We start from the raw sequence: 144,179 nt of genomic DNA on the forward strand, positions 1-144,179 counted from the left end.
CACACTTACCCTCACCAAGAGTGAGGCTCAGCCAAGAGTGGCACAAGGCTGAGTGGTGCATATTGAGTGTCACAGGCTGAATACAGTCATGCAGCTTAAGGGCTGGCACCAGAAGGGTGAAATCCATATTGTAGTTAGTCTCCTGAACATAGACATGAAGCGCACCTAAGTGTAGATTCATCATACCTTCCTGACTTCTCCAGAGAGCAACAAGTACTCATTGGCTACTGGAAGTTTTCGGTCCATATTTTGTACCATTCCTACCACTGAGTTTGTCAGCAGCAAACAAACAAACAAACAAACAAACAAAATGGAGCAATGAAGAAAGAGCTTATTCCTCTGAGTGGGTCTTTTCTTGGAAGCATTGGCATATATTTGCTTCAGCATGGAAAAGATGAAATCCTTGGCTGTGTGAAAGTCCAACACTGTCTGGTCATTGCATTCCCACTGGTCATGCCTTTGTGAATTCTTGGATGAGTTTGTCAATTCCTCCACCCGATCTCCAGACCTGAAATCTAGCTCTAGGAACACAGGCTTGTTGTTACAGCCCAGGGAGGCTACCTTGCTGGTGAAGAGAGCTGTCATCTTTATGTAAAAACCTATTGGGTGTCTTTTAAACAACAAAAATTTATTTCTCACAGTTATTGAGGCTGGGAACTCCAAGAGCAAGATATGAAAAGATTAGGTGACTGGTGAAGATCCACTTTCTGATTCACAGATAACCATCCTTTTGCTGTGTCCTCACATGGCAGAAGGGACAAGGGGCCTGCCTAGAGTTTATTTTATAAGGGTTCCATTATAATAACCCAATCACATCTCAAAGGTCCCATGTCAAAGTATCATTACACTGGGCCTTAAATTTAACACAAATATTCAGTCTATAGCAGTTTCTAAATACTGGTCTCTAATTGAAATCAAGGCTGTCTAGAGAAGTGACAGATTCTAAAACTGGGTAAGGAAAATACAAGATGAGCCTGAAGAGTGTCTCATGGTACCCAAAAGCAATGAAATGTTAAAAGGAAAAAAGGAGAAGGAGAAAGAAGAGCAAGAGGAAGAAGGGGAGGAGGAGGGGAGAGGTGGGGTAAGAGGAGAAGGAGAGGAAGGAAGAGGAAAGAGAGAGAGAGAGAGAGAGAGAGAGAGAGAGAGAGAGAGAGAGAGAGAGAGAAGAGAGAAAGAAAGAAAGAAAGAAAGAAAGAAAGAAAGAAAGAAAGAAAGAAAGAAAGAAAGAAAGAAAAATAAGGGCATGTCAAAAGGACACAGGAGTAACCCAAAAGAGATTTCAATGGCCAAGCTGAAACAAGCCAATCAACAAAATAAATAATAACATATAACATTGAATTATAACCCAAACAACAAAATAAATATCTACAAGTCCATATTGATATAAATAACAGATTGAATACATAAGTTATTAGTAGGGGTACTAAAAGGAAAAGAAAGAGAGCAAGGAATTGAAAATATTTTTTGAAGAAATAATGATGGGAAACATCCCTAACCTGGAGAAGGAAATAGACATATAAACCCAGGAAGTTTAGAGAGTTCCAAACAAGATGAACCCAAAGAGACACATCATAATTAAAATGCCAAAGGAGAAAAACAGAGAGAGCATCTTAAAAACAAGAAGAGATAAGCAGTTATCTACAAGGGAGCTCCAATAAGACTATCAGCTGATTTCTCAAAAGAAATTTTGCAGGCCAGAAAGGATTGGCACAAAATATTCAAAATGATAAAAACAATGACTTATAACCAAGGGTACTCTACCCAGTAAAGCTATCATTTAGAAACTAAAGACAGATAAAGAGTTCCCCAAACAAACAAACAAACAAAAAACCCTAAAGTAGTTAAACACCAAACCAGTAGTATAAGAAATGTTAAAGAGACTTCTTTAAGAAAAAGAAAAACAAATATGAATAATAGAATGGCAGAATGGCAATGACTACATATTTATCAACAATTATTTTAAATGTAATGGATTAAATGTTTCAATCAAAAGACATAGGGTGACTGAATGGATAAGAAAAAAGATCCTTACATATGCTGTTTATAAGAGACTTCAGATTAAAAGATACACGCAGACTGAAAGTAAAGGGATGGAAAAAGGTATTTCATGAAAATGAAAAAAAACAAAACCCTGGCATAGCAGTACCAGGTTGCTGTTTTGACAGTCAAAATAGACTATGACAAAAGACAAAGAAAGTTCCAGTAATCTCACTTCTTGGTATTTATTTGAAAAACCCAAAACATCATTTTGAAGGAACATGTGCACCCATATGTTCAATGCAGAATTATTTACAATAACCAAGATATAAAATCAACTCAGGTGTCCATCAATGTATGAATGGATAAAAAAAAAGATGGTACTTTAAATATGATGGAGTATTATTCAGTCATAAAAAATGAAATCTTGCCATCTGCAACAACACGGATGGACCTAGAGCGTATTGTGCTGAGTGGAGGAAGGCAGAGAAAGACAAATGCTATATGATTTCACTTACATATGGGATCTAAAGAACAAAATAAACAGACAAAACAGAAACAAACTCATAGATACAGAGAACACTCTGATGGTTGCCAGATGCTTCCTACTAGCAGGGATGGATGAAAAAGGGGGAGGGATTAAGAAGTACAAACTGGTAGTTACAAAGTAGTCATGGGGATGTAAAGTGTAGCATAAGGAATATAGTCAATAATATTGTAATAACTATGTATGGTATCAGATAGGTACTAGATTTATCTGGGTCATCACTTTGGATAAATTATATAAATGTCTAATCACTGTGTTGTATATCTGAAACTAATATAATATCGTATGTCAACTTTAATTGAAAACTAAAAAATTATTATAAAAATAAGTAATTGAAAGAGAGGGACAAATATTTCTTGCAGAAATTTTTAAATTAACAAATGTAGAAAGAAAGAGAAAATTAAAATATTACTATTAGAAAATGACTATAATAGTTGCTGCAGGTAAGATCCATTGACTTATGATAAATATAGTGGGTAAAACATCAAGGATATTTTAAACAGGATATTTACAGCCTCACAGTTCTTTCTACTGTACTTATTAATTACTATGATGGTTTCAACACATATCCACAAATTCTTTGGTATTTCTCCTTTTAGGAGGTGGTACCTCATTCCCCACCTCCATGAATTTGAGCTAGACTTAGTAATTTCTTCTAATGAACAGCATACAGAAAAAGAAAATAATGATTTTATAGTGAAGAAACCTGGCAGACATCATCTTAAGTGGGTGATCAAGGTTAACATCATGAATTGGTCATGTCCATATTATATGCTTCCTACTAGCAGGTGATAAGTTTCTTCCTCCATAACATTTATCCCTCAAAATCTATAACCCAAGTCTAATCATGAGAAAACATGAGACAAACCTAAATTGTGGGATATTCTACAAAATACCTGAGAAGTACCCTTCAAAAGTGTTGACATAAAAAACACGGAAGGATTAAGTAACTGTCACAAAGTGGAAGAGGCTAAGGAGACATGAGAACTAAATACAATGCAATATCCTGGACTGGATCCAGAAACAGAAAAAAAAAATAGCGAAAAAAAACTGATGAAGTCCCAACGAAGTGTTAATTAAGTTAATAGTACTGTGCCATGGTTATATAAGATGTCAGAAATAGGAGAAACTGGGTGAAGAATGTGTAGGAACTCTCTGTAACCTCTTTAAAACTTGTTAATCTAAAATTATTCCAGAATAATTTTTAATCATAAGCACACAAATTAATTTAAAGAATTTCAGCTATGTGATGAATGTAAAAGACACACCAAAAACAAAGTATTTCAGAATATATTCTGTATCTCCTCTCTCTCCCTCTCTCCCTCTCCTCTCTCTCTCTCTCTCTCTCTCTCTCTCTCTCTCTCATACCACATTAAGCAAGTTTGCGCAAAAAAGAAAAACAAACCAAACTGACAACTTTACCGTTAGACAAAATAAAATGCAGAACAAAATGCATTTAAGGGGAAATAATTTATTTCAATTTGATAATAATTATAAACCTCAAAAGGATATGACTATATGAATCTTTATCCATCAAATGAAATGTCTTCACAATACATAAAGTAAAGCTTCTTATAAGTGTAGACATTAACAGCAATATGAATGTTAATGATTTTAACATATCACACACACTTGATCAAGTAGACATAACATGCATAATTGGATAATAAAAGAAATAAGGTTGATTTTCTAGATATGTCAAACTTTTTAACCAATAGAGAATACATATTCTTTATGAAGCCCAAGGGAGGAATTGAAAATTGATCATGATCTACAATACAAAAAAAAAAAAACTTTCAATAATTTCTAAAAGAAAAAAATTGTGCAGGCTATTTACTGTGCTTACAATGCAAAAAGAAAAAAAAGAGAGAAGAAAAGAAAAAAGAAAAAAACTAGAAATTAACAAAATTTAAAATAATACACCACGCCAAAATTCTAAACACGTAAGAATGGAGAATGGAAATAAAATAACCTGATATCATATAAATATTGTGCAAAGAGGATAATAAAAATTTCAATTACAGAACATTTGAATGAAAACAAAACTAAGGACATTACACATAAAACCTCACGACACTTAAAAACTCAAAACAATATACAGAAATAATTAGAGGAACATTATAGGTTAAAAGCTTTTACTTCAAATAGGAAAAATGAAATTAAACAATGAATTCAACAAAATGGAAAATGGGCAATGAAATTAACTACAAATACAGGAGAAAGAAGCCAATAAATATAAAATCAGAAAAATAATTAGAAAAAAGGAAATTATAGGATCAATAATTTAATGGCTGGTTCTTTAATAAACAAAATATATAAACTTCTGCTTATTATAATTAAGGAAAGAAAAGAAAAAAATATGAACTAAAATTACTAGTAACAAAGGGAAGTAACCACAGGAAAAACATAGAGAAAATTTTAACTACTAAAATCTATTGGCATAAAAACAGACTCATAGGTGAATGGGACAGAACAGAGAGCCTAGAAAAAAACCCAAATGTGTATGGTCAGCTAACTTGTAACAAAGAAGCCAAGAATACATCCTGGAGAAAAGACAAGCTATTTAATAAATGATATTGAGAACCCTGGATAGTCACGTGCAAAAGAATGAAATATGACCACTATCTTACAACAACACAAAAATCAACCCAAAATAGATTACATACCTATACATAAAACCTGAAGCCATAAAACTCCTATAAAAAAAAGCATAGGAGGTAACATCCTTGACATTGATCTTAGTGATAAATTTTTAGATTTGACACCAAAAGCAAAGGCAACAAAAGCAAAAATAAACAAGTGGGAATAAATCAAACCAAAAAGCCTCTTCAAAGCCAAGAAAACTGTCAACAAAATGAAAATGCAACCCACAGAATAAGAGAAGATACCAGTATTTGCAGGGGTCGATATCTAAAATATATTTAAAACATCATACAACTAAATAGCAAAAAAAAAAAAAAAAACCTTATTAAAAATCATATATATATATGAATACACACACACACACACATTGAAATATTATTCAGACATAAAAAAGAAGTCCTGCCATTTGTGACAACATGAGTGGACCTTGATAGAATTATGCTAAGTGAAATAAATCATATAGGGAAAGACAAATATTTGTGTGATCTCACTTATATGTAGAATCTAAAACAAAACAAAACAAAAAACACAAATTCTTACATGCAGAGATTAATTAGATTGGTTGTTGCCAGAGGCAAGGGTGGAGGTGGAAGATGAGTGAAATGGGTAAAGGCGGTAAAAATTTTAAAAAGTCCTGGGGATGTAATGTACACCATAGTGACTGTAGTTAGTAATACTGAATTATATATTTGAAAGTTGCTAAGAAAGTAGATTTTAAAAGTTCTCAATGTGAAGGAAAAAATCTATGGCGATGAATGTTAACTAGACTTATTTTAGTGATCATTTTGCAATATATACATTCATGGAATCATTGTATTGTGCACCTGAAACTAATATAATGTTATATGGCAATTATATCCTAAGAAAAAAATCTAAATATGATTAAAAATATTCTTAAAAAAAACTGATTAAAATCATTGATTCAAAAAGTAGAACATCCATTAATTAAATCTCAATTAAATAAACTTGTGAAAAAAAAACCATTATGTAAATTGACTTAAAAAAATGTTGAAAATTTGGCCAGACCAGAAATAGAGATATAGACCATACATGTGTGTGCTATGTGCTATTGAGTCAGCTTCAACTTTTGGTAAGTCTGTGAGTGAGTGATGTCCATAATGTCCTGTCCTCAACAGCCTTACTCAACTCCTACAGACTCATGCCTAGGCCTTCTTTTATGGAGTCAATGCATATCGCGTTTGGTATTCCTCTTTTCCTGCTGCCTTCTGCTTTTCCCCAACATTATCGTCTTTTCCAAAGAACTCTGCTTTCTCATGATATGCCTGAAGTAAGATCGATTCAGTTTGGTCATTTTTGCCTCCAGCAATGCTTTGGGTTTAATTACTCTAGGGCCCACTTGTTGGTTTTACTAGCTATAGAGAACACGTACACTATACATAAACATACACATGTTCATTAGGAAAGAAAAAGAGAGAAGAATTTGTATCATTTCTTCTTTTTTTTTTACAAGTGCATTTCTAATCACTAATAGATGTAGAAACTATTGAGATGATCGCATAGCTTTTCTCTTCAGACATTGAATGAATTCATTTCCTAACTGTCAGTGTTTTTTATTTTGAGAATCATCTAAGTCATTCTTTGTATCAGTAGTTCGTTCATTTTGATGGCTGAGTGGTATTAAAATTCTTTAAATGAAATTCAATTCAATTGAAAATCAGTTGTAGAAAACTCAGTTTATTTTTTTTCAGTTCATATTGAAAGTATACCATAGTTTACCTATTTTACAGTAAATGGATATTTGTAGATCCCTCCTCCCAGTTTTTGGTTCATACAAATAAAGCTACTATAAATATTCTTATACGAAGAATTCTCAGATTTGTTGCCTCTTATCCCAGGTTAGGTCCCTAGAAGCTGAGACTGATACATGGATTTTGGGGGAGGTAATTATTTCAGGAGTGCTCTCAGGAGAAACCTATAATGAAGGGAGGAAGCAGAGTAACGGTGAGGTCTCAGGTCAAGTCTTAGATTACCACTGAGGCAAGGGGGCTGGCCTTCTGTACTTTGTATCAGTCATCAGGCATGCTGACCCCTTCTGAGGGTGGGTGTATAACTTATTGAATGAGGTGACACCTATAAGCTGAGGACAATTCTCATGAGTGGGAGCAGCTGTGAACCATCAGCCTCCAACAATAACAGCAGGTGGGGGAAGAATTCCTTGACCTGGTAAAGTCTTTGTGGACGTATGTTTTGACATCTCTTGGGTAAATATTTCGGAGTCAAATTGTTGGGTCACAGGGTAAATGTGTGATTAACTTTAAAAGAAACTTCAAACATATTTTATGAATTCATTTTATCAGTTTATACCCCCCACCAGTAGGTATGAGTTTCAGTTGCTTCACATCTTCACCAGTATCTGCATTATGCTGCACTCAGAATAAATTGGGAAGTGTTCCCTCCTTCTATACCTTTTAAAGAGTTCATGTAAGATTGGTAGCAATTTTTCCTTAAATGTCAGATACAATTCAAGTTTCATTTGGGGGAAGGTGCTTGATTACGAAGTAAATATTTTTGATAGAATTAAACTATTTAGATCCTGTTTGTTCCTGAGTTGGTTTTGGTGAATTGTATTTTTAAAAAACTGTCTATTTTATTTGTCATTATATTAATTGTCATTTAAGTTGTTCATAATTTCCTCACAATATTCTTTTTAATAACTATAGGATCTCTCTAATGACATCATCTCTGTCATTCCTGGTTATTCATATCATCTGTTCTTAATTAGTCTTCCGAGGGGCTGTATCAATTTTATCTAATCTTTTCCAAGAACTATATATTAACTCTGCTGATTTTCTCTATTATTTTCTTTTTATCTGTTTTTATCTTTATTATTTTATCCTTACTATTGATTTAGGGCATAATTTGTTCTCCCTTTCATAACTTCTTAAGATGGAACTAGATTTATGTTTTTAAACCTGACTTCTATTATAAGTACTTCGATCTATAAATTTTCCTTGAACACTGCTTTAGCTGCATCCCAGAAACTTTGATATGTCATATTAATAATGCAATTTTCTTTGAAATATTTTCTAATTTCCCGTGTTATTTCTTCTTTGATCAATGGATTACTTAAAAGTATGTATTTGATTTTAGAGATTTGAAAATTTTAATGGTACCTATTTACTGCTAATTCAATTTGATTCCATTTGGATCATAAAATGTTATTGGTAAGATTATAATCTTTTAAATTTTATTGAGATTTATTTCATGATTCAGAATGTGGCTTATCTTTATAATCACCTCATGTGCATTTGAAAAGAATGTATATTCAAGAGTTATTGCAGATAGTGCTTTTAAATTGTCAATTAGAACAAGTTGGTTAATAATACTGTTTCAATTTTCTTCGTCCTCGGTTATTTTTTGTCTAGTTATTCTATTCATTGCTGATGGAGGGGATATTAAAATTTCTAACTAACTGTATATTTTTCTATTTTTCTTTTAATTTTATTAGTTTTTTCTTCATGTATTTTTAACATCTTTATTGAGATATAATTCACACATTAAGACTCTTATTAGATTTATATGCATTTGGGATTAAAGAGTCAACCTTATGATTTATGTCTTTTATTTATTATAATAAAATGTCCCAATATATCTCTAGTAATTCTCCTTATCTGAAGTCCACTTCAATATTAATATGGCTACTCCAGCTCTCCTATGCTTAATATTTGCATGTTGCATATTTTTCTATCCTTTGATTTAACCTATCTATGCTTTAATACTTAAAATGCATCTCTTGTCAACAGAACTTAGTTGAGTCTTGCTTTTTATCTAGATTGATGATTTCTACCTATTGGACTACTTTGCCCATTTACATTTAATATATATATTGATATGATTGGGTTTAATCTGAATCTTATTAAATGTTGTTCTTTCTGCTATTCCATCTGGTTTGTTGTTTTTGTTTGTTTGCCTTTATATTCCTTTTCTCCTTTTTTATTTGGGGTCAAAGGAATATTTTAATATTTCATTTTATTTTTTAGTTATATTTCTGTATTGTTGATAGCATTATTTTGTAATTATTTTTAATTTATCATAAACTACTTAAAATTAATATATCACTTCACAAACTGTGTACAAACCTTAAAGCAGTGTAATTCTATTTTCTCTCATCTTCTTTGTGCTATTGACATGTATTTTACTTCAAAATAATTATAGTCAGTTGTCTTATTTTCCCACATACTTACTATTTTTGGTGCTCTTTTTACCATCCTGTAAATGCAATTTGGTACCAATTTCTTTCAGCAAAAAGAGTATAATTTAGTATATCTTGCAGTTTATGTAACAAATTCCCTTAGTTTTTATTTACCTCATGTTTGAGGATATTTCACCCTCATGTTTGAGGATATTTTTTGATACATATAGAACTCTGTGAAGATTTTTTTTTTTACCACTTTCAAATTTTCCATTACCTTGTGATCTTAATAAAATGTATAATATAAAATAATTCTTTTTGATGAGAAGTTACTTATCATTATTTCCACTTTTCCCTATGTATTATTTTTTATAGACAGCTTTAACAGGAAGTCATCATCTCTTTGTCTGTTCAGTCTCTCTCACTAAAAATTCTCCTCACTGCCCCTCTCCTTGCCTGCTTTTGCTTCTACCATGTATTGCCATACTTCTCTAAGTATTAGGTGTGTGACATCCTTCTGTAAGTTCTAGCCATGATATAAAATTTTCTCTAATACATTGATTTGGTCATTTTCATTGGGAACTGAGCCCAGTGGAAATTCACAAATGTAATATATACACACACACACACACATGCATATGTGTGTGTGTGTGTATATGTATATATGTATAGATGTATATATTTGGCCTGGAATTCTTTCTATATACTTTAACTATCAAAGTTGTTCTGAATTCTATGTTTTCTGATATTAATATTGTGATACCTGGTTTCTTTAATTCTGCATTTACATGTAAACTTTTCTAGTTTCCTTTGTTTTCAGTGTATTCTTGTACACAGAATACAGTTAACTTCTGTTTTATAATACAAACTCATGATCTTTGTCTTTTATGTTGAACAGTTTCCACTTTACATTTATTCTCCACATGTCATCTTGCTTTATTTTTTCTTTTATATGCTTGTACATTGATTTTCTTTTCCTACTTTTTATCATTATGAGCTATGTATATTTCCTTATTTTCTCTATGGAATTATAAGATATAAATTTGGTTTTCAATTCAATTACGGTTTAATTTTAATTCCTCAAAAAATGCACCCTTTAGCTCTTTAATTAGCAGCCACAAGTAGGAAATAATACCTACTGGTTTCCTTCGGTGAAAGAAGAAAATTCTCTTTTTCCATTTCCTATTTTATGTATAATATGAGATTTTAGAAGCTGTTTTTTTTTCTCTTTTTAAAGCTTTTTAATCTTTCAAAATTATTATGGTATTTTCATAATGCTTTGCAACTGAATTTTAAATTTATTGTCTTAATTATATTCTTAAAAAATGTCAAGTTTTATTTCTAGCCTTTTATTCTACTTCCTTATTTATGATTCTGATTTTTAAAAACTTGTTATCGCTTCTTATTACATTCGAGTTCAGCTTTGGGTAACATTTTTCTGGATAGGTATGCAGTGTGCATACTTTGAGTATTTGACTATCTGGAAACTCTTTCCATTATCTTCACACATGAATAACATTTTGTCCAGGAATTTTGAGGTCACTAAATTTTTCTCTCAAAACTCTTTAAGAATTTCTCTAATGTCTTCAAGCATTTAATGTTGTAGAACAGAGGTCTCAGCCATCCCTGGTCCTTGTTAGCTCTGCAAAAGAATTTTCTAGATAAGTCCCTTTATGTAATGAGACATCCCATCCTCCTTATGAACTTTATAATATAATTTTTAATTATAAAAATTTCATTTAGATATTAACTTGGTTCTGATAACATCATAAAAATCATGGCAAACCTGTATAGGGAATATTTTCTCAAAGCATAGAGTAGGATTGTGATGGAAATTGTAGTATAGTTTAGGTAAGCAAGTTTTCTGCCATATAGCTTGTAGAGAGAAAGGAAGAGAGTAGCTAGGAATAATGAATGAGTTAGTGTGGTGGATATGACTGGCTACAACTGGTTGACCCAAGTTTAATCAGTTTCATGGGTTCAGTTTCATTTAAAGGGCTAAAAATAAGATCACAATACCACTACATAGTATTTTTCCTATATAAACAGATCTTGAAATGTTTCTAAATATATAATATGTACTCTTCCATTTGGTGAAAGTTGCCCTTCACATTATAACATATCTATAGATCTCATATGTTTTAGAATAACAATTGTATGCTATTTAAACATATGTGTTTATTGGAGTAGTAATATTACATACCAGGTACGTTGTTATGCTAGTAAATATTATGTATGTATATGGTAAGAAAATTTTTATAATATAATCTACAGAACCAAAAACAGTACAATTATTATGGCCCAAAATATATTATACATTATAGAACTAAACCTTTTGAGATAAATATGTGATACTCTTCTATGAACTCAGCCACCTTCCTACTAAAAACAACAAAACACAGAGGAGAAGTAATCCTTCTACATGCTATAACTTCTTACAATTTTCTGAATTCCACTGAGTCAGTTTCTGCTGGGATATTTCCTCTGGGCTGACATTGATTTCAAAAAGACATATAGTAGAACCAGTCCTCGATAAGCCTGAATCTTTGTGTGCTGAATGTCTCCAAGCTGCCCTCTCAAAGACCTGCTCTCCCCACATTCTGCAGGAAGAAAATGACATGGAGAGGGAAAGAAGTGTCACAGTCTATGCCCAGCTGGTCTGGATTATCTAACCTCTGAGGTGTATCCACTGGCTGCCCCTATATCCCATTATAAATCATCTCCTTGTTGAACATCAGGCCAGACCGGGGTCTGATTCATTGGCTGAATGTTGCTACCTGGCTCCAGGAGAAGCCTGTGTCTCAGTCCTGTAATAGTAATCATGCTTTAAGAAACTTTCACATATTTGAACAGTTACATAGTGTCCTCAGCTAAAGAAAGAGGTAGTCTGGAGTCCATTTCCGGCAACTAGCAGGGAGCTGTTTTCTTCTCCTTGACATTAGCAAGGTTTGTCAGCTTGTTAATCTTTAAGGGGATTTGGGGTTGAAATTTTTTGGGGGTGGGGTTTGGGGTGGATAATATAGTCAAAGTTTTTCAAAATGGTTTGAAAGGATAAAATAGATGCCCTTTTTTTTTTTTTTTTTTTTTATGGCTGTGATTCCCACTTGGCCTTGGGTTTCAACTCCCAAGTTTATGTGAAGGAAAACCACAAACTATTGGATAGTATAAGCACTATAATAATAGTCTCTACCTTTTTTCTTGATCACTTCCAAGTCTGTTTCCATAATTCTGAAGTAGCAGAAGCAATCAATAATTGTAATTTAAATTACATGTGGACTGAGCATTCAAGCATTACAGAATCTGGGTCTCCAGAAGGCCAGTGTTAACTTGCAGGTTTGGCAGGGACACATTTTCCTCCTTTTTCATTAATTATCTGCCTAATGCCCAATAGCCAATTTAAAAGTTTTGGTGAGAAAAGCAGAATTAGGACATAACAAAATTAACCCCCTTTCATGAAACAGCTTTATTCTGATAAACTCCCTTAACTTGCAAATGCCACATTTGGGATGAGATAAAACAGAGGGGAGGGAAATTTTCTCCCACAGAGGCCTGACTCTAGCAGTCATACTTACTAATTATTCTCTGACAAATATATATTTGTCTCAGACAAAATCGTAGAGATGTGCTACATCTGGAAAACATCACCTTAGGCTTCTGTATAGCTAGAACAATAATGTCATTGTCTCTAACATTAGATGCAGGAGATAGAATCAGAATGATGTCTGCCTCGATAGATACTGTGTTCAAAATCCCTTCTCTTCAGGGCATAAGAGAGAAATCTAAGAAATGTCCTCCATAGATTTTTCTAGAGAAAATCTATGCTTAGAAAGTCATACCCTTTCTAATGAGAGTGGTATTTAGATTGTCCTCCATGAACCATTATGGGTGCTGAAAAAATTCAAATTTTTAACTTGCATTTAAACTACAGCCACCCTACATAAGATCTAGTGTGATGAAACAGCTCCACTCCTTTAAAATAAAAATAGTGAGAGTGCTTCAAAATCATATCTGTGATATGACACTTTGCTTTATAGGTTTTTGTTTCATCCCACTGCGGGCAGTGGCAGTCAACACTAATTTGTGGAATGGGAAGGATTTTTAGCAGAAGCCTCTTATGACTCTGCTTTAAAAGTTTCTACAGTGTTTGAAATATAGCAAAGAAAATTTCCAGTACTCCTGACCATAGAAATTACCAACTCTTAACAAGTCCACTTTAAGTAGATAATCAACAAGACTTGTAATAAAGCCATTTTTCTCCTCCAGAATTTAACATCATTGCATGATCTTGAAGAATCATTGAAGTTCGTCGGAAAGACTTAACAAGAATAACACACATCCTTATTTTTTAAAAAGCTGTTCTTCTATTTTTTTCATGAAGTTCAAAAATTCCTGGAAAACCTCTCTCAACATTTATTCTTTTAGTCTTCCTTTGCTGAGGTAGGGAGGTACAATAGAATGAATACATAATACAGTTATAATTAGAACTGGATTTGGGTCTTAATTCTGCTGATTATATTCATGTTATGGGATAAGTTGTCTAACCTCTTTACAATCAAATATATTCATCTAAAAAAATAGAAATATCTCTGCAGGCTACCTCTTATGTCTGTTAAATAGAAAAAAAAACGGCAATGGTTACAGCACAGTCTTTTTTTTCCTGAATTTATCAAAATATAATAGATAATTAGTTGCTTGTATTTACGATGTAGAATAGTCTTTCAAACTGAAGTCTATATTCGTGTCTTTTATTTTTTTAATTTGAGTTTTCATTGTACAAATGGTTAGTAGAATGGCCTTGCAGCTCTGTGAGCCATTTAACACATAGGTTATCATTTTAATAACTGTAAGAGTTGAGTGATATGGAATGATGAAAGAATGCAGGTGTTCAAAGATGTTTAGCAGTAGGCAGAAAATAAGCCTACATAACTTAAGATCTAAGGAAGCAGAAAATCTAATGAGTTAATCAACCTAGGTTCAAGCAACAGATGTCTATGAGCAGAAAAAAAAAATTAGGTAATGCATGAGACATAAATCTGGAGGACTGCACCATGTGAAATCTTCCTCTGAGTTACAGAGTCATTGATGTAACAATTATCAATATGATATAATGCATCACATCAAAATTGCTTACAAGAATGCAGTCAGCGTCCTGGCTGAAATTTTTGTTTTTCAACTCCAAACATGCTGAGAAAGCAAATTTACATCATATATGGGTTAATATAATAGTGTTTTTAACTGACAGAAAGAGCTGTCCTGGATACATTCAACTCTGTCTCACATCTATTAGAAATCTCTCGTCAAAATTTACATCAATTACCCGAAAGAATAAATACCTTGCTTATTAGTAAGAATCTCATAACTTTAGAAGAGTTAGAATTTAGCATTTAAATGTGAAAGAAAAAGAACACCAGGGCATTAATATTTGGTATTTAAGAACTTGTTATATTTACAAAAATTTGATGTATTAGAGTGGCAGCCCAATTACTATAAATTAAAATATTAATTAAATATTTATTTTGACTCATTAATTTTAAATCTTTCTAAATTTATGTATTGGAATATTTAAGAAAATTCAAAGGTCATTATATTTATGTTTATTTATTACATTTATAAGGAATGGCTTTTTAAGTTAGACAGTTAAAACACTTAAGGAGAAAATCAAATTTATCAATATACAATCTGATATAGTTGAAGAAATTAAATTATTTAAATTTATAATTGGGACCATGCCTTAATCAAAAAAATTTAAAAGTGAACATTAAAACTTACTAAGAGAAGAAATAGAATAATACAATTTATAAGCAGAATTTAAAAGCATGAGGAAGAACTAGGGTTTTAACTTTATAACTGTAATGTATCTAATGTTAATTTTAAAAACTAAACAAACTTCTGAATGGTCTCTTCTGCACACAATGGTCTCTTCTACACACTTAAATGAACAACAATAACTTAAGAAACTTATTTATCAATAGAATGAGCTGGAGTCAGAGTGTAGGCTATAATCAACCTTATTTTTTTTACCACTTCTTATTAAACTTACTCTGTCAAAAGATTCTTTATCTACTCCTAGCTCTCATCTCACATGGTTTTCTTAGCTTTTTGTCACTCTCAGAAAATAAAGAACCCAGTTCTGTCTTAATACATCCATAACTTTAATTCAGAGTTATTTTAAAATCCCAAATTCCATCCAAGTTTAAAACTTTTCTTTTCCCTCAACTTGGCCTCAGGTCTGAATGCCCAGAACAGAGGGCAGGCGACAGTCAGTTCTTTCAAGCTCCACGCCCCCTTCCATTCCTTAGCAGCAGTACTTGGCTTCTGTGGTATTAGACCTAGGAGGAGGTGAGGGGAGGGCAGAAAAGGACTTGGGTGGTACAATTATAATATACAATAGTACCCTCTGGCTGTGGTAGTTTCCATAGACTGATTATCCTGATGTGGCATTATTTGTGGGTCTTCCAAAGACTTTCTGGGGTCTTCCAGCTGTGGTTTTTATGACTCAAGCAGGGTTAGGCAGGCTGAGTTTCATATAGTCCAACTCTTTGTTGTTCTTTCTCCACTACAGACATCCTTTTGAATGGAACCCTTTGAAAGATGACACTAGGGTGGCTCCCTCCATTGCATCCAGACCTAATCCCAAGGAAAACTTATGCCCCCAGTGGAAATGCAACCCCCTCCCAATGCTTTCATCTCTCTACTTTTCTGTCAGCTCTGTTTTCTCAGGGCCGTGTCACACACTAGACTCTGTCTCCAATGTCAGAGAATGTATATCCAAGTTTTCAAGTGCTTTTACTCGCCTTAAGGGACAGTCGAGGCACCATCCTCTCCAACTTGGGAAAGGAGGAGAAGGAAGGAGGATAAATGCCACCATTCTTGCACAGTTCTTTCCAAGGCTATTTTCTCAACTTATTTTCTCCATGTCATCTCTTTTGTAACCGCGAGTTGGGTGATGACCTAATTCAGGCAGAACCAAATTTTCAGTCCTTTGGTGGTCCTTGCACTTTGATTTAAGAGTGAGGTACTTGGGATTTACTATATTTTTATTAGCTTTGGTGTCTAAAGTTAAAAGTCTTGTTTTAATATTCTACTATAAAATTACTATGAGTGAATGTTTTGCCCTGGTAATTCATAATTGGAAGATATTTTCATAGAGTAAGACTTTCAGCATAATTAAGCAATTATACCTCAAGCTGAGAAATGTGCACCCTTTCAGGTCCATTGGCATATTCTCTAATACATGTAAATGTTTTGTTTCTTCTACCATAAGCAGTGCACACTTTCATGAATTCAAAAAAGATAAACAAAAATATAAACCTGAATAGCACAACCCTAAAATAACCCTTGTTGACATTTTTTTATGTGTTTGTGAAAAATAACATATAATCTCGGAAGTGTGGAATGATCTTGTTGGTACTAGTTCTTTTGCAATCTGTTACCTAAATCTATTATTTTACAAAATTAATAGTATGTATTTCTTTGATATTTATAAAATTCATTTATACATATAATAAAAATCTAATTAAAAAAGCATAAAGTCTTCCACTCCAATCTTTCCCAACCCACATTTTATACATTTGAAAGTTTCTCTTTTACATATCTCTGGTGGATAATACAACCTTTAAATCAGAAATTTTCACTTCTGGCTTCACTTTAAAAATTGCCCAAGAGTTTTCTAAAGTTCTCAATATATTAGTAAATATTAACCCTCTCTAATATTAATTGATCTGGATCTCTGGAGGTGGGGCTCAGACAATGGCATTATTTTTAATGTCCAGTAGGGTAATTTTGATGCATCTTGAGAATTCAAAACCTCTGAGTTATATAATATACTCAAACAATAATCACTTGACTTATACATGTTAGCAACCATTAATTTTCTGTTATGAGAACTGAAGATTTATCTTATTTATACAACTCTCATCTTTCCTCTTCCCCCATGATTTATCTATCTTATTCATACAACTCTCATCTTTTCTTTTCCCTCATGGATAGTTATATAATTATTAATGGTTTTCCAATGGTAATATTATAATTTAAAATAAATTCTGATAATTCTATGTCTGGTTTATCACCTTTAGACATTATTTTCTTCTTACCCATGATGTAAGATGAGATATTATCTTTCTTATCGCCTTTTTCCAACATCCCACCTATCAACCTCCATTAACTATGTATGTATTTGCATACTGTGCGATTTTGTTCAGAAGGTTACTAATTATTTATCCATAAGTTGAATCTAAATATCATAAGCCAGAAATATTATATATGTATTCAAATATGTTTTTATACAGGCAGCATAAATAATATTTAAGAGTATTACTCCACCACACTTACTACCTCTGTGATCTTGTACAAGACTCTTAAATCCCTTTTGCCTTAGTTCTTTAGTTAAAAAAAAATCTATCTTTTAGAGTTGTTGCGGAGATTATGTAACACGGTAGAGACTCATATGTTAGCTATTCTTCACTGCTTAGTCCAGTCATGTGCGAGCATTACATTTCTTTCTTTACTATTTCAATATGATGATGTCTGGACCACATAAAGTAGAATACTTCTTGAATCATGTTTAAATAAATGTCTTACTCTTATGTTCTAACAATAGCTTTTTTAAACATCATTTTCAAATTGTTTCATATTCTGACCACTGATTTCCTGTATACTTTCCTTATCACCTTGTCAGAAGTCTCTAAATACTTTCTCTTTTTTTCTTGTTTTCAGAAATGTAATGTGCCCCCAATATATCTTCAAAATATTTCAGCCTTTCCATTATGTGGTCTACTACTGTATGGAATCCGCTTTCTTCCTGGGGACATTCATCTGCCCTCTGACCTCTTGCTGCAATCTAGACCAGATGCTTTCTAGGCTTTGTGGATACCACTGAGGTCTGTCAGCATTTCCTGCATTCCATGATTCCTCTCTTTGATCTCTCTGTTTTTGCTGGTGTAAGTCCTCAAATAATTTCCTCAGATTGGTACATGAAAGGTAAATTTTCTTAATTTTTGCATGCTCGTAAACTTTAATATTTGACATCATACAATCACTATCAAACCACTAGCAATATTTTTTAATTGACAAGCTCCTTCTAAAACTCATAGAAAACACAAAAGACCTCAAATAATCAGAACAATTTTGAAAAAGAAAATCAAATTTGTGGAGAGCTAATTCTACCCAACTTCCATACTTGTTTTAAAGGTATTCAAGAAAATAAAGATAAACAGTTAAATTCCTGTGGTATCTTCTAAATCTCAGCCACCCTAACTTATCATTTTTTTTTTCCATTCACAAGGCACATTAATAGACTGAGAACTGGGCATTACCATTCACATAAAGGAAATTCTAGTATATATGTGTTCTGGATCTCAGCAGCCTCACCAGTAGCAAGCACGCAGTCTCTGTAGAGGATTATCTTGCACTTAGAATGTTGTTAATATCTGGCAGTGTTAGTGGACACCTTGGACTCTATATCTATTCATCACCACTCTGCTACCTTAGTTCAGACAATCATCTTCCTATCTGGATTTGGATGCCAGCCTCAAGTTGACACTTCTGTGTGTGGTTCTATAATCTTCCATACATTCTGCATACTGCAACCACAGTTTCTGAAATACAAATTTAATAAATTCACTCCTCGACATACCCCTAGCCAACACACACACACACACACACACACACACACAGGCACTCCAGATTCTTTCCGTGCCTTAATATGATCTACATGAGACTACTTTTTTCTCTTTCTCTCTGCCATAATCCAGTTTTTCCAAAGTGCCATGCTCTCTCTCACATTCAGATTGATCCACAAGCTTTCTCTGTTTCTGGAATGTTCTTTATTTTCTGGTTCCCTCCTCTATATCTTTCAAATCTCCTTTTAGATCGTATTTACTCTAGCAAGCCATCCTTGACCCTTCACAGTTGGATTAACTGTTTCTACATGTGTTCCTACAGCCCCTACAGTTACTTTTCTTTTAGGAGCACTTTCCTTCTGTTTACCCCACCAGACTGTAAGGTCTTTGAGGGCAGGTATCATGGTCACGTTGCTCACTGGTCTCTGGTGCCTAGCAAACCATCACTAAATACTCATCGAAATAGTAAAAGAGAAAAGTGTAAAGGTGGGTAGTTGTCTTGAATCAACATTAAGCCTCTTTCGTTGGCCTTTGTTAGGGAGTATCTGGCATTATTTAAAGCAGTTTCAGTGCCATTGGCTAGTTTACATTATTCTTTCATGAGGGCTATAAAAGGAAACTAGGCTGTTGGCCGAATATTCTAGATACACTATTAGCAATGATCTCTTTTTAATGACTGCCACCCCCTTGCCATTTGGAATACAAAATGGCACAGTCTGATATCTACAGCCTCATGGTCTTAATAAGAGCTCTTTGCTGCCCAAACCTCTAGAAAGAGAATGCGCTGCTGCTTCAGGGGATAGCTCTTGGCTGCAGGAGAGCCAAAGACCTGCAGATTGCAATGTGCCTGTGTGAATCTCTGTGTGATTGTGTTGGCTGTCTGTTTGTATTAGGAAAAGATGGCAAACCCATGAAGCTTCTCAATGCATTTGTAACTGATATTCACAGTGGAGAAAGGATTTGAGAGTTCAACAGCAAATTGGCCCTTGTTGAGGAATTTTATAAGAACTCTCTCCTCAAGCCACATTTACATTCCTGCTGAATGGGTCTTTTTGATTTTCCTTGTGAACATGCATAAAATCAACAGCCAAAGAAAATGCATTTTAGAGATGGCTGTGTACCAGAATAAATACAGGTTTGTTTTATTCAAAGATAATGAGATTGGTTTTTTCCCCAAAATTTATGTAGGTAATGACTCTGATTTATTTTATCTAACATACCAGATGTTATGAGCGTGCATGAGTTCAGGAATCATGAACGTGGGTCTCTTGGGAATTCATGCACTTATAAAAACCATGCTTCTTCTGTTTATATCCTTTCTGGAGCCTTTTGTGGGCATGGCCCCTGAGCCTGTGACATATTCTTTTGGAAAGAGACAAAATCATTCTGAACTATAATGATGAACAGAGTGAGTAATTAAAAGGTATACTTCTCTTACAGACTAAAGAATGAAAAGAAATATGGAAAAAGAGAGTCAGTGTGAGACATAAATATAATGCCATGAGATGATTTTTGTGTGTATCTTAACTTTCCTGAGGAAATTTGAAGTTGGTTCTTAAGCTAGAAATTGGCTTAATGCAAAGTAGATGTGTTGGTTTAAAGTGGCCAGTTGAAAATCATTCATCTGTCAGGATTCACTAAGGAATAGCAAACTTCAAAAGTTACCTTTAAAAAAAAAATAGAGCAAGGAATAGTATTAAATCTTTATACTCATTTATTTTTTCATTAATGTACAGCTTCAGTAATCTCACAGAAGTTTATAGCCACCAAGCACCACTTCTCTCTTTCTGGCCAGAACAAAAGGAACCACAGGAACATATTTGGGTAAATTTATGATGATGTGAGTTCAGGCGAAGGCCATACACATGCCTACCCGTGCATATGACACCCCATTAGGGAAACCCTGGGCTCCTCACTCCTCTTCTTCTGACAAAGCAAAGCACACACAGTGTGTATGTCTATATAGAGGTTGTATTTTCTGAGTTCTTACTCTGCCCCTAGCATCCTTCCGAGCACTTTACATAGACCATCTTATTTAATCCTTATTACACCCCATGCTGTTACTAATATAAGAAATTCCTATTTTACAAGCAACACACAGAAAAGTTAATTTACTTCTCTCAGGCCACAGAGCCACACTCAGGAAGATTCCAGAGTTAGGAGTCTTGCTTAGGAATGTGTATTATTTACTTTAAAGAGAATAACAGAATGTCTATCCATTTTACTCTTTATAGTTTCCTTTGCAGGGTTGGGCATAGTTAACTGCATTTTGTAGCTAGAGTGCAAGCAAAGTAAATATCTAGTCAAATACAGATGATGACAGTAATTAATAGACTTTAACAGTTAAATGGACATAGAGTACAAAGAGCTGGGAAGAGTGAAATATGATTCTCATGTTTCAAGCCCTTGTAGTTTCATTGAAATAAAATGAAGAGGATGGTATGATAAAAAAAAAAAATCTGTTTTAAACATATGGAGTTTGAAGTAGGATGGAATATCCACTTGGGAAAGGCCTGTCAGAGAGTGAAACTCCTGCGTTAGAGAAAGTTATAGAGCCACGTTATTAATAAGCAAATTGAAGACTAGATCTGAGCAATGCCCGGTCAGGAAACAAGAGAAGGAAAGAGTAAGAGGGAGTTATTGAAGGGTTATTTCATTTGAGTTTTTCTAGTATTTATCAATTAAATTATACTTTTCCTTATTCATATTTTAGAAGAAACCATGACAATGACTGAAAGGTGTAAACTTTCTGATGCTTCTCCCAAAATGTGATAAATACTATCTTTATATAGAGACAATATGGAATGTATATATATATATAAAATACATATGACAAAGGAAGAAATGGAAATGTAGAGTAGAAACATAGTAGAAAGAGATGATATAGATATATAGATGTTTAGATATTGATATAAGTGGAGGGGCTGTGAAAAAGGTTTTGATGAAGGGTTAAGTTAGAATACAAAGGTATAACCCTTCTTTGTCAAGCCAATACTCCATTTGTATTGCTTAATAAATTTTGCCCTAAAATTTACACATTTATCATCTTATTATTATAGTTTTATACCACTTAATTGAGCATTTTAGGTCATACAATTAAGCTCATTTTAGTATTTTAGATCAATCCTCATCATCTGAATTGGAAATAACTGTGGTCAAGATTTATGTCTTATATTCCTTCCATACCATATTGGACAGTGACGAATTGATAGTAGAAGCATAATCATTCATTTAAATAAACTTTATTTACTGAGAATGTGTTTTGTGCTTAGGGCCAAGATAAATGTGATAAATAAAATGTTCTTACAACAAGTCACAAAAGACCACATGTTGTATAATTCTATTTACATAAAATGTCCAGGCTCGGCAACTCTATAGAGATAGAATGTAGGCCAGTGATTGCTGAGGGCTTGGGAAGGAATAATATGGAGTTTGATGAGATGACAGTTAAAGGATATTGGGGTTCCTTTTGGGGGAGATAAAAATGTTCTAAATTTGATTATGTTTATGGTTGCACAACTCTGTGGATGTAATAAAAACCAATGAATTATATGCTGTAATAGATGAATTATATGGTATTGCAATTATATCTCAATATAGCTATTACCAAAATTGCTGTTATGTAGTTTGTTCTCTCTCTAGGAAAACATTATATTCAAATGTAACAAAAGGTGGAAAATGCGATGTTAGAGGTATGTGTGAAGAACTTTTGATGCAAAGAGGAGGATAACATTATTTTGTTCAAGAGCATATCATGGATCCTGAATAACCATTTGTCAATTGATTAATGAATCAAGTGATGACTAGCTGTGCCTAGAGCACTTAACTCTCATACCAGTCTTGATAATCCTTGGCTTTCTCAGGGTTAGATATTATTTCATGAAATCAAGCCTGGTCACATAGGAGAGAAGCATACCCTCTAGCTGCCTGGAGCTTCCTGAAACATTTGCTTTACAATCAGACTGAAACCCAGAACAACAGGAAATCAAGCTCTGACATGTGGGCATTTGGTCCAGTGGCCAGAGCTTTCCTTCCTTCAAAGATTAATGAAGCACAGAAATGCCAGCTCTTTCAACTCCCCACAATAATCAGCTCTCAGCAGCCTGCCAGTTTAATATTGCTTCACTTCAATGCTCAGGAAGAGTCCCAGTTGGAAAAAGCCAGGAAAACTTGGTCCAAGCATTTTTATGAAGAACGGCTTAAAAATCCCTCTAGAACATTCCACAAGCAATATTACAAGATTTCCTTTCTTTTTATATCTAGGGTTGGGGAAAAGAGTAGGGGGAAGGGCAAGTAATCATGAGTCAAATTTCAAAGTTGAACCTCTGCAAGGCCCTGGATATTTTCTAAATTAATTGACCATCAAATTCTTACCCTCTACATCTGCATTACATTAGAGATCATAAAACTATTTGGGGTTTTTTGCTACTTAAAGGAAAGATTGTGTGGGCATAATGCTTTGAGAGAGCCTGTTCCTTTTCAAAAATTATTTTGAATTTATAAAAAGAAACAAGATTATCTTTTGTGTTTAAGCACTGCTATTTCTCTCTAAGAAGCTCAAAGGACTTTGCAGTCTTGTTGGTCTTGATAAGAGAAAATGGAGACAGATTTCCTTGTTAGCAGCTAACTCTAAAAAGGAACTTGGATATCCTGCTAAGCCTTTCGGTGTTCTCTGAGTGTTTTATTTGATAAATTTTGTAAAAGAAGTACATTTCTTTAGCCTATTTATTAATCTTTTCATTTATTCATTCAACAAATACTTAGTGAGGATATCGTGCCAGATACTATATAGATGCTGAGGATACAAAGAGAAGAAGATGAGCTTCTGTTCTCAGAGGGTTTACAGGCTGATGAAAGGAAGAAGCAATCTAGGAGGAAACAAAGTAACTGAAGGAGAAATAAACCTAACACTGTGATAGGAGATTAAGCAGAAGGTAAGGTTACCCACTTCACCTAGGATAAGCCCAAAACCCTACTGAAGGAGGTGGCAATTGAGCTGAAATGAAAGGGAAGAGCAGAGCCAAATGCATAGGGAAAAGTTTAGAGAAATATGCTCCAGGCATGGAGAACAGCTAGTGCAAAGGCCCTGAGGCAAGGAAGAATTTATCTGTTTTAGGAACATACATGCCAGTGTGGCCAGATAAAGCTAGTGAGAGGAAGAATGGCAAAACACAAATATGAATAGGTCCTTGTATGTGGTCGGCACATGTCTAATGACTTTAGCTAACTATATCAGCTAATTCTGATATTAAATCATTTACCGCATATTGAGCTAAAATATCCACATGCTTTACCTCACTCCAATCTTATAAGATATTATCATCTATATTTTACAAATGAAACAGGAGAGAGTAAAAAATTGATTCGACTGCCTAATAATAACATAGCTCATAACGTAGGCCAGGGAACAGCGATTTGAACCCAGGCATTTTGATGCCAGCATGCGTGTGCTTAGATTGTCTGCTGCACTGCCACCTGGTGGTTAAGCAGCACACGAAGTATAGGGAAGCCAGAGGAGTCAACGGGAAATAAGAAATAAGAATATATCATCTTGGCCCCATAAAATCAAGGGATGCTCACAGAACATCTAAACAAGGCTAAGAGGTCAGCCATGACTTGCTAGTAGAACTGTCCAGGTGGAGAGGGTAAGGTGTAGCCAGTGTTTCAAGATGGAGACTAGAGACTTTCAAAGCACATGAGTTGCTCAGAGGTCCCAACCAATTGTGCATGACTGAAACACTGGGACAGTGAGTATCTGGGGCTTGATTGTGGGCCAATAGGCAGGTTCAAAACCATGAAGATATAACCCTCCTTGTTGACTTCTATCACAACCCACATTACCCCAAATATCAAGATTGTCATCAGTGTTAAAGGCAAAAGTAACATATTTTTCTTTCTGTTTGGAGGCAGGTCAAGAGAAATCAATGAAGAGAAATTGCAGAATGATATAATTCTGAGGCTGCATTAATACCCCAGTATAATGTACTTTTCCACAGACAAAGACTATTGAATACCCAAGCCTTGCTCAAGTTTGGGAAGCCACCTCACTCTCCTGAATCAGGAAGGTTCTATTCTCAGGTTATGTAATCAGGTTAAATAAACCCCACGCGAGGCTATCTCTGACCCCATCTTCTTGAGTTTAGGGACCTGTAGTTTTAGTTCCTGGGGAAATTGCCTTTTTCTAAAAATAATGCTAAATCTATCTCTGGGACAGTGTTTGTGAAGGAAAGTGAGAAGCTTAAAGGTCAAGCAAGGAAATGTCAAGTAGGAAACGCCCTGGAAAGTCTTGGAGTCATCCTCTCTCTTTACTGGGATATAAGCCTATGGCTGTTTTCCTTTCTTTCTTCATTGTGCCGTCTGTCCCAGGAACACACCCTTGGAGGCAGGCTGGGCCAGCAAGTCAGTTCCTACAATGGCTCCCCCTGTGTAAGACATCTAAACTGAGCAGTTAACAAATGCCATACTGAGGGCCTTCAGTGATAGACCCAAAAGTTGTTTTCCCTCAAATTAAAGTATCTTGAAAAAAACAGAGCAAAATAAAATAAAATAAATAATAATAATAATAGGTAGCCATTTATCCCATTGTTCATATTTCTTCTAATTTTTATAACTTTTTCTCATCCTAGAAGTAAAAACTGTTTATTGCTAAAAGTTTGGAAAATGCAGAAAGATAAAAAAAAAAAATCAAATAAAAATCATCCATGGTCTATTACAGTTTTGGGTAAATATCTTCAGTTATTTTTATTTAACTATAAAATATATTAATTTTTACATGAATACACATTTTTATAAAAACTATATATAAGTACATATACATATACACATATACATATGTTATTACCCAAAAAAAAGTATATACCCTAAAGTGAACCACACTGCATATACAGTATCTATTTTTCCAATATACTTTTATTTATGAGTTTTTTATATATTAAGAAGCCTATTCTTTTGTTAGTTTCATATGTTACCATATTTCTCAATTTTTAAATAGCCTCTTATTGGTTAAACCTTTTTCTCATGCAAATGTTTATAATCTTTATGTAGTTAAATTCACTATATTTTTCTTTATGATTGATAGCATTGATATTGTCCTTAGACAACACTTCATCTACCCAAAGATTATGTTAGTCACTTGTCTTTTCATATTAAACTTGTATAGTTTTCTAAATCTAAATCATTAACCCCGTTGGGATTTAAGCTGGTAAAAGGTGTGAAGAAAAAATCTGGTTTCATATTTTTCAAACTGGTGAGCCAGTCACTTCAATATCATTTATTGGCAAACCTATCCCTTCCCCATTGAATGAAAATGCCATCTCTATTATATCATAATTTTTATATGCTCATAATCTGTTTCTGGACTTCATATGCTGCCCATCAATCAGTCTGTCTGCATGACCCTGTATCTCACTATTTTAATGTGTATCTTTTAATTGACAGGGAAAGTCCCCTCTTAATTACTCATTTTTTAGTTATTTCTGAGTGTTTATTGTTCCAACTTAACTTAAGGATTATGTTGGAAATTCCAAGTAAAATCCCCTTGAGAACTTTCTGGAAATGAATGAAATCAGAGCCGGAGACAGATACAGCTTTAGGACTCTGCTTTCTCTCTCCCCACTCACCCTTCCCCCCTCTCATTTCTTCCCTATCTGTAGGCTTCCCACTTCCCTTTTTGCTCTAGTAGAAACTCCCCGTAGCTATCCTGGTCTCATTACATGTTTATGCTCATTGCAGACCCTATTGTCAACTGGTTTAGTTTCTCACCATTTTTCAGTTGTCCTTTCTAAAATCTCAGCTTATGTATTAGTACTGGGCCACAAGTCACTGGTCAGCTGTGAGATTTTCTCTCTGTATCAGGTGACTTCTTAGTTTTAATCAGCAGTAGATGAGAAGTAAAAAAGTGGATAGTCAATGTGATAAAATAGGGCTATCTAAATATTGAGGGTATGGGTGGGATAGGTTTTCTTGGACAGGAGTATATGTAATGCAAACATTTGGACACTTATCTGGACTGGATTATAAATGTAAGCAGAATAAGTAGTATATAAAACTATTTTCAGTATAATTCCAAATTTAAAATATATCGAATTTAAATTATAAATATTTATAGCATTTATTGAGTCATTATAATTTGTTAGGCACAGTGCTAAGTGCTTCTCATCATTATCTTATTAAATTGTTCACATTCACAGGGTAAATATTATTTTCATCATTTTATAGCTGGGAGAACTGAGACTCAGAGAAATCTTAAAGAAAAATTTACTCAAACTCACAAGGTTAGTGTCAAAGCCAGAAATTTAACCCAGTTCATTTTATGTTCAAAGATCAGACTTTTCAATATTATACTTATATAACTTCTGAAGGACCATAAAAATGCACCAAATGCTAACAGGCTTTACCTGCGGTCAATACAATTAGGAATGATAGGATTTGCACTGGAAAGAGTCTAGTGTTTAATGGCATACATGGACTTCAGAATTTGACATGTGGTATTTAACTCACAAACTACTGTTTACTCGCTCTATGTCCTTGGGAATGTCACTTAACCTTTACAAGATTTACTTCTTCAGCTATAAAATAGAAATTTAAGCAATCTATCCCATAAAGTAGTTTTAAGAATTAAATAATCCAAATAGGAACCACAGTGAACTGTCACTGAGCAAGTTCAATAAAGAGTAGCCATTATTCTTATATATTTCAATATTTCCTAAATTTCCTCAATGAGCATATATTTAGCCTTTACCTAAGTGGAAAGTAAGTAAAGGAGTTAGTTCATTTATCTTTAATCGTGAATACATATATTTTCAGTGACAATATTAAATTATATTGAGCTATTTTTCAGTCTCCCTGATAACTAATGGTGTACATGTTTAAGAAAACTAAAAAGATTTTTGTTTGCAGTTGAAAGTCCAAAAGTTCAACAGCAAACTTTTTTATTTTCTGGGCAAACTTAACAGAGCTAGTTGGAAACTGCTTCCTTTAATACTATGTTTTTACTGTTTTAATTACCTAGGTATTCCATAAATGATGATCACCATTCTATGTTTTATAAATGCCATTTATGATAATATTTTTCATAGAGACTTATTAATCCATCAGTATTAGAGTCTTTTGCTCAAAACGAAGATACCTGAGCCCCAGCTATCACCTACTGAGTCAAAAATCTGAAGACATGTGTTCTAGAAATCTTTTTAAAAAATAATAACTAGTACCCTGGTAACTACGCTCACCGACATTTGAGGATCACAGCTATGAGACAGGATATAATTTAGAAAAGGATCAGTCGGTATGAAGATATGTCAATCAAAACATCCTAAACTGAAATGCAAAGGAAAAAATTTAAAAAGAAAAGAAAAGAATATCTAAAAACTTAAAACAGTGTAATCTATGTGTAATTAGAATAACAGAAAAAGAAAAAGAATGAAACAGAAAAATATTTGAAGTAGTAACAGTCAAAATTTTTTCCAAAAATATTGACAGACACCAAATCACAGATCTAGGAAATTCAGAGAATGCCAAGAAATATAAATACCAGAATACTGACACCTATACAAACTATATTCAAACCGCAGAAAACCAAAGACAAATTGAAAATCATGAAACAAGTTCGGGGAGCAGTGAAGCTCTTTTTATAAAGAGAAACAAAGATAAGAATTATAAGAAACCATGCCAGCAAGAAGATGATGGAGCGAAATATTTAAAGTTTTGAAAGAAAATATAAACAAAAACAACAGCCTAAAATTTCTAAATCCAGCAAAATTATTTTTAAAAATGAAGGGGAAATCCAGATCTTCTCTGACAAATAAAAACTGGAGAAATTCATCACCAGGAGATCAGTCCTGCAAGAAATATTAAAATAAGCACTGTAGGCAGAAGGAAAATGATATAGGTGAGAAACAAATCTACAGAAAGAAAGGAAGAGCATCAGAGAAAGACTCTATGAAGGAAAATAAAGTTATTTTATTTTTCTTATTGATCTAAAAGATAACTTTACAGTGATATATTAATAAAATAATGTATTTTGTTATTATGGCTGTGGATAAGTGAAAGGAATAATGATAAAATCTTAAAGAACAGAGGGAGGAATTGGGAATATTCTGTTACAAGTTACCTATAACACATGTGGAGTGGTATGGTGTTATTTAAAAGTGGGCTTTGATTAGTTTAAAGTATATATATTGTAAACTTTAAGGAAACCACTTAATTTTTTTTTAAAGAAGTCTGATTTATATGCCGAGAGGAAACAAAATAGTTATAATAAATGTTCAGTTACACGTAGAGAAAGCATAAAAAGGAACAAAATAGAACAATGAAGCAAATGCAATAAAGAGAAACATTTACAAACATGTTAGGTATTAATCCAATCTATCAATAGTCACCTTAAAGGTAAGTGATATAAATACACTATCGAAAAGACTATTGTGGATTAAAAAAAAAAAAGTGGATAAAAAACAAGACCCAATTATATGTTATTTATAAGTAACCCACTTTAAATTAAAGATACATATAGATTAACAACAAAAGAATGATATAGCTATACCATGATAACACTGATCAAAAGGAAGCTGGAGTAGCTATATTAATTTCAAACAAAACAGATTTTAGATTAAGGAGAATTATCTGGATAAAAACAGACATTATGTAGTGATGAATTACATTACAATTCTCCAAGAAGACGTATCAGTCAGAAACTTATATGTGCCTAACAACAAAGTATCAAAATATGTGAGGGAAAAACTGTAAGGAAAATGGATAATCAGTATTATAATTGGAGACATCAGTCATTATTGTAGTCAGAGACTTTAATCACTATTATAATTGATAGGTTAATCAGGCAGAAAATCAGTAAGGCTATAGCTGACATGAAAGCACTATCAATCATATTGTTGCAATTGACGCAGAAAGTGCCATCTAACAACAGCAGAAAGCACATGCTTCTCTAGTTTGTATAAAATATTTGCCAAAATAGACCAAATCTGGCATATTAAATTCACCTTAACAAGTTTAGAATAAAAATCATGCATGGTATGCTCTTAAATTATGATGAAATTAAGCAAGAAATCACCAACAGAAAGAAAGTGGAAAATTTCTCAAAGTTTTGGAGGTACACAACACACTTTTCAACAACACATGGATCAAAAATGTCTCAAAATAATTTTTAAAAAAATTCTTGAACCAAATGAAAATACAGCTTATCAACACTTAAGTAACACAGTAAAAAAGTGCTTAGAAATTTATAACATTAAATGTCAATATTGAGTGGTGGAGGGGAAGTTACAAAATCAATCATCTAAGCTTCTACCTCAGGAAACTAGAAAAAGAAAATTGATTTAGACCTAAAACAAAGCAGAAGAAAAAAAGACATTAAAAATGAGACCAATAATTAATAAAATTGAAAATAGGAAAAACAAAGAAAATCAATGAAACCAAAAACCAGTTCTTTGAAAAGATCCATCAAATGATAAACCTCTAGCCATGCTAACCAAGGATAAAAGAAAAAAGACACAAGTTATTAATATCAGAATGAAAGAGGTGTCATCATTACTGATGACAAAAAGAATTATAGGGGATTAATGGCTTGACCTATTAAGTGAAGGAAAAAAGAGCCTGTGCATCTGACTGGATGGACAGATGAATTACCTTGGATGAGGGGATGGGATAGTGTCTAGAATGGGTCACATCTCAATAGAGTAAGTACTGTGGAACTATAAGTTCTTCATGAGAAAGGAGGAAGGTGGACCAAACAGAATCAGGACTGAGGGAAACAATCTAACTGTAGGGCTATGCTACTCCCCGACAAAGAGGAAAGTGGCTGATGCTTCACAGTTGCTTGGGTGCAGGCCTTCTTCCAAATTAACTTTAACAAACATGCAATTAATGTAAAAACAATATCTTCCTATCCATGTGGAGTTTTGAGGAAAGGCTCCTAGACAAGCTCCCTCCAAACAAAAGGCTGACCTCAGGGCCCACCTGGAAATTCTGAAGTGACCACTGTAGCCAGTGAAATCAGTTGTAATAGGGAACTAATCTCAGTATCCAAGGGAGCTCTCTGTGAGGATGAGCTGTAGCTACAGGAGTGTGTCGAGAGTAATAGAGACTGATGTAGGCAGTTAATCGCATCATGGTTCCAGCTGAGCAGAGGACCAATCACCTATCCAGGGAGGAGAGAACAGTCTAGACACCCAGAAGAAGTTGTGTCAGGTAGTGTGCTAGCACTCTAAACAAGGCTGCATGGGAGATTGTAGGATACAAAAAGGAAGGCAGAAAATCCCAGTGTTGTGGACAGGACAAACAAGAGCACAGGTGGAGGAAGACTCTCATATACCTCTTCATGCCTAAAGTAAGAAATGCATAATTTAGTTTCAAGTAATTTAGCTTCAAGTAATTCACCTTCAAGTAATTTAGTTATTATTATATTGTTCATTGTGACAGGTCAGAGCAATTACTTAAAATAGCTAAAAAAGCCATTTAACTATTAATAGAGCTGGTACTTGGATTAAGATTCCATGTATCACCAATCTACTTCCTACTATTAATTCATTGTGCCTAGTCACTTTTGTCAGCAGCCATCTACCCCAGTACCAAAGTCCTTCAGCCAGTAAACTGGAACTTACACATATTCCTAATCATTCCTGAGCAGGTGCCTATTAATTTCTCTGGAGTTTATTCCTAAAGTATAAATAGTAATAATAATATCAATGTTAGCAGTTGTTGGGGAGATGATACAAGTCATCGGGCTAATTATAAGTGAAAAGTCATTTTCACAATCTAAACAGCTATACACATATTTGGATAAAAGTTTCTGTGAAGCTGTGTATCTTGGAGGCATAAGATATAAATATATAATGGAATATTATTTAGGCATAAAAAGAAGGAAATTCTGCCATTTGTGACAACAATGATGGCCTTGGGGGCATTATGCTAAGCCAAATAAATCAGGCAGAGAAAGATAAGTACTGTATGATCTCACTTAAAAAAAAAAAAAGCAAAAACAAACTCATAGATACAGAGGAATTGCTGGTTGCCAGAGGCAAGGTGGTGAAGGGTGAACAAAATGGGTAAAAGTGATCAAAAGGTACAAAATTCCAGTTATACAATAAGTAAATGAGAGAGAGAGAGAGAGCGAGAGAGAGAGAGATGGGGGGGAGACGTATATGAAATAATAAGCCATCATAAATATCTAAACTCTTCATACAATGTAATTTAGAGTATATAGAGAAAAAATGAAAAAGCAAAGAAGTCACTCACAGTTTGAAGGTGAGAAAATCTGCGATGTATTTTGTTGTAGAATCAAGGGCAGCAAAATCTCAAGAAAAAATGAGAAGTCAAAGTTGCTACAAAGACCCAGGAAGTTTAATGAAAATAAAGTGACTGAAAGTAGCTAGGCGACCACTGGTCATCTCTATGAAAGAATTATCAGGAAAACTGTTGGAAAGGATACCATGCTGCACGAGTCAAGGTTGGCTTGAGCAGGTAGCCTAAGTGAAACAAAGGTTAGGGTAGGGACCACACCATATTTGCTTTAGTATCTAGGCAATAAAAGAAAGAAATCACAGTAGCTAAGGAAGTAACAGTTTACTTGATAGCTGATGATATCAATGAAAAAAAAAAGTAGAAATGTGAAAAGCATTAGAAACAAAACTCTCAGGTGCTGAGAATGAGCTCAGATTCATATTTGAGACAGTCATGTAGACATAGAGCTACATTAAGATCAATAATGAGATGGATATAATTACAGAGATGAAACTTCAAGACAATGAGGTAAATACAGATTTTTAACGGGGTAAATATTTCAGAAATAAGCTGTATACTAGAGATCTCAAACTCAAATATCGACTGGGGCCAGAAAGGTAATAGCATGAGTGACCTGATGTGATATGCAGTTACTTAAGAACCTCGAATTTCTGAAAAATGATGTGCTCTCTCTCATTTTTCTTGAAGCATGGATCCCTCTTAGTTTATCTGTCACTCTCTCAATTTTGATAGAGACATGGTCAAAGAGAAAGATTTCCTTTTAGTGAAAAAACCAACACTCCATGTGTGCTTATAAAGCAAGTCATACTTAGTCTCTGGATGTAGGTGATAATATGGAGTGGTGAAGTCTAAGTGGAGTTGAAATGCATATGGTAAAGGGACTGGTCACTTCTCAGTTCGTTGTTGTCATGTGTGTGAGAGGGTCAGAAACTGTCACATCTCCTGATATTTTAAGAAAAGCCAGAACACTAGATGTTTATTTGAAATATCTCAATTGTTGTATGTTGGCTCAATTTAAAAACAAAACAAGACTGAGCAGGCCATCTGGACGCCAGACCTGCCCACGCATCAATCTGCATCCCCTGTTGTACACATTAAGTTCAACCTGTCAGAGACCTGGGAGACAGCTTTTGATACCTGAGAGTCAAAGTTACTTGTGGTTTCTCTTGGTTGCACTGATTAAAGAGAAAGAGGGGGAAAAAATCCTTCAAAGCCAAATAAGCAATTGGAATTAACTGTTTGTACCAGGACAATTGATAATGGAAAAACAGAGCAACAGGCTTAAGCTAGATTTATTCTGTAGCAGTTGAATTGTTTGTTTGTTTTTGATAGTAGGAGGTCTTTAAATTAGGTTGAGCTTAGGCTTTGCTTTGCCCACTATAACAAAACTATATGTATTGGTAATCTAAATCACAGTGAAATGTTATGCAGACATTAAAAACATAACAATTTTAAAAGTATTTATACATTTTGGGAATTTCTCACTTCATTTTGGTTATTCTTCCAAACAATACTATCAATACTATTATTTTTTAAGTTTTAAAGCAGATGAAAATATTATACATAGTAGGGTTCCATGGCTTCATAAATTATTTTATTAATTTCTAAAAGTTTTCAAAAACAAGAATCTTTTTCCAAAAGTTGTATCATTTAGGTTCTGGAATAACATGAATTATAACTACAGGAGGCTGTGACTCTAGTTGTCAGAATCTTAGACTTTGGGTTGTTTCATGATCATATTCACGATGAGGAAACCAAGAAATATTCCTATCCATGCTTATTTCAGAGATTTCACAAGGATGTCTTAAAATCCTAAATTATAATACCAGCTTTATCTCCTCCCTTCAATTTTATCTCCCTCTTTTTGTGGTGGAAACTGTTGTCTCCTAGTATCCATTTCTTCCATGATAGTAGAATTTTAGCTGGACACTGGGCTCCTCAGAATAAGGCAAAATTTCTGGTCTTCCTCGGCGGCTAGGTATAATGTGTAACTCAGTTTTGGCAAATGATAAAATAAGAAGGCCACTTTCAGGATCTTTTCTTTAGTTCTATTGGTCTATAGCTCTGTACTTTTCCCCTTTTTAGTCTCTTCCTAAGTCTTACTGCCTAGTATGTACATGACTTGAATCAAAAAGATGATGACTATACCCTAGGAATGACAAAATGTGACCTGAAATAAGAAATCTGAGGATATTTTATAGCAGAGCTTCCTTCCTTTCTAGGCTATATGCTCACAGTGTAATTCCATTCTAAGTAATACAGCTCCCTACCTAACATTATAATTGGTTACAACCACTATTTGTGTTGGAATGAGGCAATTAATAAATCACATCCCTGCCTTCACCCTTTGTCTGAAGAGGTCTAACCTCATTTTTTATTGTTCTAAACAATCCATGGCCAGACTCCTTGATAACCCATTTAAATTTCTAGAACTAAATTAATATACTTGACAAACTAGAACATCTGTTCTCTACCTTTTTTTTATCAAAACTCCGCTTACAGTTTTAAGAACTAAAATTAATAATGCAACTGGAAATGTGTCAATAATCCTTCCACAACCCCATTTACTTTCATTTTCCATTATGCCTTTCTTCTATCAAGTAAACATTAAAATCATTATATAAAATTTCAAAAAAAACATTTTGAATTTTTAAATATTTCATTAAGTTTATGCTAATTCAAAGAGAATTTATCACTTTTATTCAGTAAACAGTATGAAATTTTTTCTTCCAAGGAAATATTTTCATACATTTATTCAAGTTTTCCTCTCTGTTTGTAGTTAGAGAGCCCGCACATTTCTCATTAAGTTAATTTCTAGATATTTATATGTATTTTATTACTATTAAAATGCTAATTTATTTTTGGTATTTTGATCTTAATATATCATAAAACTAAACAAACATTTAAAGAAAAAAACGACTGGATTATAAACAGAAATTTCAAAAAATCATTACTAGAAGTGAAAATTGCACTGTAAATTTTTCAGTAATTTTGCGTATGACAAATTTTTAAAATAGTAAGTTTATCTGATATGTAATAAAATCATACCTATCTACATTTTTCTGGTCTTTATCTCGTTTTGATAGTAATTAACTTTTCTACATAAATCACTGACTTGAAAAACTGACATTTCATCTTTTATAAAATTGGAACACTCCTGGGATAAAAAGAATATTTATGATTATTTAGTTTGTCCCTCTCATTTTATGTACTATGAAGTAGACCAAGAAAGATAATACACCTTGTCCCAAATCACCCAGTTTTCCTTTTTTTTTTTTTTAAATGGGGAAATCAAACAGGTACAAGAGTATACAACAGACAAAAATCTAATAAACATAGGTTTGAATCTTGGGCTGCTCACATACAAACTGAATAACTGTGGCCTCTTTGCATTTCAGTAGACTAATCTGTCCTAGACCATAGCATCAAACTTGTAGGGCTGTCCTAAGGATTAAATAACAAATTGCATTAAAAACATTTAGCCCACTGCTAACCACACGACACTGTGCTTCAAAAGTGCTCTGTTTCATCTACTCCTGGGGATAGGAGGGTTTCTGCCAACAGTTATAAAAGGGAACTCTCCATGTAGCAAATGATTACATTATTCCAACAGCTACGGGGAAAATTGGGAGAATAATCTTCATTCCAAGAATCAGTGGAAATAAGATAATGAGGTTGCTTCAAATATAGCAGAAGATATTTGAACTTGAAGCCCTAAAGCTGATTAGTGACAGGTATTCTGGCATTTCTATAATCATTGCCATTGAGTTTGGAGATTGTTTTCAACTGAGGAATCACAGCGCTCCTCTAATGTGGGTAGCTTTAATGATTTGAGTTTGAAACCATTTTAATATTTAGTAACCATGGATCAGAATTTTTGCTTCTCTATTTTTTCAGGCCAATCACTGGAGAACATTTCATTTACTTCTAACTTTTATCGACAGGGGGCCCAGTAGCTGATCAGAGTTCTCTCCGACTCACATACCACCTTATGCAAATCTGCTCCATGAGTCTTAGGTTTCTTTCTGGGTGTCCAGGCCTGGAAGGACACAGAATATCAGCAAATGCTGCACGAAGGATCATGTCCTGGGAGGCAGTGACTCAGACACATGCCAGGTCCAGGAAAGCATAGCATCCGTTAGACTCTTAAATAATCAATTCCAACAATTACAGATGGAGCAGAATTTACACACAGGAAATGTCAGTCAGAGAAAGTCTCTGTGCAATATCAGGAAGGTCCACTATGCTAACCCAGGAACTTCAAGTGTGACTTGTTAGAAGTGGCTGATTATGTTTATATTTGTTGTTTGTCTAAATAATAATTTCACTGTTCTTTATGTTATGTTCAGTTCAGATTACTACCAGAGTAATCTTATTTTACTGGTGATCTATACACTAAAAGGAATATGCTACTCAACTACACAGTGTCACAAAAAAGTTCTCAGAAAATATTTCTTGTGTTTGACATGAAGTCCAAAAATAAATGATGATCATGGTAAACATGGTTTTGGAATTCATTCAACTGGGACTGTCCTGGTACCTAAAAAGTATGAACTAGGCAAATAATTATGTTCATGGAATGCTGCTTTATCAGAAAAAATTTACATATTTGTTAAAAATGCAGGTGATACTTTTACTTCTTCCCACATTATTACCTTTCTCATATAATTTTGCCTCCTATTTAAGAATATTAAAGCTATACAGTATGTGTTCTTTTATAAGATTCCTTCTTCATTTGAAAAAGCTTTGTAGCCATGTTAATCTTCATTTATGCATCTAAATATAGTTAGCATGAAATCACGGGGAAAGTCATCAAGAAAAAAACTGATATATAACTTCCCAAAAAGTTAATATTTCTGTGTCCAAAGCACTGTGAGAAAACTTAAATGTAAAACATAAGCTGGAACAAAATCAAGGTTATTATTCCTAGTAAATGTACATCTATTAAAACAGAAGCAAAAATTATTATTTCAAAAAAACTGGACAAAGAATAAGATGGGAAATTTAAAATAAAGAGAGGTGGCCATTAAGCATAACAAACACTGTTTACCTTCAATGTTAACGAAATAATGGACAGTAATGCAGAAATGAAATAAATTATAAATTAAAACACAATTTTATACCTCCTTCATAAGATTAATAAAAATATAAATGTTTAGCAATGTCACTTTTGAGTAAGAATGTGAAGAAATGGGTTGTGCTATACTTTATTGACAGAAGCATAAAGTATTATGTCTAATGTGGAGAGTGTTTTGTCAGTAGCTTATAAAATCAAAATACACGTATTTATCACTCAGGTATTTCACTCTTAGTAACTATTCTCGAGAAATATTGTACACAAACATGGGGAGACATGTACAGAATGTTTATAAGCATTGTTTGTAATAGTCAGACCTTAGAAACATGATAGAATAAATATGGCAGTTACACGTTTTCAATAATCATATGCACCTGTGAAATATTACATATCAATTTAAAGAAACTTTTAAAAATACACATATTTTTTCTTAACATATATAATGGAATGATCTAATATGCTTATATTGCCAAGTAAAAAAAGCAAATGACAGAATATGGGCACACTATTTTACAATTTATATAAATTTAAAACACACACACATGAATAAAATACTGCTTAGAGTTCATGGGTGCTATGGTTATAAAGCATACTTCCATTTTATCTATAAGTGTTTTATTAAAAACAGATAATGTTGTAAAATGTTAATTGTCATCTTTCCTAGGCATGGGAATGGTTTTTTTTTAGAAAACAAAAGAAAATATGACAAAAAGTCAAGAAAGATACGTTGACTAAAAATATTAATAGGTAATCTACAGAAGAGAAGGAAGTAAAAATATATTCAACATCATTGTTAGCCAATGTGTTGCAAGTTGAAGCCACAATTGGCACAGATTTTTGATAAAGTGTATAGTGCACAGTAGGTACACTGCTCACAAAGCCTGGGACAAGGCCCCTTTCCTGTTATCCCCCTTTCCCTTACCTTTACCCTGGGGAGACAAAAACAGTGAATTGAGGAGAAGAAGGAGGATTAAAAGGACAAAGAGAAATAAAAGAGAATACACCCTTTCCCCTAAATTGATCCTGAGGGCCATAGTCAGGCCTGATACTGGGGAGAGGAAGAGTTTTGAATTACATAGTAAGTTTTAAACTTGACTTTAGGACTTCTCTACACATGAACACATGACTTAACCTTAATAAGATATATTCTGACGTCATGGGACTTGTATAGAAGGTGTGATTCTTTATAATTGAAGGCAATGATAGAAAAATTGAAACAAAATACCATCCACCAACAACCTAGATAAGCCAAAGACCAGAAATATGAAAGATGAGTCACATTTTGATAGAGTAACCATCTGTCTGGCTTGCCCAGGTCAGTCCCTGATTATGTTTGTTTTTCCAGAATAATTATTAACACTTCCTTTTAATCTTAGAAGTGCCTCAGCTTGAATGATGATGAAATTCATGATGAGTAAGCCATTTGTTTAAGAACAATCAGTAAAAAGTGATTGGAATTCAAATCAGGTCTATCTAGCTCCAAATTCTGTGTTCTTTCCACTGCTGTTAAATATTACTGATCTGGACTAGTAGCTTGAATCAGTCAAGTTTCACAAATGAAGTGTAAGAAAAATAAATTATAACTATGACTTTCAAGGCTATATCATACTTCATTCTTAAGCCAATAATTGTTGATATGCAAAAACCCTTACGGATTTGTCTTAATGAATAAATAAGTAAGCATACAATGTAAGCATGTGTTTTTAAAGAGAATGAAATATGCATTTTTTTAAGTGTATCAAACACTTAGAGTTTACATTTTCCTACATGTTTTCCCCATTAGCCAAACAAAGGTAAAAGTTTACATTTGAATGGTCATGAATTTCAAGTTAGTAGAGTTCAGATTAAAATATCAAGCAGTAATTTTAATACCATGTAAAACAGTATAAACTGTAAAAATTCGATATCATTTCTTTTTAAATATCAAATTATAAAATTGTGGCCCTTTTTAAAGAGAGAAAAACTTGAGTGTGTATTTGGAAAGATTTCTTCTTTTGGGATATATTTTAAAATACTAAAAATGCTTCTGAAAACCACATACAACTCGTTGTGTAAGCTGCATTTATACACGCTTATGTTTGCTGATATATTTACTCTTACAATTTATCTGTAAATAAGCTATAATTTTCTTTTTGATTAAAAAGAAATATATCCCAAACTAGGAAGCAAATTTTAAATTTCTAGCTTTCTAAACTATGTCTTGGAGGAAAATTACCAAGAGATCTACACTGAGATGACACCGCCACACGACTGCAGAGACAACAGAAGTCTCATGTTTCCCCCTGTATCTCTCATCAGTTGTGTGGCCTTGTGCAAACTTTTTAACCTCTCTATGTCTCAATTTCTGTTTATGTGAAATTGGAATGCTGCTCTCTCAGAATTTTTAATTAGGCTGAAGACTTAAAGTGAGCTAATATTTGTGTAGCAGTGTCTTCCAAAGTACTTTCAGAATAGTAGTCTTTCTTTGTCAAAGGACTGTATAAATTCAGAGTATTATTATTATGGGAATCAACTTCTTCCAAAAAAACACTAACCTTGAGCAGCAAAGGATACTTTCTAACATGGGGCTCTCAGAATTCCAAAAAGGGAGCAAAGAAAGGGGGAGGATAGGCTAGTGGCGGTGGAAGATAGAATTAGAAGGCCTCATGGAGAAATGAATCAAATCTCAATAGATCCCTGCTTTTCAAAATGTGCACGTGTTGGGATGAATAAATCCTGTGGAAAGCTCACGGTCTGACAAGTTTAACCACAGTTGCCAATCTCTGCAGAACTGCTAACCAAGCCCTTTTGAGCCTTGGGAGGGAACTCCCACCTTGGCCCAGACTCACTGTGCTCTGCAACTGATCTTTTCTGAGCCCTGTAATGAAGGCTGACACTTGGCAGAAGCAGGGAGCAGAGGCACATGCTCTTAATGAGCTCTCATTCCTAAGAGGCTTTGGCATCGAAGGAGCATACCTCTTGCCACGTGCTTCCTCCAGTTATCTGCCTTGGCTCTCAGGGCACAGGAGGCTGCAGTTAGCAACAGGCAGAGATACCACATCAGGCCACATCTGGCTGGAGCCCCTGGGTATCATTACTCTTGGCCAGGGTTCAGTTGGATGGGAGAATAGGTGATGTCCTGCGCAAAGTATAGGGGTGCTTCCTATCTCAAACACTCTAATAAATGTTCTCTTGTAGAAGTTCTAGATGTGTGGCAACAAAGCAAACCTATGGTAATCACCAAGTCACACCTGACACCCAGCCTTTTGTATAATAACCTGAACATTATTGTCATTTGCTCAGGAAGGGAGCATTCCCTTGCCCAAAAAGTCTCAACCAATGGCTGCCTGGGTGGCTGTTACTCTGAAGCTTAAATGGGAATGATAGATTTGCAAATTCATCCATTCAACAAATGAGAATTAGTGGCTACAACTGTCAGATACTCTTCTACCTCTCTGTGAAAGCTGTAGCCATCATCAGGGTTGAAATCAGTTCCTGCTCTTGCAGAGCCTGCATTCTACTAGAAGACAGATAACAAAACATTACATCAACAAGAGTTTATAGAGCATGCTTAGTGTTTGAGGACAACGGGGGTCTAAAGGGTCCTGGGCATTGGGAAAACCACTTTTGAGAGGATGGTCAGGAATCTGACCCTTTTGAGGTAGCAACATCTGAGCTGAGATATGCTGGATGAGCAGGGTTCATGGTGAGAGCTAAGAAAGGCATTTAGGGGAGAGGGATGATGATGCAGAAAAAGGGAGAAGGCTCTGCAGGTGACGGATTGTGTAGGAAGGTGCTTGTAAACTACAAGGCATAGGATAGTTATGTTTTATCAGTACTATATTATCTTTATTCAAATGGTCCTTGCCCTACTCTCTTCTTATGGTGTTTTCTACAGAATAAAGCTGGTTGAGTAATCTTCCCCTCAGGTACTCTGCCTTTGATTTTGTGTCTCTAGTCCTGGTAGAAAAATTTTGCATAAGATAGGTATTCTATAAATATTTGTCAAATGTATGATTGAGATTAGCAAAGACAGTGTTACTGTGAGAGAATGAGCTGCTTTTAAGGTGGCCCAGAAATGAGAGTGGCTGAAATAATTTTCTTTTCTTAGTTTTACTGAGATATAATTGACATATAACACTGTATAAGTTTAAGGTATATAGCATGAGTTGTGAAATTCTTATTGCAAACTTCTGGGTAGGGGCAGTTAGTCCCAAGGGAATCTGTCACTAGATGTACACCACTGCGGCTCTCAGGTTTGTCCCTTCTATTTCTCCAGGAATGGATTAAATGAGCTAAAGTTACTTTTTTTGTTGTTGTTGTTGGGAGGAAGTATCTATTCTTTAATAGAATTCAATCTGTACTAGTTATAATATGAGCTGTAATGAAATACATGCTAAGTAAAAGGGAAAGTAAAATTAAAAAAAAAAAGAAAGAAAAGCTGAGAAGGTTTACGAGAATAAAATGTCTAGCCTTTTGATGATTCTATCCTTTCAACAATGGCCATTCACTGATATCTTGATTTCATGAATGAGACTCTCAAGAATAAGTCTAAAATGTAGGTTGTATCCCAGTTTGGATTTCATGTGGCAGTTATCTTATATTATTTGAAATGCCAATTGATTATTAAAAACACATTTCTTTAGCTTTGACTACCATGTAATAGACAGGTAACTATTATATCGTTGTTAAACCCCAGTAAATACTGCTTATTGGAAACACATTTCTTTCAACTGAACAATGATTGTGAATGTATCTATTACAGAAATCTTGAAACTCTATCAATTTGTGCCAAAAACACATCTTTTCTTTTGGATTCATAGGGCTGAAGATGTTGTCTCAAATGCAGTACTACTAAATCCCCAATAAGTATCTCAGTAATAAATTATGACTGCTGCAGCAAGAGTTTGGCAGTTTGTTTAATCACTCAGAATAATAACTGGAAACAAGAGCACTCTGCACATTAAAAGCAGATTTTTTCAAAGCATGTTGGCCACTTTGTGTCTAGACTGAACTACTGCTGGCTCAAATATTCTGGACAAAAATTTGTAGCAGCAAAACCCTTTCAGGGGCAAATGAATCACTCTGTGGGTTGGGTGCCTTTTTCTACCCAGTGGCTGTATCATAGCATTCCTACCTTTTTAGATTTGGGCTAAGCTCTGGAGCCCTGAGGTATAGCTTAGGCTAGAGCTGTATAATTAAAGAAAAAGAAATAGAGTTTAATGAGAGAAAAAGATCTAAACCATCACCTAGTCTAACATACTCATGTTATGCAGATGAGCAAACTGAGGTGACTGGTTAGTTCGGGGCCATTAACCCAGGCTGTGGTCCATTTACCCTCTTTGGGGAATGTAATAGATATACAAATCTAAACACAGTTCAGCATTACACTTTTTTCACTAAAGGGAAAGAGATTTTAATTTCTGGAACCAGGTAGAGTGTAAAAGACATTCCCTGTTTAATAATTATGTTTATTTCCTGCTTCATTTTGATTTAGAATAGTAAGAAAGAACATGATTCATATGGTAGTTATGAAGCCAGGCTGACATCCAGTTTGCCAGTGGGTGAAAACTGAAATACTTCCTTACAGATTGGTATGTAGGTGCTTCCCAGAGTGACCAGAAGTACCCCATCACCACCCACAGTCCAGCCCCACTCCTCAAACCTTCCCACAATCTGACATCTATAGGCTAACACTAGGATGCCCCTTTAGAGCAGTATCCGTCAGTTATGACTGGGCAGTGCCTATGCATTACGTGTTACTACATATTTTGAATCTCTATCCTGCATATAACAATAGACTTTGCTAAAGACTGATACAATCCTAAGAATTGTGAGAGGTATAAGCATAATTAATAGAGTAGACATAAATACTAAATATGACATTTCCACAGCAATTTATTTTTCTTAATATAATACTAGCTATTGAGTACTTGCTGTGTGACAAGCCCTCTTCAATGTTCCCAATGTTCTCTAACTTATTTAATCTTCACTACAGTCCTATACAGTTGGAGCTATTCTTTTGCAGATGGAAGAACAAAGGTGAATTAATTGAACCCAGATCAAACAGCTAGGAAGTGGTGGAGATTTGGTAAGATTTTAGCCAAAGCATTACGATTCTAGAACCTGAGTTCTATATCTTCAGAGTGAAACTCTCTTTGGAGTGGCATGTCAATTATGACTATAGATTTGTTGGTACATTCTAGGTAATAATAAATCAGAATAACTAAGACTGTAGTGTAGGGTTAGACCCAATTATTATTGTGACAGTTCTATATTTAAATGTTGGGGATATGTATTCTTGTTTATCTTGCTTGGACCTTTTTGAAATAAACTTTCAGTGAATTATTTAGATCAGTGATTAAATTATTGAATTGAAATTGGAAGTGAGATGAGGACAAAAGGCCACATATTGTATGGCCTCATTTATATAAAACATCCAGAACAGGCAAAATCTACAGAGATGGAAAGTATAATAGCAGTTGCCTGGAGTTGAGAAAGGGGGAAGTGAGGAGTGACTATTAAAGGGTAGAAAGTTTATTTTTGAAGTAGTGAAATGTTCTGGAATTAGCTAGTAGTGATAGTTATAACATATGGGTAAATTTCATAGTTTATGAATTATATCTTAACTTCAAAATAAAATTAAAAAAAAAAATGAGTCAAAGGTCTCTCTGTCAAAAGGCTGGCCCCTAAGTACTAAGTCTACTTTGGTCAGAGGAGTTATTTCAACCTTTAGCTATTCAAAGATAAACTAAATGGAGAAAGAAAAAGGGGACTCATACCACACTAAAGGTAGTGAATAATTTTTTTGATTGGGAGAAATGTCTAGAAAACATTTAATTCAATTAAATGTGATGGATAATTGCTGAGTAAACACCATGTACAAGGTGCAATGCTAGGCAGTGGTGACCATAAAACAATGATAGTTCTGAGGGAGAGACTGCTAAATTAGATAACAAGTTTGGAAAATTGTTGTCAAGATGTGCCCAGGGATCCACTGGTGCTGTAGTTTAGTAACTGAAGGCCTCTCAGGGTTATAACCACGTGCAAACTTCATTTCTTTAACGTAGTTTGTTTTTCTGATTCAAGCTAGTTTTGCCCAGATAATAGTATTGTGACTCACTTCATTTTTTCTGCCCTTATCCTTTCACCTTTGTATGTCTGCTCCTTTAATCTTTAAGCCTGAGGACATAAAATTAAGCAAGCCTCATGTCTATAATCATGAAGACAATAGGTTTCTGTTGGACTTTAAACTAAGGACAACATCTTGGCTTTAGATGTGTTTCAGCCACAGGCCCATTGAGGCAGAACAACCCCAATGACCATGGGACCAGACAGGATGGCACTGTGGCTCATTCCAGAACCAACATAATGATCAGTTATCTCATCCCCCTCCAATGGTTCAATCAGTAGCACCCATGACCCCAATTCCCTTAGTTTCCATGAAGACTGATTTTTCTCTATATAATCAGTACTGCCAAGACACCTGGGGAGCCAGGCCTTTGAGCAATAGCTTGCTTGTGTCTCTGGAACTTGCAACTCTCTAATACACCTATATTTGTTGCTGCAAAACTTGCATGTATCTCTTTTTTGGCTTAGACACACACAGGCAGAAAGACCCCTTTTTGTCCCAATAACAGAGTCACACCCTCCATTCACCAGATCTGGTTACTAGATTTTACTAGAATATCTAGAAAAGATCTTTCTCCCTTTGCTTAAATGATGCTCACTGAGATTACATGTCACTGATAAATCATTCAAAATGACACAAAAATAATGTAAACTAGTGACCCATGCTCAGGTTTCTCCTCAGGCCAGCCAGCCCACCTATGATTCTATGTACCCATCAAACACAACCAGTGATCAAAAAGGGCCTTGGTGACCAAAAAAATAGAATAAAATAATGTGAATAATCTGGAAAAGTAGATCATTTAGATCTAGGCTGTGGTGACTGCTGATAAAATATTCTCCACCTACACACACACGCACACACACGCGCACACACACACACACAAAATGCCTCCTTGGTAATGGAGATGCTCAAAATTGTCCCACCCACTCTTCCTTTCCCACCAGCAGTAAAACATTTCCAGTCACCTTTGGTCACAAGACATTTTCATGCCACTTAAGACAGATTCAAAAATAAAAAGTTTGTTCCATCTAGTCACAGTTAAAACTTCATCCTCATATTTAATGCCATTGAATTGTATGCTTATGAATAGTTAAAATTATAAATAGCATGTTATGTATCTTTTACAGCAATAAAATACATTTTTAAAAACTAATAGCAAAAACAAAAGAAAACAGTCCAGCAAACCAACTTCAATCTCACCTCCTGTGGTAGCGGAAGCCAAGCTAACCTTTTCCTATAATGGCTGAAGGTTGTTCACTTCTCTTCCCATAATAGATAAGGGACTTTTCAGTGTCACCACTGACTTGGCACAGACCACTGGTCCTGGTCAGTCACTCCCCTTAGGCTCATCAACCTATCAAAATACACTTTCCTTATATAGAAAGAACATGGGGAAGTATAAGGTGTGTATAAAAGAGAAAGCCCTGCTGCGATTGGAGCTCAGTCTTCAGATATGAATCTGCTAAGCCAGTGTGTGTCCGTCTCTCTGTCCAAGTATCTTGCAAGACTCCAATACAGTTTCTCCACTTTCTTCATGTGGCGCCTGACCTACACCCTAGGGAATGGCTCTGGGGAAAGGCTGAAATTCCCTATTTGGTTTTCCTTCCTCTCCTCCCTCTGCTGTTTCCTGGTTCTCTCGTTAAGGCATGGGGAAAGGACAAGAGTATTGTAACTTGATAAATGTTCTCTGCCTTTCTGCCTTCTGGCTTGACCTTGAGTGTCCTCTGAGTAGTATGTGAAGGCACTTTCTGGGGGGTATAGAAAGAGGCTCTCTTAAAGCCCATGCAGGAGTTCTCACCTCATTCTTTCCAGATAGTAGATCTGTTTCTGTGTAGTTGTTCCTGTAAGGTTCAGCAGCTCAACAGAGTCTGACTCATGATTAACAGGCGTCCTTTATTGAAAGGCAAGCTGTCCCAGGAAAGGTTCTCTGAACCCCAGGAAAGAGGCCAGAGAAGTCACACCTGGGCGGGGTCGGGGCAGGATTTAAAGGGTCGAGTCCAGGAAGGGGAAGATTCAAAAAAGACAAAAGCATAGCGTGGGGCTCTTTCATTGGTGCAGCGGTGTGGCTCCATAAAGTAGTCCTGGCACCCGCGGATTGGTCCATGGGCATCAGGTGGCTAACAGGCGGGAGCTAGGGGCGGGGGCCTGACTTCCTTGGGGCCTTTTCCAGGAGCGCTGGCCTTATAGTTCCCTCCATCCCCAAATGTTGTTTTATGCAAACATGCCTTTTTATTTTCTGTAGTTCTAATTCTTTGACACCTTGGGGCTTTACAGAGCCTGGAGAGACCCTCCCCAAGGTTAACCAGTTCCTAGAGATAGTAAATGACTCAGCTCAAGATTTATTTTTCATATGCAAACTAACCAATCTGAGTCCTCACGCCCTACCACTTCCTCCATTGGTTTGTCACACTGAGGGCAGTATTCCCCTGCTCTAATTACAAGGCCAGATACCAGACAACTAGGACAGTCTGCTCACCCCAGAACCCACTAAAAAAATTATTCGAATTAGCCAATCCTAAACCCACTTATCTTGCCCATAATTCCTGTCTCTCCCCCAACCCCAGCTGTGCTGGCTGGGAAAATTACTGTTTGACTATCGCCATGGAAACATCGGTTATTACCTATGAGAACATAATATTCTAACAATAAGCTTTCTGCTTCTGTACCCTTGCTTGCACACCCGACCTGTGGGTCGACAGGTAAATGAATAGAAGAAAAATAGACCTTTGTATTTAGACAGAATGAAGAATAGGATTTTGGGCTTAAAACCCTTATACCTCTATATTTTGGGATTGCTTAATTTGGGGTCTGCGTACTCCTGGCAGACCCAGCTGGCTGAATAAAGAATATATTCCCTAGAACTCACTGAGTTCTGGTGGTCTGTGTGTCTTTCAGGGGCTGGCAGCTACAACACAGCCTCCTGACCAAGATTTGTGCTGCCACTGCAGCCCCTGTAGCAGGGTATGCCCCCTCCTCTTGGGAACTGTGAATAACAAATTATTTTTTCAATGTCAGTCGTCTCCTGATCTACTGGCCTCCCTATACCTAAATAACTAAAACCCCTATGTTTTAAAACAAATGTGTCCTTACCTACCCCAGGAATGGGAAATTTAGACTACCCTTTTGTGCCTCTTCTTCTTACCCTGCTCATCATTAGTTGATCAAACAGAACTCCTACTGCATATTCCCTGGAATAAGAATACCTTCACCGATGTCCTCAAACTTCCTGCATCTTTTGTTAGACTCCCTGAAGAAACCGACTCACTGCACCCAGTTCTGGTGACAGCATGCTCACAAGCTCCTGGACTTTGGAGTTCTGTCAGCTGTCAGCCAAGGGGTACAGTGCCAGACTCCCCTTCTTTCAGACCCTCAGTCTTGATGAGTGATTGTCTTAGATCTTTCCTTATTATGATCTAAGTGGGAGTGCACTGGGATAAATACCACTGTCATCCATTGACAATGATTCCTTACTTTAATACATTCTCAAATTTCTAGTCTCCCTCATGGAGGCTGGTGGGGTTATGGCTGCAGGACAAATGTATTTACCTCTTGGTGAGTTTTGCAAGAATGGGCCTGGAAGCAAGCATAGACTTCCCTTCAGAATGTGAGGATTCTTGCTTCTAAATACCACCATAAGCACTGGGGCTCCAGACACGATTCTAGAAAATGGGGATTCCTCTTAAAGTTGTTGGAAAGGGGTAAGTCCATTTTCTGGTTAAACACACACATACGTACACACATACATATGTATGTAAAATACATTTACATTTATACATACATATATACATGGGTACACCTATATATAATTATATCTGAATTAACTGTGTGGTAACATTTAGCACATTACTGAACTTTCCATATCATTACACATCATTCCATAGCAGGATTTTGAATGGCAACACAGCATTCTATCATATTGTGTAATACTTGTTGTATATTCATTTTGTTTCTAATTTTAAACTATTTTGAATAATATCCCCCAAAATACTCTGTATATAAATCTTTTTTAATCATTTTACTTTTTTCTCTTTATGTTTTTAAAGGCTGATTCAAAGGATGTGAACTGTTCAGGTATTGAAACATATTAAAAACCAATCCTCTAAAGGTATTTTACCAACTTAAACTACCACAAGCAATATGGGAGAGTCATCAACAATAATAATATCATTTTTGTAAAAAAAAAAAAAAATGTAACTATAACAATTATTTTTATTATCTTTTCCCTTGACTATTAATGCATTTTCATTTACATATGTTATTTATACTTTTTCTCCTATGAATTAACTATTTTTTCCTTGTCAATTTGCCTATTTTATCTTATTTTGTCATAAATTTCACTCTGATAAAATTAAAAAGAAATATAATGCACATCTGTGTACAATTGACGATTATTTATAATTATGAATATTTCCTTTTCCTTTTTAAATATTAAAAAAAAACTACAGATAAAATTAAAGTCCCTCTCATTGCACCTCTCCTCTTTATGCCTCCTATTCTATCTCTTCGCCCCACAACAAAGATAACTCCTACCATTACTTTAGTGTGAATCCTTTGATCTGTTTCTTGTTTACTCTTATGTACTTACCTATTTGGAACAATGAAGTCTACGTAATATATTATTTTTGAGCATGTTTAAACATGTATAGAAATGTTAGAATTCTTGTCCATTATTCTGCAATTTGCTTTTTCAATGAAGTGTATGTTTTTAAATCTACCCATGTTGATATAAGTGTAGCTAGTTAATTTTGTTTAGCTACTACGTTAAAATCCATTATGCTTAAATATCAGTTTCTTTATACACTCATCAATTGGATCTTTGATGTATTTTCTTCCCAGCCCCTCTGATTCTGCACCCAATTCCAGTGTACAGGTTTTTTTCTCCATACCAACAAGCAATTCTCTGACTCCAGCTGTGTGTCCTACAATTCAACCTAATTCTGACACTACCTGGAGATAGCATCACATCCCACAGTTTTAGTCCTACAAGACTGACTCCCGCCTTATCCTACACACACAATTCAGATGCCAATTGTAAGTCCAGGTTGTCAGCTGTCCTTACTGACTGGCTATTGATCAGAGGTTTCAAGAACAGCTTCCTGGGGTTTGATTAATTTGCTAGAGTGTCTCAAAGAACTCATGGAAACATTTTACTTACTAGATTTTCAGTTTTCTATGAAAGAATATAACTTAAAATCAGCCATACGGAAGATATGCATAGGGAAAAGTATGGGGAAAGGGTGTGGAGCTTTTATGCTCTCTGGGCACACCATTTACCCTGAATCTCCATACATTCACAAACTCAGAAACTCCCAAACCCCTATCCATCCCTTCGAGGTTTTATGGAAGCTTCATTACATATTTGTGATGGATTAAATCATCGGCCATTGACGACTGAACTCAATCTCTAGACTTTCTCCCCTCTCCTGAGGTCAGAAGGTAGCACTGAAATTTCTAACCCTTTCATCACATGGTTGGTTCTCCTGGTTACCCGCATTGCCACATGTTCTGTGGCAATTTTTAGGGGATTTCCATAAGTCACATCACTAATATAAACTGAGTTGTGTTAAAAGGGGCTTATTATAAATAACAAGACACCCATTTCACCTTTATAGCTCTGAAGCAACTTTTGGAACTGATAACAAAAGATCAGATATTATAACTAAAGATGTGTTTATGAATTAGGACATTCCAAGGATTTTGGGAGCTCTGAGTCAGTAATCCACTTTTCTAGGTATCTCTCCTGTGTAAAAGAGAGACACACGTTATTAAACATCTGTTTGTTTTTCTCTTGTCTTTGATTTTATTTGTTCTTTATTACTTTTAATCTTTTATTATAGGTGGGGAGTGCTGTCAGCCAAGAACCTACAGGGTAAAAGAAAAATATTTTTTCCTCTCCTACATGGTAGATTAGAATCAGTGTAGTCTTCTCTCCCTGGTATCCTCATTTTAGTCACTTTTTTAATTCTGCCACTGGCACTCCCATTGTTAAATGACACTTTGTTAAACATCCTCTCAAAGAAAAAAAATCAAGGCTTCATTACTTAGCTTAAAATGTCATACCCAATAATCAAATGGTAGTGTTGCATAGTCAATTCAGTACATGGTTTGGAATCAGACAGATCTGAGATCTAGAGCCAATGGATAGAGCTTTGAATTCAGGTTCTGCTGGAAAGAAATGACTTAATCCTCCTTCCCAGGTCTTCATCAGCATAAAGATGGTCTCTTGAGGCAGTGAGATAACCTATAAGATGTCAAGTACAGTACCTAGCACAGAGTAGGTGTTCAATAGACCTATGTAAAGCAATGATTCGTGTAATGTGTATGAAACCTATAACATAGGGTAATATAGTAAACTCTGGGTTGGAAATCCATCTCTGTCATTTATTAGCTATGTGACCTTGGTCATATACCTTAGCTTCTCCATGCTATAGTTTTTCTGTCTAGAAAAATAGGAATCATAATAATAAGTACCTCTTAGCATTGTTATAAAAATTAAACAAATTATTTTTGTTAGAGTATTTAAACAGAGCCTCTCACATAGAAATCTTTTTTTTTCCTTGCTGAAAAATATAGAACACTTCACAAATTTGTAGGTCATCCTTGTGCAAGGGCCATGCTAATCTTCTCTGTATTGTTCTAATTTTAGTATATGTGCTGCCAAAGCAAGTACTAAAATGGTTTTGTTATTTTACATGTTCAGTTAGCTTACATTTCAAAGTTCCAGTTTTTAGCTTAATGATTACCTTACAACTGAAGTATTTAGAGAGTTTTCTTCATCGAGGATGCCTTTTTTCATTTAGACCCAAAGTTGAGAGATGCCCAGTGAGAAGACTAATGAGTTCCCAGGGCCTATTTTTTAATGATTGATCTTTTAGTCTCAGGTAAGTGTCAATGCAATGAAAACTGTTTAAAAAGTTTCTGCATAGTTGATTGAAAGAACAAGAAAACCTTTCCTAAGGCTTCCAGACAGGCCTATCTATGAGAAACTAAGACCAGGAGCTTGGCTAGTGAGGAAAAAGTCTAATAGGAACCAGAGAATGATGCTAGACTAACTCATACTGTATGTTAAGCATATAGTAAAGCACTTAGGAGTTAGTTGAGGCAGGGAACATGAATAGGTTTATCAGTGGGCTCTATATGTGATGAACAACTTTGAATATACATAAGAAAAAAGCAAGACAAAACAATATGTTTCTTTGGTTTCCCCTGCATGGCATGTGTTACACCAAAGAGGTAAGGGTAATTTGGTCTTACTCTGCCCCATATTAATGCAAGAATTGCTGTAAATGGTAAAATCACTGCCCCAGAGACAGAGGACATATATTTGAGTATCAGCGTGGACATTTCTTACTGCATTAAACTTACATATGTAAAAAGACAACTATAACAATTTCTCTGCTTACTTCATAGGATGTTATAAAATACCATAATTGATGCAAAATAAAATAATATATATAAGAAACAATGTTATATTTAAATGTAAATTATTCTAAATCTCCTTTGAGTCCATTTTCTAAATAAATAATAAAGAACAAAATGATAGATATATTTGCTAACTGAATGCATTTCTATACTTCTTCACACTGCAAAATTATGTATTGCTGAAAGCATTGAAAACACAGAATATTGCTAACAAAAAAAACAAAATGAAACAAAAAAAAATCTGTATCTGACATTCTATCATAATTATATACATATATAATTATGTGAGTCAATTTTTAAAAATAAATTAATCTCTTTTAGATAGATAGATGATAGATAGATAGATAGATAGATAGATAGATAGATAGATAGATAGATAGATAGAGGATAGATGCTAGATGATAAAGTTTTTTTTTTTTTTTTCTTGGCTCTGATTTTCTAGAGAACCCCTGGGGAACACAAGGGATTCCTGAGAGATAGCTAGGCTGAGGTGGCAGACCATCCACACATAAGAACTCCTGAGTTGGAAGGGGAGGAAATCAGAAGACTTTGAGGGTTGTCATTATACATTGTACCAGTAAAGGTGCTGCACACAAGTATACTTTGCAGGTATAGTGATTTTAGGATGTTTATTTAAAAATTAGAGAGTGCAACTTTCCATGTCTACGCTGGGTTTAGGTAGCGAGAAGAACTCAGATGCAAAACTGGATTTGTGAGTTAAGAGTTTGGAAAGACAAGAATACAGGAACATCTAGGATACCATGAAAAGATAAATCTGTAACATTCTCAAGAATATTGGGAAGGTTTCCAATCTCTTGTCACATGATTCTTAATTTTATGTATCAATCTGACCTGGCTGTGAGTTGCCAAAATATATGGTTAAACATTATTTCTGAGTATGAAGGTGTTTCTGAAAGAGATTAGCATTTGAATCAATCAACTTAGTGAAGCATATTGCTCTCCTTGATGTTGTTAGGTATAATTCAATTCATTGAGGGCCTGAACAGAACCAAAAGGCAAAGGAAAGGAGAATTTGCTCTCTTTTCCTAATGATTTGAGCTGGAAATCAGTTTTTTCCTGCCCTTAAGTTGAACTGACACTTACTCAGTTGGTTCCCTTGATTCTTGGGCCTTCAGACTCAAATGGTTCTACACCACTGGTCTTCCTAAGTCTCCAGTTTGCAAATGGCATATCTTGGGACTTTTCAGCCTATATAATGCACAATCCAATTCTTAGTAATAAACCTCTTTTTTTAATGTACATATACACATTTTACATGTATAATACATATTCCATTCATCTATTTCTATTACCTACCAGATTTAGATTAATAAGTTCATGTCAATTTTATATGAATCTTAAGAATAATAACTGAGGGGAATTTTGAGAAGAAAACTAAATTATACAGTTCTGTTCACAGGCTCCATTAGCCCGCATAATACAGATGTCAGTATTGCTGTAACTTCCATTTGTGTCCTCACGCTCTTGAGGTTGCAGGATTCAGGTTTCATCAAAATGGGATTTCCCATGCCTGTGGTCTCATGGCCTGCTTTTGTCTCCCAGCAATATCCTATGAACATTTCCCTAGCCCTTTGTCTTTTAGATCTGTAATGAGTACATATTATCTTATTGTAAATAAATATTTGCTGAATGACTAGGTAAAAAAATTATATGTACATACTACAGTTTATTTAATTTCTCTACTATTTCTAAACATTTAAATTTGGCTGAATCTTTATAGAAATGAGAAATAAAATGGTGATCATCCTTGCACAGATATTTTTATATACATCTAATCAAATCCTAAATGTGGCATTCCTTGGTGAAAAGATATGCACATTTTAATGTGTTTGAAATGCACTGCCAAATTGCCCTCCAGAAATGTTGTTCCAATTTACATACCCACCAATAGAATATGAGAGTGTCCATTTCTATGTACTCTGCCCAGCACTCATAATGATGCCTTTCAGTCATTGCCAATTTGAGAGAAATACAGTATTTCATTGATGTTGTAATTTTCATTTCCTTGGCTACTAGTGTAATTGAAAATAATTTAAACTTGTTTATTTGGCATTTATATTTCCTTATTGGTGACTTGCCAGTTCATATCTTTGCCTTTAACTTCTACTGTAGTGAGTTTTCTGTATTGATTTGTACGAGCTCAACACATGATGATAATAACATCTTTTCATTAATCTTTTAAAAATATTTTTCCTTGTTGATAATTTATTGTTTCCAGAGTTTTGGGGAAAACATGTATTTTAGGTAATCATATATATGAAGACTTTCCCCTTTAATTGCTTAAAGCTTTCCTTACCCTATTATTCTGTAAATGTTATAGTCAATACTTTTAGTTTTCTTATATATTTATGTTTCATTTCTCTATATATAATCCACACGAATTTTATTTTGCAGTATAGTTCATGGTAGGAAATTAAATTAATTATTTTTAAATAGTAAATAAATACAATTTGTTGGATATTCCATTTTTATCCAACAATTTGAAGTGCTATCTTATTAAATATTAATTTATATATAGTATAATATATGAATTAGTATTTAGTTAATTCTCTTTGAGTAATCAGTGCTATACTTATATGATTACTATAGATTTTTGACAAATTATAAACAAACTGCTTAACAATGAAAGAGTCCCTCGTTCTTATTTTCTTGGCTCTTTTCCTTCATTGAGTCTTCACACACACTTAAGAAATATTTTGTGAAATTTAAAAAATAAATTCTAGAATGACATTTGTTGAACTGTCATTAAAATTTTTAATTACTTAAGGGAAAAATTAATACATTTACATTGTGTTTTTCCCATCCTAGAAGAGAGTAATCTTTTTCTTTTTAAAAGTATTTTTATACTAACAGGAAACTCTTGGAGTATTTACTCTGTGGTCATATACATTTCTTTTAAGCAACTTACATATTTCATAAGTAAAATATATGTTTGTTTCATTTAATTGATAATTGCTACATATAAGGAAGTTTATTTTTGTACAATTAATTTTAAAAACTTAGTGCCTTTTATACAATTTCTTTGTAGCTTACCCACTTAAAATACTTCCTTATCATAACCTTCAGTTTTTAAGTGGAATATAATGTAATTTATATACAGTGATGATTTTTTCTCTTTTTCCAAATAATACCTTTTCTGTTTTTCTAGATGTGTTACATTATCTAGAATGTCCAGAAGAAAATTTTTAATTGTAATTGCAAACATACTTTTCTTGTTCCTCAACTTAATAGGAACACCTATTATATTTCACCATTAAATATATTTTGATATATATTTTTGAAGTGGTTTGAAGTAGTTATGCTAAGGAAGTATTCTTCTAATCTTAGTTATAAGTGGTTTTAGTTCTATTGCACTCATATAAATAACTTAATCCAAGATAAAGGAAACAGCATGAGTTCAAAGTTGAGTACAATGTCACTAAAACTAGAGTTGTCAGACATCTTGTACATAATGGATTATTCTATATTTCAAGAACAACTGTGTCAAGATGTATAATCATTCTACATTTGATCTAGATCTGACGCGACCGATGACATCTGTTAGTCCATAATCTTTTCCTTGCCAGTAATAATATACTCCGTGTTTACTGAAAATAAAATATGGCAGCCGTAATAATAAGCAAACATATAAACAATGTCATCACAATAGAGGGCTAGTTTGTCAAATCAAGTTCTAGGTCTGTTGTGTCCTCCTTTTTTAATCCTATAATTGGCATAATTCAGGTATAGTTTTGAACTTCAACGTGAGAAATGAATAGCAATTTGGTCGTTAGGTTTTGAAATAATGACCCTGGTGAAGACTTAAGCATATCTATTGAGCCATCTAGTGGCTGCAGAGTGCACCTGAAAAAAATTAATAACACTGGTGTAAGTCTCCAATTTCAGAATAAAAATGAATGAGGAATGAGGACAACAGTACTTGAATCCCACTCCCACTCTCATCTCCCAAATCAACATGGTCCAGAACTTTGTAAAAGTACAATTTTTTTTTAATCTACAAGGGATTTTATTAATGCATAGAGGAATAACTAGATTCATTTTTAAGTATATACTGCTTAGAGATAGGTTTATATTGCCTTTGTAAAAACAACCACTAGCTAAATAAGGAAAATGTAGGCAAAGGCAGTACCAGATTTAAGTCAGGGGCTGCCAACATGATACAGAAAAACGTAAGTAAAGATGAACAACTAGCAGCTCGGGTATGTGTACAAGCATAAACCATGACTTCTAAGAGAAAATCATTTTAGTTAGAAAAATGCACTTGCAAAAAAACTAAAATTCATGTTCCTTGAAGCAATCTACCAGATTCTGACAGTGATAAAATTACTAAAACTACCTTCCATCTTTTCCTTAAATTTCTGCTTCTGTCTACATTAAAACACAGAGGGGGCAAAAAACAAGCAAACAAAAAAGAATGAACTAGCTTGGATCATAGCTGAGAATGCTGAAGAATAAAGATAAAGCAAATTGATAGCTTTTGAATGTTAATGGGGTTTGTCACCTCCTAGAGTGTGTAAATTGAAGACATCTGTCTAGTCTAAAATAAATTCCAAAAATCCCAAACTAATTGCTTCATATACACAATGCAAAACCTCAGAATTCCATGTGAAAATAAACCTTCATTTAGAAAATAAACTTCATACAATTATAATTTTAAAAAAAAGGACCTGTCAATAAGCCAACGCTTAATACAAAAGGATTATTTTGAAATAAACTTCTTTGGCACTCATTAGAATTGGAAAGAACTGTGAAAATAATCTTGCCACTCATGTCCTTAAGTATGCAATGGTGTTTGAAGAAGCTTAGATGAAACTAATACAGGTTTACATCAGAGGTCTTTGTTGACTTTTTGGCAATTTATAACACACACACACACACACACACACATACACACACACACATAAGGAAAATAATGTGTTTTTTCTCATCTGACCTCTGAAAAATAAATAAAAATACAACAAAGTCATTCCCAACAGAAAGGCCAGATTAATTCCATCATAGCATAGCATCTTGTACCTCTGAGAACAGTTCTGCCTTTTGTCTGTTCATTCTAAAATGGAGTTATAATATTGTTTGCAAGAGGGATGTGAAAGAAAGGGTATTTTAAATTTTCTACCAATGGACAAACATTAGCAAAATCTTTTCTAGGAAGTAAATTAATGTAATAGGAATACTTTTATATGGTATTATAGAATTGAGAAAGAAAATAGTTTCAATGAATGCTACTTTAATTCAGATACTCATGAGAGCACTGCATGGTTGGAACTCTTAATTGCAAGCAAAAGAGACCAAAATTAAACAAGCTTAGGCAAAACAGGAAAATGTATTGACTCATGCAGCTAAGCTACAGAAAGGACAGAATCCTTGTGTCTTCAGGGCTGAGCTGGTAGTGGTGGTAGTGGGAGGGGGGTTGAATGCTGCCCAGACTCTCTCTGAGTATTGCTAAACACTGTGTCAGGCTGAATGTCAGCTTTCTTCAATTCTGTTGCCTGGCTTTTCCTACAAAACTAGAACCAAGTCTCCAATGATTTCTGATCTTTTAGCAACTTTTAAGCTTCACCTTGAAAAGACGCTAAAAAGCACAGTTCAAAAGTCCTTAAGTTTTCTGCTTTTTCTCCTCATCACTATGGCTATAGAAGGCAGTTCATACAGAAGCTATCAGTCACTATCTTGAGAATGGTAAATGGGGTGGAGTGTTGACACTGCAAAGGAAGGAAATGGCTCCTCCCAGGCAAAGGGCGAAATATTGGACATTTAAACCACGTTTCCAGCCTAAGCATAGAGAAGCAGCAGCAGAACAGCAGAATGATGACAAACTTTGAGAGTCAACTAACTCTCTGATATTTACCTGATAAGGAGGGCTCTAGTAAGGCAGGTAGAGACTGCCACCTCTAATCTATGCAGAAGTAGTATCTTCTCTACACTTAGGGAAAATAATTGAGTGGGCCAGAAAATGTTTTGCAAAAGCTTGATTTCTAGTTATTTTACTCCAGAATTCTAGTTTGGACACCTGAAATGGACCTCTTTAATTCTCTCTCTTTTTTTTTTTTTTTGTAGAAATAATCACCTCCACTTCACCTCCACCTCTCAGGTAGATGATTATTTTTGGAATTGGTTAAAAAAAAAGAGTTTGCACCCAGTTGTTTATAAGACATTCATAATGATTTTTTGGAACAGGTTTGTCTATGACACTCCACCTCCCAGCAAGCTTCCATGATCCCTTCAAGGCAAATACTCACACTCCACTCCACGATGGGAGAATCCAAGTCTCTGATTAGAATCTGTTGTTGCTTTATTCCCCTAGGCTCTCGACATGTTTGGGTTAAGTGGGTATTGATGAGAAATCTCATATATCTTCTAGAATAGGGTTCCCCTCCCTCATTCTTCTAAAACAGGAGTCCCCAACCCCCAGGCAATGGACTGGTACTGGTCAGTGGCCTGTTAGGAACTGGGATGCACAAAAGAAGGTGAGCAAGTCAGTGAAGCTTCATCTGTATTTGCAGCCACTCCCTAGTACTAGCATCACTGCCTTAGCTCTACCTCAGATCATCAGGCATTAGATTCTCATAGGAGCACTGGCCCCTGGAGACAAAAAGTTGGGGGCTACTGCTCTAAGATGCCTGCTTCTTAGAACTGACCCCATGAGCCCACTTAGAAAGGTTAATCATGTGTGCAGCCAAAACTTCCCTTGCACTAGGATAAACAAGGAATGAGCAGCTGTCTCTGCTGAAAGCCTATAGCAGATATGGGCCCTCTTAAACTCCATGTCCACTCCAAGACATCCTCCCCCAGCACCACTGTCCAATCTGCAGTTTCAACTATCTAACTTATTAGGGAAACAGGAAATGGCTGAGCATCTTGAGAGATCAGCAAGGTTCTTTCTGGCTTATTGATATCTTTCAAGATGGTGTTTGACCTGGTCTTACTAGTTGAGAGTTTTCTTACTGGACTAGTTATGGAACCCAAATAAAGCACAGAAGCAGAGTCTCCCCAAATTACATCTAACCACTGAAGTTATGACTTGGATCAACTAATGTTAGAATACGGCTTTTTATTCTTAGTTCCTTCGAAACATAGAGATCCCATTGGGGTCTAAATAATAACTCTCCTTGTCTCCTCCAGCTCTTTCTTTTGATATGGCTCCTATATTTGCCTCTGTAAATCACTTCTCTCTCTGGATCTCACTTTGGTTTCAATAAAACCTGTCCCTTTAATTTTACTCATTTTAGTTTGTAATCAGTTTGTGATGCTGATTACAAGTTATTCTCTGATTCTAATACCTCTTAGGTAGGCCCGTCAGGTAGTAGGATCACATAATGACTCAAGCTACAATTTAAATAGGCAAAAAAATGAGGTGTCTTTATTCTCTCAAACTGGTCCAATTTTCCTTAAAAGCTCTACCCACAGGGCAGTAAGAGAATTCCATGCCTTTCAAGTATGATTTGCTGTTATATTGAAGATGACGAAGATGATTATAATGATGATGATAAGCTACCTTCTTTTCCATGCTTCCGTTTGGGAATTAGCTCTCTCAGGCTCTCCTCACACCTCCAGTCTCACTGTAACACTGCCATGAACACATTGTTGGCTTCTGTGACAGGCTGGGAAATGTAAGATTTAATGTATCATATTCTTCTAGATCTGAATAAATTGTGAGAACTTAAGAAGCACCAGGAGGTGAAGCCAACTTGTCTTCTTAGAAAGAACAAGGAGTTTTGATAACAGTGAGGCAACTTCAAGTACTATTGAATTTTGCAAAAGTCAAAAAATCATAAATCAGAGAGTAGAAGGACTACCAAAACAATGTGATTATCTTCATAATTCAAACAGAGATAAGAATTTAAGAATCATTAACAGAGTGGTGGAGGTGTAAGAATTCATACAAATTCAGAAGAGAGGGAGAGAGAACAAAATTTGTAGAACACTGATACTTTAGATACAGCAAAAAAAAAAAGCAAAAATAAGAAAAAGGCTATGAGGTAATGCTAGAATGCTAGCAGTGAAAGAGGTAGGAAAAAAAAACTAAGAAAAAGTAGGGTCCTACAAACTAAGGAAGAAGAGCGTTTTTAGAAACGAGGTCTCTACAAATGGCAAGTACAAGATATAATAAGATGAGAACCAAAGATAGATAAATCTATTAAATGATACAATTGGAAGACCATTAAAGGTATACATCTCAAAGGACTTAGAGATTAAAAAGAAAAAAGCTTACAGTGGTTTAAAATGATTCGTATTGTAATATAAACTGTATACTGTACTTTAGTTCTCTGTATTAGTTTCCTACTGCTCTATTACCATAAGCTTATTGACTTAAAACAGCATGACAAAAATATTTTACAATTCTAGAGGTCGAAAGTCCAAAACAGGTCTTACTGGCCTAAAATCCAAGTGTAGTCAGGGCTATCTGTGTTCTTTCCAGAGACTCTAAAAGAGAATCCATTTCCTTGCTTTCTTAGCTTCCAGTATTCCTTGTCTGGTGACCCTTTCCATCTTCAAATCTCTCGGATCATAACACTCCTATCTCTCTCTCTCACTTTTGTAGAGCTTTAGTGGTTATTTTGGGCCCACTCAGATAATTCAGAATTATCTCATCATTTTAAAATGAGATGATTAGCAAACTTAATTCTATCTGTAGCCTTAATCTCACCTTGTCATATAATATAGCATATTATATGCAATTACATGCTATTACATATTATATGCATATTACACACTCTAGGGATTAGGACATGGACATTTGTGTGTGTGAGTGGGGGGAGGAGGTTCTGCTACCACATTCTCTGATTTGATTTTTTAAACTTAATTGTATGTCTCAGAGATTTATTGTGTGTACTATGTAGTCAAGTATTTAACAACTAGTATGCAGGAAACCAATTGACCAAATAGATACTGGCCGTAGTGCTGGGGGCCTCCTGTTATTTAAGCCATTATCCTGCTTATAATCAGTTTCTATATTATGAAGGATTTTCAGGGGTTTGGAGGTGGGGGGCTGAGGATGGTCTGGGGTACCTCAGCAAGTGGAGGATACTTGGAAAAGTAGACCAGAAGCTTTCTGTCAAATAGTACAGAAGTATATTAATATTTCAATAACTGATAGAACCACACCATTGTATGCCAGCTAAACATCAGCCCTAGTTGTATTTTATATGCTGACATATATGTAAATGCATGTAACAAAAAGGTCTGGAAGGAAAAGCCCTAAATTATTCATAGTAGTTATTGCAAAAGAAGGTTTTGGTGTTGAAAAGGATCATCAAAGACACCTGAGATCTTCTCTTAGCATTTTCATTTTTTGCAGAGATAATCTATTCATATATTGTTTACATAATTAAATTTAAGACTTAGAAGGATCTGAGAAATACACACCAATATCGGATTTTCTCTGAGGAAGAGCCTACAATTAGGCAGGAGGATAAAAGTCAAAGAACAATGGAAGTATTAGCTTTATAATCTGACTAGCTTGAGTTTTGAAATGCGTAAGATTTCATGTAACTCAACAAATAAATTCTAAAATGTGTTAGTCAAAATGTATCCAGTCTAAAATGTATAACGCACACAATAGATTCAGTTTATATGAGAATTTCGTATACAACAAAAGTGGCACTTTAGGGTCAAGTATACACTTTTATTAAATGCTAGTGAAATTTCTGCATTTCCATTTAGAAAATAGAGCTTTGTGCTCTCACAGAAATGAATTCTAAGTGCAGTTAAGGAACTAAATGTAAAAGCAAAATCATATGTAAGTATAAAAGTGCTTATTAATTTCTAGATAGTGGTGACCTTCTAAAACATGCCCAAAGAGAATGAATAAATGGCAAGTCTATGTTAATGTGTAGAGTTCATTTACATGAGAAAAGATATCATAAAATATTAAAAAGCAAAGAAAACTATGAGAAGTACTCAAAACAATTAAACATAAAGAATTAATAACGAGAGAAACATGGGAAAATTGTAATCAATAAAAAGGCAAACCATACCAAAAGACAAATTAACAAAGGACACGGAAGAGAAAATGCAAATAGCCAATGCATATATATAAAGATGCTCAATTTCTCTTCTAATTAAGGAAATAAAACTTAAAACAACATTGAGTTTTTCCATCTTAGATTGGTAAAATAAAAAAGGGCTACTAATAGCCAGTATTGAGGATATGAAGCAATCAATTCTTACACAGTATTGCCATTGGTTTAGCCATTTTGGAAGACAATTGAGAAATATTTATTCCAGAATGAAATACAATTTAATCCTAGTTATGTTAAAAATAAAATAAAATGTTATCTATACAGGTATAAATATATGTATGAAAATGTGCAAGAATGGGTCTGAAAGGATCACACCAAAATAGTAAAAGCAGTTACTTTCAAGTAACTTTCAATGGTCTTGAAATAGGTCATAGAGCTTGTGAAGAGGTACCAGGGAATCAGGGGAGGGTTAACTTTCCTTTTTTGTTTAGATCTTTTTGGAGTGAGAATAGAATCCATGTGTTTCTTGTGAAATAAAAAGAAAAAAATTGCTATAAAATTGAAAATCCACAGTTACATGTTTACGGAGGCTTAAGAGAGTAGTTATTTGTACCCTCAGACCCCAAACCTTAGGAACCAAGCCTGGTTCTGCAGCACTCATTCCATGAGATTTTGGAAAGATCATTTAGCAACTCTGAATGTTAATTTCCTCACCTGTAAAATAGAAACTCCATAACTGCCATGTTATCGTTTACAGTTATTTTGAGAACAAAAAAAATGTATTAAGTTATATAAAAGGGTTTTATAATCTATAAACTGCTATTCCAATGTCAAAACTGTTACCAATTATGTGAATAATTTCAATTAATATCTAGCTATGGATGAATATTTAAAAAGCCATATTTCAAACTAAAATAAAATCTGCTTAATGTAGTATATGGTTAATCTGATTGATTCTCTCTTCTAACTGTTCCTCTTGCTCCCTCCCTCATTTCCTTTGTGTTTCTTTCCTTCTTAATGCCTTCTATCTTTTTGTTTTAATTTTAAAATTAAGATTAAAATTTTAAATGTTTTAAAGATTATGAAAAAAGTAAATATCAATATGAAAAATACCCTTATTAATATCACCCAGACTTAACTGTTGATATTTTTCTCTTTGTTGTTTAGAGAGATACAGAGAAAGAGAGAGAAAGAAAGAGAGAGAAAGAAAGAGAAGAAAAGGAAACTACATCTCCTTTTAATCACTATCTCTAGTTTCTTTTCTCTCTTTACCTTTCTAGTGGAATGACTATCATGAATCTGGCTTATAAACTTCAGTACTGTTTAAAAAATATAATTCGTGTACATAAGTATGTCCATTAACTTTCTCTGGTTGTCAGTATTGTTTTTTGTAATGTTTTTTAATTGTTTGTTAACAATTATAAATTATAGCCTCTGACTCTTTCCTTGAGTTGAATTTATAACTTCAAAGCCTACCAAAATCTGTGGTTCTTGCTTCATGCATAACTGTTTAGGTGAGAAGTTTGGGAACCAGAAATAATGAACATTTGTTGATCCCCTATATATGGCAATATACATTTACATACATTATTTCAATTATTAAGATAACCAAGTAAAATTTTTTCCTCTTCATTGTATAGCTTAAGATCTTAAGCTCTTCTCACAATGAACACCCTGATCTAAGCCACCATCTTTCCACTACATAACTGCAGCAGTCTAACTGTTTTGCCTGTGTCCCTCTTGCCTCCTATATTCTCTTCTCACACTGAAGTCAGAATAAGATCTTGTCATGTCTGGCCAAGGCTCCTTTAGAGCTTGTCACCTTGTTGAGAGTTAAGAATTCTTACAGTGGCTGCAAAGGCCCTGTATCATTTGGCTGCCGTTACCTCTCTAACTTATCTCCTGCTTCCTTCATTCAATTTCTGCTGCATTAGGAACCAGAAATAATTAACAATTATTGATCCTCTATTATATGGCAATAAACATTTACATATATTATTTCAGTTTTTAAGATAACCAGCTTCTGATTTCTGGAGCTTCATATATCTCTCCTTAGTGAGCATTACTTTATGACACATTTATTTATTTCACCCTTCTATCTTTCCTCCCAAAAGATGTAAATTTCATGAAGGCAGAAACATTTCTGTCTTTTATTTAAACACTGGTACCTAAAATAGTGTCAGGCACATAGTTGGTGCTTAGAAAATATTTATTGAATAAATAGATGACTCTTCAAACTATTTAACCAGTAAGGAATGAATATACAGCACATAAAATATATATATATATCTAACACCAAACAGTGGATTCTTTTATGCCAAACAGCCTCTGGGGAAAGCCCAAATGGATCATAGTGATTGTGGAAACCATTGCTGGAAATCTGGGAGAATAACTGAATAGTATCTTCCTTAGCAGCAGAAGTGAAACAGGGAAAGATTACACCTATGTAAAAGCCAGTGGTTCCACTCCTGCTTGAGAGAAGTGGGGAGAGTAGAGTGGTTTTGGTCTGCTCCCAGGACTCAAACCTGGAATACAGGATCTGAAATCAGACAAACTGACACCTGCCCTCCACACTACAAGAGTTAGAACCAGATATGGTAGTTTTTATATCACTCAGAAAGATTTTATTTTTCTCCTGATTTAAGTCAAACCTTCTCCCCCCTGGACATAAACTCAAACATCTAGCCCAAAGAATACCTATTCATCAGGAAGAGATATCAAGGAAAAAAATAAATAGTCAAATGTTTAGAAATACCTTTGATTCTTATCAAGTTTGAATGATTTAAGTGGTTACTAGTCACATAGCGTAGAATTATTTGGGAGTATCATTTTTTTGTCTGTAGTCTCTCTTTCCCCTAAATCACGTGCACTCCTTATTTTCAGGGTTACCCTGCTTCTTCCGCAGTGAGCTTCCTTTGATTGAAAGTTGATAGGGCACAGTTTGGCAGGTTCTTTGGATCCGGAGGGCAGAGTTTGAACTCCCCTGGGAGCCAATTGTATTCTTCAGGAGGAAATGTGGCTCATCTCTTGAAAGTCCTAAAAACCAGACTCTAAATTATTCTCCAAGGCCATTCTCCTCTTACACATCTACCACCAAGTACCATATTTCACTTCTTTCGTTCCTTTTATATATCAAGTTGTGATAAATGCAAATGGAACCTTTCCAGTAAAAATAAGTTCATCTGCACAAAACCCTATGGTACCCCGTGGCAATTCATTATTTTTCAATTAAATTTACTGCTAGTTGGCAGTTGCCCTAGTTTAATTTTCTGTTGTTTGTTTACTGAACAGGGAAACACATAATACAAAGCATAATAAAAGTCAGATTGAGTTAATTAAATGTGGAACTGGAAAACTCTAACTCTGCCTTGTGAACAGTTTTCTCATTAGATCTCCTTGAAAAATATCATTTTTAGCTGAAATTTATTTTGACATTTACAAAACATTATTCATTGGGGTCACATTTTTTTTCTACAACTCCAGGAAGGTAGTTGACATAATTCACATTATTGGGCGGGAGGGATGAAGGGGGATAACAGGTAGTGTTGGGAGTCTAAATTATTTAAATCAGCTTGTGGTTCTTCTGGGGCAAGAAGAGATGGTGCTGTCCTGTTTTTTCCACAGGGCTGTGGTGGGTATAAAGACCAGGACACATCCAGAAGGATTAGAGACTAAACTCTATAATTAAATCGCTTCATTTCATTTTAAGACATCTTTAGAAACTCTCTGATGCCAGTCTTGTGATTACAGTATTTTTTGTATGCAGACTATCAGCATCTCGAAAGCAAGAACAAAATACGAACCTATAAGAGAGTGCTTTTAGGGAGTAAGGAAATAAATCCTGAATTTTATAAAAATTCAGAGGCATTTCTTGGGTCACATCTGTCATGTAGATATAAAATACATTTGAATCTATAACTTCAAATGGCTTAGGGAATTATGATGGAAAGTTGAATAAACTTCTGTTCATCTTATGAGATTTAACCACATATATTTAATTAAAGTATATATTATTTTCCAGACCCATGGTTGGCTTTTAATATGTGCTATGGTTATTTAGAGGTATAATTTTCAAGGAGAACCTCTGGGAATCTCTAAAATATTCTGTCTTTGTATATAGCAGTCTGTTCAAAGACAATGGAAAACTTTTCACCTATTATTTTATTAATGGTAATAGGTTTTATTTTCCAGAGAATACAAATATGCTTCTCTTATTAGACATTTTACACAAGAATTTTGGAACACTACTATTTAATTTTAAATCAAAATTATAATTTTTGTCCAGTATTAATATTGTTAAAGTATTAAAATAATATTTGGATATTTCTTATTTAGCGTTATTATTGATATTTACCTGTGTCGATTTTTAAAATTTTCTTATTCCAAAATAATACATGTTTATTATACAAAAATGTGGGGAAAATAAAAGTATACATAAGAAAATTAAACTTATACTTAATCTCTCAGAGCCATAAAAGTAATTACTACCTGACATTTGCTGTGAAATCTGATGATAATTTTATATGTTCATACATAAAATTTTATTTTAGTTATGCCTATCTTGTATTTAATTTATATTAATTTAATTATACCTATAATAGATTTTCAAAATCTCAGAGACAAGTTAATATTATGCCTTTCCTGTACAATTCATCCCTTGCTTCACCCTCTTTCCCCCAACCTACCTCAGACCTAGCTTCAATTCCGCAACTATCACCAGAAATAACCAATGATGTTCACTTAACGTGTACATTTTGGATGTTTCTGCAGATAACTACAAATATATTTGCACATGTAGAAATAGTTATGTTTTTTCTTACTGTTTTTAAACATAATTAGTATCAAACATATAAAGGTATAATTATTTACTTTTTAATATTAAACTATATTGTGAATTTTTTCATATTAGCCCACAAACTTCCAGCAAGATTTTTAACAGCTACATAATTTATTATTGCTTATATTCATAAATTATTTAACTATTCCTCATACTGATAGAAATTCAACTTGTTACCAATTTTTTCTACTTTGTAAATCTTGGACTCAGCTTTTTCAGACAAGTGTGAGTATTTCTGTGGGGTATATACCAATATATAGATTTGTTAGGTACAGAAATAATAAAATAAATTAAACACCTATCTATATTTAGGTATCACAAAAAACTTAGAAGTCACAGGAAGAAAATTTGGATTGTTCATCTTAACCATGAGGAAGTTTATTACTTTGAAAAGAAACCTTCTTAAGTTTCTTCTTAAGAAAACTTTTGTTGCTATGTTATTTATATTTAAATGCTTTTGGAACTGTGATTAATTTTCACATTAGACATAGTTTTAAAATTTTACAGTTAAGGACCTTAACATTTTCAAACCTTAAAGCTAATTTAAAGTGATGTCAATGAAAATGGCAGAGTCAAGACCTTGAAAATTTTCTCTTCCATAAAGGCAATGAGAACACTTACAAAGTTGTCAGAATTAAGTTTTCCACAACATTGAAAATTAACCAAAGCTTTAAGCAATCCAGAGAAAAGTTACTCAAGAAAAAAGGCTGGATCTCGATAAGATAGCAAGCTTTGTATAATTTAAGCTATTGACACCCCCATCCCATTTCCCCAGCTTTGCAGAATCCCTGAAAACCAACAAACTACAATTGCAGTGAAAACCAAAAGCCCGGCAACCACTTAAAAGGGCCAATTAGGGTAGGAAACTGTTCAAAAATCCCATTCCCTGCCTGCTGGTTCCCTAGAAAACCCTATTTGAAAGATCGTCTTTATTTGACTTGGGGCTATACCAGTATGAATACCTTTTAGATCTACTTTTTTTATCTATGATCTGACACAGTGAGTACAATCTGATACACTGACTATCTACAGATCGTCAGTGTGGTGACCACAGAGCTTCTTAGTAATTATAATGTACAGGTCCTTTTACTAGCAAAAAATAAAAATAAAAATAAAAAAAGTTCTTAGTGGAATCACTTTGTCACAGGACCACTTGGTAGGTTTTAAGTAAGATTCCATTCCTTAGGTGGTAAAATGTATTTTAGTCACTTTCCCTCTTGGCAGAAAATGAGTGATTGACACAGTCTCTGTGTTTTAAGTGTTAAGATAAGGTGGTGAAAATCAACCTGCTCAGTTAGAAATGGAGATAAGGATTCTAGGATAAGAAAAGCCTTGAGATCTGTCTAGTGAACTGGCTGGTAGAGAATTGAGCAGTTCATAAAGCTGACAGGTTGGGAGTTGAAAACATTTTTTCTCAAGCAGAGGTGAAATGTTAGTTATTCTCCAGAGCTAAGTGTGGATTATGAATTCACTTATTTAAATGTAAGAAAGAGTCTATATATTTTTTAATGGAATGTCTTACCATAGCCTATTATGGATCTGTAAAGATGTAGTAAAATGTTGTTTAATAGATGACTGGTTTTGCAAGAATATGACTGGTTTTAGCAAAAAGTCTCAAGACAAAAGAAAGAAAGAAAGAAAGAAAGAAAGAAAGAAAGAAAGAAAGAAAGAAAGAAGAAAGAGAAAGAAAGAAAGAGAAAGGAAAGGAAGGAGGAAGGAGGAAGGAAGGAAGGAGGAAGGAAGAAGGAAGAGACTGAGAGGGAGGGAGGGAAGAAAGAAAAAGAGTTCCTCTTAGAGGTTTTACTGACTCATCTAATTCTGGGTGACATGAGCAGTCACAGTTCTATAAAGCCTAATATCTTTTCATTGCAATATGTCCTATAAAGTATTTGCCCTATTGTTCTTCATGAATAAGGACATTTTAAAATTGGGAGTTAACTCCTTTAGAAGTTAGCTTTAATGTAGAATTGTTTCCTTAAATAAATTAACTTGTATACGCCAGTGGCTAATGGGGAAAAGAAAAAAAGACCTAAACCATATGTAGTAGGGATACTAGAACTGGCTAAATGTGGTATTCAAGAAGATATCAGAAGGTGCAGGGAAGTGGGGATATTAGAACAAATTAATTGTATGAGGTCAGAAAATCCACCGATTGATAATATACTCCAAGGGGGTTCGGAGAACACTTCCATCTTCAAGTAATGTCCTTTGAAGGTGAGAGCTGACAACAATAGATTTGTACCTCTTGTATCGTGGGGGATGATAGGCTTCTATAATGGCAGTACCAGGTAATAATGCTTAGCAGTGAGAGAAAAGGCGAATGTTATTATTGCAATGGGCAACAAGGCAAGAGTGGCAATAAGAGTGCCTATGTCTGCCAATTCCTAAATAATCATGATGCCCTGAGGGACAAGATACATAGAATGCCAACTAGGGCATTACTTAAGTTGTAAAAGGAAAAGGAAAAGGAGTGAGAGGTGTAGAAAAGAAGTTGGACATTTGCCGCAATAAAACTGCAATTCCTGATCCAGTTGCCAGATTGAAGTCACAAACCCAGGATCATTCATTAAAGTGGATATCGACCTGCTGAGGAAGAACTCTGCAGTATCATCACAAGCATATTCAGTAAACATTCTCCATTACTTACCCTAAATGAACTGCAGACATTCACCAGGGTGTCTGTACACTAGGGAAAGGAGGATACCCAGATTTTTAAGGAACAGATGGCTAAGGAGTCTTAACTGACACTGACATTCAGGAAACTTAAGTTCCGATATGTCCTCCAATTAAAGTACATTCCAGCACATTTGAAAGCTGGTATAAATGGAATCCTGTGATGAGTCCACAATGGCTTTCTGTTCCCAAGTGTATAATTGGGATAAATATATTTAGTAACTAACAGAACTCTTACATTGATTCTCTGAGTTATACAGTTATAAGAGAACTAGGGAAAGACCTAGAAATTACCCATCCCCCAGCACCCCAGTGAAGATTGTAAACTAGAGGAATACTGTCTTTATAGCAGTCCACTTTCTAGGAAGAATTGAAAAGATTACTACCAGCATCAAAGACACCGAAAGAGGCGGGGCTGGTGGTTTCATCCCATTCCCTTTTAATTAAACTGTCTGGTGCTAGCAAACACCAGATGCATCATGTTGAATGAAAGTGGACTGCTATAAACCTAAAATCATCCCCAATTTCAGCTGCCGTGCCAGATGAGACATTTTTATGGAAAAGAGCAGCACAGTTTCTGGCATTTGGTATGTGGTTATCAAGTTGGTTAATGTGTTCTTTTTAATATCCATCAGAAAAGAAGAATCACAATTTACTTTTATGTGAGAAAGGCAACAGTCCATGTTCCATTTGTCCAGGCTTTGTTTATTTTCCAGTTCTCTGTCATAGAAAATGACTTCAGGGAACTTGACTATCTTGACATTCAACAGAATAGTGTGTTGGTTCACCATATTGATATTATGCTAATCAGATATGATGAGCAGGAAGTGGCAAGTACCCTGCACCCTTGAAGAAATCTAATTCTTGCAGGCATGTGGATATATTATTTCTAAGGTAAAGGACAAGTTATTGGAGTATGAAACCTCTACTGCTAAGAAAGTGAAAGAGAATGAAATGAAACAAAGTTGGTGAGGTAGGTGGAGGTCAAATCATATAAAGAATTATAAACCATGGTGAAGAGGTTAGAAGGTACTCTTAGTACATTGGAAAATTTGAAACAAAAAAGAAATAGGTACTAATTTATTTTATAAGCTCACTTTGCTGAATAGATTATAGGAGTGGAAGGAGACTATCGTTATCATCTAGGTGAAATAATGATGCCTTAGATTAGAATAGCAACAGAAGATCAATATTATTGGTCATGCCTTGATCATGGTTTTAACATATTAACACTAAATATCTGGCTTTGCCTAAAATTAAACTAGTACTGTTTGACTGGGAAAAAATTCTCATTTGCAAGATATGTTGGCTTCTGAATTCTCAGATAATTCTCAAAGGTACCTGGTTTGATTCAAAGTCAGATGTCTTAGTCCCAGTTTGGTATGTTAGGGTGTGGAGTGATAGAATGACTTGTCATGGGTTGTGTCTTCCTTCTGATATGAACTTTATAGCTGGCCTAACTGCCCCAGAAAGAAGACAAGCTTATGTTTTCAAATCCTTAACACACTGGGGTTTGATACTTTTAAAGCACTTTGTAGAGGAGTCCATTTGTGCATCAGCACAATGGATCAGTGTGTCGAACCTCTTTAGTTGTAAAAAGTGGTATTTTACAGCTGATTCGTTGTGCCTAGGACTCATAACAGTAATAAGACTGTCCATAGGCCATGCCTTGCTGAGTTGAGGTGCCAAGCTGATTGTTTTCTTCAAGGAACCAGGAGTTGAATCAGAGCTCAGATGAGCTCCAAATGGCAAGATGTTTTCCATTACAGTCCAGATTCATGACCAAAATTTCCTCTTCTACAGTACTGTCAGATAAAATGTTTATTTCCCACTGATTAGTTAACAACTCTCTTAGCAACATGCTGTCATTTTAATAATTGACTACTCTACAATGTTGGATTATTTCTACTTATCTCAGTATATTTGCTACTGTTCTTACTTCCTCCTGTCCCACTCTTTTCAAATAGCACAATCAGTCATAAACAAGGAAAATAATCATAAAGTTTTTTAATGAGAGTTTTATACACAAGTAAAATCTGATTCTCAGAACTCGAGGAATATAAAGGTTTCACAGGCTCAAGCAAAAAGTTTTTTTTAGACCAAAGTGGAGATACAAAGTGCAGACAGAAACTAAAGGCAATCATCAGAAAGAGGTTTTCCAGAAATAGAAAAAGCACCCATTGATACAAGGAGCACTTCAACAGCACTGGAGATCTTGAATGCTCTTGATGGTCAAGGCATGTTTTCAAATCCCTGTGAGTCCTGCCAGTTAGCAGTCCTGGGCACTGTCCCAGCTCACTTTATATTGCCACACAAAAAAAAAAAAAGAAGGAAAGAAACTCTTTGTCACTGAGGTGGTATCCCACAGCCAGCTGCAGCTGTAGTTTCCATCCTGATGCCATCCACATGGGTGAAACTCTAATCTGGCAAAGTAAAGCTAGCAGGAATCTGAATTTCCCTACTGTCTTTGTCAGAACCTCCAATATTTGATGAGACGTATCCAAGTTTCTGAAGAAATTTCTCTAAATTCTAGGTGCAAAACAAACAAAATCCTCTCTCTTGTAGGATGAGTCGAAAGAGAAAAATCCCCAGAGTATGAAAAAATTAGATGGTTCAAAAGAGGGGGTTCTTAAAGGAATTCATTTCTAGCACAATGTCATATTCCTTCTCAGAAAAAGCTCCAAGCAGCCACCTCCAAGCAAGGCTTTTGGACATTTCAGGACTAAAGTATAAATCTAACAAGAAGAAACTCACCAGAACTAATAGAAGATTTATTTCACAATGCAGAATCATTTAGGTGAGTCTTGGAAGCAGAGCATAAGTGGAAATTCTTGTGAGTTTTAGCTGACAATAAATTTAAAATGTTTCAACTACTGATGAGATCATTTTTAAACAGTTAATATAATCTTTTGCTGGATTCATAGAAGTAAAATTGAAATAATAGTCTCACTCTTTACTGGCCTTATCATTGCTAAGTACCACTCCTCAGAGTGAATCTAGACAAATTGGAGCCCAAGATAGAAAGGATGACCAGGAAGGTGAAAACAGAACATATGTTTGAAGGAAGTATGACATCAAAACATTGTGGAACTCAGTTTTGTTTAGCCTGGAGAGAACGTGAACCCCATCTTCAACAATATAAAGGATAATCATGCGGAAGGAAGATTGTACTTATTTTGTATGGCCCAATGTGTAAAACTTGGTCAAAATAATGAGCTATATCAGTCCATGCAAGAAAAGATGGTCTATAATAACTATTTAAGAAGAACTAGGGGATGGAATTTGAATGTTTCCTATTACTGGTTGGATTTAAGAATAAACTGGATGAATATTTGTGCGAACATTGTTTCAAGTTGAACTTAATGGCTATTGAGGCTATTCTATTTCTATGATTTTATGAGTCTTGATTATAAGCCCCTAAAGGGCAAGTGCTATATTATGTGCTTTTATATTCTAAAAGCTGTCCTCAGTTTAAGCATGTAATAGAGTGGGTTGATATTTATGGCTAGATTATTTTTTTCTTCGGTCCTTGGGGGCATTGAAGTTTTGCCAAGTTCTAAACAATTATTTCCAAAGAAAAAGAGAACCTCCTAAAAGAAATATGAAAAGAAGATTATATCATTAGTCAATCACATCAGAAAAACCTTGACTAATCATCAGACAACATCATAACCTTTAAAAGATAAGCATCATTATGGCACAGAAAAAAAAAAAACTTCTCTGTATCAGAGAAGCTTATAAATCATTATCTAGTTTTAGAGTTTCTCTGTACTTAATATTTAAATGAATTTATGAGATTTATTTATTGTGAAACAAATTACTATTAAAGGACCTAACTGAACGAAAAATATAATTTTATATTTTTAATATTTTTAAAGCAAGGTATGTCCCTTTGCTTATAATAATTCACCATAAATTCAAATGACAATTTCCAATCTAAGATATAGTGGAGGATTGGTGGAAACATGGGGAATGAGAAACATCCCTAGATCTCTCCCCCTGAAACAACAATAAGTTAAACATCTAAAACTAAACAAAAAACACCCAACTGCACACCAACACATCTGAGTGTGGGATCTGTGCATAAGAGCTACCACAAGTCAGAACCCCAGGTGGATAAGGAGTATTAAAGAAGCTGCCTCCTGCAGCGCCAGAGCTCCCTGCAGGAGGAGGGGGAGGGGTGAAAGTGCGGAACTTCCCTGCATAGTACTGCCTGAGACTGTAGTGAGCACCTCATAGCTAGTGGCAGGGCCCAGTCAGCAGGGCAGAAGACAGAGAGGTGGGTTGGGACAGGATTTTTACCAGTCCTGGTTGCAAAACTGAGGCTAAGCCCTCAGCCTCCAACTTCCAGCCCAGAGGGACCCTTCCCCCATACCCTCCGAGTGTCAGCACTGCAGAACCCAAGGGAAATCTGAGCAAACGTTGCCGAGACTGTCGCTGACATTGGCAGGGACTGAAACTGAGTAGCAAGTGGGATTAAATAATTTATAAAAAAGTAAACAGTCATTTTTAGGTTTTATATAGAGCGGGGATCCAAGAGGCTTAGATGCCACCTACTGGAATCCAAAAGAAAAGCGCCTTCTTTGCAGCAGGCTAAAGAGGGACCTTTATATAATAAATCTTCTTTCTGGAAAAACAACAGAATACACTTCCATTAATGCCCAGGAGGAGAAATAGTCCACTAAACACCAAGAACAACCAAGGTGACAAGACATCTCAGAAAGAAAGAGAAATCTCCAGAAAATGACCTTACAAACATAGAAATATGCGACTTAAATGACAGAAAATTCAGGATTAACTTCCGAAAAAACTCAATGAGATCAAAAACAAATCATACCAACAATTTCAGGAATTTAAAAATCAACTAGATGAGCAGAGCAAGGAGATTGAAACTCTCAAGAAGAACAGAATAGATACTCTGGAGATTTAAAAAAAAAAAAAAAAAAACACTGCAAGTGTTGAAAAATGAAATAGCAAGCTTGGGAAATAAAGCCGACCAAATGAAGGAAAGTATTAGTGATATTGAAGACTGAAATCTAGAAATAAATCAGAAGGAAGAAGAGAAAAACCAAAGAATGAAAAATAATAAAAAGAAATACAAGAACTAGCTGTTACCATCAGGAGAGGAAACAAGAATAATGGGCATTACTGAAGGTGAGGAAAAGGATCAGGGACTAAAAAGCATTTTCAAACAAATAGTGGATGTGAATTTCCCAAATCTACAGAATGAGCTGGAGCTAGGAATTCAAGAAGTCAACAGAACACCAGATTATCTCAACCCAAAAAGGCCTTCTCCAAGACACATTGTATTAAAGTTATCAAAAATCAATGACAAAAAAAGAGTTCTCAAGGCATCCAGGGAGAAGAAAACAGTAATGTATAAAGAAAAACCCATTAGATTATCATCAGACTTTTCAGCACAAACCTTACAAGCCAAAAAGGAATGGAATAAAATATTTAAACTATTAAGAATAATGTATCCAACTAAGCTCTCCTTTAGATATGAAGGAGAAATTAAGACCTTTCCAGACATTAAAAAAAAAAAAAATTGAGGGAATTTGCCACTATGAGGCCTGCACTACAGAAAATACTGAAAAGGGTCAGCTCACCTAAAACAAAATAACAATAATAGCAGCAAAATACATAATTAGGAGTAAAGTGATTGTCAGGCAAATAGAAGCAGAAGAGTGCAACCCTTACTAAGAACAGGGCATTTTTGAAGGAACGCTCTGGCTGCCACGTCAAGAAGAGGGGAGGGAGAGAGAGTGGAAGTAGGGAGACCAATGAGGCTGTTGCAAGGATGAAGATGTGAGAGACTACAGGGCATCAGGAAAGGTGGTTGCATTGTAGGTGATGGGAAGTGGTCAGATTTTGGATATACAAAATTATTTTTAAATCTCAATCTGTTTTTTAAAGATATGTCTCCGCGCAGTTTAAATTATGCAGTATATACAATTTAATGTCCTGTTTTTCACTTAATAGTATATCATATTCTCTATGTCAATATGTGGCCTGAATAAACACCTTTAATATAAAATTCCAAAAAAAAAAAAAAGTTTCTTCAAAAATGTAAATCTGACTATGGCTCACCTCTGTTCAGACCCTACAAAAGCTTTCCTATCACTCCATATTAGAAGAATCAACATAGTTAAAATGATCATATTACTTAAAGCATTATACAGATTTAATGCAATCCCCATCAAAATCCCATCAGCATTTTTTGAAGAAATAGAACAAAAAATCATCAGATTTGTATGGAAGCACGAAAGACTCCAAATTGCCAAAGCCATCCGGAGAAAAAAGAATGAGGCAAGAGGCATCACTCTACTCAACTTCAAATTATACTACAAAGCTACAGTAATCAAAATAGCATGGTATTGGCAGGAAAACAGACACACAGACCAGTGGAACAGAATCGAGAGTCCAAAAGTAAACCCATAATTATATGGGCAAATAATTTTTGACAAAAAAGCCAAAAGCATACAGTGGAGAAAGGAAAGCCTCTACAATAAGTGGTGCTGGAAAGTCACCTCCAAAAGAATGAAACTAGACTATTGTCTATCACCACATGCCATAATTAATTCAAAATAGATTAAGGACCTGAATATAAGACCTGAAACAATAAAATGCACAGAAGAAAACATAGGAACTAAACTCAAGGACCTTGGACTAAAAGAGGATTTTATGAATTTGACCTCGAAGCCAAGGGAAGTAAAAGCTGAAATAAATGAATGGGACTACATCAAACTAAAAAGCTTCTGCTCAGCAAAAGAAACCATCAGCAAGATAAAGAGACAACCATCTGAATGGGAAAATATATTTGCAAGCAACATCTCTGATAAGAGCCTAATATCCAAAATATACAAAGAACTCATACAACTCAAAAATGACAAAAAACAAACAAACAAATAAACAAACAAAACCCACAAATGATCCATTCATAAAATGGGCAGAGGACCTGAACAGACACTTCTCTCTAGAGGACATACCAATGGCCAACAAACATATGAAAAGATGCTCAACATCACTAGCTATTAGGGAAATGCCAATCAAAACCACAATGAGATACCATCTCACACCTATTAAAATGGCTATAATCAACAGGGCAAGTAATAACAAATTTTGGAGAGGATGTGGAAAAATAGGAACCCTCATACACTGTTGGCGGGACTGCAAATTGGTATAGCCACTATGGAAAACAGTATGGAGGTTTCTCAAAAAACTAAGAATTGATCAACCATATGATTCAGCAATCCCTCTACTGGATATTTACCCCAAACACTTGAAAACTCATATTCAAAAAGATATTTGCACACCTATGTTCATAGCAGCATTATTCATAGTGGTCAGGACATGAAAGCAACCGAAGTGTCTTACGATAGATAATTGGCTAAAGAAGCCATGGCACATATATACAATGGAATATTACTTAGCCATGAGAAGAGATGAAATACAGCCATTTGTGACAACATGGATAAAACTTGAGATAATCATGTTAAGCAAAATAAACCAGACAGAAAAAGTTGAAAATCACATTGATATCACTTATATGTAGGATATAAACCTAAAAGCAACAAAGGAATAGGACAAACAGAGACTCACGGACATGGACTATAGACTAGTGGTTATCAGAGCGGGGTTGGGAAGGAGAGGGGTGGTAGCTGGGGTAAATGCAGTCAAATATAGGGGGACAGAGAGAGGGCGAAGTGGGTAAAGGGGATCAAATATATGGTAGTTGAAGGAAACTGGACTTTGGGTGGTAAACACACAATAGAATATACAGACGTCAAATTATAATGTACACCTGAAAATTATATAATTGTATTAACCAATGTTACCCCAATAAACTTAATAAAAAGTGAAAAAAAAAGAAATAGTAACTTGGTCTACTGCCATGCCACCCTGAACAAGCCCAATGCTGATCAATCTCGGAAGCTAAGCAGGATCAGGCCTTGTTAGTACTTGAATGAGAGATCATCTAGGAAGACCAGGTGCTGTAGGCATAAAAAATAAAAGTAAATAAAATAAATAAATAAATAAAATAAGAGATTGTAAGCTGACAAGGTCCTTGCAGTCTATGAGGTCAACCAAGGGTTGCCTCACCTAAAAATAAATAATAATAATAATAATAATGACTTTGCTCAGTTCCCTGAGCTCCTAGTATGTTTTTATAGAATTGCTTATGGGGATAAGCCTGATGAAAATAATTATTATTAAGAACCATATATATTTATAAGAAAAGTAAAATATTTAATAATATTTTCTTTTCCTAGGAAAACCCACAAAGAATAACTTACCTCTGTAGCAAAAGAAAAAAAAAAAAAGAAGACATAGTAGAAATAATCATTCAAGTGTTCTTATTATGTTTTATTCTCACTCTGCAAAAAGGAGAAACTAAAAGCTGTATGGCAGAGTCACAGCCAGATACAAATAGGATGAATTTGCATTGTTATACAATTTTTAAAATACTCCTAGTATATTTAGACATTTTAATTTAATTCCATCAACATAAAATCAGGAGATATTTACAATTTTAAATCTGCATTTTCAGTTCACTTGAAAAATCAAAAGTTCTGGCTATCCTGGGACCCCATTGCCTTATGGCAAGAACGAGCAGCAATTAAATTGTCCCCTCTTTAGAAGGACATGTTCTTGCCAGTTTGCTAAACACTCCATGACCTTGTATTGCATTAGATCTGGCCTGTCTTATTTATGCATGCACTTGCTGGCTTTGCCCCTGCAACCACTGGAATTCTGACCGTGAGCTCAATCACACACATTTACACATGTATGAAGTGTCTGAATAGAATGTACCTCCCATTATTCTACTAGCCAACTCTGTACAAATCCTTCGTTGTAGCATCTAGAGGGGTTTATATATGCCGTCTGGAATGAAGATGATTCTCAAGGCCTACCACGAGAGCTTTCCTGACTGGAACAGAAGTAACCTTGCATGCCACATTGGTAAGCAAGGCACTTGACCATCTGCCTAGTTGGAAAGGCTTTAAAATCAACCCTTTGAATTCAGAACAAACTGATTTCCTCAAAGCACAAGGGGAATTGTATATCTCCCCTCACAACTTTATACCAATGAGGCATTAGATGGGGTGAAGAGGATGATAAATGAAGGACTCTTAATTTCTCTGGCTTGGCAGTTGTGGTGTTGTGGGTTAAATGTGAGGTTTGTCAATACCCTACAGCCAAGTCTAACAAGAATACACCTGGGGTTAAGAGAATTGGGTTCATTACTCATTACAGAGAGGGGACACACACCACAGAAAACTGGGGGTATCTTAGCAAGTGCATTTTAGAAAAGAACCATTAAAGGAACTGAACTTTGGTTGTGATGTGGGGAATGGTCTTAAAAAGCAGGAGTTCCCTCTAGCTTGGATGCTGTTAGATAGAAAAGCAATTCTATGATTGGGTATTTTGTGCATGTTACATAGTGACCTTGTTTTAATCTGTGCTAAAACAAAATTATTAAGTGGCCTTGTTTTGTTTCATTTTCTCATGACCTCAGAGTAACCTCGCCTGAGGCTGGTGCTCCCTGAAATTATGTACTCCCAGAAAACAAAATGTCTTGGCTGTGCACATCAGATCAATTTGTAATAATATTGAGGTTCAGCTGTGAATGTTAGGTCAGTTCTAGATGTCAGGGGTGACTTCGCTATCCCACTCCTCAGGTTCCGTGAACCCCAAAGACTTTACAGCCCTAGTTAGAGTCACTTTTCTGAGTCATTAACCATAGGTTAGCAAAGCCAGGGTCTTCCAAAGGGCTGATCCCTATGCAACTACCCTAGTTTGCTAAAATTCTAGTGGTGGCTTTGTCAAACTTTATTGAACTGGAATAAGAGAGAACTATAATTTAAGATGGACATAAGATTGAAACCAACTATGGGTGCAGGCCTTTGAAAGAGAGAAAAGAAAAAAATAAATCACAACTTCACCTCAGTCTTGAGCAATGCTTAAAAGTTTCTAAAATGCTGTCACTTTAGATCATATGATAGGAACGGCTTCATGGAAAAACAAACAAAACTATTTATACATGGCAGTAGTTCCCTCATATCTGAGGGAGGAGGATACATTCCAAGACCCAAGTGGATACCTGAAACTACATATAGTACTAAACTCTATATAATTCTATATTTTTTTCCTATACATATATAACTATAATAAAGTTTGGCAATTTCATCAATATAGGATTCGTTCTTACTGTAGATCTTAGCAACCCTAGTGTGTGTGTGTGTGTGTGTGTGTGTGTGTGTGTGTGTGTGTATTCTTATTAAGTCTAGAACTTTCACTTTTTCACCTAAAGGATGCAATTCATGGTTTCTCTTTGGCATATCTGATTGCCGGCATCACTACCTTTGTACTTTGGAGCCATTATTGAGTAAAATAAGGGTTACTTGAACATGAGAACTGTGATATTGCAACAGTCGATCTGATTACACAGATGGCTACTTAGCTGGGGGCAAATATGCTGGACAAAGGGATGATTCATGCCTCAAGCGGGATGGAGCAGGACTGTGCAAGATTTCATCATACTACTTAGAACTACTACATTTTAAAATTTATGAATTGTTTATTTATGAAATTTTCCACTTAATATTTTAGACCAAGTTTGGCTTCAGATAACTGAAACAACTAAAAGCAAAATTACAGATAAGGCACTACTGTATTTATTTCAATAAAGTTTTTGAATGCCTTTTGTATAGTACTCAGTAACATTCTAGAAGAATGAAAGCTGACCTTCCCACCTCTAAATTCATCTCAAAAGGTTTCTTCTCAGATATTTCTTTAACCACCCCTACAAAGACTTGAGCATCTCATGGGGTTCGACCCTCAAGCAGCATATCTTTTTCATTCCATGTCCTATCATTTTTGTGGCAAATAATCAGTAATCCACTTCAGGATTTGTGTAATTGCTAAAAAGAGAAACTTTTCCAGAGAAGACGGAACATTTGGGCACTTTTATCATGCAAATAAGTACAGATGCAGAAAACAGCTGCATTTGGGCTTATACAAACTGCCTTAGACAAAAAGTCTGTCTTTTCATTTCTTTTTCTGAAGTCTATTTTCTTTAGAAATTTACTGCGACTCTGGAAGCTGTCCTATCAATAAGCACTTTAGTTCACACCTTGCTTAATATAAGCTTGGGGGCGTGATAACCCTTGATGTACATGGAGTGCCTAGACAAGGAAGAGACCATAATAGTGTAAGTGAAGGTATCATTTTTATCAACTTTTCAATTTTGATTGGGGTGGACCAAGATACCTATGTCCAGTAATTACTCTAGACAAGTGATTGGCTTTCCTGAATTTATTTGTAAAGCTATTTTTGTTTTTAACAGCAAAAGCAACTATGTTTATTTTACAGTCTGTTTTAAAGATCAAAAAATGGTAATTATGAACATAACGTGAACCTCTAAACAGCCTTCTAATGGTCTTAGCTCCTAGAGAAATCTGGTATTTCATTTCCATATTATTGTGCGTTAAACTCTAATCAAAATCAAGCTTCCTTGACAGGGGAAAATCTCATCCAGTGCTCATCTAGCCCCTATTTTCTTCTCTCAGTCTGGGCTACATTTGAGAACCCATTTCAATAAGTCTCCAAGTTCACCCTCACCTTCTGCAAAAGTGATGCTCCTTCCACTCCTTCAGCATCCTCTGCCTTCCCAGGGAAATGGATACCTTTTTGATCTATAGCTCTAGCTGAACCAGAAGTGTTTTCCATTCCACATCATGCCAAAATACCTCTAGATGACCTACCATTAATCAGCTGATATATATATCTCCTAATATTGGTCATAACCATCCATTTAATATATAACCTTCTATTCTAAAATTAACACTTTCTTATAAGATTTCTGAACTTGAATTTAGAGCACTTGTCATCTGAGAATATCTTTAATGAGCTTTATTTCTGCATCCTGTGGTACTTCTTATAATTAATGGAAGATTTAGAATTGAGATACTAAGATTATGAGGAGATACTAAAGAGCACCATGGAAACAGGAAAAATGGCTGACAGTGCAGAAATATTTTAACTGTTATTTTCCTTGATATTTCCATATTTCAGGATTTCAAAATTTTATCTTTTAGCTCCATACATTTAGAAGTTTGGTTTTTGTATCTAAAGCGATGCATGTTGAAAGAAAATAACTTTAGAAACACAAGTAATAAAAATTCTCATTCAATGTATGTTATTTAAAATCATGTGATGTTTATTTCATGCTTAAGCAACTTATGTTTGCAAAAATGGACCCATTTATTACATCCTTTGAAAGCAACATGCACAAAGCAAAAAGCCTTCAGGTGTTCACTACATTGAGTCAAAATTCTCACTTATGTGACATCACAGAAGCATCATAGTTGATGGGTTTGGTTTGGTTTTGTTTGTTTGTTTGTTTGTTTTTCAGAGAATTCCTGTATGAAAATATTCTTTATCTTCTCCATGACTAGGCTTCCATAATGTTCTGTCTTGTGAAAACACTAGTAGCTTCATCTTTCTCCATAAATACCTTCTCATATATTTCAAACATAATTGCACATCTCCCATGGAAGAAGGGAAGAAGGGTGGAAAGGTGTAGAAAGAAAGGTTTGGGACTTAGTGTGCCGATTTTCTACACTTAGTTTTTTGTGTGAGAATTCACGGGATTGCATCTGGGATGGAGCATAGTCACCCACCAATATTGGATGCTCGTCATGATGTGTTACAGTAGAGATAAATAAACTACATTTCATTTTAAGCCACTGAATTGAGTTGCAGCAATTTTTCTGGGAGCCTGGTCTTACCCTAACAAATATACCCTCTCAAGGCAACCTCTAAAGGTGTGTGGTAAGTACCAGAGTGGAGACCTCTAATGCTCCTTTAATATCTCTTCCTTTTAAATGCCTATGGGCATTATACTTTCCCATTTCTTTCAATAAATCAGGATCATGAAACGTTCTGGCCAATGAAATGTGAACATATCATTTTCAGGCTAAAATATTAATTTGCCCCTGTAAGACCCTCCAGCTCTCTCTATCTCTACTATGTGAATCAAGAAGGTTGTGCATTTCAGATCATCAACTGCAATATGGTTGGTTGAGCCTCTGCCAATCCCCAGGGACTATGGAACAGAACTATGCCCTACCCAAAGTGGACATTAAACAAAAGTGAGAATTAAACTTTTGATGTGTTAAGCCACTCAAGTTTGGAGCTTTCTGTTGCTGTAGCACATTATTTGCTTATACTGATTAATATAGATGCTCATGATTTCAACTATTTATACAGCTAGATATAATCAGATACAATGTTGCATAATTATTTCAATTAGAAAATATAGTAAAAACCAACTTCTGAATAAAGATAGATTAAACACATGTATGTGCTTTCTTTCCCTCCTTAAACCCCACTAAAACTAAAAGAAAGGGAAATTTTATAAGACATATATCCACAAAGATATAGCAGAAGGGACAATAGCAACAAAATTTTGGAATCAGAAAAGCAGATGAATAAATAATGAGGGGCTTATTATTTAAGAAGGACGAATCTAAACCAGCATAGAGAAAACTGAGATTAAACCAAAGAATCCTCAAAAGTCTCAGTGAGTGTGCATACCAACTACCTCCAGAAGTGGACGTAAAGAGAGGCAAGGAGGTTAAAAAAGAAAGGCTTGGGTCACTAGCATTTAAAAATTAATTTCTATTCAATGTGACTAGGCAAATGCCTTTCCCTTTTCTGTTGTAAGACTGGAGGGTTACATTCTAGAGAAAGAAAACCAGAGAGTGCTGGGCAATGGAATTTAAATTAAACTTTTGGACTACAGAAAGATGTATTAAGTAAGCACCTATACAGAAAATTCTGAGATGCCCAACTTCTTCATTACTTTTTCCCCAGAGCATTGGTGACCTAGGGTTCAAAACTTGGAAGAGTCTATGTTAAAGACCTTGGCTAGTTCAAGAGAAAGTACATTGGATTTTTCCAATAAGATAGGCCAGTCAGAGCTTCCAATCAATTTTTAGGCTTTCCACTGAAACATAATCAATAAAAGGATTACCAGATGTAAAGAAAGCCTCAGATAAATAATAGACATCAAAACAGACAAATGGACCAAAATAATCTTGAGAAACAAGACTATGCAGGAAAAAATAAATCTTCAAAAACTATCATAATATCTTCAGATAGATAAGAGAACATATTGCAATCATAAAAAGTGTTATCAAATGCATAGTCAAAAATACCAAGTTCTAGAAAATTTAAAAATTTTTAAATCAATAAAAAATAAAAAGATAAAGCTGAGATATTCTATAAAACATATTTAAAAGACAAAGTAATAGGAATTTAAAAATAATAAGAAATTGAGAAAAATGATCCAAAACATCCAATAAAAATATAATGATGAGAATTCAAGAAATAAAGGACAGATAAAATAGAGGAGAGGAAATTATCAACAAAAAAAAATTAAGAACATTTGGCAGAATGAAAGACATAAATTTCAAAATTCAAAGGACTAATATACCAGAAGAGTAAATGAAGAGACACGTGTCAAGGCTTTTCACTGTGCAGTTTTAGAAGACTGGGAACAAAGAGGAAATCCTAGTCTCCCAGAGAGAAGAAAACATATAAAAAACAAGTTTTATATAAAAGATTAGGAATTCCAGTGGCTTCAGATTTAGCAAATGTTAGAAACTAGAATAAGAGCAAGCAATGTTTTCCTAGTCCTATTTCTCTTCTTAAAACTATATATACCTAGCCAAGCTATCAACCAGTGTCAAGCAAAAATATGAACAATTTCAGAAATTAAAGGTCTTAAAAAATTTACCTTTTATATCCATCCAAGGAGAGCTATTGGAGGACATGCTCCACCAAAACAAGAGAGTAATCCCAGAAAGTAGACATGAGATCAATGAAGCAAGGTATCCAACTAAAGAGAGAAGTAAAGAAAAATTCCCAAGTAGGTGAAGATCAGAGAACCTAGGATAACCCTTGCAAAGAACAACCATACTGTAATAAGTCACAGAGAAATTTCTTCAAAAAGATGAAATCTTTAAAATACTTAATGTGAATAAATTTATTGAGAAAAGATTTAGATAATTACTAGAGGGTTTGGGTTAAATAGGTGATAAATATATAAAAATTGAGCAAACAAATGAATAAAAAAATAATTATTGGTTCCAGGAAATGGAAAAGTTGTGTAAGAGATAAAACATTATCTGATAATGTTTACTAAGTTTGGCTCTCAGTAGCATTCATGTGATTATAACCATTGAAGCAATAAATAGAAATGAATCTAAAATTACAGTATAATTACATTAAAAGTTTGAAGGGGAGAGAAGGGTGTGTTTCTTTGGAGGGAGCTAAAGAGGTGAAAAAATAAAAGTTAAATGCTTATTTTATTTATCGGAAAGTCAATAGATAATACATAAAGCTGAAAATTCAAGAAGTGATAAAACCAATACATTTTTTAGAGATAAGCATGGAAATACCACAGGAATCAGCTGACAGAGTTGATAGTGACTCTTTGGGGAGGGAGAAATAGATCTAAAGGGGATTTATAACTTGTATGACAAATATTATAAATCTATTGCAATATTGGCTCTTTAAATATTGTGCTTATCTATCTATAATAAAACCCCTAAACTCCCTTTAAAAAGACAAAAAGCGAAGAACAACAACAAATATAGCAAAGAATTAAATTCAATAAAATATGTATTTTATAAATTATATGTAAAATTTAATTTTATTATATTTTTGAAATTCAGGCAAACAAAAAGGATAAAATAAAATTAATAAAAATATTAAATTTTGTCTTCTAAGCACATGAAAATATTTAAAATTTTTCAAATAAAAATGAAATAGTGCTGTTTCCATGGAAAAGTTAAGAGACTGGTGAATGTATTGAATAATTCAAAAAGAATTAAGTAGAATTTCCTAAGAGTAAAAGGTGTTGTTAAAGGAGGACAAAAATCACAATACTGTAAAGGAAATTTACCTGTTCTTGTTAGTGCCGAGTTGATTGAGAAGGGAAGGTTTTGATGGTGAGATGTCCAATTAGAACAATGCACAAAAGGCTGACATGAAAATGAAATGGCAGGCACCAACTTTTTTGTAGAGAGAACAGTATTGTGTGCACTTCTCCTGATTCCCTTCTGGTGCTCCCCTTCTCCTCTCCAGGGGACTGCATGACCCCACACATAGCAGAGTACAATAGTGGCATTCAACTATGCATGAGTGATACAATAAGCTGAATTATGTTTACATATTTTAGGTGCAGGCACCCTACTACACTGATGTAACATTCTAAATCCGGGATACTATTACTAGCTGCAAGCCTGGATTACAGTCAGGCCTGGGATCAGCCAGGCCTGGAACCCACACTTCACCCATACAGGGTTGCAGGCGCAGGATCTGGCCAGGAGGGCACTACTTTGGATCCACAATCCACTTGCCATTCCTGGAGTGGCTTAGCTCTGTGGGGCATCACTCCCAATGTTGTTCTTTACCCGCTGTCTCTCTGGGTGCTGCTCAGCATACCAGTGGCATTGTGACACGGCACCTTGTGTTTGTGCCTGCATCAACAATAGCCCCCGTCATTTCACTACCTGTTCCATGGTATGAGCGATCTGTGTGCCAGGCATCCTCAGGGATGAGAGTCTGACTCTCTACATAGGGACTCGGTATATCTCCCATCTTAGCAGGCTCCGTCAGGAGCTCTGCTTAGACAGCATAAGGGTCAGTGCAAATCTCATAGAAGGAGTGTTCCCTAAGATCGCAACCACCCCTCCACAAGTTATGTGGACTGCACCATTACAGGATTATGGCCAGTGATAGCCTCACTGGCCAACAAGGCTGCATATATGGCAGCCAGTTGCTTCTCTATCAGAGAATACCACACTTCCGTGCTTATTAGAGAATACCGTGCTTCCATCCCTTTCCACGATTGGGATCAGAAGCCTATCAGTACCTTCCAGGATTTGTTCGTCTACCACAAGTCTCATAGAAAACATGCATCATCCACTGTAAACAAGAATGGGAGGGCTGGATCTACAACACATGGAGTTTGGGCTTGTGCTACAGTTCTGTAAGAGAATCAGAGGTTAGTATTATATCATCAGTGTACTGATACAAGTGCAGTGCAGGCGGTCATTTCTATGTGGCTAAATTTTGAGCCACGAGACCATGGCATGGGGTAGGGCTAGAGAAAAAGGCATGTGCCAAGCCTATCACATAATGGTACTGTTCAAGTTCATGTGACAACCAGTCCATGATATACGTAACATTTAGCATAGCAACATGCAGGGGCAGTGTAACCTTATTCAGCTCTCGAAGCTTCAGGTCAACTGGCTACCCCGCCAACCAGGTGCTCCGGCCAAATCCCTAATCAGGGAGAAAATTGGCCAGCCATACCTCACAGGTTGTGGCTTTCCTGGGAATAAAAGTGAATTGCTGGTCAGGGTGCAGCTGATTCCACAGAGCCAGCAGCACTTCATTAGGTTGCTGCTCAATCTTTTCTGCAGTGACCCCTGCCCCAAGGAGATCAAACCACATTTGCCTGCAGCTCACTCTCTCAGCCGAAGGGGCTGGGTTCTGCTCCACTCCCACTTTTCCGTCAGGCCTCCGTCCATGCACTGGCTAGTGGTGGAGTGCAGCAGACTACACGGTGCACATTTGGGTGGAATGCTCCTTGTGTTTCACTTCCACATCCCCCAACGTAGCCATAGCGAATATTACCTCGTGAATCCGCCTGTCCAAGTAAGGGGCCAGCAGTGCCACCATGGCGCCAAAAGTACCAGCCAGGCCAAAACTCAAAATCAAGTTCTTCATACAAGTTGTAAATATCTCTTCATCAGGGCTTCTATGTTGTGTGTGAAACATTCATCTGCTGCATGCTCATTTTCCAAATTACTTGGATCAGATCTAAGTATGTAGTTCATCTGCTCACTGTCTCTGGCAGCGCTCATGTTCATGCAGTGGACATGAGCCAGTTAATCAGGGAGTGATTGCCTGTGCCCCGCACCAAATGCGCCACATTCTCGAGGTGCTGCCTGAGGGATGGTATCATCATTATGGAAGCCAGCTGACCTATCTCTTCCAGAGATAATTCAGTCACTATGGCCCCATCATTCCACTGCCAAAGCAGCCACCCCAGAACCAGTTCCCTGGCTCTCTACCGTACCTGTTTGTCAGGTCCCGGAGTTCCATGGGGGTGTACTGGATCAAGGTGGTTTGCTTTTTAGACTGGGGGGCGCCACCAGCTTGTCCCTGCCCCAGAGCCAATGGTTGTTCCACTTCAACCGGCTGCCGTATCACTGGCCACGCCTGCCATGGTATCGCTGGTGGGCTCCCAGACTGGGACCCCTCGGGGTCCTGCAGCATACATTCTGCTGCTGCCAGCCGACTTTCCAGAGCTTCTTCCTGGCATTGTAGTTGCTGCACCCACTGAGCATAATCCTGAACCTTCAGACTGGCCTGCCTCCAGGCCACCAGACCCGTTGCCTCCCAGTGAGCTGTAGAGACATTCAGCACCAACATCTCCAGGGTTTTCTGGACATCCTCAGGACACAACTTCACTGTATCCCAGTCCTCCAGGAGCATCCAAGTAGCAAGATACGTGGCCAAGGGATATCACTGGGAAGTGGGGGGCCACACGTCCTCCACCAGGTCTCCTCCACCTGGGACCTGTCTGGAGCACTGAGGACCGTACATACCTCATCCAGCAGATTACACCAAGTGTCAGCGCTGAGCTGATCGAGAAGGGAAGGTTTCGATGGTGAGAGGCCCAGTTGGAAAATTGCACAAAAGACTGACATGAGAATGAAATGGCAGGCACCAACTTTATTGTGGAGAGAGCAGTATTGTGTGCACTTCTCCTGATTCCCTTCTGGTGCTCCCCTTCTGATCTCCAGAAGACTGTATGACCCCCACACAGAGCAGAGTATAATAGTGGCATTCAGCTACACATGTGTGATACAGTAAGCTGAATTATGTTTACATATTTTAGGTACAGACACCCCACTACACTAATGTAACATTCTAAATCCAGGGTCTGATTGCTAGCCACGAGTCTGGATCACAGCCAGATCTGAGACCAGCCAAGACTGGGACTCACAGTTCTAAAAAAGGTAAACCATGGTAATATATCATGATACACTTGATACCAACAGTAAAATTGCTGAATTCCAAAAACAGAAAATTTTACATCTTTCCAGAGGTGGGAAAAGGTTATTACAAAGCAATAATAATATTTTTCATATATTTACTATTATTACATTCTAGGAGATGCCACCGCTACTCATTTTTAGCCTAGCCTATTGTAGGATTCAGCCTTTCTCAGTTTTTTTTCTTTAAAAGAATTTTTAATTAATTTTTTATTTAATTTTTTAATTTCCCAAACTCTTTCCTATTCATTATTCGATTTATTTTTGGTGAAATGTGTCTGTCTATTATCTATCTATCTATCTATCTATCATCTATGTATCATCCTCTATCATCTATTGTCTATCTAATATTCTTTCAAATAGTTTTGATGATTCTAGTTGAAATGATGTTATTCTCTGCTGCCTTTGAATCTCTCAAGGACTGTCTGTTCCATCTGTTCTACCTGCTCCTATATATGCTTCTCTATAATGGTTTGTTTTCCTCAATGTCTGCTTGTCCATTTATAATTACAATTGAAGGACTAGAGTGATCACTGCTGGTTACTCTCTTGGCTTTCCTCATCAGTCATGGAGGGAACCATTCCTACTTCAGGCCCCTGCCCTAACAGAAGCATTCCTCAGTCTTCTCTGGGTGGATAGGTGCATATATTCCTGTAAATGGACCTCTTTTCACGTTGGGCAAGCTGAGAGCGCATATGAAGTTTAAAGGCTTGTCTTGATAAATCTGTGTAAGCTAAGCAAGATATTTCTCTGGGAGCAGGAGGTTTTACAGAGCTGTTTTCCTATTATTTTTCCATTTCTGGGAGATAAGAGTCTCCACTATAAAGAGGAGTGTTCATCTCATCCATTATACCCTAAGAGAAAATGCCACAGCCAACCCTCTGTGTACCAGAACTGAAGACCAGTCCAGCTGAATTGGCAACCCTTCAATTAATTATATTGCCAATTGCCACACAAGCTGCTCATTCATTCAACATCATTCAACAAATATTTCTAGCTCTTGTTGATGATGATCTTGGAGTTTTTCCAGAGCTCTGTGGGGAAGACCGATACTCTCTTCTTCAGTGACCCATTCCAGATGTCTCTATTTGTTTGTGATTTTCTTGGCTCTATTTTCCCTGTCAAACTGGGCTACTTTATAATTTTACAAAATTCCTTAAACTTTCTGCTAATAAATTTTTCTGTTTTCCAGGACTGTTAAGGATTTAATCTCATTCTTATACTCCTTTAGTCATTTTTCTGGGATTTGAAGAGGAAATGTAAAGGTATATATGTGCTTTGTCTGCCTTCTTGGTATAATAGCCATGTCCCTAACTTCGATTCATTTCTTAATTTACTAGAATTATCTGAGTACATTTACAAAAAGCGTTAGTTGGTTACTGTATTTTCTGCATCCTTGCATTTTGGAAAATTTTTAGCATGCTCTCAAACAACAGCTGGGTATAAAATTCTAGTCTCAAAATCTGTAAATGCTACCCCACAATTGTCTGATATTTATAGTTACCATCTGGTAGCAAAGTATTTTAGCTCCCATTTAACTTGTTGATTTCCTTCTGCTTACTTATTGTATTTTTTCCACTAAAACATGAAATTAAAAAATACATATCTAGAATATAATTCAATGGGTTTCCCATTTTATATCATCACGTCTCAAATCTCATGTTTCAAATTCTTTTTCAGTTTATAAGATGTAACTCTTTGCTATTAAGTTATCTCCTGTCTTCCACATACTTTTTATATTTTCTCTTAAATATCACCCCTTCCTTACAATGAATTTCTACTCTGCAAATTGAAGCTCCTCTTCAATAACAAACAAACTCTTTTAATTACCCTATCACTTCACCTTCATGCCATGTATGAAACCTAGTTCTCCCCTTAGAATATCCTTCTCTGCTGTTCTTTCAAATACTTGGAGGGGGGACAAGATTTTCCACATGCCATTTAAAGGCTAAGTATTTCATCTAGATGGCTAACATCTGCCTAATCTCCTGGTTATTACTCCTTATTGTTGAAAAATAAGTGCAGACAATTCCCTAAGACTCCAATTGCAGTTATCATCTGCACCCTCCTAATCACAAGGAGCACTTTCTGAGCACTCAGTATATAAGTAGTAAATGATACTACAGGAGAGGATGACACCGCTTAAGAGAGTGTAGGAAGTAAGGAGATAATAATATGATAGTGAATTTCTCTTCTGTTTTCAATGTTATTCTCTTCTTACTCTCCATACTCTCTTAGGCAATGCCATCCTCTCCCCCATGGCATCATTTACCATTTCTACACTGAGCGCTCACCAGGGCCTATCTCCAGACTAGGTCATCTTCCCATTGCTACATCTAATTGCCTACTTAACATCTCAGTAACGCATTAGTTCCACAAGTTCAAAGTGGAACTCATATTTAAATCTTTCTTCCGAGGTTCCCTTCTCAGAGAATGACCTTTAATTTCTCCAAACCAGAAATCTGGTTGTCATCTTTGGCTCTCCCTTCTTCTTGAAACCCATATTTAATTATTTTAAAGTCAATTCTATCTCTTAAAATTTTCTCACATCTACCTACTTCTCACCACTTCCATAATCCACTCTCCAAGTTTAGATTACTTTTTTTCCCCTAAATTCTGATGATGGCCTCCTAACTGGTCTTCCACTATTAGACTTGCTCTTCTATGGCTCATTCTACTTATGAGAGCTCTTCCAAAAATACACGTGTAATAATTACTAAAAGTTCTTACCTTTATGTTACATCCTTAGTCCCAGCATAAGGGTTAAAGTAAGTCAAAAGATGACAAGATTATTTGTAATATAGTCTCTGTTTTCCCTTCAACTTCATTAACTCTGTTTTTTTTTTTTTTTTTAATTTTCAGACTTACAGAAATTTTTTCAGTTGTTTGAATGTGTCCTTTTTAGTTTGGGGATTTTACCCAAGCTCTTACTTATACCTGGATTATATCACTTTTCAGCCACTAAGAATTTTTTATTCATCCAGATAATGCTTACATATTCCTCAAGTCTGCTAAACTATCATTTCTTCTGGAAAATTACTCCTGATCTTCTATGTCAATTAAAATGCACTTCTTGTAAGCTTGTCACTTCTGTCACAGCACTTTTCATGCTTTATGCTACTGATTTTGATTTGCCTGTCTTACAGGGTAGGCTAAACTTTGTTTGAACAGAGACCATGTTCATGCTGTTTATTACTTTTTTCCTTGTTCAGAACCATGATATAAAGGTGCTCTATAACTTTCATCCAATAAATCACTATATTAAATAAATCTTTCCTGGGGCTTGCTAAATCTTTTAAATACAATAATAACACTTACACATTTTATGAACTTTCTCTTCTATTATAAGTTTAGTGATTTCTTCTTTCTAATATGCTTTATTTTTTACTTTTGGAATTCTTGATACATAAAACATGTCTCCTTTCTTTTTCTCATTCCTTTTTTGTCAGTATGCTTTTTCTTAGTTTTGAGAAACTTTATTAAACTCTTTTCTACTTGAATGAATCTGTGTTCTGTGACAGCCTATCTTTAGTTCACTTCTTTCATGGCATTTAAAAATTTTACAGCTTGCTTTTTGTCTGTAAACAATCTGCCTGACTTCAGATCTGTACCTTTCATGACTGCCTACTTAGCTCCATAGAAGTCACATTCTCCAAACTTGGTCAGAATACCAATTAGAGATTTTCTAATACTCTATTCCATCTTGTATACGAATTTCATTTCATGGGCTAAATTAGCTGGATTTTTTAGATTGTTTCTCTTTTTTGGTAGAATCTTTTCTTTGTTGCTGCTTATTTTTCTCCATCCAACCTTATAAAGGTGAGTATGCCTGAAATGAGTTTGATTTAAACCACTTTAAAATAATACTTTTAAATCTTTCAGACTCAGGAAAAGGAGGAATGAAAAGCTGAGTTTTATTTTGCTAAAATTAAGGTCCATTTTTCTGTAAAAAGTAGGAAACAGAAAGTCAAAACATTGCCTTTGTGCTCAGGTCGCACTCCCAGGTTTGTTGTGGAACCGGAAATCAGGTAGCTCAGTGCCTGCCTTCATTATTGGTATCATCCCTGATAGTGTAGGTCAAGAAAAAAAAAATGCCATAGCTGGTTTATCTGCCCCATAAAATTCTTAATGCTTTGAGCACTTCTCAGAGGTAGGAACAAAGCTCTTCCCTCCCCAATGCCAACCTGTCCAAGTTGAGAAGCACCCGCTACTCTCAAATACATGGATTCTTTACAGGGAGTCCTTTAACATACTCCTCAGCCAAGTTTTAAGCAATGAAGCCAATTGGCCAATAAATTATCCTCTTTAATCTGTGTTGTAAATGTGCTTTAAGATTTCTGAGACATTGATGACATTGATGGCACCCGTCAGTAATTTCCAAGCTTGGTAAAGATTTTTCTCTATTTGTTCTTGGTCACATAAATGGGAATATAAAGGCAGCCATCTTTATCCAAATGCTCTTTACAGAATTTTATGTTAATAGCATTGATTTCATTTGTGGCATACCACAAGTTATGTAATCTGTGCTGTGAATATTATTCATCTACATAGAAATAGTCTGAATGGTTTAAAGTACCTTTACGCTATGGCTCCCCCTTCTGGTTCTATGATGAGTATTACCTCTGTTTTGTACTTAGGAAAATCTCTCCCCTAAAATGTTGATTAGGCCTGAGTAATGCTAAGAAGTTCTCAGCTGGATGGAGCTAGACACCTCTCTATTAACTGGTTAACTCATATTCCTAAAAATATTTAAGCATTTCTTAGAAGACAGCCATCAGGAATTTGAGTATAACATCTGCACATCAGGGAAACTCTTCAGGTCTGAGACTTGAAGGTCCTGGCTTGGTCTGGAATCTTCGAAACAGGCAACAGGGAAACACAAATCTTGTCCACTGGGAGGGCATGTGTTAATAACACATGGAATATTTGCTGCCCACCTGTAGCTATGCTGCCTTTAGAGACTTAAGAAAGTGGACTTATGTGAGTTTATGAGAAGAGGAAACACTTCTTTGTGATTGAAAACACATATATACACACACAATTTCTAACTTTTCTTAACAAGATAAATATGGGATAATTTCATTTTCTTAGTGAATTCTATATTAATAATTCTATCTTTTATTATCCATATGGCTAAAAACTACAGTCTGATTGGTTCTTTATGATTTGATCAAGTTCAGCATTATGAAATTTATCAATAAGAAGGGTCTCTGCTGTTCATGACTCCAAAAAACTTGATGAAAAATATGAGAAGATATTTGTTTTTTTCCTTCATCTTGTAGTACTTTCAGCATTCATGTGTTTTGTGTTTGGAAGTCTAACCTTTTTTTTTCCCTTGTTAACCTCAGGCTATAGATCCAACTAATAATAATTATTATGTGTATGAATGTGTATGTGTATGTGTGAATATATATATGTATACCTTACATACCTTTAAAAATAATCATTTTATGTATGCATATGAATGTGTTTCCATTTGAAATTCCTGTCAAAATATAATTTTAAGTGCTTTTAGAATTATTAAGAAACTAAAATAATGCTTTTCTTGAGCTAAGTAGAGAAGGATGTAGCTTAATAAAATCACTTTGTTAAGAATAACATGCTTAGAGGTTTCCATTATGTGAATTGGGCTTAGTTATTATTTTTTATGCAATAATTATCTCATTCTCATTTTGATTCTCTTCTTTTTCTACTTAAGACTCATTCTGCAGCTTCCACCATTTACAGGGCTCAACTATGTGGGTCTGCTTAAGCAAGTATTGATACATTACTACAAGATTTTAGAATATTTGACATTAAAGAAAAAGATGTATTGCTTTAAGAAAAACTTTGTTAGAAGTAAGTTATTTTAGTCAGATTAGTATTAGAAGGTGATCACTTCATAAGTTATATAAATGTCTAGTCACTATGTTACATACCTGAAACTGATATAATAGTACATGTCAACTGTAACTGAAAAAAAAAACTGTAAGTTATTTTAAAAAACTCAAGCTGTGGAAAGATGACATTTGTCCCTGGTTCTTGCCTTAGACTCACAGAAGACAGAGGAGAGTGCAGGATAGAAGAGGTATACAAGGCACCATATTTCCTACTGTTTTAGACCTTTTTGTAAAAATAGTTCTAACAGCCATTGAGGATATTATTAGTAGACCTACTATTTATTCTATAGTTCAGGAAATAGTACACTGAATTTTCTTTGAGCATCCTCCATCCTTAACCCCAGTGTTTCATGTGGTTAAGGTAAGACTCTTCTTTGGCCAGTTGGAGCACTGAACTCCCCTACTTAGTGACTGGGATCTAGATGGCTAATAATTAAAGTTGGACCAGTCAGTAAATCATTGGACTTTCATAGAAGTAACCAGAAAGAGATGTTCCCTCTTATGCTGGACCAAACCTAGGAGGCAGCAACCTTGTCACTAACTGGAACTTGAGAACAGGGTAACATGGAACACAGGGGTAAGAAAAGAGAGACAAATTATATCACCTGAGTCACTGGATTCATAGAAGCTTAAAGCCTTGAGTTTCTCAATAACATAAAAAAAATTTTTAGTACTATTTTTTTGTTAATTTTATTGAGTTTTTTATCATTTGCCAAGGAAAAAAGCACCAAATGATTTTTTTAATTGCTGAGTTTGAATTTTAAAACTAAAGAATCCCTGTAAGTCAGGATGAGACTGGCATACACAACACCAGTACTACGGTATGAATAAACAGAACGAAAGAGGGGCTGGACACTGACGTTACATTTACTTTCTTTACTGTCTTCATCAACAGTCAGAGAATGTCGGCTGTCTTGTGACTTCTATGCAAATTGTATCTTTAAGCTCAGGGCCCGCTACTTGTACATCTAGAATCTTCTCATACTACTTGTTTTGTTTTGGATTTGACATTTCTGTGGAACTGGAATTATCAATAGATAATTATTTACTCCAGCATTTTTTTCAAACTCGGTTTAATACAGAAGAGCACTTTGAAAAAATTAAGTGAGAGCAGGGCTGCTTGGATTTGAACTGGGGCGAGGTCTTAGAGCACCCCCACTCTCATATCCACTCAACGTTCTCACTAACCTTCCCATGCCTTCTCATCCCTCCATTCCCAGAGACTGAGACTCTGCTGAGTGGTAGGGAAACACAAAGCCCTGTGAGGAATTCTCTAATCTTGATGGAGGACCATCTCCTTCAGATGAGAAAACTGAGATCCAGAAACCTTGAGGAAATTCCCTAAATTGCTTAACTGGGCAGGTTTAGCACTGCTGTGAGATCTTCTGGGTTTCACTACTATAAACTTTTTAACAAGTGTATTAATATTCAGTTTCCACAAGTAATACATGAATACATTTAACAGCCCAAGAGTCTAAAAATCAGGTTCCTCTTGAGGCTTCTGCTTCCATGAAGGTAACTACTGTTAATAATGTGGAAGGTTTGTTTTAAGGCTTTCATATATGTGTCTGCAGAAATATAGAGTATCAGTTTATGGGGCATTAACACAAAAAAGGGCACAGTTAAAAGGACCATCAATGCATTAATTATTCTGATCTTGGTAATCATTCCATAATGTGTATGTGTATCAAATCATCACATATGATACATATAAATTATATTTGTCAATTTTTCCTTAATAAAGTAAAAAATAAAAAGGACCTTTGACATCCCAGTGAGGTTTACCTGTTTAAAATTCCATGTTCTGTATTTTATTATCTTTATAGTCTCTCAATTAGAGGGCCATTTATTGGTAAAACACTTATTTAAGAATTGTCTCTACATTTGCTCTGAGATGAGTTAATGCATTTGTATTTCTCAGCCTTTAAAATCTATACCTCTTTCTTCATTAAAAAAAAAATTGAGTTTTTTTTAGTGTTACTTGAAATTTCAAAATAATTACTACAAATTTAAACAAATAAGTAATTATAGCAGTAAATACTCTTTTTCAAACTACACTCCCTTCCTCATATATTGCTTCTCCCCAATCCCTTCAACATAACCAGATGGCTGCCACTCCACTTAGTGACATCTTTTTCACCTACCAGTGAGATATCCCTAAGGAATATTCTAGTCAATAGCTCAGAGGTGACTGAACATTTATATACCAAATGCAGTGATAATAACACAGCTGCATTTTAGAATACTGTAGTACACATAATAGAACTTAAAACAAAATGCAGACTGATAAACTCACTCAGGAAGTCTAGAAGTAGGTTTTTCTTGTGAATTAATGGAAAAATCTTACAAGATTCTTCCCAGTTACTCAAACAACATGGTAAAGGAGTCGAGATGGTGTTTTGTGTGTGTGTGTGTGTGTGTGTGTGTGTGTGTGTGCGCGCGCGCGCGCGCGCACGTGCGCAAAATAGCATTATGAGCCCATTATGCACGGGCGCATAATGCTATTTTGAGTTTAGCTCTCTGGTGTGTAGTATGGGGAAAAAAAATTGAAGAATCGAGTCACCAATCAACTTTGACTTTTCTTGAAGTGCCTGGCCAAAATGTCCCCCCGATCCTCGACCCTACTCTTAAGAATTTGATGCAAACTAAAAATGGCAAACACTATAGATGAGGTGATGGACAGGCTGTAAGGAGCTGAGGTTGTTATCTGAAGATTAACCACAGAGGCCCTCAAAAGGGGCTGGGATGTTTCAGAAGAATCTCCCATGAGATTTCCAGGTCAGCTTACTGGGGCAGGCTGGCTCTACTGTGATCCCAACTTTGTCAGGAATTCTGTAAGATCATTTCTCATCTTTGACAGAACAAGGGCAAGAGGTGAAGAAAATATATGACATGCTACCAAGAAAAGCATTGTGACCTAATTTATTTTAGGTGGGGTTTTTGTTTATTGGAGGAAAATGACTTATAAGCTGAACAAAGAAAGGTGTTCAGGGATTTCACTCAATCTCCATCTCTATAATAACCCACTAAATATGACATTGTTCTGTCTTTCCAATACATGTCAGCCAGAGGACTGATTGAGAAGAACCCCTTCAGACACACGCACTTAATTTCAGGTGCTTTCCCTGTCTGCCCAGGCCCTGTCTGTCTGGGAGCAGCTCCAGGTCCCACCCATTTATGACCTCCACCCAGCTATGATGGTGCACCCATGTGAGCTATGCCAAAAGCCAAAGCCTCTCAAGGGCACCTGGAGAACAATTATCCACTGGGATCTGGACATCTTTACATGAACAGCACTCTCATTATTAATACCATCAAATGAATTCTTTCTGCCATGATCTTATAGTCGTCTAGCAAATCTATAATTATAATGTGACTTTCCATGATGATATCGATATGACATATTTATCGATATAAATAATTGATAATCAATGTTGATAATAAATGAGCTGGCATTCTGGCTCTCATAAACTTTTCAGTGTAACCCATGGCCAAACTTTTCAGTGTAACCCATGGCCAGGAATTAGGCCTGGATTCTGACCGTGGAATTTCTGTGCCTTAAAGCCAAAAATTCTCTCACTGTGGTAATGCTAGAACATGTGATGTCCTGCTTAATTGGACAACTGGATGTCCTAGAGAGACCTTGCAACTCCATTGGATTAATTTAGGAAGAACTATATTTGTTGTTGTAAGCTAAAAATTTATATTGGAAAATAATAATAATAATAATAATAATAATAATAATAATAATTGAGACTCAGAATGATAGGTATTTGGCTTTACGAGTCAAAAATAACAGAAAGTCATCAAAGGTTTTTGAAAGTTTAGTAAATGTGGAGAAAATGTGAGAAGAGTGAGAACAGAGAAACTAACCTTATTCGTATGTTGTACTTTTAATTTAGGAGTCTTTTCTCATACGTAATTTGACTTAATCCTATTAACATTGTGCAGCAGAAATGACCAATTCCACTTTGTAGATGAGTAAATTAAAGCTGAGTAAGCTGTGATGGCCAAGGTTGCTCAAGATGACAGAAAGGCAAATACTATGATTTCAAATTCAGTGTTAATTCCAAGATTATTAAAATAGTTCCATAATAGTATTAGGCCACAGCTATCCTAGTAAAGCCACCATTAGACTCTGAAATAACATAAACAATACTTCTCTCCTCACTAGAGTGGAGAAGAGTCTATAAATAGTTTTCTACTCTGAGCATAAATTTAGGTCCAAGAATCCCATGAACTATGTGTCCAACCAGCCCACGTGATTGTCCTTGCCAGCATGTTCCCTACTCACTCAGGTGGGTTTTTGCCCTTGGCCCGAACTGGTTGAGCTTACATAAGTTTCTTATATATCTTGGCACTGGCACTGGCACTGGCCCCCTCCATCTGCCTATCTTTTTTAAAGGATATTGTTTTACATTACTAGTTCCTGCAAAGGCAGGACCAGATAGTAGAAAAAAAAAATTTTTACTGTGAACAATTGACTGAATTATTGATGTCAATATTATTTCACTAACTCACTAAAAATGGCCATCATTTTTGTTAATACATAATAAAAATGAATACATAAATAAAATATATTTTGAACATAAAATTGTTTCATTGTCATCTAACAATAATAACTCAAAATGAGAGAGTTCAGTGGATGTCGGTAAAGGTAAATAAGTGCTTAGTATTTATAACAATGAATGGGATTTAAGTGTTTGGTTTAAAGAACTTTATGATTCTAAGTGGAGACCTGAGATGTATATCTAGGATGATTAACAATATTATGTAATCTGAACTAAAAATTCTAGAGATTGCAATTCATTAAAAGAATATTTTTTAAATAGATGATTCAGAGAACAAGCTCATATCACCAAGTGGAAATTAGGGACCTCTAAAGGCTGGAATTCAAAAAGATTCTACTCATTATGATGGATTCTACAACTGGTGGTAGAGAATAACTCTAAACCAATGACACCTTTCTACTCTTTTTTCAATAAAAGCTCAAAAGAAAAAGTGTTTTATAAAATATATACAAAGGTAGAGAGGAGACTAATATTTTATGTGACTCTTAAACAAATGTAGTACTACTGCAGCCTTCCTTGTGAAGGAGACCTATCAGACAGTTTTCTATAATATCTGTCCCACTGAATTTCCTTGAATTTATAGACCCACACTATACTATAAACTGTGTGATAGATACCATTCTATATTTTACTGATTGGTATTTCTTACAGGTAATGAAGAATGGTAATGAAGAGGAGTAAACATATATACTAAACATTGTAGAGATATTTTTTTCAGCCTAGTAATAACTTTTCCTCTTATAGAAAATTTAAAGGAGGCTCAGAAAAACCCAAGAAACTTTTTGAAATCACATAAATCTATATGTCAGCACATAGATTTGTATCCAATTCTGCTTTACTCTAAAAATCAAGGTCTTTCTTCTATGTGACATGTTCATATGTCCCACTCAACTTCTCATGGTCCTAGAAACCCTTGAATCAAGGTAATTTAATCAATTAATGAATGATCTTTTTATAGGTAGATACCAGTAACATGTGACCCTGAAGCTACTGCTGCAAATGCGCTAATGTTTTCAACTCCCAACAGTGACTGTAAAGGAAATTGGGTTTAATCTTGCCTTAGAATACGCATAGCATATATTCCTACCTTTGACCACAGGCACTCTTCTACTGCCAGATCGCATTTATTTCTTTGCTCCTCTCTGCCTACTTGAGTGATTTTTGGTCTCCAATGGTGACTTGGTTGGTTCATTTCCTACTCCCTGTATTTCTGAAGAAGGTGTAGATCCATTTGCTCTGGGCCCATTGTTAAATACTGGTATGAGATGCACCTTAAGATGGAGACTCTGCAGCCTTGAACTATGTTAAGCCTTTGAGCACTTGCCTGATGGAAACCAGTCATTCTGTAGATCCAGTCTCAGGTTTAGAGCTGCCTGTCCCTCCATCATATTGTTGATATCCTTAATATGTACTATGATCTTGCTGGTTCCCAAAGTTCATGCTGAACACATTCTATCTAATCAAACAGGAAATTTGAGTTACTCTATACTGGCCACATAAATTCTAAACTGTGGATCTAAAAAACAATATAAAGCACTAAATGGGAAAATCTGTTTTTTGGAACAGATTGCCACCAAAAGAGGAATCCCTTCATTTCTTATAAAAGACTGACAAAGCACTATCCATTGATTATTTCCCTTGCCATGTCATATTGAGATATAGGTGGGAAGAAATCGAAAATACAATTATCAACTTTTGTGCATTGCCATTGGAATGCAAAAAAAAAAAAAAAAAAAAAAAAAAGTCTGACAAGATGAACTTCTGTACCATGAGAGGTAGGCTAAGTTCTTTTAAGTTTCTGTTCTTCCTTACATTAGGAATTTGCTTGGGCTAAATGAACACAGATGACAAGGTGGAATCAATAAAGAATTATTTTCAAGTCTGTCAGAACTGTGGGATCTTTCACATCATCACCATTTTATTATTTCTGTCTTGAATCATTCCAGGAGGACCTTATTCATATCCTACTCCTATCTGTCCTGAGGCAAAGACCAAAGCTCTCTTGGGCTGTGAAGACACTGCTGCTTTCTTTCTAGTCTGCTGTCTCCTGCAGTAATCAATGTTTATGGCTGCAGTTACAGTTAAAATAGCAAAAGTCAATATTTGTGCTCCGTATCTGTCAGATAATAAAGCTAGCTAGAGGCATGGCCACATGACATCTGCATGCACACACAGGGGCTGGTCCCCCCATCCTTCCAGACAGTTTGTCTAAAGATGGCATCATATTTGTACAGCTGACATTCCCAAATCCCCTGTGTGTCCTTAGGGAAGCTCAAGATTTTTGTCTGATTTTTGATCCTGTTGATACTGGCCTTTAAACTGAAAAAAAAAAAAGTGTTCAAAAACAGAAAGAAGAAAATGTGGGAAACGAGAAATATAAAAGTAAGATAATGAAACAAGACAGAATAACCACTTTAAAAAATCTAACAGTCCTCTTTGAACTATTGATTTTTAAATCTTACCTACTTTCAAAAAGGATAATAAGAGACAAAGAAATGATGAAAAATTAAAATGAAACACCATAAAACAAGCCGAGAGATCAGTTTCTTTTGAGAGTTTGGATTTTAGATGATTTGGGTTTCAGTTTTAGCTCCATGATCTTGGACAAGTATCTTGCTGTAAATAAGCCTCAGATTTTTTATTTTATAAAATGGAAATACTAATAAATCCAATCTTTAGAATTATTGAAAAGATCAAATAAGATAATGTGAGGAAAAAATTAGCACAGCAGGTATAACAGTACCAATGATTCTTCGTATCAAAGCAAAGCAATCTTGAAGTAAACCAGCTTTGTTTTCTTTTTGGCTACTCAGCTTCATAAAGTGACTAACACAAGTCACCAAAAAAAAAAAATGAGTGTAAAAGTCAAAACTCAAAATTTACAACTCATTTTTATGTTGCATTTCTTTACTACTATTACTACAAATCTTCCATGACTTATTCCTTATGAATTTCCATCCTGTTCAATATTTCCAAGACAGAATTATTGTCCTGATCTGGGAACACCATTGTAATTGTTCTGCAATTTGATGTCCAATTTCTACTCAGGAATCCTATAAGCAGTTCACAGCCTCTTTGTGCTGTCTCTCCATATAGGCTCTGTTCCCTTTTGCCCTTTACTGAAATTGATTATATCTAATAAGCTAGTCATTCTCTAAAAGTGACACATTTTGTAGTAGTATCTGAAATGATTTTAAGTGGATGAACTTCTGTATTTTTAAAAGTCATTTATTTTAATATGTATTAGGGAAAATATAGTAGCAGACCAAACCCACAATTTTCTTGGCATTATCTTTTAGGTTGAGGATAAAGCAAGGCAAGGTTAAAAATTAACAATTAAAAAAAGATTAAGTAAAACATTGGCTAGGCCCTGGGTGCTTGTTCATATATTTCAGCTCCTTACAGTTCATTGGTATCATGTCACTGCTGAGCAGAAGCATTTAGGAGCCTTCATGAAGTTTTCCAGTTTATCTCTTACTGTGCCACAGGGACTGAATAGGTTATATGTTCCAGATGATGCAGATATAAGATGGCAGAGCCTCCATCAGTCTGCGTCCTTGAGTTACTACTATGTGGAGCAAAACCCCTATCAACTCACGGCCAGGACGTAGTATGAATGAGAAAAAAACCTTTGTTAATTCACTAAGTTTCAGACATTGTTAGTGACTTCAGAATGGTGGTATGTGATATACCACAAAAGTAGTTCTAACAGTTTTGAGATGTTTCTTAATCAGATTACACTATGTCCCATATAACATGGTTTCCTGTCTTCGTTGTTGTCTTGCCAACTCTTCTCTAAGTACATTCTAATTTGTCAATAGCTTTCTCTTAAAACATAATGGTCAGAGATAAACACAACTCACCATTTCTGGTTGGAATAAAATTGAGTTTCTCTTCATTCATATTAATTCAGCCTAAGCTATGTAAGCTTTTTTTCTTTAGTCCCTCCATCCAATTGTTGGAGCACATTAAATATACACTGTTTGAAACCTTTTTCTTATAAATTTCTCTGTGAACCCTTTCTTCTCCATCTTTTCCTTGAATAAATGATTTATTGCACTAGGACAATTTTTATCATTTTACTTTGGTCTCTTAAGATCAGGCTCTAAAGATATTTTAAAATCTTGATTCTTTCATCCAACACAAATCATAAATATATAGGTGTGTGTGTGGGAATATATATATATACATGGCCTTAGAAATTGACTCAATAATCTACTGCTAGGAATTATCCTAAGGAAATATATACAGATTTATGTTAAAATATTGCTATAAAAAGTTCATCATACTATTAAAAATTTGAGAACTGTTTAAACGTTTGATATTAAGGGATTTTAAAATAAAGTATGGTATGACAGTACAATATACCATAATTAATATTGCATTTTAGAAAACTGTTTAATATTATGGGAAATAATCACATATTATCAGAAGAAAATATAGTATGACATAATGGTCCAATACCAAACAGTGTAAAGTGAAGTGACAAATATAATATATATTTGTAATTAAAAAATTTTAATATGGAAAAATCTACATTACAATATTGATACCGCTGGGCAGCAGATATCTAAATTTATTAGAATTTTCTTCTTTTTTCCATTTATATTTTTAAATGTTGCTACAGGAACATTTGCAATAAAAACTTTAAACATCATTATAATAATACAGTGAGCCCCTTTAAATATTTTTTAGTTCAGAAAGAAATAGTATAGCAGGGTTTCTCTTTCCAAATGGTTACCAGCTGGGAAAATCATCATGTAAGTTGTTTCACACAACATGCTTCAGTCTGAGAAGGAAGTAAATCTTGAGAAAGCCCTTATGTTCATGGACAGGGATGTTTCATTCAGAGATCTGTTTCTTAGTGCTTCCTCACCTGAGCCAAGAGCACTCACCTTCTCCTTAAGTAGAACTATTTCTCATTTAGGAGCACATAGGCATATTTAAAAGATGACAACAGTACTTAGAAAAAGGCTTGGATGTATTTTCAGAGAATGTATAATTATTATTCTATAGCTAGTGGCATTTTAATGGGGTGAGAGGAGGAATGAAAGAAGAAGGATGAGAGACTCTTCAAATTCAAAAATTCTGACTATACAAATGACAATAATCTGGATGAGGAGAGGAAAACAAGGATGTCTAAAGAAACCAAAGGACTGTCCAAACATCAATTTTTTAGTTTTATCTTACCTATTACTAGATTTGTATTTAGAGTTCCTGGCATAGAATTAGTGCTTGATAAGTATTTGTTAAATAAGCAAGCTTATGTTTTAGCATAATACATTATAATCAAACAGAAAGAAGTGAATATGAAAAAAGAAGTGAGAGAATAGGTATTGAGTAACTGAAAGAAAACCCAGAATAAGACACTGAAAAATATTAAATAAATATATATTAGAAACAGAAGAAGATTACAAAAGAAGTGGTTCCACTTTTGGAGGTAGATGGTATGATAACCAAGGATATCTTTTATGTATTTTTTAACTTATTCATTCTTTCCTTTAATTTCCTTCTTTTCTTCCTTCTCACATTCACATTCCTTCTTTTTTTTTTTTTTTTTTTTTTTTTTTTTTTTAGAATTAGTGGCCCATTTCATGTTGGACACAAGACAAAACAGTACTTTCTCTTATAGTATGGATTTAAATCAAAGTTTTTTAGGGAAATTATGTCACATATGCACTGACATATTTTAGGTTGAATAAAAAAAGGTTACATGAATTATAAAATACACAAATAAAAAATGTTATAATTGTTTCAGTGAAACTACCTTCATGTCAAACATGTAGATCATTTTGGACTCCTCATGATTAGCGATTCTTTGGCAGATAATTTTGAGAAGCACTGCTTTACATAAAGACCTAGAAATCATAAAGCTTGGAGTGTTGGATGAATCACTCTAAGTAATTTTGAGATATATATATATATATATATATATATATATATATATATATATAGCTTTTGGTACCTATTCTCAAATTATTCTCTAGAAAGTTTGTGCCATTTGATTATTATTATTATCATTATTATTATTATTTATGCCTACAGCACCTGGTCTTACTAGGTGGTTTCCCATTCAAGTACTAACCAAGTCCAACCCTGCTTAGCTTCCGAGATCAGACATTGGGCTTGTTCAGGGTATTATGGCCGTAGACCATGGACTGTGGCTCCACTGGGGTGCAAACCAAGGACTTTCTGCATGTAAAGCAGACGTGCTAACCACGACACTATGGAACCACAACAACTTTTTTTTTTAACAGTGTATGAGACTGCTCAGTTAGCAAAGGGTATTACAAATGAAAACCTTTTTTTCTAGCTGATATCTCATATTTCTTTTGTGAATTAATTGTTACTCGTCTTTTCTACTAGAATATTTGTCTTTTAAAGTTTAATACCTGTTATTTTTTATTATTTTATATTAAGAATGTTAATGTTCTTATTTTATATACATTGCAAATATTTTTTCAGATTTCTGTCATTTGAATATTAATTTTATTTATAGTGTTTTAGAAGTACAACTGTTTGTTTTCATTATAGTAAAATACAACTATATTTTTCATGGCTGCATTTCATGTCATGTTTGACTCTCACCTTTAAGTCTCTTTCTCTCCAAAAGCCCTTATAAGGAGAAAGAAAGATGGGTGCAGTTTGGGTTCCCTGGAATGGCTTACTACCACTGTGAGGGCAGTTTGGAATGATGCCGATTCCCCTAGCAGCTTCTGAGTGGAAGTGAGTCAGCACTTCTCTCCTTATATAACTATGTGCCTGGTACACATGCTCAAGCTCCTATGACTTGGCAGTGTGCCACTACTGTTCGAGTTGTGTATATAAAGGCACCACCTCCCTGTGAGGTTGGCTGTGCCTTTGCTAGAATAAAAAGCTATGTCACAGTTGCCTATAGCTCCCCTCATTTTCTTCCAACTGCCCAAGCCTCATATTCCTTACCTCAGAACCTCAAATCTACAGCAACATACTTGGCATAGTCATGAGCAGGATTCCCAGGTAAGGGAGCCACCTGTCCTACCGGAGAACAAGAAGGCTGTGTGGCCCCCACAGAGCATGTGGTGTCCCCTGGCAGTAGTATTGATAACGTGGACTCCACCTGACACTTTGGAGGCAATTGATGGGTCCCCAATAAGTATTGAGAAGGCGCTCTGTTCCCAGAGGGAGCAGCTTCAGGAAAAAGCTCGGGCTTTGGCCAGCTGAGTGGGCTAGATACTGCTTTTAATGGCTTTGAAGCAGAACATGGATGAAGCAATAACAGACCGTGCAGGTACAGGAGCCTCCACAAAAAGCAGATGCCTTGGACACAAGGTGCAACAACTGGAAGCTGAGCAGAGAAGTCCACCATCGGAGTCGCCCTCTGAGGTAGAGGAAGTTATCCCAGAAGAAGTCCACCCACAAGTATAGCCCATCAAGGGTGGGAGAAGCACACCCTCATGGAATGGCTTATTGCTGCTGTGTGGACAGTTTGGAAGGACACCAGAGAACTCCCAAAGCAAATGAGTAAATAGCAAATGTACGCTGAACTAGTGAAAATTATTCATGAACTGGGCATGTGACAAGCTATGTTTAGTTTGAATACGCAGGGACCAGATGATGAATGATTTACAACTGGTATGTGGGACCTGGTGTTAGGGACTGCCCCATCTACAGCTTTTGGCTTGTTGGTTGCCGTCTTGGCTCCCTATATGGGGAAACACATACATGAAGTGACTACAAAAAGGGCTGCTCTGGGGGGTGTAGAGGGGAGATGCCGTGAGGGAAGGGGAAGAATTGTGAGTGTGGTAATGCTCAGACAATGGACATCTGTGGTACTACCCAAGGCTACTTACATAGCCCAACCATTTGCCATGGGTTGGTAACCTAGGATTTGGCAACCTGGAACCAACCGGCAATGGTGGACTTGTTTCATTATATGGATGATGTCATGTTAAACTCTTCTTCCCTTACAGATCTAGAATGAACAGCACTGGCGCTGTTGTAACACCTGAAAACTTGTGGCTGGCCAGTAAATGCAACCAAGGTTCAGGGACCTGGCTTATCTGTCAAATTCTTGGGTGTTGTCTTGTTGGGTAAGACAAAAATGATCCCCGATGCTATAATTGATAAGATACAAGCATATCCGCAATCCACTATAGTTAAAGAATTGTAGAGTTATGTGGTCTTTTTAGGATACCATAGAGTGTGGCCTGATCAAGAAGGGAGAATTGTAGAGTTATGTGGTCCTTTTAGGATACTGTAGAATGTGGCCTGATCAAGACTGGGACAAAACAGTAGAGAGGTGTTTACCACCACCAAGCAGATAGTGCAACAAGCCCAAGCCCTACAGGTAATAGACCAAAGTAAACGCTTTGCATCAGACATGCATGTAACAGCAAAGGGATATGGCTGGGGCCTACAGCAATGTTCAGAACAAACTATGTCACTGATGGGTTTTTGGATAGGCTCAGAGAACTGGTACTCCCTAAGAGAGAAGCAATTAGCAGCTGCATATGCAATCCACTGAGGCAGTGACTGGCATGGCCAAAGCGTAGGTGTGTACCACTCACCCTATACAAGGTTGGTTATGCACATGGATACTTGCCCCTAAAACAGAGATGGCCTAAACCCTTACTATGATGAAATGGGGTGCCTATCTTGAACTATGGAGTATTGTAGCTGCTAATCCTCTGGCCATGGAATGACACATGGTTTTAGGCCCAGTTGAGTTTAACATTAACAATACATTGGATGCCACAGTTCCTAGTTTTAGAAGTGCCCCCCTACAAAGAAAGGAAGCCTCCCATACCTGTTGATGCATGGTACACAGATGGGTCCAGTAGAGGGCAAGGAGCCCAGTAGGCATGCAATCAGCTACTGACCATATTTGGTATAATACAGGTATGAGTCAAAACAGCCATTGGGCTGAACTGCAGACTGTATGGATGGGTATAGCCCATGAAGATGGCCCATTGACTATTTGTACTGACAGTGGGGCTATGCTCAAAGGCCTAACATTATGGTTGTCTGCTTAGAAATGGCAAAACTGGCTAGTGGGCCATGTGGCAAGACCTATGGGAGATAAGACAAGAAAAGGACTTTACAGTCATGTCCCCTTGATGACTCCAGGAAATGTGATGCAGATGTGCTCTCGTGTGTTTGATGGCTGGAAAAGTCTCCTTCCTGTCACTGATGTTGCACACTGGCTCCACAGATGATTGCGGCACACAGGTCCTAAAACCATGAGGACAGTGAAGCAACAGTGGAAACTTCTCCTGAAGTTGGAAGATGTCACAGATGCTTGTGCCAATTGTCTGGTATGTAGACCGGATATGCCGCATCCTCACACACAAAGCAGGAGCATGCATAAGTAACAAGGGGAAGGGTCCCAGTGGCTATGTGGCAGATAGATTACATGGGACCACTTCCAAATGCTCAGGGGTATCTTATGCCCTTACAGTGGTAGACATGGCCATTGGGCTATTGTTTGCATGGTCCTGTGTGGCTGCAGACCAAAAACATACTATCTAAGCTCTCAAATGCTTATGTTCATTTTATGGTAAGCCATTAGTGGTGGAAAGTGACCAAGAAATTCATTTTACTGGGCATGAGGTCTAAATGTGGGCCAAATAAATGGACATGCAACCGAAATTGCAAGCCTTACTAATCCCCAGGCAGCAGGCATGCTTGAACAGTAGAACTGACTGTTGAAACAGCACCTATGAGTAACTGTCAATCCCCCGGGACTGCAAGGTTGTGTATCCTGCTTGTGGGACATGTTGTGGGACCTGAACAAGTGACCTGGAGCTGGAGATCCTTTCCCAGTAAAGCTGCTTTTACACAGAGCCATGGCCTGAATTCAATTATAGGTAACTACCACTGAAACTCTGTTGAAACCTGGTCATGAACTCAATTATAACATACTCCTACCTGCCTCTACTTGTCTGAAAAGGGGAGAAACAGTGCAATGGACTTGGCCATGGAAAATAAAGGCCCCACATTGCCAGTGGGTAGGCCTAATAGTCCCATGGGGCAAGGGGCTAAAGGTAAACTCACAGTTTGTTCCTTGGGTAACGGCCAATTTGCCACCACAAATAACTGTGAGATATCCTACAGGAGAGATGGATGAAGAAGAAAATACCAGTCTAAGGGGAACTTTTGTGTTTTCACCGTGGCCTATCCTGAATTCTCCCATATTGTGTCATGTCAATATGGTGGGATCAGTGCTGAAATGGGAACAGGTATGGTACTGATGGCCAGGCCATCCCACCCCTTGGCGACAGCAATTTAATCACGAGATAAGATGCTAGCATGCACCCTGACTGATGGAAAAGACTTACTTGTGTTGGTATCATTGTCCTCCCTTTCCTTCTGACCTTAGGCCACTTTACGTGAATACTAATTGGGCTAATTAGGCACATACCTATGCCACAATCACGAATGTCTCAAACTGTTGGGTCTGCACAGTTTCCTTTTAGTACCTCTGCAAGACTGCCCAGGCATACACATGTGGCTGATGTCACAGCATGGGCTCGGCTGATCCTTGGGGACTCCAGTCACCCAACTGGACCAGTAATCTGTACTAGAGTGAATACACAGAGAAAAACTTGGCATGAGTTGGGTAAACCCTTCTGTGGTACTCAGTACATGATGCATGGTCATGGCTGACAAGTGAAGGGGTGAAGGTGAATGGGGATGTGCCCCATTGTATTGAGAAACACACGAGATCTCGACTATTAGGATGGATGCCATGTCCTCTATGCCAAAAAATAACTACTATCTCATCCACCACACATTGGTGGGTAGGACAAAAGCATGCCAGCACCCACCTGACTATGATTTTGCCCTCAGGAATCCTATGGGTATGTGGGGCCTATTGATGGCCCTATATTCCCTTGAATTGAGCATGCCATTGTACTTGGGGACATCCATATTTGCCAGCAACTGTGTGGCAGATGCTCCCATGGCATCCCACAAATTGGGATAAGTATTATTTGCAACATGTCTGCGTTAAGCGAATCCCATGGCAGTATTACTTCTTAGCCATCTTTCTGCCTGCGGTGAGTGATGAGATAGTTGAACTGCAAGTGATAGTTGTGGCAGAACATACTGCTCAAGGCTTGAATTATACTCATAAATCCCTTAGTCTAACAACTGATGAAGTAGATAAATTTAGGAAAGCAGTCTGCAAAATCATATGGCTTTGGACATCTTAACTGCTGCCCAAGGGGGCACTTGTGCTGTTCTCCACACTAAATGCTGTGTTTACATCTCAGACAACCAGCACATCTCACAAGCCATGGAAGTTTTCTCCTAAGAAATAAAAGCAGTCTAGCGGCTCACTGGTGATCCTCTGCAGGAGTGGTGGGCAGCTTAAGGTCCACTTGGCACTGGGGCCTGCCTTCTAGTGGCATTTGTTGTTCTCTGTATTGTTGTGGCATGTGGGTATCGATCTCTGCCATCCCGAAGCAATCACTTGCCAAGCCTATGTAGGTGTATGGAAGGAATGCTGAAGGGGTGGAGTGTGCAGAGAAAGAAAGAAGGCAGAAGTCAGGCTCCCTCTGCCATCCATAGCAACTTCCAAGCGGAAGTGAGTCAGCACTTCTCCCCTTATGTAACTATGTGCCTGGAAAGCATGCATGTGCTCCTATGACTTGGCAGTGTGCCACTATTGTTTAACCTGTGTGTATAAAGGTGTTGCTGTCCTGTGAGGCATGCTATGCCCTTGCTGAAATAAATAGCTATGTCACAGTTACCTACAGCTCCCTGCATTTTCTTTCAGCTGCCCGAGCTTCATACCCCTTATTGTAGAACCTCGAATCTGCAGCAACACGGCCGTATAAAAGAATTAGATAAATAGGTGGGGGTGGGATAGAACTTTCAAACCACATCATAGAAATGTAAAAGAATTTCTATAATATTAAGCAATATCAAATCAAAGGAAGAGCTGACTAGCCAATGAATTCTAAACAAGTAATTGTGACAAATACAGTAAACTCAGATATTAAGTAGTACAGTAATAAGTTTTTTATAATTTTCATTTTTATACTTCCTGTATTTTCCAAATTTTCTGTAATTAAAAACATACTTATATCATGAAACTAACAAAAATCAGTAACCAAAATAAATGAGTAAGGTTGACTGCAGGACCAGCATGAGGTATTAATTTAATATATCTGTGAATGACAGAGATATCTTTTATGACAGCAGATGTCACATGTGAACAATTCTATGTCAATGGCTTTAATCTGTATAGGGCAGTGGTTCTTAACCAAGAGTGAGTTTGTCTCTCCTCCCCCAGGGACACTTTGCAATATCTGAAGACATTTTCGGTTGTCACGACTGGGGATTCTGCTGGCATCCAGTGGGTAGAGTCCAGAGAGGATGGTAAACATCCTACAATGCACAGCCATGTCCCCGACAACAAAGAATTATCTGATCCAAAATATCAATAGTGCCAAAATTGAGAAACACTGGTATACAAGCTTTAACATGAGCCATCTCCAAATTGAGTTTCAGGCAACCAAAAAAGTCCACAGGCCAATCCATTAGAGTGAAAGAAAAAAATATATATAGTAAAATTCAATTCTTACCAAAATTTATTTTGAAAAATTTCTTTAATTTTTATTAACATTTAAGGTATAGATCAACATTGGTCCTCTTACTCTTCTAAGTGTCCCTCCAGTCCCAAGAGATACTCTGAAATGCCCTGGGGAGTGAGAGAGGACCACAACAAAGAGGGAATGACAATGGCTTCCCACAAGTTTGTCGGCTTTCAGCATAGTGTGACATTCTGCAGTTTCCATGTGCTGTGTCAAATGCATTTATGGATGTTACCTATCACGACATTCACACATAGCTTTAAACGTTCTTATAAAGGAATCAGATTGACTGAAAATAGCATTTATATTGTAAACACAAGCAACATTTATCTGAGAGCAAGCTCTTTGAGAATCATATTACAACAATTATTGACAATATACTCAGACCTATACTATGCAGAGATGGTAGGTGAGGGGTGCTCTGTAAAGGACAGTCACTGAAGAATGGCTCTCCCCTCTCCAAGGTCCCATTTCACAGGGTGTGATCTGAAGAACCCAAGCCTTATTTTATTTGCATAAGAACAGGGAGAAATGTACGCCCCAGGGTGTTGTTAAAAACACTAGAACAATGAGCTAGCAATCAATAGTGATTTACAGATCAAGGTAATTTCAGTAGAGAACAAAATACCGGAAGTTTATTGGGGAGATCAAGGTAAAAAACAAAGACTCTGCTAAAATCGCAGTGGCTCCTGGTAGTCTAATAAGATTATGTGCATACCCAAGGCTATGCCTTCTCAGTAGCAACAGAAAAGGGAACCTCCAGGCTAGTAGTTACTGGCTTCTAGGAACTAGTTATAAGCTCCTGAACTGTGGAGGCAGTCTCCAAGCCAATCATAGATCGAACAGTAAAGGATGAACCTTATTGGCTCAGTATATTAATCAGCTGTGGTGCATATCAAAATAGCATAGACTGGATGAATTAAACAATAGAAATTTGTTTTCTCATAGTTCTAATAGCTGGAAGTTCTAGATGAGGGTGCTAGCATTGTAAGGTTCTGGAGAGGACCCTCTTCCTGGCTTACAGACAGCTGACTTCTCACCAGACCATCCTGGTTGTGTGCACATGTTGAGAGAGAGTGAGTTTTTGGAGCACTAAATCTACCTTACCCTAATTACCTTGGAAAAGTCTTGATACAGGCTATCACTTTCAAAAGTCTTAATCTTTTTAGTAAACCTAGTTGTCTTTTCTTTCCTCCTTTCTTTGGAGAAAGACCCTCTCCCTCAAACTTAAATAATTACCTTGAAACTAGTAACTCAACTCAAGTCCTCTGGCTACTGATAAGTATCATTGAAACTCAGCATTCCCCTTGGCCCATTATAAGGCAGGAATGACTTTAGGCCAAAACAGGGCCTTTAGAGTCTGAGAAGGAAGGGAATATTTCACCCAAGTTTTTTCTTTCTTTTATAAAATATATTAACCAAGCCTGTTTTTCATTACTCTCTTGATGAACAAATTAATGATAGAAACATAACTGGATATGTGATTAAATTAACACGTTTGTATCTTCATTTTTCCTTATCTACGAACTGGAGCGGCACTTCAATAGGATACCCATGACCCTGTCCTGACTAAGGCAGAGAGGGAAAGAGTTTAATGAAACCCCAATAAGAACGGACTACGACCCTCCTCCGCAGGAAGCAGATACAGAAGAAGAGACCTCCTGTCCTTCAGCATCAACACTAATAAGAAGGGGTCAATGGATCTCAGAAAAAGGGTTAGGCAGAAAAGTTAGTTAGGGAGTCTCAGTTCTGCCTACAAAGATCCTGAGGTCATCTTATTCTAGAAAGGGTACACCCTTGTCTTCCCACACTTAGGCAAGCAAGAAGGGATTTGAGGACAAAAAGTAACTCATACAAGGAAACAAGTGAGCAGATAATTAATTGGGTACTAGTATCAGCTAGTCACTAGCATCTGCACTATGAAGACCCCAACGACCTTCAGCTCACCTGAGCCTCATTATATCATCATTAAGTTCATTAATACCATTATAACAGACTGAACTCTGGGAATGAACATGTGCAGAAAGCAAATGATGAGTCACTGGGTCCTGTCAATCTTAGTTGTCAATCAAGGATGCCCACTCCTCTAAGAAAAGTAACCACCCACAGCAAATAGTAATAAGAACCTCAAAGACTTTGTTACTGTGCCCTTGAGCCCTTGAGCCTTTTGAGCTGCTCTACTCTTGCTCGGGCCCTCAATTCTTTGTTCAAGACATCAAGAACCTGTACAATGTGTCAAGAGGGAAATCCCACTTTCTGGTAATAGTCACATCCCCAAATACTATCACAGTGAAAGTTAGGGCTTCAAAGTATATTTGTGGGGTTACAAACATTTGGTCCAAAACAGGGGGTTCAAATGTAACCTCTGACCAATCAATGGCTGACCATTAAGCTATATTGACCCAGTGGATCGCCCTAGAAAGTCAGGCAAATCTATAGACACAGAAGGTATGCCTTTGGCAGCATGGAAGGAATGAGACAGAAAATGAATAGGTTTCTTTGTGAGATGACAAAAATAGACTAAATGTTCAAAAGTTGGATTATAGTGATAGTTGTACAACTGTAAATATACTGAACATACCAAAAGCCACTGAATTGTATGTTTTAATGAATGAATCTTATAGTGTGTAAATTACAACAAAAAAAGATGTTTAAAGAAATTATATAGAATAATTATAGCCTCCAATTCACTTCTGAATAATAATTCAATTAATTGTAGTATCACTAGAGAGTAAGTAAGCTTTTAAAATGCTGACCAAAACATAATGACTTAAAATGAGCCCTAGTATGGGCTTTAGCAATCCAATTTAACAATCAAAATTTTTAACATTTTGAAAAGTAAAATATTGAAACAAAAGAGTGAGCATCTCTGTGTATAACTTGTCTTATAGGCCATCAATGAAATATATGAATGTAAGTTTGAAGGTTGGTGGAGCCAAGGCATAATATTGTGGAAACATGTCTTAGAGCCTCTGGTGAGAGAATCATAAGCACTATGGAAGCAAAATGGGTACAAAGTTATAAAAGAGAAACTGGTGGTGCCTAAATGTATCTGTCATCTGAAAACTATCTATTAAAAGCCAAAAATAAATAACTTTTAATTGACATTTATGCTAATAACTTTTCAAAACATGATACACTTCAAAGATTATTACGGAGCTACAATAAACAAAGCTGTGTGATACTGGCATATAGATCAATGGAATAGAACAGAGAGTCCAGATCTAAACTCATGCATACATGGTCAATTGATTTTTAACAATGGTGTTCATATAATTCAATAAGAAAGAATAGTCTTTATGACAAATAGTACTGGAATAACTATATAGTCACATGCAAAAGAATGAAGCTGAATCTCCACTTCACACCATATTCAAAAATCAACAAAACATGGGTCAAAGACCTACATGTAAGAGCTAAAATTGTAAAACTTTTGTTCAAAAAGAAAGTTAAAATCTTTGTGATCTGGGTTAAGTAGTTTCCTTAGATATCATATCAAAAGCACAAGCAACCAAAAAAAAATTTTTAATGAATTGGACCTGGGGGGACCTACTCATAGTATAAAGATTATTTTTTAGTGAAAACATTTGAGCTAAAGAAGATGTAGAAAGAAATTTTATCTGACTAGAGCAGAACTTACAGAAAATACAGCTGCCACTAACTCCAGGCCTAGGCAGTTTCCTGTAAATTTGGCTGAGACTGAGACAGTTCACCCAATTCCATTGGCATCAAAAAGTCCAATGGAACCTGCCATACCTTTCCACTGAAGCACTACACCCCAAAAAAATCTTTATTAAGTTTTGCATATGACCCTTTTACCTCAAACTATTACAGGAGTTATTTTTTGCTAAGGACATACTTAAACCTTAACTTCTCTCCTGTTAATCTGTCTATTGTTAGTTAATTTGCATGTCCTCAACCACTAGGCCCTGTTGGAGGAGGAAAAGTTTTTCTCCCAACTTCATTCAAGATAAGCAGCTTTGTACTTCAAAGGATACTATCAAGAAAGTGAAAACAACAACCCAAATAATAGGACAAAATGTTCGCAAATTATGCAACTCATAATGGGTAAGGGACTTTTCAGTGTCACGGCAGACGTGGCACAGAGCACTGGCCAGCCCTGGTTAGTCGTGCCCCTTATGGCCTGCCAACCAATCAAAATACACTTAACTATGAGGAAGTATAAGGTGTATATAAAAAGGAAAGCCCCAGTGCATCGGGGCTCAGTCTTTAGATGTGAATCTGCTGAGCCGGTGCTGGCATCAATAAATGCTACTTTCTGCTTATTGCCTTGGTGTCCTGTCTCTCTATCCAAGTACCCTGAGACACTAAGTATATACCCAAGAGAATTGAAAATGAATCCACACAAAACCTTATACAGTTGTAAACTTGTTTATAGAAGCATTACTCATAATAGACAAAATACAGAAATGACCCAGATGTCCATTAACTAATAAATTGACAAACAAAATATAGTATATGCACACAATAGAATATTATAGAGTCATAAAAAGAAATGAAATACAGAGACATGCTACAATATAGATAACCTTAAAAATGTTATGCTAAATAAAATAAACCAGACACCAAAAGCCACATATTGTACAACTTTATTTATATAATGCTTTATCATAGATTTTATTTTTATTTAGGTATAGTAGGACCAACAGATCAGGAGACGATTGCCATTGAATAATTCGTTACAGTTTTCAAGATGAAGGGGGAAACGATTGAAAAACACAGGGGTATATCAGTAGGCAGAGGGAGAATGGGGAGCTGTAGGTGACAGTGTTAAGGGTGGGAAATTTTTCAGTAAACCAGCATTAAGGATTTAATCTGCTTCTGTAATCTCCTTGCTTGTTTGATGTTAACCAGGGTGTGGTAATCTGTTCAAAAATATGCTAATGGACAACTTCTGCTTCTGTAATCTGCTTGCTTCTTTCTTTATAAGCTGCCTCTAATGGAAGCTCGGGACTGATCTCCTCTGACTGTGTGGTAGAGAGTCAGTCGCCGGCCAGCTAATGAAAGCTCGGGACTGATATCTTCCAACCTTGTGTGGTGGAGAGTCAGTCGCAGGCCGGCTAATAAAGGCTCACAATTCATCTCAATTGACTCCGTGGGTCTTAGATTTGATCGCACCACAACAATAGCTATTGTTGAGGCTTCCATGGGAAGAAATGGTAAGCTGGCTCAGGACTGGTGAGTTTGAACAAACCCAGCAGACTCTGGAGTATAAGGGCATCCTTAGTTGTCTTGATACTGTGGCGGCTGAAAAATTGACTCTTACTGGAAATTACTGTTTGACTATTGTTATGGGTACATAGGCCTTTGATTATAGGAACATAACATTCTAAACAAGCTTTCTGCTTCTGTAACCCTGCTTACCCACCTGACCTGTGAGTTGATAGGTAGTAAATAGAAGAAAGATAGAACTTTGTGTTTAAACAGAACGAAGAATGGGATTTGGAGCTTAAAAACCCTGTACCTCTACATTTCGGGGCTGCTTAATTTGGGATCTGCATACCCCTGGCAGACCCAGCTGTCTGAATAAAGAGCGTATTTCCTATAACTCACTAAGTTCTGGTGGTCCATGTGTCTTTCAGGGGCTGGCAGCTACAACATTTGGAGGCCCCAGAGAGATCTCAGGGAGTGGCCCTGAGATCTAAGACTGGACCGGCCTCCGAATCTGTCTCTGTTACAGATTCAAAGGGGTGGCCAACCTGAGAAGTTCCAGAGCCCTTGAATGCCATGACAGGGTTAATGCAATCGTCAAGGACGCAACTTTCAGGACATGCTCTTTGTTCCTGGTCTCAACGGGAATCTGGAATCTCTGAGGCCTCAGCATCTGGATAAAAGGTACCTTCCTGGTTCTGTTGACCAGTCATTGGGGGTCCATAGAGAGACTGGACGCAGTCATATCTTCCGGACCATGGCCAGGCCGCGGGACGCCACCTTCTGTGCCCTGTTGTTGGATTCTGTTTATTGTCTCTGGTCCTGTCTAGGTTGTAGGTGGCGGACTTCTCTGGCTCCACCTGCACCTCAGTAATTGTTCTCATCTGAGTGTCTGTTTTGTGTTTTCTGTTTTGCGTTTTCTGCGCAAGCGATGGGGGGAAGCCTGAGTTCACAGAAGACACCCTTGGTGTGTCTCCTGTGACGTTTCAAAGATGGATTTGTAGAGGGAGCTGACTATGGTACAAAGTTTTCTCCAGGCAGACTAAGGGCATTGTGTAAAGTTGAGTGGCTGTCTTTTGGTGTAAACTGGCCTCCAGGGGGGGCTCTTTTGACAAGGGTTTGGTGAAGAATGTTTAGAAGGTTGCCACGGGAGACCCGGGACATCCTGATCAGTTTCCCTACATTGATCAATGGTTAAACCTTGTTCAGAACCCCCCTTCTTGGCTCCACTAGTGTGCCCTTTCTCTGGGGAAGCGGGTTTTAGTTGTGGGGACCCCGAAATATGCAGCAACTGAATTTCCAAGATGGCCCAGTACCTCAGGCCTCCAATCTCCACCCGAGAACAGTGACTTTCCCCCATCCTATAATTCAGGACAACCAAGGCAAAATAGTACCACCTCCCCTCCTCTAATGCAAGCAGGTAACCCCTATGGGTCTCCTGCTTTCACTCCGGGCAGGGCATCAGCTGATATCACCACCCCAACCATCCTACCCTTGGGAGAAGCACCAGTCCAGGGGCATCACACAGACAGGCCCTTTATGGTTTACATGCCTTTCTCAACGAGTGCCCTGTATAACTGGAAGGCACAGAATGCACCTTTCTCTGAGAAATGCCAGGCATTAATGGGACTCTTAGAAAGTGTCTTTCAGACTCACTGCCCCACCTGGGATGATTGCCAACAGCTTTTAATTACCCCCTTGACCCCTCAGAAGAACGTAGATGCATTCGGACTGAAACACAAAAGATAGCTGTGGGAGGGAGGAGAGTTAAGGAAGCAGGGGAACAGACTGAGGAGGAATTTCCCTTCACCCTCCCAGACTGGGGACACAATTCTCAGGCAGGGAGAATGGCATTACATCGGTACCACCAGATTCTAATTGGGGGAATTAGGATGGCTGCTCGCCAGCCAACTAACCTTTCTAAGGTAACTGAAGTATACAGGGTGAAACCTCAGGAATCCCCTGGAGTGTTTCTTGAATGAGGCATACTGGGTATACACCCCCACTGATCCTGAGGCCCCTGAGAACCAGCAGGCAATTAATATAGCCTTTGCTACTCAGATAGCCCCTGATATCCAGTGTAAATTGCAAAAAATTTAGAAGGTTTTGCAGGGATGAACCTGTCCCAACTTGCTGAGATAGCCCAGAAGGTATTCAACAACAGGGAGGCACCGAATAACCACAAATGTATGGCTCAAATCCAAAGTTACTGTTATCAACCTAGCCAATCTGTTGCCAGACTCAGACCCCGAGACACCTGTTCATGACTGCACAGATTTCACTGACGCCGTGTGTTCCTCATGGCCAGACCTCAAAGACTCCCCTCTGCCTGAGGCCGATGAAGTTCTATTCACAGACGGGAGCAGCTTCATGCAGGAAGAAAGGAGATATGCTGGGGCAGCGGCCATAACACTAACTGGCACCATCTGGTCACAAGCTCTTTCCCATAGGACTTCTGCTCAAAAGGCAGAACTCATCGCCCTCACTGAGGCACTAAGATGTAGAAAGGATAAGGCAGTCACAATATACACTGACAGCTGATACACCTTTGCCACTGCACATGTATATGGAGCCATCTACAAGGAAAGAGGGCTTCTAACTTCAGCTGGGAAGGACATTAAGAACAAGGAGGAGATCTTAGCCTTACTTGAAGTCATATAGATGCCTAAGGCTCTGGCTATTGCTCATTATAAAGGGCATCAAAAAGGGAATAGTCCTGAGGCTAAGGAAAACCAAAGAGCCAATGCAGAGGCAAGAGCAGCCACCACAAGGCCAGTGGGGCCCCCACCACATCTACTGACTGTTGTCCCTTACCCAGAACTGCCTCTGTCTCCAACCTATACGGCAGAAGAGAACATATATTTTCAAGATAAGGGAGCCACTAGGAACCAACAGGAGTGGTGGACGACCCCAGATGAAAAAAATCGGGCTCTCACAGGCCCTTAGAAGGACTCTCCTCCACCAGCTACACCAGAACACACACCTAGGGTCAACTAAGATGCTCCAAGCTTCAGACCCCTACTTTCACTTGTTAGAAGAGAGAAGTACTGCAGAGGAGATTGCCTCATGATGCTCAGCCTGTGCCCAAGTTAATCCAAAGAAAGGGAAGATAGAAGAACCTAGGCATAGGGAAAAAGGAACTTATCCGAGGGACCACTGAGAAGTCGTTTTCACTGAGGTATCTCCGACTGTGGGGGGCAAAAACAAATATTTGCTTGTTTTTACAGACATCTTTTCAGGATGGGTAGCGGCCTTTCCTACCAGGAAAGAGACTGCCTTAGAAGTTACTAAGAAACTACTACAAGAAATCCTCCCTTGATTTGGTCTCCTCAGAACTTTAGGGTTGGATGATGGGCCAGCCTTCGTAGCAAAGGTATCACAACAATTGGCTAGCTACCTAAATTTACAATGGAAACTCTACTGCGCCTACCGGCCCCAAAGTTCAGGCCAAGTAGAGTGAATGAATCGGATCCTAAAAGAGACATTAGTCAAGGTAGGATTAGAAACTGGTGGGATCTGGGTAGAACTTCTCCCCTTTGCTCTTGTCCGAGCCAGGCGTACTCTTTATATTAATGGATTCACCCCATTTGAAATTTTCTTTGGAAGACTCCCACATTTTGTACCTAGAATAGAAGGTGAAAAAAGGCAGAAATGCGTAACCTTGTCTTATTTGAGTCTCTACAGGCCCTTCAAAGTGTACATAAGGAAATTTGGTCCTGGGTTCATGCTGTCCACTCGGCTCCAGGGGATGAACTTCCCCACCAGTTTCAGACTGGGGACTCTGTGTGGATCCAGAAGTTCACTTCCAAGGGAATAGAACCCAAATGGAAAAGACCCTTCACTGTCTACCTGACGACGCCCACTGCAGTTAAAGTAGACGGCATCCCATCATGGATTCATCACTCCCACGTGAAGGCAGCACAAGAATGGACAGCTCAGGAAGATGGGACCTTAAGACTAAGACTCAAGCTTACATAGGTATAACCCTCTGTTTCTTCCTTTTTTCCTCTTTAGCTCAGGCATTTGACCAGCTACAACCAGAACCAGAAAGAGCATTAATAACTTTGCTAACCATAATACACAAGGTCTTAAATAAGACCACCCCAGACATAGGACAAGATTGCTGGTTGTGCCTAAACCCAAAACCTCCTTACTATGTCAGGGTAGTAACTCCCCTAAATTTAACTGAGCTCAGCAGGCTAGAACTTCAAGTCTATTCACTAGCGGAAGTAGTCCTTCAGAATAGAAGAGGTTTAAATTTATTATTTTTAGAACAAGATAGATTACGTATGGCTCAAGTGAAACCTGTTGCTTCCATGCCAATAACTCTGGAATAATTTTAAAAAGCTTACTACTAGTACAGAGAAATTTGATATCAGGGAAAAACAGAGACTAGAATCAAATAACTGGTTTCATAGGATGTTCAACTGGTCACCATGGCTGACAATCTTTTTATCTGCTGTAGCTGGACCTTTAATCATCCTCCTCCTTTTTTAACTTTTGGCATGTTTCCTTAATTTCTTGTTTGCATACATAAGGAAAAGAGTTAATTCTATTAGACTTTTAGTATTACAGAATAGAGGCTATAAGCAAATTCCGTATGAAGATTCAAAGATTTGATTGTCTGCTAAGGCCAGTGGGGAATGTGGTGGCTGAAAAATTGACTCTTACTGGAAATTGCTGTTTGACTATTGCTATGGGCACGTAGGCCTTTGATTATAGGAACATAAAATTCTAAACAAGCTTTCTGCTTCTGTAACCCTGTTTACACACCTGACCTGTGAATTGACAGGTAGTGAATAGAAGAAAGATAGCCTTTTGCGTTTAAACAAAATGAAGAATGGGATTTGTGGCTTAAAAACCCTGTACCTCTACATTTCGGGGCTGCTTAATTTGGGATCTGCGTACCCCTGGCAGACCCAGCTGTCTGAATAAAGAGCGTGTTTCCTATAACTCATTGAGTTCTGGTGGTCCATGTGTCTTTCGGGGGCTGGCAGCTACAATACCTGGTGCTGGGGTAATAAGGGAAAGTAGATAGTGTCCCTAAGTGAGAGAGTTCATTAAAGGGGGTGATTGGAGGTTTGTATTCCAGATTCGTTAGTTTGCATTTGAAAAGCACGCTCCCTGGTGAGTTGCTTACTATCTCTAGAAATTAGTTAACTGTGGGAGGGGAGTCCCTCCAGGGATAGCAGGGCCCCAAACGTGAAAGCATTAGAATACAGAAAACAAAAGACATGGTTAATATATATGAAATGTCCCGAATAGGCAAATCCATGGAGACATAAAGCTTAGTAGTTATTAAGAGCTGGGGGTAGAGAGAAATGGGGAGTGACTATTCATGGATATGGGATTTCTTTTGAGGGTGATAAAAATGTTCCAGAATTAAATAGTAGTGATGATTGCACAACTGTATGGACATACTAAAAATATTTAATCGTACACTTCAAAATGGTGAATTTTGTGGTATATGAATTATATCTCAATAATTTTTGTTGTTGTTATAACAGTGAGAAAAAAAAACATGCTATGGAAAAATGTTCTGTTTAATTATATAGAACTGGTTGTTAGGAAATGGTTTTTGGTAGAAAATTGGTTTTACAATTTTCTCATAGTCCAAAAAAGGAATATTGGCAAAGTCAGCATTCTTTAGGAAAGCAAATCTTTAAAAACTTTATTACAGGCATAGTTTGTTTAAACCATTGTTTTAAGGCTAGACTCTAAAACAAAATATTGTTCATGTCATGGGGTGTAATAGATATCCATTCCCCTTATTTTTGGTAAAGATCTCTGTGTACTGAGGTGAGACTAACTGTACTTCCAGCTTCAAAGAAGACATGCGACCTATTTCTGACCTATCAAGGAATCATAGTACCATATACATAAAAAATGATTAAGCCATTCAGACTATATTTTTAGTTAAGCCACTCAAACCCAATTGTGAGATTCTGGCATGAAGAAAAGAGATGTGTTTCTTTCTAGTGGAATTGAATTTGGCAGAATATGAGCCTAGAACTCCTGGAATGCAACTATAGAGAATAAAAACAGGGAAAAGGACAGAGCCAAGACATGGAAAGATATCTAATCACTGTAGCATTGCTTAGGTACCTGGATTAAGCCACACCTACAATTTACATCCAGACACTTCAGTTATGAGAGGCAACTATTTTTTTAAGCTAGTTTTAATTGGGTTTCTTGCCACTTACAATCAAATAAGCCCTAAAGGAAACTCAGAAAATGCTTTCAGAAAATAAAATAATATAATCCATAAATGATCTTGATACGAAATGAACTAGCATTTATAAATCGCTTTATAGATTTTATTTGATCTGAGCATAGTAACTACGTGCATTTTTTTGCCATGTGTTGTTAGCTACATGTGAAGCATAAAGCTTGGCACCCATGACCATTTTTTAAAAACCGAAAGTGATGTTGTTGGAAGGAACACTTTTTCCTCTACTCTCTTAGGTTGTGCTTATGATCCTACAAATTAAATTAACAAAAGAGAAATTGGCAAGAGAAAGCACATTTTTATTCACCTGTGTATATGTAAGCAGGAGTTCACAGAAAAATGTGATTCAAAGGGCAGTTAAAATTTGGGGCTTATATGCCATCGTAATAGGTGAGGGAGACAAGAAGAAGGGCACTTTTAGGGAAACAAATGACTTTTTGGAAAGATAAATGAACACTTAGGTGGAGATCTGATAGTCTTCTGGCAATGTCTGTTTGGGAGTGATACTGACTTCTCTCAGAGAAGAGAAAATTAAAGCTGCTCATGAAAGGGGATTTATAACAATTGAGGGCTCTGCTTTTAGGCAGATAAGGGATTTCAAGAACTCAAACACCTTCAGCTCAAAATAATTTTTATGCTACAGAGGCTCATTCTGGATTTCTTCAGTGCAAATTACTCAATAGTCACAAAGCTAATTAAGGAACAAAACAAGGAACTAGAATCCACATCTTATGGCTCTAATTATGAACTGAATAGTCTCCTTGATAAGCTAAAATTATCATCTTTTTTTTTCTTATAGCCATTGAATAATTTTCCCCAAAGACATACAAACCTTCATTTTACTTTTTACAGGAAAAAAAAAATCATTGCATAAACATGGATGTATTAGCTTTTGTAGTCTTGAAATTTTTTTTTTTTTTTAATTAAAATATTTTACTCTGTGTAAGCTGCCAAGCATTTATCTTATTATGGTCATCTTTTGCTTTCTGCTTTTTTTCTTTTGGAAAAATATTTGAAGAAAAAAAAAAAGGTACATTTCCAGCCACAGCAGACTAGCCCTAGGTGTTTGTAGGCAGCTCTCGCTGTTGGATGGACAACCCCAGCTGTTGATAGGCTGCAGCGAGAAAGGAGAGAGAGAATGCAATTCATCAGGACACTGGGCAAATGGACACGTCTGAATGTTACCATTTTTCTTATGGTCATAATAACCCCCTGCCTAGCACACCTGGAATAATTTAACCGAGTTTAACCAATCATTTGAGAAATTATTTTGAAAGTATGTACTCTCCCTATTTCTGCCAGAGGCTGCTGAATACAACAGTGAGCAAGCCAGAGCATGCTTTCCAGAGCTGGTGATATACTGACATATTACTGAAAGAGATCCATTTTCATCCAAATTGTGCCTTTTACTGCCTCTGAGCATGCTATCCCAGCTCCTGATCATGCTGCAGATGTGAAGGTCACAAACTGACTGCAAAGAAGCCTATGTTATTGTTGTCATTTTCTATTGAATTAATTGCCATTACGTGAAATTCATGGGTTCACATTAAAATGTTTCGATTCCAGCTTCTCTTGAAATATCAGAATGTTTAGTCCAATGGAGCTTCCATTTTAACACAATAGTCGGCTGGAGTTGGGTGGTTAACTCTCAAATTTAGACAGAGGCACGCCCTCCAGTTTGCTGTATTTGCCGCTATGACCTGACATTCCATTCCTTTCATTTATGCTACCTGATTGAGCCCTGGAGGTATTTTAGTTTACAACCTCTTCAGCAGAAAGTGAAAAAGAACTGCTTAGAAAAGTTTTGTTGGCCCTAAGATTACTGATCAGATCCATATTGTGAGCAACCATTGCCTTTGATAGGTTTGGGAATACTAGTCCATTCAGATGGGATTGTGCGATTATTCTAATTTCTCTCTCTCTCTCTCTCTCTCTCTCTCTCTCTCTATATATATATATATATATATATATATATATATATGTATATATATGTATATATATATGTATATATATACACACATATATATATACATATATATATATAAATACCCAACTTCTAGCTTAGAAAGTCCACACCCAAAAGGGATGCTGAAAGTAATAATAAGTCATAAACTAATTCTTTATCTCTGTCTCACAAAATGGAGAATGTTTTTTGCTATTTCCAGCCATGTGTTAATGGTTTCTCTGAGGTCACCTGTGCAGATAGATCTTTTGAATTTCGCTTGGAACACATGTGGTTTTAAGCTAGATGTTAATTGGAAACATTTATAGTGTCAAACATTTGATTAATGCTCTGGGTTTTAATTGAAAGAAGTAAGCATTTCTCAAATCGACTCTTAACAGTAATATGGTTTTTAAAAAATTTCTAGAATAGATTAAATATTCATTTGAAATCTGAGCTATTACAAAACTATCCTCATCACTTAGTACTAATTTTTTATCACCCTTTTTAATCAAATATTTGGGGGATGATTACTAGCCAATTGATAATTAGAAAAAAATCAGATGCCAATGAATGCAATACTGCTTTTGGTTGATGGCCAGTAATTCAGAAACACACTAAAGATGATTTCTCTCTACAGTTGAGTTTTTGGTATAATATTGAACAGTCTATATATTTTGGATAACATGGTCTAAAAAAGGGAAACCGATTGTCTCCACAATGAAAGTTGCTCTATATGGCTGGAACCCTCTAACTGAAACAAGTAGGATGTGGTTTGGGGACTAAGCTTAAGGTAATATTCTCCAGGTGTGAGAAGTCCAAACTGGGACTCAGTTGAGTTCAGAAGAAGGTACATTTGACTTTAACTTTTGTTCATAAAGAACCCAAATTGAGTCTCCAGATGATGCCCTGTAGACATAATTAAGCATTGCAATAAATCACATGCCAGTGACATGGCAATTATTCTCAGGCCCCCTCCCTTGTCAGGTGCTCCAGAGGCGAGCCCAGACATTCTTTCAGGTGTTCTGAAACAATGATGTGCCATCTATTAGAGGCCTAAAGGGGGATGGCGCTATTCACTTTTACTGTCAGCCAGGACTGATAATAGGTACAAGATGTAGTGTGCTGCTGAGATATTAGTTCTCTTAGCAGCCCTTCACTTAGTGCTATAGGAGAGAATAAAAATAGGAAAATACATCCATGAAAATATGTACATTCATACATATATACACACATACCTGCATACATACACACACACATACGTACGTATGTACATACGTACGTACATGAATGTGTACCAAAGCCACATCTACATAATTGCTAGAGTTATAAATGGAAAGAAATATATCTGTTAGGTCTTTGATTTCCACACCACCAAACTACATGCTTTACATTTTTTTCTCAAGGAATTAACTACCTGATTGGTTGTTTTGGAAACATTTATCCCTTTATTAATTCAACGTGTATGTATTTCAATGTTCCTCAAACCTAAGTAATACATAAACCTCTTTAAAATTCCCAAGAATCTGTCCACAGGCACACCTGGGGATACATGAACATTTGCTTGAGAAACACTGACATAAGAGCTTAAAATCTTGTTCTATGAAAATGTCTTACAATGCAAAATAATGGATGCAAAATAGAAACAAATTTCATTTCTTAAATGGGTAAAAATATTTTCTAATGTTTTGATGGAATTAAAAACACAAAATTTTCTTAAAATTCTCTCTAATTTAAGAAACTACTGTTGTATTAAATACTTCCTATGTATTAGATACCAATACAGGCTCAATAAGGACTGGCCTTGTCTTCAAAAAGAAAGATCATCTGTGTTCTTGTGAAGACTACATATGGTTCTGAGTCTCTGAGTCACCTTAGTGATATTACATGTTTCCCACTCCATTGTATGGTATTGAAACAGAACTGAAAGATTCTCAAAGCACTGGAAAGAATACTTTTTATTTATAGAGTTTTCTCCCTCCCATGTATTAGTCCCTCTAGGACCTTCTATTAGTTTCCCATGGTTTGTACACTTGACCACAAACCTGGTGGCTTAAAACAACACAAATTCATATATTTTATAGTTTTGGAGGTCAGAAGACTGAAACAAGTTTCACTGGGGTGAAGTCAAGGTGTCAGCAGGGCTGCTTCCTTCTGGAGGCTCTAAGGGAGAATTTCTTCTCTTGTCTTTTTCAACTTCTCGAGGCCACCTACATTCACTGTCTTCTGTTACCTTCTTCATGTCGCTCAACCTCTTGCTTTTATCATTTTATCTTTTACTTCCCTCTGATCTCTTTTACTCCTTACTCCTTATAAGGGCATCTATGTTTATATCAAGCCCACTAGAATAATGTGTTTCATGATCCTCAAGTTAACATCATCTGCGAAATCTCTTTCGTTAATTAAGGTAACTTTTGTAGATTCTGGGGATTATGATGAAAATATCTTGGGCCCATTGTTCAGCCTACCACAGTTTCTTAGGACCCAAATCTCTTTCTCCATTTCTGGCTCCTCACAACAGGATTCATGTCATCAACAATATATCTCATCTTCACTTTGACATCGCTTTGTATGAACAAATCCCAGATCAGCTCATCTTCTCTTCTCCCTAAAATTTGCTCCCAAATCCAAATTTTCTTTCTCTTTGAGCACTCTACCTTTCATACAATTTTTAACTCTTAGTGTTATTCAGAAAAATCAATGTACTTTCTTTATTCCCTCTATGTTCTATTTCCTAATATCCAACACTTTGCTTTTGAAATGTCTCCCGATGTATCCCTTTTTCATCTCAGCTTCTATCCAACACTCTACACAACAATTAAATGTCCTGGTAAGAATTGCATAATATTTTCAGTTAGATTTCTATACTCTAGAATTAGTGTGCTTTTTATTTAAGTTGGTAGTACTCAGAGTAGAATAAAATTTAGGTAAAAAATTTTGCATGAAAATCGGTGATATCTGTGACAAGGCCTCAATGAACAATATTGCTATCTTTCCAACTATTTAATCTCTGACTCCACAATTTTAATTTTCTTCTAAAATGCCTTTGCTATTTCAAGTAGGCATAACAAATACTGTTTCTCAACTTTAGAGTTTCACTACACAGCACATCACCATTGTCCACTGTGACTTGGGCCTGGGAGTTCTTTGAAATTTTCTCCACTATTCCTGTCCAGGGTGTTAATCATAGGTAGCAGGGGCTTCACATCTTCCTCTCCTTTCATTTATTGACACAAAACACTGGCACTCAGTTCTACTGTCCTCTTTTTAACAGATAGTTTTCACTCCATCATTAAGAGAGCAGTCTAGAACATTTTTTTCCCCTAACAAGCCTTGTTCTTAGTGAATCTAAGATGTTCCATGCTTGCAAGCCCTTGATGACTTACCCCATTGAAGTCTCAGAAATAAGCATTAGACATGCTACAGTCATAGCATGTGATTTAACAATTTCTTGGTTGAATAACTCATCTCTTCCTTAATGTCAGGAATTTTTTAAGGACAGGGACTATGGCAACACATAGCAAATACTATTACATAAATAACAAAACTAAATAGGAGAATTTATATTTATAAGAATTGAAACCCAATGTTGGCAAGGAAATTTAAATTCCTACCAGCCATAAACAAACCGCATCTTTGTAAGTAATGAATAGTTACATAGAATAAGTAACTCTTACTCTTGAGTATGTAAAATTCACTGAAACATCGACTTTCCTGGAGTTTGTTAAACTTAGCTCATTATTGATTGCCTAATCCAGCTGTTGCTTCACATGACTAGTGTATACCTTTAAATAAATTTTCTGTCTCTCGGTTTTAATCCAGAATCTTAGCTTTTGTATAACAGGAATAGCCACATCATTGTTAATAATGAACTTCTATCTCTATCTCACATACAGAAAGAGAATTATGTATTTATTTACCCATTCACTACCAAAAAATATACTTTGAATTTTTCGTGTGTGTGTGCAACCTCTAGAATTCATTCTTTATTTGATTTCTCATTGAACTGTCTGTAATTACTTTTGAAAATGCAACTTCAAATGCATCTCAGGATAGACTTCTACTCTAAGAGTGTGTAAGTATCTGTGTTTGTGTGTCAGGAAGAGGTAACACATATAACCTAATGCTTTGCTGGTGTGGGATATTAGGTCTTCTCTATAGTGGGTTGAAGTGTTAGACAGACTGAATTTACAGCAGCTTAGAGTTATCTTCCCTTCCAAAATTCCTTTTATCAAACTCATTGATATTCTCTTAAAAATCTCATATATCCTCACATGACATAATATATAAAAACTTCTCCATAATGAGAAATAAGAATAGCATTTTTAAGAATCTCAACTAATGTTCCTCCCTTATCAGTAAGCTGTTTTCTCTTCCTGTACTGTATCATTCCATTGAGCCATGAAGCCTACTGTCTCCAGGAAGGCATTATGAGGTAGAGAAAGTCTCATTAACAGAAAGTAGAAGTCTGGCTGCTTCCAGTTTTGAGGAATATCAGAAGGAGAGCAACTACTGTAGGGTGAGGAGATTATACAAAAGGCCTCTCCTCCACACTCATGGGACTGATTCCTAAGGAAAAGAGGTTATAGAAATGTCTATATAAGTAGGGGAAACCCTATAAGGTAAAGACTAGTGGACTGCTTTCTCAGATATGCCTTGGAAGAGACCATAAGTTTCTAGATGAAAGGTCATCAGTGGTGCAGCATTTATGGATGAAGACAATTAGACAAATGAACTTGAGCCAATACTATTGATTATGGTTCCTGTCCTAAATTGGATGTGCAGGGGATCCAGAAGTTTCTGCATCCTCACTGATAATGCCCACGCACTAAAATGATCAGGAGACCGATATACACTTGGATTTGAAATGGAGACACAGAATATTAAGGATTCATTATCAGAGGTAAAGAACCAAGATCATGGACAACAGCTATAGGTACACATGAGGTGCCTCAAATAGTAAATACTCACCAATAGACTAGATAGACCAGGTGTGAGTGCAAGCTCAGCACATGGTTTGAGGTCCCTCCTCCTATTGCCATGAGATCACATAAGTGCCTCATTATGTACAGAGAAAAGTGGGTAGGGGAAGATGATTCTCTGATAGATTGAGCATTTCTCCCCAAAAGACCTAAAAAGTATAAAAACATTTCTTAAGCCTCCAAATACTGAAGAATTAATTGGTAAGTTAGATAGCACCCTCTGCCTCCAGCCAACATACAGCGGGATAGGGGCTTATTAGAAAGATTCTATCGGCTACAGAGAACAAAACCCTGCACTTTTTTTGTACTTATGAGTAGTGGAGTTTAAAATTTTTCTAGCTCTATATATATATATGTAAGTTTTTATTTATGGCATTATTTACACTGACATCAGAATGGTGTACATCATATGGTGTACAGCAGGAGTATGTAGTTGGAGAAAGTCTGGACATGACTCTGGCAACTTTCTCCATGAAATACACATATGCTTTATCTTTATCATTTCTGATTTCACCCTCCCAGTTTGTAGTTACAAAGAGGTATGCAAGATATAAATATATAAGCTCAAACTCAATTATGGAGGATAGAAGAGATTTACATTAACAATCTTACTAAGAATGGCCTCCCCACAAGGATGAAAAGGAACACACACCAGCACAATGGGAAAAGATCTTACGAGAGACCATAAACACATAAGAGAATTGCCTAGGATGAGTTCCTTGTAAAGTAGGCATGTTGGAATCATTACTCATGGAAGTAGAATCCAAAGATGAGTCAAAACAGCATATATAATTCTCCAATTCTCCAAGACAAGGACTGTGACCTCATTAAGAGCATTCAGTAAAAAGAATTCTTTCTTGTCTTTCTCATTCTTTCCAGCCACATCTGGTGAGGAGGAAGGAAGGCAGGCAAAAGAGAGGGAAAGAGGAGCTGTGTGAGAGAAGACCACCTAGCCCATCCCTTCTTCTCCATAAGCTACTACAGCCATAAGTTTTGCCCACCTAAGCAGGAAGGAAAATATAGAGGTTATTGGGCATTAGACTGAAGGTTTTAAATAAACAGGACTGATTCTTAAGAACTCAAATGAAACACTTCAAAATCTAAAAGAGACTGAAAAGTCAGAGTATCTAGCTGAGATTTTATTAAACATTCCCACTGCCCAGAATCAAGAATGTGATTGGGGAAGTTATAAAAATAAATAAATAAAACTGTTTCTTGTTTTCCCTGCAAAGAATTTAGGTTCCTCAATAAACTGGTTACATGAGGCTCATGATCCCTACATCTTATGGTTGCTATGAAAATTAAATGAGGTAATAATTATGGGATCTAGTTCATTGGAGGTACTTGATCAATGCTACTAAATTTTTTCTTCTCTTCTTTTAAATGGCTTGATATATTTTTATCTTTATCTAATTCATTGAGACAGTTATTTACATATAAATTTAAAGATACAGATACATTTACATGAAAGTTTTAACATAAGATTATATACTGATGCATATGTGCATGTATGCATGTGTTTGTATGTGTTTGTATGCATGTGTGTGCTTAAATTGAATAGAACCTCACTGTCATCTTCCCCTCTTTTCTAGAACACAAGCCTGCACCTCTTTATCTTGATCCAGAGACAAATTTGGTCTATAGTTGCCTTAGGAAACACCAAGGGAGATGAGTCAACGTAGACTGAAAAAAAAATATGAAAGTTGAGGTATAAAGTTGGTAATGAACACAATCTTTTCAGAGATAGGTAAGAGACCCAGTCAAACTAAAGAAGATGGTTCTCATTGGGGTTAGTAATAAGAGAAAAATAGGTAAATATGGAGGATTGTGCTTAGATAGTCAAGGCTTTATCCTCTAGGTTAGCAGTTTCTTTTCTTCCTTCTCTCCTTCCTTTCTTTAACCCTCCTCCCTCCCTCCCTCTCTTCCTTCCTTCTTTCCTTCCTTCCTTCCTTCCTTCCTTCCTTCCTTCCTTCCTTCCTTCCTTCCTTCGTCCTTCCTTCCTTTCTTTCCTCCTTCTGTCCTTCTGTCTTTTCTTTTTTTCTTTTAGAATCATGTGTAGGTCTTCTACTAATGAAATCTTACATGAAAGTCCAGTACATAAAGAAGATGAAGACAAAACTGTTTTGGTTGAAGCAGGGGTAAGAAACTCAGAGCATGCTGATAATGCCTATACCAGAACATCTAAAATCTGTCTGTAGAAAACACAGTTAAGGAGTGGTGGGGGAGAAAGAAAAAGAAATAAAAAAAGAAAGAAAGAAGAAAGAAAGAAAGAAAGAAAGAAAGAAAGAAAGAAAGAAAGAAAGAAAGAAAGAAAGAAAGAAAGAAAGAAGGGAGGAAGAGGGAGGGAGGGAGGAAGGAAGGAAGGAAGGAAATGAAACACTACCCAGCAGTGCCAAACCATTGGCAGTTTTTAAATGACATGGTGGCTAAATAAAAACACATTTCAAAACACTGACATGGTAGAAAGGTGATCAATGATGTGGAGGGGACAGTAATAGCACTGAGGTGAGGTGACTTTGCATTGTATCAACATGACTAAGCTAGAAATCTGTTTCTCTGAATTCTCTTCCCTGTATGGTGTGGGGTTGGAGTTGGCCATGAGAGAATTTTGTGTGAGATTTGGAAGGTGGAAGTAAAGCAGAATTCATGCTTAATCAGATGCTTTAAATGCTTATGGCAGCTTATGCATGTTGCCACATCTCCTGCAGCTTCTCCGACTGTTAGACCAGCTGTATATATAGGTCCATGACATGGATCTCCACTAAATCAACCCAGTAATTGAAGCTGATTACTTAGAGGAGTAAGAGAAAGATGTAGAATCCAGTTTGCCCCCTCTCTCTCAGACTTTACATGCTTCATTTCTTCCCAAACACTTGCTCTGCTGAATTCAAGCTCTAACACCAAAGACAGAAGAAACAGATGTACACAAACTACTTAACCAGCTGTTACCATGTGGTAAAGATGAATGCCCATAGTGAACACCTTCTATACCCCACCTAATGTTTCTGCTCATCTGATAGAAGCCTATGTAATGCCCCAGGTTTAAGTTGTTGCAGTAGCAGGTTGTAATCTCTGTTTGTGGTAAGTTGGTTTTAAAATCATAATGAGCCTTCCACATGGCAGTGTCCATTTGGACATAGAGGGCTGAGACTTAAGGACATAAGATCTCTTGATTCTGATTTAGGCATTTAGGCACCAAGTTAAAGAATAGAGGTGAGGAAAGAAGCCATGAGTTTTCTGAGAGAAAAAAGTAGAGCAGTAAGCAGAAAGTTGAGAACATAACTCTTCCTTAATTTGAAGCAGGGAAAGAAAGCAGTATAGGAGATACAGGAGAAGTCAGAGAAGTTGGTACAAGTCTGGGAGACTGTAGTGCCTTGAAATCAATGCAAGAAAATTCAAAGAGGAAACACTTGGTAGTTTCAAAGGCTGAAGAGAGGTCAAGGAATATAATCTGCAGTGAAGAGAAGAGGAAAAACATTTGACTTTGCAAGAACAGCCACTGTGCAAGCAGGAGACACTCTAGCTTGCAGGAACCAGGACCCATAGTGGTTCCCAACTGCCCCTGTACCCATGAAGGGCCTGGAGCTTGGACTTACTCCACTCCTGCAATGGGAAGGCAGCTTTTTTCATCTTGATTGCAGAGATTTATCCTTACTCTATAGCTTAGGTGTATCAAAGCAGTTTTACTTTCTTCTCTGAGAGAAGAAATGCAAGAAAGTGTATGGGGGTTGGGGCGGGGGAGATATACTTGTGCTTTCAGGAAATGGTAACCTTGTCACATCAGCTTTTGAATCTTATATATCATAGATTATGTCATTAATTTAGTCTATCAACAAATATTTGAGTCCAAACTGTGCAAAGCCCTTTCCTATTGAGCACTTCTGACTAGAAAAAGGTTTGACTGGCACTAGATTAAAAGTGAAAATCTGATCAGTGATTTTAGAGCCATTCCAAAGCCTCATAGAAAAATAAATAAACATCTTAAAGGACAATAGACAAACTATTAAACAGAGATGCCAAAGAATATAATTTCCTAGGTGTAGAAATCCTAACCCAAGCAAAGACGTAGTTTGTAATGGAAAGAAGGTGATTATTCATGTAATTTGCACTGAAGTCTTCTTGAATTTAACTCCCTATTACCCCATTAATTATCTCAACAGTTTTCAACCTTTTTCCTCCATGCACATGATGGATGGCAGGTGGGACCCATTATCACTGGTATACTTCGTCTTATGCAGGATTTCCAAGCACTCCCTATAACTCCATGCCTTTCTATCAGGCTCAAGGAAGCATACTGGAATCCAAGTGAGAGACAGATTATGTACACACACACACACACACACACACACACACACACACACACACACCCTTGAATCTACTCGAACATAACATATTTTGGGTGAAAAGTAAATGATTCACATATGCTGACATTAAAACACTATGAAAACACTATTATTAGTGACACATCTAACATTTGATTATTATAAGGCAACAGTATTTTACAACCCAGAGCTAAGAACTGGTGGTTTATAAAAAAAAAAGAAAACTACCATTTCCAAGATTTCAGAAGACCACCTATATTGCCAACTTAGAAGGCACAACATGTCCCATTGACTGAAGGAATCCCTTGTTTTGGTTAGCTTCTAGCTACTTCAGTAATTAGCCTTCCAAAAACACAACCACAGGCACTCACTGGCATCCTTACAAGATCTCCAAACCACCTGAATACGGAGGCTGAAGATACTGTTTGTTCTGGAAAAGTCAAATTATTGGGTGATAGAACAAGCTTGGATAGATGAAGCTGTAGAAAAACATACTTTCTCATTGGCATCTGTTCTCATGGAATCTTCAATAAAAGCATCCATTAAAATGCCAATAACCCTGATGCAAAGAGAACAGATGTGAAGAGCAGAGATTAGTCAAGTTCACTTCACACCTGTGGGTCAGCTTGCTCCAGGTTCTCCTCCCATGTGCAGGAAAATCAGACTCTTAGGAGTTAAAGATCAAAAAGACTTAACAGTTCATTTTATTGAGCCCCAGGCACCAGTGCAGAAGTGCCCTGGGATTCGCTTTGGTGGGTCTGGTTTTGTGAGTTTGGGGTGAGAACAGCTTTCTCTGAGATGGCACAGCTTGGGCAGAAGGGAATTCTCATCTCCCAAGGAGGTAGGTAGAGGTAGGCACTATACAAATAGAAAGAGCTTTTAGATGTGCAAAGCCCTTTATTTTCAAGGGGATCAAAGAACTTTTTCCATGTGCACTGTTAAGAAAAAAAATCGTATTTAAACAAAACTGATTGCAGCTGTGTCTGTTTTGTCAGCCAGTGACATAAATTGTCTTTGGGGTAAATAGTTTCTTTATTTCAGCCTATTTTAGGGCACCCTATGGGGGAAAAAATGAAGAGCAATGGGCACAGCATGGATGAGTTAGTAAGATGCATATATATATATAAAATATCTGAATTGCTCCTAATAAAATGAGAGAAGCTTTTGGTTTCCTTGGGAACTTTGAGAGAAAAGATTTCCTGGGTCTCAGAAAAGGTAAGAGGGAATATAAGAAATATCAAAGTTCTCAATCTTTACTGAATACTAGAATCAATTGGAGAGCTTTAAACATGTCAATGATCTCACCCCCAAAGAATTCTGATTTAACACTGAAGTTCATAGCAGCATTATTCACAGTGGCCAGGACATGGAAGCAACCGAAGTGTCCTACAATAGATAATTGACTAAAGAAGCTGTGGTACATATATACAATGAAATATTACTTAGCCATAAGAAGAGATGAAATACTGCCGTTTGCATCAACATGGATGGACCTTGAAATAATCATGTTAAATGAAATAAGCAAGACAGAAAAGGTTGAAAATCACATGATATTACTTATACATGGGATATAAACCTAAAAGCAACAAATGAACAGGACAAACAAACAGGGACTCATGGACATGGACAATGGACTAGTTAGTGGTTACCAGAAGGGAGGGGGACTGGGGAGGAGGAAAATAAAAAAAATAAAATATTTAAAAAACATATATAATATGAAAAAAATGGTATTTAAAAAAATAAAATAATAAAATAAAATAAAACCATCTTAGATTTGAAAGTTAAAAAAAATTCTGATTTAATTTGGTCAAGGGTAAGGCCTGGGTATTGAGGGTTTTTTTAAAAGATCTTTAAGTGATGCTAATATATAGCCAAGACTTAGAACCACTGGTCTAGAGAGCCTATAGCAGAAGGTCTACAGAGGAACACAGCCAATAAGAGTGTCCCTATTTTAGAAATTAGCCGATACATTTAGAAAACAATGCCTGTCATTGAATCAAAAATTGTTTTTTTTCCTTATAATCTAATTAATTTTAATTGCTCACCCTCTAATCATCATTAAAACTCCCCCACATTTACTCACACAGTAGCTCTATGTGAGCAGGGCTCTGTAGGGTGGAGCACGGAGACCCCAATCCCTGGGGCCATGGACTGATATCAGTCTATAACCTGTTAGGAGCCAGACCACACTGACAAATACCAAGTCATTTCTATTCAAATGATTTAACATTTAAAGAATGACAAGAGAAAGCTGAAACATAAGAGCATCCAGGCATCATAAGAAGAGATGTAATATTGCCATTTGCGACAACATGGATGGACCTCGAGATAATCACACTAAGCAAAGTAAACCAGACAGAAAAAGTTGAAACCACATGATATCATTTATATGTGGGCTATAAACCTAAAAGCAACAAATGAACAGGACAAACAAATGGAGACTCACGGACATAGACAATGGATTAGTGGTTACCAAAAGGTAGAGAGGAGGGGGACAGAGGGAGGTAGACAGAGTAAAAGGGGTCAAATATATGGTGACAGAAAGAAACCTAACTTTGGGAGGTGAACACAAAATGCAATGTATATATATATTCCTTACTGTTAAATTTTACACCTGAAACTTACTGAATTTTATTAACCAATGTCACCATAAAAAAATTTTTAAATAAATAAAAATAAAAGTAAGTAATGCTATAAAGAATAAATATAGCCTATAATTAACAGTTAAAAAATAATAAAATAAAATGGAAAAAAAAAAAAAGAATATCCAGGCCACTAATAATTGGTTATCCAGGCCAGAGGGCAGGAAACTTAGTGATGACAGTGGAGAAAAAGAAATCAAGCAAGAAGGATTCACACAGCAGGAAGTCTCTGGTCAAGGCAAGATGAGAGGTTGGGTATTCTAAGCTTCCGGTTTGGATTCTCCTCATTAGTTTCTAGAAGCCCATGACCTGGTGAGCATGTTCTATGACTGCTGGGACATTATAGCTGGAGCTCTGAATAAACAAACTACTTGGCAATACAACAAGACTACAAATTACAGAGACTCAATCTTGGAGACGAACAAGGTTATTTATGTTCTAAAGTAGATTATTTATTAATGACCCCATGTGAATTCACACAGTCTGATCATTGCTGATTAGCATGTTTTGTTTGTTGCATTTTTTTAAAGAACCTCGCTTTGAGTTGGGCATGCAGGGGCAGAGAGAAGGAAAGGAGATAAAAAATGTGGATAATCTTCAAGTGAATTAATTGACTATTGGCAAAATGTCACAAACAACCCTGTTCAGAGAAGATTTTATTAAAACTATGTTAATTTTTTTAAATGAGTTTTTAGGCAGAACTGACCCCGGTTTCTCAGCTCACAATCTTCTTTTACTTATTTGTTCCTCCTACCTGTGCATATTTTTTTAGCTCTATTCTGTGAAATACACATAAACTAATTTTAAAATTTTAGCATATCATATTTCCAAATATTCTTCTTTGCAGTTACTGAAAATTTTGTCTATAAAGAAACTTGAAATCAAGTAATGCATCCTCAACTATACCAGATGTATTAAATGAGATAAATGTGCAAGCATCCAACTCAGATGCAGCAGGTACTCCATAAATATTTATTTAATCTATTTACATATAAACAACCCAAGTTAATGAAGCAATGCTTTGTACCTCTTTCTAGCTCTCATTTTGGTTTTTATATTTATGTTCACTGGATTTTTATTTAATTTTGTATATCTTTTGTCAAATTTTTATTCCAAAAGTAAAAAACTAACCAAGGACTGCAACCATTGAAATGATAAAATAAATACAGAAAAATAATTTCTTCCTAACAGCTTTTTTTCCCCACCCTTACCTTTTCCTCTTTCCTTCCTTCCAGGGTATCCAATATCAATAACTAAACGATAGGTAAGAAGGAACTTTTTAATTTTGTTTTACTAAACTGGGTGATACAATACACTTAAATGTAACTTTTTTTTCTCCCTTAACAATATTTCTCCAGGTTAATAAGTTTGGCCTAACCACTAACCACTTCACTTTAAAAGGTGCATCAAATTCCAGTTACTCAACCTTTCACCTAATGATAGTCATCCAGTTTGTGTCTTGATTTTTTAGATTATTTTTCTATTGTTTATTGCTTTCTGATTTTTCTTTGTTTCTGCCATTACAATTTCCAAAAAAATACATGTGTATTTACGTATAATAATTGCAAATGTGGTATATCAACTTGTTGAAATGTAAAAATGTCCAATAATGGTTCTTAACTATGTTCTGTCAAATCCCCCTTTCCATAAAAACCTCATCACAAATGTTGTAGCTTTGTTTGATAAGACAACCTTATATGAGTTCAGAAGATGTTATCTTATCTGTTTAAAACCTGAATTTTATGTTTGAGTCCAAGCTCTACTCCTTCCTGTCCATACCCCAATATTGGCAAGATTTGTGTTTCTAATGAAATGTCAACATTGAATTAAGAATATAAGAGTGCTCAATTCCTTTAGTTTCAACTGGGTTTTAATCCTTAAAAAACAAAAAGTTACTCAGACCTCCATTTCATCTGCTAAATATCCTTAAGTCCTAAGTCTCTTATTTCTGTAGACTAAATGTGCATAGGTAGACTGCTGGATCAAAAAATGTGTATTTTCCTGTTGATATTACTAGATTACTTTCCTAAAATGTCAAATCAATTCACCATTCCTAAAACAATGTCTAAGAGTACCATTCCTTGTGTCCTGGACTTCAGTAGATGTTATAATTTTTACTTTTAAACCAGTTATTTTTAATAATGCATAGATACACACTACACTAAAAAATATTCATGTTTTTTACTTTTAGACCTTTATGAGACAGAAAAAAAATTAGACATTGAATACATGAACATGAGGCATTAAACAAACATTTAGTGAGATCTACGTGTCTTGATTTATACAGTGAAGAAACTGAAAAGCATGACTTTCATTATCCGCTCTTGAAGATTCTGATGATTGTCATGACTTTTCTTATGTGACTGGGGACTGCGTAGTCAAGATCCTGCTCCTTCTGGGTGAGCAAATAAACACATTAATAAGAAACAGATGGTTATATGAAGACTTTTCATTGTAACAAATGGTGTATCAAAATGATGACTTTCTTCTCAAAGTTCTGCAAAGACCTGGGGTTTTCTTTAGTGTGGATGGTCTGTACTGCATGCCTCAAGAAGACCTGCAATCTGAGTGTGCAAATGATGACTATAAGGATGGGGAATTGCCCAAATATTTTAAATGCCAACTTCATTGTTGCTTCCAGATCTGATTGCATCTGAAGTGAGACTTACTTATGTTTCATTTCTCAATTTTGGTTGATCTTTATTTGATAGATGACTGTCTATTTTCAAATGTTCTTTTGATAGATATGTCAACTGAGAAAAGTTCTGGGTTAGAAAAGAAAATTTACAGTATTTCTAGGGAGTAATACCAATAGACCTTATGATATTGATAGGAGTGAGGAAAATTTTAAGGTGTTTCTATTTAGAGAAAAACAATTAATGGAGGTCAGAATTATTTATGTGCTGTTGCAGGTGGTTAAAATGCTACCACTCATATATCTAAGTGAAATTTATCACTCTGATGCTAACTCCAGAGACTCAGCCTAACCCTTTTATTTTCTTCCCAAATACTGTGACCCAGATCTTAAGAACAAAATAGTTTTTAGTTATGGTGGAAATTAGGTTTTCGGCTTCTAACAAATTAGAAATTTGGAATTATGTAATTATAGAGTACTGTTAGGAGAAACTTAACATGTATATCTAGCTTCTAAATTATAATTTGCTCCACATACAGGCTAAAAGGATTATTTATTGTATTCTTAAAATAAAAAAGGTACTTTTTTCTCTGAATTCTAAGAGGATTTTAATCCCTGTATTTAGGTCTAATTGCTGTTTCCATACCATCCTGCCACCTGATATGATTATTCTCATTCCTAGATCCTAGATTTGAATAATATATATTATTCAAATATATATATATTTTTTCTTTTCTAACAAATGAAGAAAAATCATAATAACACTGTCTGGCAAGCATTTCTAGAGGAGTTTCTACTAAGTGTAACATCAGCAGAACTGACTTGAACAGAGAAACTGATTCATTTCAAGGGCCACTGTATGTCTTTCTAATAAATCAGTGGTAACATGATACAGACTGGCTCAGTAGTAATACCTTCTACCACTGTTTGTCCCAACATCTATTGTAACCAGGAATTAATGTAACTATTCATCATCTTCAAGCATAAAAGCTACTTTTCGGTCTGGCCTAACAAAGTAAAAAATGTTAATATTATTATGCAAAAGAAAGAGGCTAACATTATAAAATCAATCAAACTATAACCCACAATGAAAATGTTAGTTAATAATATTTAAACATCACATTATAATCACTATAAATATTAAGCAAACACTGAGAAATTGACAAAAAAACCCACAATTTTAATGAGATTTTTAGATTTTTAGACATGACAGATGACTTAGACAAAAAACAATAAAGAACATACATAATTTAAGGATTATTGTGTTTCTCAATATATTGAATTTTCTGTACTGTAGAACATTTATCAAAATTAATCATATATGAGGACATTTCTAAAAGTTTAGTGAATTCCAAAAACTGAAAAGTATACAAATTACTTTAACAAAATACAGTAGAAGTATAAGTTAATAACAAATAAAGGTTTCATTACGTATGATCTAAATAATGAAATATTAAAATTCTAAGTAATTATTGAATAAGAGATAAACTTAAAAAATACAACTACAGAATGTATAGAAAATAGAAATAGTACTTACTAAAATTTACAGTATGATCAAAATGGTATTCAAAGACAATATCATAACATTACATGGTTTCATAGTTAAACAAGAAAATTTTAAAATAGACTAATTTGGTATTTAAATAACAGAAAATAGTGAACTTAATAGAGAAAGGAAATAACAAAGATAAAAGTTGAATTTTACAAATTAGAAGATAAAAAACATTGGTTAGCCTAAGATCTTCCAGAAAATCTAATGGAGAAAATGATAAAAGACCCCATTAAAAATTAATAAATTAAAATTTATGTGAGATATTATTTTTCAAACCTGATTTATAAAAATTGTCTTTTTTCTTCTTTCTTTGCTTTCCTTCTTTCTTCCTTCCTTTTTTTCCTTCTTTCTTTTAATTAAACATCCTGTTTATAGGTGTTATAAGCAATATGATTAAGGATCTTAAATAGCATTAATACATTGTGTGCTAATTATGAGGAATTATTAGCAATTCATTTATGTACCCATTCATTCATTTGGCAATCATTGACTGAGTATACACTATATGCTCAAACACTGCTCTAGGTACTAAGGATAGAAGAGTAAAATCAAACAAAACCCTTTCTTCAGAGAGCTTACTTTATAGTGTAGGGAAATGAACATCAAAGAAATTGAGAAAATAATATATAATAAAATGTCAGGAAGTAACCTCAAAATTGTGACCAGCAATTATTTTGGGATGCCAGAATATGGGGAGATTTTAATTCCTATATTTGTCTGGAATATTCACATTGGATAGTAAGCATATATTTGATTTGTACAAGATAAAAAAAATAGGATTAACCTAAAGATCTATATATGACATGTAATTCCATTTTTATAAAAAGACTGTAGAGGGATTAACATCAACTTTTATTTTCCCCTTATATTCTTTTCTGAGTTATCTTTTAAATAGGATTATAACTTCTACAATTAAGAAAATACTTTGAAGCATAAATTTTGTATTTAAAAGACATCCAAGAATATTTGAAAGCAGCAATCTATATCTCCATTTGGTCTTTCCAGCTTTGGCCCAGCATCTCCTTAATTCTCTCACTAAATCACTCAATTTGCAGACCCCTTACACCAACTCATTGTATAGATTCTGAACTGTTCTGGTTTCTCCTTTTCTGGGTGCCTTTTTTTTTTTTTTTTTTTTTTTTTTTTTTACAATGAGTCTCTCATAAAATTTCCAAAATGAAAAGAAATACCCCAAAGGAGTTCTGGTTTGCACAAAACAAAACCCAATGAGATTACTTAAGATTCATGCAGACTTAGATGTCATTTGCATTGTTAGTCAGTGAGTCAGGTAAGCAAATTTTGCTGAGTTACATCATGTCTGCTTTTATACCACATATGATAAAGATCCCAAGATATCCCAAGATTTCCATTGTGGTGAATTGCCTTTTTTCCCTAAGTCAAATAAAAGTGATATAATTCAGCTAAAGTAAATTTAGTGGGGAAAAAAACCCTTTTGTGTAGCTGCTTCAAGGGAAAACTCTCTGCTGAAATTAAAACAATCTCAGAACCATGGGATTATTGTCTTGTTTCTTTTCACACCTAGACAGCTTAACACAAATCTCACCCATGTACAGAACTGGTTCATTGAGAAAACCTGAGAAACAATATTTGGCAACCATGTGGACCAACCATAGCAGCTTTCTTTGATTCTAAATGAAATAAAGCTGATATTCTCCAATGAGCCACCACTTTTAGATTTATGTATGAAAGTATAATTAGGCAGAGTCTAAGTTTCAGTTTCCAACTTTTGTAAACTCTGGGCACAAAAAAACTGAAGGTATGAACATTTGAAAGCAGTGGGCTTTTAGTGTCTTTCTAGGCTCCACAATGCAGTTGGAAAGGAAAAAAAGAAGAAAGTACTCTGATGAACTTAGCAGAATGCCAAAGTGAGAGAAATGAGAGAAAAGAGAAATGGGAATGTGTACAGAATGATAAATTGACTCTATGTCAAATGAAATAGATTTTGAAATAACTGTGAAAAGTATAAAATGTCTGAACATAAAGAACCTGCCACTGACAAAAGATGAATAAATGGGGCACTTCAAAGAAGGAATTTCCCAGCTGTGCTCACAAGAATCTTCAAAAGCTGTTCCATATGACATAGCAGGAAAATATTTTAATAATAAATAGAAACAAATAACTGCTATAAGGATATCAGAGAAGTTTGGAGTTATTTGTTCTATAATATAGTGACCAAATAGAGGTGATATTGGTTGCTTTTTAAGACATTAATGGTTTCAGTTATTGTAACTTAAATAAGTTCAGACAATAGAATATCATGTGTAATTTGTGTGTGTGTGTGTGTGTGTGTGTGTGTGTGTGTGTGTTCCCAGGAGAATGAACATAAAGTAATTCTCCAATAATCACAGGGCAAATACTTGAGACAGCACAGAGTTAGAAGAGAAGATAAAGCAGGAACACAAAGGACTTGATTTGGGCATAAAGAAAAATGTTTTGTGTGCTTATGTGCTTTTAAGGATGAAACAGACCTCACAAATGTGACCAGGGGTCCATGTCACTGAAACTGAAGATGATGTCAAGATCCAGGATCAGGTGACACCTCATTTACTTGTTCTCAGCACAGTGGAGGATGATTCCCTTCTTCAAGGCCTCTATGTGTCTCTGTTGAGCTACTCTCATCATTCACACAGCAGGGCCTCCACCCCTTTTCTTGGAGTGTCTGATCACCTGTTCCAGCAGGAAATCTTTTCTCTGCTGCAGCTGACCTTGTCCTCTCGTTGTCATCTCTATCCCCTTAACTCTGTGTTTAGTTCCAAACTAGACTGGCCAAAAATCAAAGAATAATCAATCCCCTTTGTTTTTCCCGGAAGGACATCATGCCAAAACCCATTAAGTTCATTAGGTATTTGTACAGCATCCTGCACTCAGAAGAGCCCACCTAAGGTTTAATGCTCTGCAGTGCCTGTGTTGACATTCTTAATACTTTCATCTCTGAATTGGTGTTTTGTAAGTGAAGACTAATGGGACTGGGGAACATGCTTCAAGGACCTAGAGCTTCCATTCATACTCAATCTCAACACCCCCCGCCTCTAGCTTCCTCAGGATAGGTCTCTCCCCCTACCCCACACCTGTGGATAACTGCTACCCAAGTGGCAACTGGGCCATTTCAGCAGAAGGAGGTCTGCTTTTTGCTATAACCTTCTGCCCCCAACAAAGAGTTGGGCCAGGCACAAGCCCAACAGTCCCCAACCCAAGTAACTCTTAGGAGCCTGTCA

The 144,179-nt window shown here is 36.0% G+C and overlaps 1 non-coding gene across 1 annotated transcript; it reads right to left on the minus strand.

The window, feature by feature from the left end:
* Window positions 1–50,942: 50,942 nt before the first annotated feature.
* On the minus strand, window positions 50,943–51,049 carry LOC118604386. Its single transcript, XR_004951702.1, has one exon. It is a non-coding gene; the product is annotated as a U6 spliceosomal RNA (small nuclear RNA).
* Window positions 51,050–144,179: the final 93,130 nt, after the last annotated feature.

The sequence above is a fragment of the Rousettus aegyptiacus genome, unplaced genomic scaffold (assembly GCF_014176215.1).
Source record: "Rousettus aegyptiacus isolate mRouAeg1 unplaced genomic scaffold, mRouAeg1.p scaffold_m13_p_6, whole genome shotgun sequence".
In the NCBI taxonomy this organism is placed as follows: domain Eukaryota; kingdom Metazoa; phylum Chordata; class Mammalia; order Chiroptera; family Pteropodidae; genus Rousettus; species Rousettus aegyptiacus.